This window comes from Pristiophorus japonicus, chromosome 4, assembly GCF_044704955.1.
Source record: "Pristiophorus japonicus isolate sPriJap1 chromosome 4, sPriJap1.hap1, whole genome shotgun sequence".
Classification (NCBI taxonomy): Eukaryota; Metazoa; Chordata; class Chondrichthyes; family Pristiophoridae; genus Pristiophorus; species Pristiophorus japonicus.
In genome coordinates, this window is record NC_091980.1 from 161,904,586 (window position 1) to 162,048,764 (window position 144,179).

A 144,179-nucleotide genomic window follows, 5' to 3' on the forward strand; every position below is an offset into this window, starting at 1 on the left:
AACTTGCCATATTTGTGCTGGTTGAGTCCCTCTCTTAATATGGCCAACGGTTTGTCGTTGTAGGGGAAAATGCTTCACGTTTTGACAAATTTCACAGGTGTTTATGATCTGTTTAACACCGTCCATAGTCAAATGTAACCCCCTATTTTGTGCCCATTGTATCGTATTCTGAATGTCCAAATGTCCAGATTTGTGGTGGGCCCATTTGCCTATGCCATATTCTTCCTCTTCCGCCTCTTTGATAGCCAATACCCAGGCTATATTATCAACGGTGTTATTATATTCAGAGGTCTTTGAAGTGTTTTTCATGTTAGTGTCCACATGATGTACAGTTATTTTCATCTTCTGGGCTTTGGACCATATTTGTTCCCATAGGTGCTTTCCCCACAAGTCTTTCCCAGTTATTTGTCAGTTATGTTCATGCCAATTTCGCATCCAGCTCGCCATGACATTGGCTACTGCCCATGAGTCAGTATATATGTCTACCTGTTGCTGTTCCTCTTCTAACGCAAGGACTACAGCTGCTAGTTCTGCTAGCTGACTGGAGCCTCCCACGCTCTCATCATGCACAATTGTCTGGCTTTTTGGATTGAAGGCAGTGGCTCGCCATCACTGAAGGCCATTTCGTCAGACCGCTGAGCCATCTGTGAACCAGGCATGGCTCTGTTCTTCAGGTGTTAACTGTTCAAAAAGGCATGCCCAGGAGATCAGTGACTCTTTGGTTAAACTGACAGATGACTGTGGAAGTTCACTCTCAGATGTTTGTTAGTATTCAGCCACATGCTCATGTTGTCGGGTGATTCCTTCTTTTCCTTTACATACTCTGTCTGCAATATACCGTTTCTAGCGCACTATGGAGCTTTGTTGCGCTCGCCCGACCTTGTGTGTCTCATTTTCTGAGAGAACCCAGGATAATATGGGTAGGTCTGGTCTTAAACTGACTTTGTCGTCCCCTGTCTGTCCTTCTGTTTCTGTTAGGGCCCAATAACAAGCTAATAATTGTTTCTCAAATGGAGTGTAATGAGTAGCAGTCAATTTTCTAGACCAGAACCCTAACGGTATACGAGTAATGGATACCTGTAGCTCAAAAGGCTGCCCAGGCACTCGCGGGGCTAGGGGTAAAGCTTGAGCTATGGCTTCTTTGGCTGCATCAAAAGCCACCTGCTGTTCCTTTCCCCACTCGAAGTGGGCCTTTTTTCGTGTTACGGCATACAGTGGTTTTAATAAAATCGTGAGGTGAGGTATGTGTCTCCTCCAGTAACCCAGTAGTCCCACAAACCGTTGTGTCTCAGTTTTAGTCATGGGCGTGGCCATTTCTTGAATGTTATTCTTCACAGGCTCGGATATGATGCGCTTACCCCAAGACCATTGGATCCCCAGAAATGGGACAGTTTGGCTAGGGCCTGCACCTTCTTCGGATTTATCTCCCAGCCCCTGTCTCGCATGTGTTGGACGAAAGTAGCGAGGGCTTCTGACACCACTGCCTCGGTGGGATCCCTTATTAGTACATCATTGATGTGGTGTGCCAGTGAGATATTAGGAGCCAACGTGCACATGTCCAGGTCCCGGGCTACCAATCCGTGGCATAGGGTAGGGCTATGTAGGTAACCTTGAGGTAGGCGTTTAAGCGTGTATCACCTCCCTTCCCAAGTGAATGCAAACTGGTCCTGGGATTCTTCCACTATTGGAATGGAGAAAAAGGCATTGGCCAGGTCGATTACCACATATCACTCCGCACCTTCTTCAGACAGCCGCTCTGTTATAGTTGCTACATCTGGGACAGCGGTTGCCAAGGGAGGGGCAAATTTGTTCAGTTGTCGGTAGTCCACAGTCATCCTCCAACTTTTGTCGGGTTTCTGCACAGGCTAAACAGGGCTATTGTAGGGGGACACTGCATGTCCAATGATACCCACCTCCAAGAGCCCTTGTGTGGTTTCCCCTATTTCTCTGTGTCCCCCAGATATTCGGTACTGTTTCATAGTCATTATACACGATAGCCATGGTATTACCACTGGTTCCCACTTTGCTTCCCCTGCAATTACAGTGATCGCCCGTATCCCGAATGAGAATCGCCCGAATGAGGTGTTGTGTGTGGTTCCCTTTAAAAGGCCCATCCCAATAATATGTTCCTTTACTGCCGATATTAAGACCATTACCCAGCGCTGAGGCCCATTTCCCAACACCATTCTGATAGTTGTTCGGACAGCGGGCGTTTCTACCCCTCCGAATCCATTAATCATCATACAGGTCCCCTGTGTGTTTCCTAGGATTTCTGTGGTTAATATTAACTTCTGCCCCTGTGTCTAGTAAAACAACATCTCTTTGCATGTCCCCCACCCCCCTCAGCCGCGCCATGTATCGTAATTGGAATGTGTGGCCTCAGATCCCCGGGAGCTTGGGTTGATGTGGTTCTAACGGGGAATACTCCCAGATCCCGGCCACACCCCTAGTCGAGGTGATTACTAGCCTTCCACAGCTCTTCTATGTTGGGGTATAGGCTAGCAGGAGGTGGTTTCTCCGCATCCACAGACTTATCGCTATCCGACTTAGTCTCCCTTACCTCCCTCCTTTCAACCTTCCGTGTTCCCGGGATGCAGTGTTGCTTCCACATAGAATACATCGCTCCTGTTGGGATTCCATCAATTTTTTCCTTGGGGACCCCTGCCTTCAGTAAAGCCGTGAACATGTCCCTCTGCATAATTCTTTTATTTGTCTTTCCTTACCCTGTATCTTTCCCAGAGGTCGACCCTTGTCGCTGGTCCCGATCCCCCTCTACATTAGCCATTGTCGACTCTCTCACACTACCTTCTACATCCTCCAACTGTCCTAACAATAGGCAAGTGTGCCGCACCCGCTGCCCTTGGGCTGGTCCCAATAATGCGAGTTGCACACCCCTCATCAAAGGAGGGCATCTCTTCATCAGCCTGCTCCGCATTCCTGCCATAAAGAGCTCCTGATCTGGCCCCCCATATGGTTGGTGATATAATCCTTCCTGTGTTGCCATGTTGAGCAACTGTATTGCACCATCTGCCTTCTTATTCCAAGGTTTTACCTCCCCTTCCCAATCAACGGCAGAGGGATATTTTTGACGGACCCCTATAGTAACCATGTCCCATAGCGAACCTGTGCCCTGGACATTCCGTAGCGCTGCTGTTATATGGTGGTCCATAGTCATAGTCCCCATTTTTGTTAACTCTTCGGGGTTAAGTATTACACTTGATGCTCCTTGGTCCCAAATCCGGCTTAGCCATTCTGACAATGATTCCTCGGGATTTTGGCAAAATCGAGACCCTATTTCTTGTAACTCACTCGTGGTGAATTCACGCACCCCTGTAGTGGTTACCGGCTGTTCCCTATCTTGCTGTTTCGTATTATTTGTCATAAGAGGTCCAGCTTCCATGCTCGGAGCATATGGGGGAGGGTCTTTAGTTTCCTCCCGTTCTCCCCCCTCTCCATCTGTCCACTCAGATTCTGAGTCAGAGGAGTACCAGATGTCTCCGTCCCTCAAGCCAGATCCCAAGTGGGTCCAGCTACCAATGCACATACCTTTGACCGATCTATCTGTAATTTCCGTCGTCTGGCTTTCATTCTATTTTGTACTGTTGCCAGACGGCATATTAAAGTTTTTGATTGTTCATTGACTTTATCCGTCCGTTTTTGTGAAGTGCGGACCGTTTCAGTCAGAGTCGAGTTTTGACTTTCCAAAACCTTAACTATAGGTTTTCTGCCTCACTTTCGTTAAGTTGTTTGCACATCGCCCTTAATGCTGTCAACAAAATCCATCCCATTTGTGGGGGACTACTTTTCTCCTGTGGGAAGCCCACTTCCTCCAGGAGAGACAGTACCACATGGGGTACGGTTCTATTTTTGCTCTGTTCCAATAACTGCGTATCCCAATGTTGCGGGAGTCCAAACCGGGCTAGCACATTGGCAAGAGTGCCAAAACCCTCATCCCTCGTGCTCCCCCTGGTAGTCTATACTTCTCTCCCACAGGAGTCGACTGCTTCTTGTCTTTTCTCTTAAACATTTGACCAGATCCTGTCGACTGCGCCAAAATGTTTTGGATCGATAACAATAGATCCAGGTTTGGGATCTGGATGAATGTTAAATAAGAGACAAGACAAATGAAGTAAAGATACAACACCGTTTACTGAGAGAAAAGAAATATAATACAGTTTACGAAGAAAAGAGAAGTATGATAAGATGCAACAAAGCTCACAGCCTTGAGCCCATCGGGAATTCCTCAATGACGGCTGGTCAGGAGCCTTGGGGGTCCCGGCACCGCTCGCGAATCACGGTCCAAGATGAAGTTCAAAGAGCTACTGGACAGTTCCGTTCCTTTATACTATTGAACAAACATGGTTGCATGTGGCTTATGGCCAACTCCTAATCTGTAAGGCCCCAACTGTTCTTCCACAACGCATGAAACCTCGAGGCACCGATCGTCCCATAAACAAGATGGTGTGCGCATCAAGGTCTCTCTCGCTCTCTCTCTCTCTGCATCAACAGCATTCCACGAGGCATGAAGCAGAAACACACTGTAAATGTCGGAATATCATAATTAACCCTATGTGATTAACCCTATACAATACATCATATTTATTAATAAATAAACAAATTGCAATTTAGATCAATTCATTTTCGTAACAAAAATGTATAATTTCCAGCTAAATGTTTAAGATTTTTATGGGGAAAATTGTGAAAAGTACAAATTTAAATATTGCTTTTCTCTATGAATTTGAAGGGCCATCGGCAAATAACGAGATTCTTTTACCATAATTCTAACTATAATCCCGTTAATTAAGCGTTATGTGCATTATGTTGCGAATCTTGATCGAGACATTATGAGGGCTTTCTCAAAAAGACAATAAACATACCGAAATCTGTGCAAGGGTTAAGATGGTAGAGGAGTGCAATCAAATACAAAAATATTGATATATGTTAGTGGAATGAGTACACAATGGCAAATCGTTTAATTTAATGTATTGTAGTATCGTGCATTTTGGTAGGGCAACACAGAATACACATCACTTGCAAGGAACAATGCTGAAAATGTTGTGAGAGAAAAATAACTAGGTTTTATTGTATACAGATTACTGAAGGTTCCTGACCAATGTAGAGAAACGGTAACTACAACTAACAGCATATTTGGTTGAATTAATAGAATTATTCAGTATCAACCAGATAACAAAATGTTGGCATTACTTTGCTCAGTTTTGGTGATATAGTGGCCTTGGAAAAGGTCCAGAGGCGAGTTACAAGAATGATTCCTGTCTTAAAGAACTTTAGCTACTCAGATATATTCAAGGAAATTGATCTATTTAGAGCAGCATGTCCTGATCGAGATCTATAAAATAATAAACGGGCTGGAGAGCATGCCTGTTGAGAGATTATTCCAGTTTAATAGATTAAGGAGGACCAGGGACACGAGTTTTAACTATGTAAGAGTAGAAATATACTGGATATTAGGTGGTTATTTTCCCAGAGAGTAGTAAAGCTTTGGGCTGGTGATGTGGGTGCTGAGTTCCTGCATGTCTTTAAGAGGGAGCTAGGCTCATTCTTAACAAGGGCAGAGATTGCATCATATAGAAGATGTCTTTCTAGGTAATAATTGGTCTATGTAATCTCCTGGATTGGTTTGGATCGCCTGAGGGGGTCAGGGATGAATTTTACCAAGTATTTTCTGTTATTGGCCATAGTTTTTTCTATGCCTTTGCCTTCACATGAGATGACATTATTGTTTAGGGGGGGGCGGGGTGAACGGGGTGGTGGGAGGTGTTCATGATGCTCCAGAAAGTGGGGCAGACTTGATGGAGCAGCTGAGATATAACTACCTATCAATATTGTTTGTAAACAATGTATATTATTTTATAGACTAGAATTCTAAAAGACTTTCTTTTTCAATCAGACAGGCTCCCGGAAGTGGAACACCAATGAATCCAGGCCAGACTCATGCACCTGGTGCGGATCTCCCCAGGGATCAGAAAGGAACCATAAGCAAGCATGCGAGTTTCAGGGCAATATTGGGGAAGATGACGCAAGTCCAGCATCCGGAGAATTCTGGGAACCATGTCCCCATTGTTGAATGGCTACTTCCGAGCCCGAACATATGCGAGAAAAAGTTTGAATTCTGTGGACACTTATTAAACATCTCTCGATACTTCGGTGGCAATTTGGGATTCGCTGCTTCTATCTGGGAATCTGTAAGTCAGTTAGCTCGATGCCAGCCAATTGGTTGGACAGGAGAAAGTGATTCTCTCATGTTTCAGATGTTAATCAGAACCTTTTTTGCAAAAGAAATATTTCTGGGTGTATATAGCTTCTATTATTGTAAGGAATTTGTAAGCTTGTGGTAGAGAGTTGGGGCCTGGGTCAACCTAGACAATGTATACGGGGGACAAAGTCGTGCTTATAGCTTGCCGTGTGTGCTTGTTATATACAAATATATCCAGGGGATTGAACAGCAATGCATTGCAACTGCGTCACTTCCTTCCTGCTTGATCTCGTTCTAGGAACATTGGAACAGGCGTAGGTTATTCAGCCACTCGAGCATCTTCCGCCATTAGATCTGGGCTGATCAACACCTTAACTCCATTTACTGCTGTTTTCTACATATCCCTTGATACCCTCACCTAACCAAAATCTATGACCTCAGTCGTGAAAATTGCAATTGACGCAGCATCTATGCCGTTTTAGGGGAGAGATTTACGGATTTCCACTATTCTTACTGTGAAAAAATGCTTCCAGATTTCAATTTTAACAGGCATAGCTCTAATTTTAAAATTATGCCTACTTATGTGTTTATATTCCTGTATCAGTCACTGGTTTAACAATGGGAGGCTGGGATGCGTCTATTTTAATTAGCCACGGCATGCTCAGGAGAAATATACAACTTTTAGGCTGAGATAATGCAATTTGGTACTGACGAATAATAGAATCTGTGATCTTCAAGGCCTGCATGACAGGTTAAATGGATCTCCTCTTCAAGCATTGCCCCTCTATCTATCAAAATCACCAGAGTTACTCATCCTAAAATATATCCCACTCTCAACCCTTCTGTCCTTGCTAACTACTGCCCGATAATTCAACCGCGAGTTCCCCTCCAACGTCTTTCAACATGTTGTGAGCTTTCAGTTGCAACCTTTCCAACCTGGTTAATACATCCCATAGCACTAAACAGGCCTTAACCAAAGTCGGAAATCAAATTGTCTGTGACTGTCAGCGTGTTCATGATGCATTATGCTTCCTTGTCCTTCAAGACCCGTTGCAGCCATTCACAAGATCAACTACACAATCCCCCTACAACCCAGCTGCTCCATCATCCTTTCACAGGATTGCCCTTACTCGGTTCCACGCTTACCTACTCAATTGTAGCCTGATCATTTCCAACAATTGTTTATCTATGCACCCTCATACCATTACTTCTGTAGTGCCCCAAGTATTTATTCTTGCCCCCTGCTCTTCCTCATCTACAAGCAGTCGATTGGCAAAATCATCCTCAGATGCAAATTAATATGTCCTTGCCTCTACACCGTTACACTAGATCATTTGAATGCAGTGAATAGTGGGGAATTGGGTGGATCTGATCACGCACATGTAAATTAAATTAATAGATGGAAATCAGGGACGTTCCTTACCTTTACTCTGCATTGCCTGAATGTGCAATATTTACTCCGTAGATGTGATCCAGTGTGTTTCGGCAAAGACTTTGATAATATGCCCTATGAACTCAGCTTCCATATGCACACTGATGACACCCAGCTCTATCTCTCCACCAACTCTGACAAATGCATCTGTGATGTCCAGTCCTAGCTTGCTCTAACTAAACATTGGTAAGACCAAAGTCATAGTATTTGTTCTACCATAAGTTATATTCCCGCCCCACTAACTTCAACCTACTTATGCTAAATATTCACTTTGCTGGTTATGTAAAGAGAAGGAAAGTGTAGTGCGAGTGTTTCCACAAAGGGACAGTCATCCTTACTCAAGTAAAATCATTTTTTTCCATTTTGTGGGGAGATATTTGAAATTTAGTTTAAATTTACTCTGGCATGAAAATCTGCATTTTGGTATCTTCACACTCAGCATCCCTGTCCATTGTCTCAGGCTGAACCAGCCACTTCACAACCTTGCATTCCCAAGCTGAGTTTTCGACATCATCCTCTCCATGACAAATACTGATTATTTGCACCTCAGAAACATCACACCCCTCCTCCCCCTCACCCTACATGCATTTGTCCCTTCCATACTCGACTGCTTCAATCCTTTCCTTGCAGGCCTCCCACCCTCCAGCAATACCAGATCATCAAAAACTCTGCTGCTCATATCACATCTTATTCGCCATCCACTCTCTTCACTCATCTACATTGGCTGCAGACAACGACATTCCCCCACCCCCACCTCTTAAAATGCAACCTCTGGTCCTTGGGTTTAAATCCCATAATCACAGCACCCCTCCCTATCCCCTACAGCCCGAGAAACCATCTCACCAACTTGCCTGAACTTCTGAAGCTGCCCTCATATGCATCACTCCCTCCTTTCCTTCACTCCACCTCTGCCGATGATGCCTTCCATCGACTTGACTTTGCGTTGTTCCAAATCCATTGGGAAATGCATGAGTTTGATAGGGTAAGAACAGCTACTGACCCAAGCTTCCTTTTCTCTGCAGGAAGATGTCTATACCACACCCCCGCACCCCATCCCCCAGCTTGGCCTCACCAACTGTTACTGCAATGCTTTGCACTACTTTTCACAATTAATTCATTCTAACGTGAGTGTCTGACCCCTTTTTCAGGCTCTTGTTCTTTGCCAGTATTTTGAACAAGAGAAGATCGATTTTTCTGGGAGGAAGGTGATTGAACTAGGGTCTGGCACTGGAATTGTGGGGATTCTAGCTGTTCTGCTGGGTGAGTTAAATTGTCAATGTGAAAAATAACATAGGCAATAATGAAGAAGGTATACACACACACACACACACACATAGACTGTACTGATGATTAGTGTGACTGAAATCCCCAGGCTTGCATGGTCTGGAAGTTATTCAGTCTACTTATGCTAAATATTCACTTTGTCCGCTGGTTATGTGAAGAGAAGTAAAGTGTAGTGCGAGTGTTTCCACAAGGAGACAGTCATCCTTACTCAAGTAAAATCATTTTTCCATTTCGTGGGGAGATAGTTGAAATTTAGTGTAAATTTACTTTGGCATGAAAATCTGCTTTTTGGTATCTTCACACTCAGCGTCGCACTCAACATCATACTCAGCGTCACACCAGAGCCGCGAGGGTGTACCAACTCCATAGGGAATGGAACACAAGTAAATCCCATCTCAACTAAGAATGTGTGAACATCGGCAGTTAGTAAGATATTTTCAGCCCAATATTTCCAGCGTGGAGCCCGGATGATTATTCACTCGCGGAGTTCCCCCCCGCCCCCCGCCTTATACATGTATCACATATGCACACGCACACATACACACGCACATACATACACACGCACATATACACACGTATTTCGCACATATATACGTACACACGCACATAAAAATGCGCACACACTGGGTGCAGCGCTTCCCTCCACAGCAACAATGATTCAATGTCTAAAGTAAATCACTGTCTGCCGGCGGGACCATAGACGCTCCTTTTATTTGTGAAAGCCAGCTTTGCGCAGACCTCCTACAGGAAACCCGTAGCTTTGAAAAGTTTTTGTTTCTGGATCTTCCTTGAATCCAGCTTTATAGCGACGTTCTAGCAGGAGATATTAATAACACCTGCAGTAATGCTATACTGCAACCTATTTAAAAAAATAGTATGACAAGGACAGCTGGGGATAGAATATCAGTACTTATGTAAATTGTTATCCATATTCTTCGAATCCAACACCAATCCCATGGAATTTGATCACAAGAGTCTTAATGAACGGGCATCAGGTTCCTAAATCTAACCATACTGTGAATATTTGAATTGTTGTCACCATCTGCAGTATAACATAACTACACAATGCTGAATTCTAGAGAATCCATTTGAGCGCCCGTTTACCATAAAGACAAGCACAGGAACAGATTTATTCTGGATCATTTTACCCTGTGTTTATGAGCAGAGTAATTAGATACACCAAGGCTGAAACATCCTGAACATTTAAGGGCTTTTGTGGTGTTATCACTTGCAGAAAGTATACATTGCAATGACCCGTAGGTCAACCCGCACTGTGGCAGTAACTGGACGTTGCCATCAGAAGATAATTTCTGTAAGATTTATTTTGAAGGCCTTTAGTAGCAGAAAGCCAGCGAAACAGTGTAATAGCAGTGACTTGATCCTTACATCATAAACTTTTCTGGACTAGCGAGAATTATAGAATAGAATCATACTTGTGCGGGCTCTTCGAATGGCTATCCAATGCGTCCAACTCGCCTGTTCTTTCCCCATAACTCTGCATTGTTTCCTTTTCAAGTATATGTTCGATATCGTGTGGAGTATTGTGTCATCGCAAAATACCGACAAGGACACGATGGGCCAAATGGTCTCCTTCTGTGCCTTAAATTTATACGATTCTAAAATGTCCCAAAGTGAAGCGGATGTTTACTGGGTGTTCAACTTTGACCAAAAGAATAATGCGCAGCTAAGTTTTATACACTGATTGACTATCGCTACACCAAAGTAGATTTGCTTTGGATCAATCATATTCCACTTGGTTCAGCTGCAAAGTTGGGGCATGGCCAGCCTCCATGGCGAAGAGTGATTGGCTGATGTCAGCACATTTGAGCCACAGTGACAGGCGGGAGTGAGTGCCTGGCACAGGCTCTCTGGATCAGGATCCAGTATGTAACCAAACCACGTGTGCTGGTCTACCGTGACCACGGTAGCATCAGGTTGAGTATCGACTTGTAACTTAAATGGGGATGGATAATATATTTTTCATTCCTTTTGTCAGGCGGAGATGTTACTATGACAGACCAAGAGAACGCGTTGAGTCAAATAGAACACAATGTCTCCACCAACATCCCCTCTGCCTCTAGACACCGTTCAAAGGTCTGTGCCCTTTCCTGGGGCAAGGACCACATGAAGTTTCCGACCGACTATGACGTCATCCTGGGTTCGGATATCGTGTATGCCTCGCTCGCCTACCCCTTGCTATTAAAGACTCTGCTTCACCTGTCCAACGAGCCAACCATCATTTACCTCTGTTCAAAATTGCGAGAAGGGAACCAGTCCAGCAGATTCCACGAGAAGCTTTTACCTCAGCATTTTAACTGCCAACTTGTTCACAGAGTCGAGGACAAAGATATTAACGTGTACAAGATTAGCAAGCTGAGTGCAACGACCAGAGATGATCCGCTGATGTAGAATCATGGAACGGTACAGCACAGAAGGAGGCACTTTGGCCCATCGTGCCCGTGGTGGTTCTTTGAAATAAAACTATGAATTTAGTCCCACTCCACCGCTCTGTAGGGAGATGGACCGTTGTTTACTGTGGACTTTTTGCATATGACAGCATTTGAAGATGTATTGGAAAAATAGTCACCATACTGCTGCTTTTTTCTTGCTTTTCTTAAATGTTCTCCCTTACCCCCACCGAAGCCGGTATCTCAACCATAGCTGTAAATTAAGGGCAATGTTGTCCCTCCGGCAGCCCATCTGTTATCTGCACAAAATAGTTGCATGAAACCAGTGTATCATTGAAGTATTTCTATAGTGAAATAGCATCAACCAAACAACAACAACCCAGCCACCAACCAGCAAGACACCCAGTGAACCTACCAATCCAGCAGCTAACTAACCTTCTATCTACCAGCTAACCAATCACCAACCAAGCAGTCACTTAACCACCAACCAACGAACCACTAAGCAACCAACCAAGCACGAACAAATGAGAGACTAGACAATTTGTTGTCACTAATGAACTCAAGAAGATTCAGAGTGCCGAATAATTGCTTTCGATACCATATCGTCCTTGTAAAAAAAAGCCAAGCACCGGAGGGACTGGAGTGTATCATCACAACAGGAAACAAAATTGTAATGTGATTTATTAAGGTTCCTCTAAACATTCTTTTTGGGGTTATGTACAGGTTCCAGAGTTTGTGCCCCTTTAACAAGGGGGCACATAGTTGAATTGGCAAATTGCCGGTATTTAAAAGAGTTGTAAAGAAGCCAGGTTAAGATTTAATGATGAGGCAGAGATTATGATCGTGCTCTCCAGATTATAAAAGCTATCTTTGCCAAATAGTTATTATAATCCTGTCAATTGAATTCAATGTGATCCTGTCTTACTTTCAACTCTTTTGGGGACAAACATAAACATTAAATCACGTCCCCCCCCCCCGATCTGGGGGACATTCCAAACATTTCCCAAGGTCCTTTTTTGTTTTTTTGTTGTATTTTTTTGTAGATTTTTTGTGGGGGTTTTTTTGGGCTCTAAAACCATAATTTACAAGTGCCCCCCGCCGCCCCGTCTTACTTTCAACCCAGCCAAGGCTGTGTCAGCTGTGGTTCAGTGGCAGCACTCTCGCCTCTGTCAGAAAGCCATGGTTTCAAGCCACACTCCAAAGACTTGAGCACAAACTCTAGGCTGACACACCCAGCGCAGTACTTAGCAACCGCTGCACTGTCGGTGGTGCTGTCATTGGATGAGACGATAAACCGATAGAGTCCCGTCTGCCCTCTCAGGTAGATATAGAAGATGCAATGGCACTATTTGAAAAAATAGAAGGGGAGTTCTCCCTAGAGTGCTGGCCAATGTTTATCCTTCAACCAACATCATTAAAACAAATTATCTGGTCATAACCTCATTGTTGTTTGTAGGACCTTGCCGTGCACAAATTGGCTGCAACGTTTTCTATATCACAAATATGACTACACTACAAAAGTACTTAATTGTTGTGAAAGGCGCCATATAAATGCAAGTCTTTCTTTACTTTTACTAGGATTCTGAAACTACTTCTTCACTAGGTTGCTCCTAGCATTGCTTTGGCATTGTAGTGCTGAACTGAGTTTGGGCTAAAATACATTGAATCCAGCTAATATGATGTCGTTGTGATTTTGGTGTGAAATTTTATTTTTTCTCTGATGGTTACATTAAAATATGTATCGTACTGAGTGCCTAGCAGGAGTAAAATAAAACAACTGTTAATAGTTAGCTGTCTTCTTTTTCGTTGTTAATATTCTGAATTGAGTAAAATAGTATTCTAACTCGTCCAAATCTTTTCTGAGTCTCGGGGCAGGATTCCTCTGGTAGCTATGCATATTCTCTTTGAAGATGTTTATCATTTTACAAGAAAGAAAGAATGACTGTAGGAAGTCCTTGAGAATGCAATTGCACATAGTTACACAGAGCGATCAGAGCAATTCTTCATTGATCGTTTGACGACAGTTGGGTCGCATTACTTCCGGTTCGTTTGGCAGCAGTCGCGTCCAATTAGATATCACAGTGCTGCCCAAGGCACAAACCAGAACCCCCATCAATGCCTGCTAACAAATCAATTACAGAGAGCATCTCAGCATAAATGCAAAAGATTCTCTTACCCTCCACGTGTCCATTTCTTGAAATTACTAACCTGAAATCATAGAAGGACAGAGCACAGAAGGAGGCCATTCGCCCCCTTCTTTGAAATAGCTATCCATTTCGTCTCCCTCCCCTGCTCTTTCACCGTAACCCAGCAATTTTTTCCTTTTCATTTATCCAACCCCCTTTTGAAAGTTGTTCATCATCATCATCATCATCATAGGCGGTCCCTCGAAACGAGGATGACTTGCTTCCAAGTCAAAAAAAGGGATGAGTTCACAGGTGTTTCGAAAGAAGAACCCGAACTACATCCTCAAGGATGGAAGATGCCTGTGCATGGATTTCTTTTAATGTGTGGTGGTCGTTGCACACCAGCCACCACATGGGCTTGACAGACCCAGTGGCAAGGATTACCCAAGATGACTGGAGACCTGCTCTGCTGCACGGACCCAGTGCGCACACATATCGCAGTGTTGGCCGGGAAAGTTATTATTGAATCTGCTTCCAACACCCTTTCATGCAATTAATTCCAGATCACAACAACTCGCTGCAATACATTTTTCACCTCATGTTCTCTGGTTTTTCGTCAATCACCTTAAATCTGTGTTCTCTGATTTCCGACCCTTTTGGAACTGGAAACTGCCACTGTAAACAGTTTCTCCTTATTTACTGTATTAAAACCCTTCATGATTTTGAATACTTCTATCAAATATCCCCTTATCCTTTTCTGCTCTAAGGACAACAACCAGAGTTTCTCCAGTCTGATGAAAGTTCAACAACCTGAAACGTTAACTGTTTCTCTCTCCACAGATGCTGCCTGACCTATTGAATATTTCCAGCATTTTCAATTTTTATCCCAGTTTCTCTAGTCTCTCCACATAACTGAAGTCTTTCATCTCTGGTAACATTCTACTAAATCTCCTCTCCAAGGCCTTAACATCCTTCCTAAAGTGTGATGGCCAGAATTTGCCACAATACTCCAGCTGGGGCCTAACCAGTGTTTAATAAAGGCTTAACATAATTTCTTTGCTTTTGTACTCTGTGCCTTTATTTATAAAGCCAAGGATGCCATATGCCTTTTTTAACAGCCTTCTCAGCTTGTCTTGCTATCTTCTAAGACTTGTGTACATACACCCCCAGGTCTCTCTATTTCTGCATTCCCTTTAAAATTGTACCATTGTTTAAATTGCCTTCCCATTCATCCTACCAAATTAAATCACTTCACACTTCTCTGTGTTAAATTTCATCTGCCATGTGTCTGTCCATTTCACCAGTATGTCTATTTTCTCCTGAAGTCTGTTACTATCCTCCTCATTGTTTACTACATTTGTGAATTTCGTGTGATCTGCAAACTTTGAAATTATGCGAGGTACACCCAAGTCTGAGTCATTAATGCATACCAAAAAGAGCAGTTGTCCCAAAACCTACCCCTGGGGGACACCACTGCCTACCTCCCTCCAGTCTGGAAAACAACCATTCTCTGCTTTAAGTCCTTCAGCCAATTTCTGACAGTTGAATCAGAAATAAAAACAGAAAATGCTGGAAACACTCAGCAGGTCAGGCAGCATCTGTGGTGAGAGAAGCAGAAGTGGTGTTCAAGTCGATTACCTTTCACCAGAACTGGAAGAAGTTAGAGATTTGAAGAACTTTACATCATAATCGCTGCTCCTATTTTCTTGGACAGCAGGTGTTAGTAATGGATCTGCCATAACCATTTACACCTCCTCTAGACCTATCTTTTGTTTCTTTACTTGTCCCATTACCATCCCCTTTTGCCTTGCACCATCATCTTGTCATTTAATCACACCTGCCCTCCACCCTATTAAAGACCAGAGTGACTATTTGCACTAGGGTTTTTGTGTCCTTCTGCACATGCGAGCATTAGACTCCACCCTCTTTTTGAGCCTGGGCCCTCGGTTCGGTCGCAAATGTGTAGACGACGAAGCCGGAAGTCGGAAGTGGGGTGCGAGACAGAGAGACAGCCGTGTGGAGCTGCTTCTAGCTTTTGGATTATTTAGAACATTTTCGCGGCATTCTGTGGGGTAGAAAACATTGGAGGTAGTGCGAGAGAGAGAGAGACTGCGCGGGGAAGAAAAAGAAACTGTGGTGAAAGAGAGAGACTGGGGGGAGAGAGAGAGATTGGGGGGTGAGAGAATGAGGGGTGAGAGAGACTGAGGATGGGAGGGTGAGACTGGGAGAGGAGAGAGAGAGACTGGTGGGGGGGGAGAGAGACTGGTGGGGGGGAGAGAGACTGGGGGGAGGGAGAGACTAGTGGGACAGAGAGACTGAGGGGAGAGAGAGACTGAGGGGGGAGAGAGACTGAGGGGGGAGAGAGACTGAGGGGGGAGAGAGACTGAGGGGGGAGAGAGACTGAGGATGGGAGGGCGAGACTGGGGGAAGAGAGAGACTGGTGGGGGAGAGAGAGACTGGGGGAGAGAGAGACTGAGGGGGCAGAGAGACTGAAGGGGAGAGAGAAAGAGAGACTGAGGGTGGAGGGCGAGACTGGGGGAGGAGAGAGAGTGACTGGTGGGGGAGAGAGAGACTGGGGGAGGAGACTGGGGGGAGAGAGAGATTGAGGGGGAGAGAGACTGACGGGGGAGAGAGACTGAGGGGAGGAAGAGGGACTGGGAGGGAGAAAGAGGGGGGAGATGGGAGGGAAGAGAGAGACTGAGGGGGGAGAGAGAGAGAGACTGAGAGGGAGAGGGTGAGACTGGGGGGGAAAGAGAGAGACAGAGAGGGTGAGACTGGGGGGGGAGCGACTGAGGGGGGGAGAAAGCGAGAGAGAGACTGAGGGGGAGAGAGAGAGACTGGGGAAACAGAGAGAGACTGAGGGGGAGAGACTAGGGGAAGAGAGAGAGGAGGAGAGGGTGAGACACGGGGGGCGGGGTGGTGAGAGAGACTGGGAGGTAGAGGGTGAGACTAGGGGGAGAGAGACTGGGGAGGGATAGACTGAGGGGAGAGAGAGAGAAAGACTGGGGGGAAGAGAGAGACTGAGGGGGAGAAACTGGGAGGAGAGAAAGAAAGAGAGGCTCGGGGGGCGGAGAGAGAAAGGCTGAGGGCGAGAGACTGGGGAGGAGAGACTCGGGGGAGCAGCACCACCCGGAAGATATGTGCCGGTGAGCAATGGCCTTGGTTGCGACACCGGCGCGAGTTTGAGCTCCTGCCCGACCCGTCCGGCCGGACGCACGCCCCACAATGACTGCCTGGGAAATCAGGGGGGTCCAACCATCCTGTCGGCAAAGAGGTGAGTAATAGACTCCTGAGGTTAGTGTGATTGTTTTTTCTTTTAATATTTGTTAGCGGTTTATGTTGTGGTGGCGTGGGCAGTGTCTTGGGATGTTTTTGTGTTTTTGTTTAGGTTTTCCCCTCCTCCCCTCCTCCCCTCAGACTTCTCTCGGAGCGCTCCTGTCCTTTAGCTCGGGAATTTCCCATCCTTGTACCGGTGTGCAATGCCTCCATTAGCACGGTGCCTCCAGACACAGGGCCCAGCTGCCCAAACTTAAATACTAAACGCAAACTATTTTCGGCCGCTAACTTTATCGCCCCAAAAATCCAGCCCCTTAGTGACTGACTTGTGTGCTCGTTTATCTATTCCAGTGCTCCTATGATGTGGATCCCCAATGGCTTCAGCTTGGAAGATGCAAGGCTTCTGAACATCGCTGAGGGCACTTGAGATGGCCGAGGTGAGCAGCCACGAGGCACTCTGGATTTTGAAAGCCCAACTGCAGACTGCTGGGACTTGGCTTCAGCTGGGGCGGTCTGGCCTAACAGGCTGTCTGGCACCACGTGAACACTGGTTAAGCAGCTGGCAGGGGAGCAGTCATCCTGTTGTTCTGAGGTAGGACTCTCTCATGGAGCATTCCCCGTGGAGCCAATGTCAGTCTCAAGAGGTTGAGCCTCAGCATTCCCACTGCTCAATATGAGAACACAGTTCTGGGAGGCTGTTGAAGTCCCACTCCAGTTTCCTTCAGGATTTGTAAGCTAGAGGAGAAGCTGGAGCCCTGAGCCAAGATAGCAGCTCTCTGTGGTTCATCAAAGCAGTCAGAGCTGTCACCACAGGCTCCATCATGGTGGGTCACCCGACAGTGCTTCGAGAGTTTACTACTTGTGCCATGATGCATTGCATCAACTCGCTGCCATGCACAAAGGCAGCATACAGTTGGAAGCGGACTCCTCCATGCTCTCCGACATTGTGCACAAGCTCTCTGGCCAGCAGAACAAAACTTGTCATCCATAAGGTACTTTAGGCCATCAGCAGCAGCAGAACTGTATTCCACCACAATCTGTAACCTCATGACCTGGCATATTCCTCACTCAACCATTACCATCAAACTAGGGGACCAACTCTGGCTCAATGAGGAGTGCAGAAGAGTATGCCAGGAGCAGCACCAGATGTACCTAAAAAAGAATTGCCAACATGGTGAAGCTACAACACAGGGCTACATACATGTTAAACAGAAGAAGCTTTTGGCAGAGGCAAGCGATCCCACAAATAATGGATCAGACCAAAGCTCTGTAGTCCTGCCACATCCAGTCATGAATGGTGGCGGAAAATTAAACAACTTACGTATTGTGTTCCTAACACAGATGAGGCTGCACAAAGGGAGGTTAAAGTAACAGCGACCTCAGTCTTTAATAAGACTCTGAAGAGTGAGGAACGAGCCTTAGGGGCCGGCTTATATACAGTGCTCCCAAGGGATGCTGGGATCCCTTGGGACTTCAGGGGATTAGCTCCCTGGTGGCGGAACATGGGAGTGCGTGCTTTACAGATACACAACATTACTTCCCCCTCAAAGTCAAAGTGAAAACTATTTACAAGGTGAGGCGGTCGTGAGCCTTTCTTTCCCTGGTGGGACCGCCTCGGTACAAATGTCTGTTCTGGTGTGTTGGCTGTGCCCTCGCTGGGCTCCGAGATGAACCTGGCCTTGCAGGGCTGTTGGGCGTGATGGGTTTGATTTCCTGGTCCGGCATGGTGTCGTTGATCCTTTGGGTGTGTGTTGTGGGCTCGAAAACGGTGGTGTCTGCTGTGGGTTGTTCAGGGCAGTCTGTGAATCACAGCATCATTTGGTCCAGGTGCTTTCTGCAAATTTGTCCATTGTCTAGCTTGACTACAAACACCCTATTCCCTTTTTTAGCTATCACTGTGCCCGCGATCCACTTGGGACTATGTCCATAGTTTAGCACATACACAGGGTCATTCAGATCAATTTCCCGTGACACAGTGGCGCGACCATCGTTTACATTTTATTGCCGCCGCCAGCTCTCTACCTGATCATGCAGTTTGGGGTGAACCAGCGAGAGTCTGGTTTTAAGTGTCCTTTTCATGAGTAGCTCAGCCGGGGGCACCCCCGTGAGCGAGTGGGGTCTTGTGCATTAGCTGAGCAGTACTGCGCGTTTGGAGTGAGTCTTCTGTGACTCGTTTAAGGCTCTGTTTGATGGTTTGTGCTGCCCGCTCTGCCTGCCTATTGGAGGCTGGTTTAAACGGGGCCGAGGTGACATGTTTGATCCCATTGCGAGTCATGAATTTTTTTAATTCGGCACTGGTGAAACATGGTCTGTTGTCACTGACCAGTATGTCAGGCAGGCCGTGGGTGGCAAACATGGCCCTCAGGCTTTCAATGGTGGTGGTGGCCGTGCTTCCTGACATTATTTCACATTCAATCCATTTTGAAAAAGCATCCACCACCACCAGGAATATTTTACCGAGAAACGGGCCCGCAAAGTCAACATGGATCTTCGACCATGGTCTGGAGGGCCAGGACCACAAACTTAGTGGTGCCTCTCTGGGCACGTTTCTCAACTGAGCACATACGCTGCATTGCCGTACACAGGACTCTAAGTCAGAGTCGATACAGAGCCACCACACGTTGGATCTGGCTATCGCTTTTATCATTACTATACCCGGGTGTGTGCTGTGGAGATCTGAGATGAACGTCTCCCTGCCCTGTGTTGGTAGCACTACGTGGTTACCCCACAATAGGCAGTCTGCCTGAATGGACAGCTCGTCCTTTCGCCACTGGAATGGCTATATTGGCTCTTGCATTTCAACGGGGATGCTGGCCCAGCTCCCATACAGTACACAGTTTTTTACTAAGGACAGTAGAGGATCTTGGCTTGTCCAAGTCCTAATCTGGCTGGCCGTGACAGGAGATTTATCATTTTGAAATACTTCCATGACCATCAACAAGTCTGCGGGCTGCGCCACCTTCAACAAGTTTGCAGCCTGCACCATTTCCACCCCCGTGGTGGGCAATGGTAGCCGACTGAGAGCATCCGCACAGTTCTCGGTGCCTGGCCTGTGGCGGATGGTATAGTTATACGCTGATAGTGCGAGTGCCCACCTTTGTATGCAGGCTGAGGCATTAGTATTTATCCCCTTGTTTTCAGCAAACAGGAATGTGAGGGGCTTGTGATCGGTTTCCAGCTCAAATTTGAGGCTAAACAGGTATTGATGCGTTTTCTTTACCCCGTACACACACGCTAATGCCTCTTTTTCAATCATGCTGTAGGCCCTCTCGGCCTTCGACAAGCTCCTGGAAGCATAGGTGACAGGTTGCAACTTACCCGCAACGTTAGCTTGTTGTAATACACACCCGACTCCGTACGACGATGCGTCACATGCTAGCACAAGTCTTTTACATGGGTTATACAATGCAAGCAGCTTGTTGGAGCATAAAATGTTTCTGGCTTTCCCAAAAGCAATTACTTGTTTTTTTCCCCATACCCAGTTCTCACTTTTGCGCAAGAACACATGTAGGGGCTCTAAGAGGGTGCTTAACCCCAGTAGGAAGTTACCAAAATAGTTGAGGAATCCCAGGAACAACCGCAACTCAGTGACGGTCTGTGGCCTCGGCGCATTCCTGATAGCCTCCGTCTTGGCGCCTGTGGGCCGAATGCCATCCACCGCGATCTTTCTCCCCAAAACTCCACGAAGACGCATTTCAACCTCTTCAACCATAGCCCTGCATGATCCAGTCGCTGGAGGACTTCCTCCAGGTTTTGTAGGTGCTCGGCGGTGTCCCGACCCATGACCAATATGTTGTCCTGAAAGACCACTGTGTGTGGTACCAACTTGAGTAAGCTCTCCATGTTTCACTGGAAGATCGCTGCAGCCGACCGAATTCCAAACGGGCATCTGTTGTAGATGAACATTCCCTTATGCGTATTGATGCACGCGAGGCCCTTCGAAGAATCCTCCAGCTCCTGCGTCATGTAGGCCGAAGTCAGGTCGAGCTTGGTGAATGTCTTGCCTTCTGCCATCGTCGCAAATAGGTCATCTGCCTTAGGTACCGGGTATTGGTCCTGTAGCGAGAAACGATTAGTAGTTACTTGATAATCACCGCAAATCCTGACCGTGCCATCACTTTTGAGTACTGGTCCACTCGCTGAATTCCACTGGGGAGATGATGCCCTTGCCTTGCAGCCTGTCCAGCTCGATTTCCACTCTCTCCTCATCATGTGAGGTATCGCTCGCGCCTTGTGGTGAATGGGTCGTGCCTCTGAGACCAAGTGGAACCGCATCATCACCCCAGAAAAATTTCCAATGCCTGGCTCAAAGAGGGGAGGAAATTTTTTAAGAACCTGGGTACATTAGGCCTCATCGACATGTGATAGCATTTGGATGTCATCCCAGTTCCAGCGGATTTTGCCCAGCCAGCTCTTTCCAAGCAGTGTGGGGCCATCGCCCAGGACAATCCAGAGTGGCAGTTCATGCACCATGCCCTCGTAGGTGACCTTGACCATGGCGCTGCCCAGGACAGTGATGAGCTGTTTGGTGTACATTCTCAGTTTCGTGTGGATGGGGCTCAGTGCTGGTCTGAATGCCTTGTTGCACCACAGTCTCTCAAACATCTTTTTACTCATGATGGATTGGCTAGTGCCAGTGTCCAGTTCCATGGCTATGGGTAAGCCATTCAATTTTACGTTTAGCATTATAGGTAGACATTTCATTGAAAATGTGTGCACCCCGTGTACTTCAGCATCTGCCTCCTCTCTCTGAGGCTTGAAATTGCTTTGGTCCACCATGGACCAATCTTCCTCTGCCACCTGGTGGTTAGCAGGTTTTTCAGAGCTTGCAGCTCATTTGCAAGCTCGTTGGAGGTGCCTCATTGTTCCACAGCTCTTGCAAACATACCTTTGAAGCTGCATGAATAGGCTGAATGGAAGCCAACAAGGTGTGAATTGCCTTGCATTCATCCTTCTGTTGGGAACTGTGTGTCACCTGGGTCACCTGAGGCCTGCTGGAAGTTGCAGACTCATGGGTTCTGCCCTGTGCATTTCTGCTCGCAAACACAGTTCCAGTTAATTTATGAACATTGCTGGCACTTGTGTGCTGAGAGATTTGTTTGATGTTATCACTGGTGGATATAAACGCCAGTGCTATCGCAATGGTCTTACTGAGAGTTGGTGTCTCTACAATCAAATGTTTTCGTAGAATGGTCTCGTGGCCAATGCCCAGTATAAAAAAGTCTCTGAGCATTTGCTCCAGGTAGCCATCAAACTCACAGTGTCCTGTAAGTCGCTTTAGCTCGGCGACATAGCTCGCCACTTCCTGACCTTCAGATCGCTGGCACATGTAGAACCGATACCTCGCCATCAGCACGCTCTCCCTCGGGTTAAGATGCTCCCGAATCAGTGTACACAGCTCCTCATACGACTTATCTGTGGGTTTCACCGGAGCCAGAAGATTCTTCATGAGGCTGTAGGTCAGTGCCCCGTAGACTGTGAGGAGGACCGCTCTCCTTTTTGCAGCACTTCCTTCTCCATCCAGCTCGTTGGCTACAAAGTACTGGTCTAGCCATTCGACATGGGCTTCCCATTCCTCACCCTCCTAGAACTTCTCCAGGATGCCCACAGTTTGCTGCATCTTTGCATTGGATTCGTATTCTCGTCGCCAGTTATTGTGTTCCGAACTAAGATCAGGCTGCACACAGGGAGGTTAAAGTAACAGTGACCTCAGTCTTTATCAAGACACTCCAGAGTGAGGAACAGGCCATAGGGGCCGACTTATATACAGTGCTCCCAAGGGATGCTGGGATCCTTTGGGACTTCAGGGGATGAGCTCCCTGGTGGCGGAACATGGGAATGCATGCTTTACAGATACACAACATTACGGGAGAGGAAAGCTCCAATGAATATCCCTGTCCTCAATGATCGCAGAGCCCAGCACTTTAGTGCAAAAGACATGGCTGATAGGTTCGCAGCCGTCTCCAGCCAGAAGTTAGGGTTAGGGTTAGGCTGAGTGAATGATCCATATTGGCCTCCTCCTGAGGTCCTAACCCTCACAGAAGCCAGTCTTCAGCCAATTCAAATCACTCCATGTGTTCCTAAGAAACAGTTGAACGCAGTGGATACAGAAAAAGCTATGGGCCCTGACAACATCCCAACTGTTGTGCTGAAGGGCGAGAATTTCAAAAAAATCTGCTAGCTGCATATTGCTGCCCAAAATACCGCAAAGATTTTAAATTACCGTGAGAAAAAAATCCCACAAAAAAAAGGAAAACATTCTGCCCGGCGAAAAAAAAATGAACCTTACACCTCTATTCTCGGCGGAAAACGCGACCCGGGGCCGATTGAGCGGTTCTTAACCAAAATGGGCGGTAATTACTAAAATTTAGACTGAGGCTGCGGGTTAAGCTTGGGGGGTGGTAGAGGGTGGGGGGCCTTGGGGAGGGGGCGGCTGAGGAGGGGGGGGGGATGTGAGAAACACGTAAAATATTTTTTCAAAAACATAAAATAAAAAATCAGAAAACATTCTCAGGACCCTTTTCAGCTTAATCACTGTAAAATAATTTTAAAATAATTATAAAAAACCCATTAACTTACCTTTTTTTGCAAGGCTACTTACCTACCGCCCAGCTCTTGCTGTTTCTTGTGGGCATTTTTTTTCTTTTTACCTATGGGTCACCGCTGAGTCAAAACTCGGGCGATAGCAGTATTTGGACAGTCCGCTCCGGTCCAGTGGTATTTCGAAAATGGCAGCAGAACACTTCATGGAAATTTTTGCTGAATCAGTTTTCACCCAAACCGACCAATACCGCCGAGAAACTGGACGAAGATGCAATGCAAATTATAGCGCAAAGACTTGTGCTCAAGAATTAGCCGTGCCTCTAGCCAAGCTGTTCCAGTACAGCTACAACCACTGGCATCGACCCAACAATGTGTATAATTGCCAGGTTTGTCCTGTCCACAAAAAGCAGCACAAATGCAATCCAGCCAATTACTGCCCATCAGTCTACTCTCAATAGTCAACAAAGTGATGTAATGTGTCATCGACAGTGCTATCAAGCAGCATCTACTCACCAATAACCTACTCAGCAATGTTCAGTTTGAGCTCCGCCAGGACCATTCGGCTCCAAACCTCATCACAGCCTTGGACAAAAGAGCTGAATTCTCGAGGTGAGATGAGAGTGACTGCCCTTGACATCAAGGCAGCATTTAACCAAGTGTGGCATCAAGGAGCCCGAGTACAACTGAAGTCAATCGGAATCGGGGGGAAAATTCTCCATGAGCACAAAGGAAGATGGTTCTGGTTGTTGAAGGTCTATCATCACAGCCCCAGGACATTGCTGCAGGAGTTGCTGAGGGCAGTGTCTTAGGCCCACTCATCTTCAGCTACTTCATCAATGACCTTCCCTCCATCATAAGGTCGGAAGTGGGGATATTAACTAACTCAGTGTTCAATTCAATTCGCAACTCCTCAGTTAATAAAGCAGTCCATGCCTGCATGGAGCAAAAACTGGATGACATTCAGGCTTGGGCTGTTAAGTGGCAAATAACATTCACGGCAGACAAGTGCCAGGCAATGATCATCGCCAACAAGACATAGTCGAACCACCGCCCTTAATATTCAATGGCATTACCATCACCGAAACCCCCACCAACCATATCCTGCGGGGTCATCACTGACCAGAAACTTAACTGGACCAGCAAAATAAATACTGTGGGTACACTGCCAAGTGTCTCACCTCCTGACTCCCCAAAGCTTTCCACGATCTACAAGTCATAAATTAGGAGTGTGATGGAATTCGTTCCACTTGCCTCAATGAGTGCAGATCCAACAACACTCAAGAAGCTCAACACCATCCAGGTAAAAGCAGCCTGCTTGATTGCCACCCCATCCAACACCTTAAACATTCACTCCTTCCAGCACCGACGTACTGTGGCTGCAGTGTGTCCAATCTACAAGATGCACTGCAGCAACTCGCAAAGGCTTCTGTCATAGAAACAGAAATTAGGTGCAGGAGCAGGCCATTCGGCCCTTCGAGCCTGCACCACCATTCAATAAGATCATGGCTGATCATTCAACATCAGAACCCCTTTCCTGCTTTCTCTCCTTTCCCTTGATCCCTTTGGCCATAAGGGCCATATCTAACTCCCTTTTGAATATCTAACGAACTGGCTTCAACAACTTTCTGCAGTAGAGTATTCCACAGGTTAATCATTCTCTGAGTGAAAAAGTTTCTCCTCATCTTGGTCCTAAATGCTTTACCCCTTATTCTTAGACTGTGACCCCTGGTTCTGGAACTCCCCAGCAATGGGAACATTCTTCCTGCCTGTAACCTGTCCAATCCCGTCAGAATTTTACATGTTTCTATGAGATACCTCTCATTCTTCTAAACTCCAGCGGATACAAGCCCAGTTGATCCAGTCTCTCCTCATATGTCAGTCCTGCCATCCGGGGAATCTATCTGGTGAAGCTTCGCTGCACTCCCTCAATAGCAAGAACGTCCTTCCTCAGATTAGGAGACCAAAACTGAACACAATATTCCAGATCTGGCCTCACCAAGGCTCTGTACAACTGCAGTAAGAACTCCCTGCTCCTATACTCAAATCCGCTAGCTATGAAGGCCAACATGACATTTGCCGCCTTCACCGCCTGCTGTACCTGCATGCCAAACTTCAAAGACTGATGTACCATGACACCCAGGTCTCATTGCACCTCCCCTTTTCCTAATCTGTCACCATTCAGATAATATTCTGTCTTCCTGTTTTTGCCACCAAAGTGGATAACCTCACATTTATCCACATTATACTGCATCTGCCATGCATTTGCCCACTCACCGAACCTGTCCATGTCACCCTGCAGCCTCTTATCATCCTCCTCACAGCTCACACCGCCACCCAGCTTAGTGTCATCTGCAAACTTGGAGATATTACATTCAATTCCTTCATCTAAATCATTGATGTATAGTGTAAATAGCTGGGGTCCCAGCACTGAACCCTGCAGTACTCCACTGGTCACTGCCTGCCATTCTGAAAAGGACCCATTTATTCCAACTCTCTGCTTCATGTCTGCCAACCAGTTCTCTATCCACGCCAACACATTACCTCCAATACCATGTGCTTTAATTTTGCATGCTAAACTCTTGTGTGGGACCTTGTCAAAAACCTTTTGAAAGTCCAAATACATCACATTCACTGGTTCCACCTTGTCCACTCTACTAGTTACATCCTCAAAAAATTCTAGGAGATTTGTCAAGCATGATTTCCCTTTCATAAATCCATGCTGACTTGGATCGATCCTGTCACTGCTTTCCAAATGCACTGCTTTTTCATCTTTAATAATTGATTCCAACATTTTCCCCACCACCGATGCCAGGCTAACCGGTCTATAATTCCCTGTTTTCTCTCTCCCTCCTTTTTTAAAAAGTGTCACAGCATTTCCCAAACCCGCGACCTCTACCACCTCGAAGGACAAGGGCTACAACTCTTTTGGGAGGAAACTAAACATTAAATTGTGCCCCCGGTTTTGGGGACACACCAAACATTTTCAAGGCCATTTTTTTTTGTATTTTTTATTTTTTTGGGGGGCAGTAAAATCATATTTTTTTTCCAAGTGCCCCCTATAAAAGGGGAGGGGGACACTAAAACTGGCAAATAAAACAAATTAAACTTTAAAACATATAAATTCAAATTCAAATTTGGTTGCCGGGGGTAACGATGCACTCCAGTCCCTCCGGCGCCCACCTCTTGCGGAAGGATACCGCGTGCTCCATCTCCAGAGACACCCTGGCGCAGATGTACACGCGGAAGAGAGGCAGGCAGTCAGGTTGAACGACCCCCTCGACCTCCAGCTGCCTGGACCAGCTGATGGCACCCTTGGCCGTGCCCAGGAGCAGTCCTACGAGGAGGCCCTTGGACCTACCCGCTCCCCTCTGCACAGGGTGCCCAAAGATCAGGAGTGTGGGACTGAAGTGCAACCAGAATTTGAGGAGCAGCCCCTTTAAATAATAAAACAGGGGCTGCAACCTCGTGCATTCAATAAAAACGTGGAACACGGACTCTTCCAGATCGCAGAAATTGCAGGCATCCTGGGAGTCCGTGAACCTGCTTAAAAATTTGTTGCATGGGACAGGTCCGTGCACCACCCTCCAGGCCAAGTCCCCGATAAATAGTGGGAGGACTCCCGCGTAGAGTGCCCTCCATCGGGGACCCCCGCCTCCTCCGGACGGCAAGATGCTGTCCGGACGGCAGGCGATGGCAAGGTTGAGAGTGTGCAGGAGCAGCCCGTACATGAAACCCCTCCCCGTGGAACTGAAAGGCACGGAGGGGATTTCCCCGAGGTGGCTCAAGTTGTGAGGCGCCGGCCCCCGAGGGAGGTTCCGGGGTTTGCCGCCGATGAGGAATTCCGTCCGGACGGGGGTCAGTTCGGACGGGATCTCCCCACGTGCTTGAGCCTCCTTGATGCACCTAACGGATTCAGGGCCCAGAGCTGTTTTTAGCGACTCGATGGCATCGGCCGCGTGGCGGACGTCGGCCGAATTTAGGCGCCACGCCAGCGTGTCTGGCGCCATCCAGCCCACTCCTCCACCATCGAGCAGGTCCCTGACCCTGGTCACCTCACCAGCCACAGCCCTCTCGTCCGACTGCCACCTAAAACCTCGGTCGTGGAGGTACGGATTCCCGAGCAGCGGCTCCTGCAGGACAGCTGCCACTCCAGCCGGTGGAGAGCTGCGCTTGGTGGAGACTTTGTTCCAGACCCTGGTGAGTTCCTTGTAAAAGACAGGCAGCTCCTGAGGACAAGGGCTACAGGTGCATGGGAACACCACCACCTGCAAGTTCCCCTCCAAACCATACATCATCCTGATTAGAACATAAGAATATAAGAACATAAGAAATAGGAGCAGGATTAGGCCATTTGGCCCATCGAGCCTGCTCCGCCATTCAATAAGATCATGGCTGATCTGATCATGAACTCAGTTCCATTTACCTGTCCTCTCCCCAAAACCCTTTTTTCCCTTATCGCCCAAAAATATATCTATCTCCGCCTTAAATATATTCAATGACCCAGAAATATATCCAACGACTCTGGGGCAGAGAATACCATATAATTACAACCTTCTGAGAGAAGAAATTCTTCCTCATCTCAGTTTTAAATGGGCAGCCTCGTATTCTGAGACTATGTCCCCTAGTTTTAGTTTCCCTTATGAGTGGAAATATCCTTTCTGCATCCACCTTGTCCAGCCCCCTCATTATCGTATACGTTTCAATAAGATCACCTCTCATTCTTCTGAACTCCACTGTGTATAAGTCCAACCGACTCAATCTATCTTCATAAGTCAACCGCCTTATCTCCGGAATCAATCCAGTGAAATTTCTCTGAACAGCCTCCAATGCAAGTATATCCTTCCTTAAATACAAGACCAAAACTGTACGCAGTGCTCTCGGTGTGGCCTTACCAATACCTTGTTGTAGCAGGACTTCTCCGCTTTTATACTCTATCCCCCTTACAATAGAGGCTAGCATTCCACTTGCCTTCCTGATTAACTGCATACTAACTTTTTGTGTTTCATGCACAAGGACCCGCAGGTCCCTCTATACTGCAGCACTTTGCAACTTTTCTCCATTTAAATTGTAATTTGCTTTTCTATTTTTTCTGCCAAAGAGAATAACCTCACATTTTCCCACATTATACACTATCTGCCAAATTTTTGCCCACTCACTTTGCCTTTACAGATTTTTTGTGTCCCCCCTTACAATTTGCTTTCCCACTCATCTTTGTATCATCAGCAAATTTGGCTACATTACACTTGGTTCCTTCACCCAGTCATTAATATAGATTGTAAATAGTTGAGGCCTCAGCAGTGGTCCCTGCAGCACCCCACTAGTCACTGCTGATCGGAAAATGACCTTTTTATCCCGACTCTCTGTTTTCTGTTAGTTAGCCAATCCTCCATCAATGCTAATATATTACACCCAACCCCGTGAACTTTTATCTTGTGCAGTAACCTTTTATGTGGCACCTTATCAAATGCCTTCTGGAAATCCAAATATACCACATCCACTGGTTCTCCCTTATCCACGCTGCTCATTACATCGTCAAAGAACTCCAGCAAATTTGTCAAACATGATTTCTCTTTCATAAAACCATGCTGACTCTGCTTGATTGAATTATGCTTTTCCAAATGTCCCACTACTGCTTCCTTAATAACGGACTCCAGCATTTTCCCAACCACAGATGATAGGCTAACTGGTCTATAGTTTGCTGCTTTCTCTCTGCCTCATTTTTTAAATAGGGATGTTACATTTGCAGCTTTCCAATCTGCAGGGACCTCCCCAGAAACCAGGGACTTTTGGGAGATTACAATCAATACATCCACTATCTCTGCAGCCACTTCTTTTAAGACCCTAGGATGCAGGCCATCAGGTCCAGGGGACTTGTCCATCTTTAGTCCCACTATTTTACTGAGTACTACTTCATTAGTCATAGTGATTGTTCCTCCCTCCCAATAGCCCCTTGATCATCCACTATTGGGATTTTTTTAGTGTCTTGTACTGTGAAGACAGATACAAAATATTTGTTCAACATCTCTGCCATTTCCCTGTTCTCCATTATTAATTCCCCAGTCTCATCCACTGGGGGACCAACATTTACTTTAGTCACTTTTTTCCTTTTTATGTACATGTAGAAATTCTTACTATCTGTTTTTATATTGCAAAAAAGGAACGGCAAAAATCATGGGCAATTTTAACCTTCATATTGATTGGACAAAAGAAATTGGCCAGGGCAGCGTTGAGGAAGAGTTCATAGTGTTTCCGGGATAGTTTCCTTGAACAGTTCATTGTGGAACCAACCAGGGAGCAGGCTATCTTAGCTCTGGTACTTTGTCATGAGACAGGATTAATAAATGATCTCATTGCAAAGGAATATCGAGGAATGAGTGACCATAATATGGTTGAATATCCAATTCAGATGAGGGGGTGAGAAAGTTGGATCTCGTTTACTCTCATAGTCGACCTTCCCTTGTTTTATCATTTTCTTAGTCGTTCTTTGCTAGCTTTTAAAAGTTTCCCAATCCTCTGGCCTCCCATTAGTCTTCGCCACATTGTATGCCCTTGCTTTCAATTTGATCCCATCCCTTATTTCCTTTGTTAGCCATGGATGGTTATCCCTTCTTTTACAATCTTTCCTTATTGGGATATATGTTTGTTGCAAGTTCTGAAATATCTCCTTCAATGTCTGCCACTGCTCATCAACCGTCCCTTACTTTAATCTATTTTCCCAGTCCACTTTAGCCAACTCTGCCCTCATACCTTTGCAATCTCCTTTATTTAAGCTTAGGACACTGGTTTGAGATCCAACTTTCTCACCCTCCAACTGAATTTGACATTTAACCATATTATGGTCACTCATTCCCCGAGGATCCTTTACTATGAGATAATTTATTAATCCTGTCTCATGACACAATACCAGATCTAAGATAGCCTGCTCCCTGGTTGGTTCCACAATGTATTGTTCAAGGAAATTATCCCGAGAACTCTTCCTCAACGCTGCCCTGGCCAATTTGTTTTGTCCAATCAATATGAAGGTTAAAATTGCCCATGAATATTGCTGTTCCTTTTTTAAGAGCCTCCATTATTTCTTGATTTATAGTCCGTCAAACAGTAGCTAATGTTAGGGGACCTATAGACTATGCCGACCAGTGACTTTATCCCCTTATTATTCCTTATCTCCACCCAAACTGATTCAACATCCGGACCCAATATCGTTTCTCACTAATGCACTGATCACATAGCAACATAGAAACATAGAAAATAGGGGCAGCAGGAGGCCATTCAACACTTTGAGCCTGCACCACCATTCAATATGATCATGGCTGAACATTTTTGCAACTTAAGTACCCCACTTCTGCTTTCTCTCCATATCCCTTGATCCCTTTAGCCATAAGAGCTTAACTTCCTTTTCAATATATCTAACGAACTGGCCTCAACAACTTTCTGTGGTAGAGAATTCCACAGATTCTCAATTCTCAGTGAAGAAGTTTCTCCTCATCTCGGTCCTAAATGGCTTAGTCCTTATCCTTAGACTGTGAACCCTGGTTCTGGACTTCCCCATCAACGGGAACATTCTTCCCACATCTAACCTGTCCAATTCCGTCAGAATTTTATATGTTTCTATGAGATCCCCTCTCATTCTTCTAAATTCCAGTGAATTAAGCCTAGTTGAACCAGTCTTTCTTCATATGTCAGTCCTGCCATCCCGGGAATCTGGTTAACCTTCGCTGCACTCCCTCAATAGCAAGAATGTCCTTCCTCAGATTAGGAGACCAAAACTGTGCACAGTATTCAAGGTGTGGCCTCACCAAGGCCCTGTACAACTGTAAGACCTCCCTGCTCCTATACTGAAATCCTCTCACTATGAAGGCCAACATGTATTTGCGTTCCTCACTGCCTGCTGTACCTGCATGCCAACTTTCAATGTCTGATGTACCATGACACCCAGGTCTCATTGCACCTCTCCTTTTCCTAATCTGTCACCATTCAGATAATATTCCGCCTTCCTGTTTTTGCCACCAAAGTGGATAACCTCATTTATCTGCATTATACTGCATCTGCCATGCATTTGCCCATTCACCTAACCTGTTCAAGTCACTCTGCATCCTCACAGCTTACACTGCCACCCAGCTCAGTGTCATCTGCAAACTTGGAGATATTACATTCAATTCCTTCATCTAAATCATTAATGTATATTGTAAATAGCTGGTGTCCCAGCACTGAACCTTGCAGTACCCCACTAGACTCTGCCTGCCATTCTGAAAAGGAACAATTCTGAAAAGGACTCTTTGCTTCCTGTCTGCCAACCAGTTCTCTATCCACACCAACACATTACCCCCAATACCATGTGCTTTAATTCTGCACACTAATCTCTTGTGTGGGACCTTGTCAAAAGTCTTTTGAAAGTCAAAATACACCACAACCACTGGTTCTTCCTTGTCCACTCCACTAGTTACACCCTCAAAAAATTCTAGAAGATTTGTCAAGCATGATTTCCCTTTCACAAATCCATGCTGACTTGGAGAGATCCTGTCACTGCTTTCCAAAAGCGCTACTATTACATCTTTAATAATTGATTCCAACATTTTCCCCACTACCGATGTCAGGCTAACTGGTCTATAATTCCCTGTTGTCTCTCTCCCTCCTTTTTTAAAAAGTGGTTTTACATTAGCTACCCTCCAATCCGTAGGAACTGATCCAGAGTCTATAGAATGTTGGAAAATGAGCACCAATGCATCCACTATATCTAGGGCCATTTCCTTAAGTAATCTGGAATGCAGACTATCAGGTACTGGGGATTTGTCGACCTTCAGTCCCATCAATTTCCCTCACACAATTTCCTGACTCATAGGAATTTCCTTCAGTTCCTCCTTCTTGCTAGACCCTCGGTCTCCTAGTATTTCCAGAAGGTTATTTGTGTCTTCCTAAATGAAGACAGAACCAATTGGTCTGCTATTTCTTTGTTCTCCATTATAAATTCACCTGATTCTGACTGCAAGGGACCTACATTTGTCTTCACTAATCTTTTTCTCTTCACATATATAGAAAAGCTTTTGCAGTCAGTTTTTATGTTCCTGCAAGCTTATTCTCATACTCTATTTTTCCCCTCCTAATTGAACCCTTTGTCCTCCTCTGCTGAATTCTAAATTTCTCCCAGTCCTCAGGTTTGCTGCTTTTTCTGGCCAATTTATATGCCTCTTCCCTGGATTTAACACTATCCCTAATTTCCCTTGTTAGCCATGGCTGAGCCACCTTCCCCGTTTTATTTTTACGCCAGACAGGCATGTGCAATTGTTGAAGTTCATCCATGTGATCGTTAAATGTCTGCCATTGCCTATCCACCATCAACCCTTAAAGTATCATTCGCCAGTCTATCCTAGCCAATTCACGTCTCATACCATTGAAGTTACCTTTCTTTAAGTTCAGAACTCGAGTCTCTGAATTAACTGTGCCACTCTCCATCTTAATGAAGAATGCTACCATATTATGGTCACTCTTCCCCAAGGGGCCTCGCAGAACAAGATTACTAATTAATCCTCTCTCGTTACACAACACTCAGTCTAGGGTGGCCAGCTCTCTAGTTGGTTCCTCGACGTATTGGTCTAGAAAACCATCCCTTATACACTCTAGGAAATCCTCCTACACCGTAATGCTACCAGTTTGGCTAGCCCAATCTATACGCAGATTAAAGTCACCCATGATAACTGCTGTACCTTTATTGCACGCATCCCTAATTTCCTGTTTGATGCCATCCCCAACCTCACTACTAATGTTTGGTGGTCTGTACACAAATCCCACTAGTGTTTTCTGCCCTTTGGTGTTCTGCAGCTCTACCCATACAGATTCCACATCATCCAAGCTAATGTCCTTCCTTACTATTGGGTTAATCTTCTCTTTAACCAGCAATGCTACCCCACCTCCTTTTCCTTTCTGTCTATCCTTCCTGAATATTGAATACACCTGGATGTTGAGTTCCCAGCCTTGGTCACCCTGGAGCCATGTTTCTGTAATCCCAATTACATCATATCCATTAAACAGTTATCTGCACAGTTAATTCATCCACCTTATTACAAATTCTCCTCACATTGAGACACTCTTTGTCCTTTTAGAATTATGTTGTAATGTGGCCCTTTTTGATTTTTGCCTTTGATTTCTCTACCCTCCACTTTTCCTCATCTTTCTACCTTTTGCTTCTGTCCCCATTTTACTTCTATCTGTCTCCCTGCAAAGATTGCCATCCCCTTGCCATATTAGTTTAAACCCTCCCCAACAGCACTAGCAAACACTTCCCCTCAGATATTGGTTCCGGTCCTGCCCAGATGCAGACCGTCCGGTTTGTACTGGTCCTACCTCCCCCAGAACCGGTTCCAATGTCCCAGGAATTTGAATCCCTCCCTCTTGCACAATTCCTCAAGCCACGTATTCATCTTAACTATCCTGCTATTTATACTCTGACTAGCACGTGGCATTGGTAGCAATCCTAAGATTACTACCTTTGAGGTCCGACTTTTTAATTTAACTCCTAGCTCCCTAAATTCAGCTTGTAGGACCTCATCCCATTTTTACCTATATCATTGGTACCTATATGTACTACATCAACTGGTTGTTCACCCTCTCCCTCCAGAATGTCCTGCAGCTGCTCCAAGTGATCCTTGCACCTGGGAGGCAACATACCATCCTGGAGTCTCGATTGCGGCCACAGAAGCACCTATCTAATCCCCTTACAATAGAATCCCCTACCACTATAGCTCTCCCACTCTTTTTCCTGCCCTCCTGTGCAGCGAGCCACCCATGGTACCATGAACTTGGCTGCTTCTGCCTTCCCCTGATGAGTCACCTCACCCAACAGTACTCAAAATCGTATACCTGTTTTGGAGGGAGATGACCGCAGGGGACCCCTGCACTACCTTCCTTCAACTGCTCTGCCTGATGGTCGCCCATTCCCTATCTGCCTGTGTAACCTTTACCTGCGGTGTGACCAACTAACTAAAAGTGCTATTCACGACTTCCTCAGCTGGAAGCGTCCCCGACTTCACACATAGCACAGGAGGAGCATGACATGGGTCTGGGCTCTCCTGCCATGACTTAACCCTTAAATTAACTTAATTTAGCAACAATGCCAATGGTTACCTACTGATAAGAAAAGGAAAAGAAAACAAAAAAGATTACTCACCAACCCAACAGCCAATCACTTATTCACTTGGCTGTGATGTCACACATCGCTTTCTTATTATTTCTTTGTTTACTCTTGTCCCTGCACTAGCTAGCTGCTCCGACTGCCTGAACTCCTGGCCTTTAATATCAGAGCTACCCCACCTCCTTTTCCTTTCAGTCTGTCCTTCCAAATTGTCAAATACCCCTGAATATTTAGTTCCCAGTCCTGGTCACCTTGCAACCACGTCTCTGTAATGGCTATCAGATCATACCCATTTGCATCTATTGTGCTGTCGCCTCATCTATTTTGTTATGAATGCTATGTGCATTCAGATAAAGAGCTTTTGAATTCTTTTTTTTTTTGTTTTTTCCTGCTTTGACCCCACTTTCTGATATATTTTTATGTTTATACATTCTGTCCCTTCCTGGCAGGCCCTGGTTTTTATTTCCCCCAATGCTATCCTGATCTATTGCCCTCTCAGTGTTCTTTGACTTTTTAAATTTTTGCTCAGCTGAATCCTCGCCCCCACTAATTAGTTTAAAACCCTCTCTACAGCTCTGGTTATTTGATTCACCAGGATGCTAGTCCCAGTACGGTCTAAGTGGAGCCTGTCCAAATCATATTGCCGTTCCTTCATCGTCGTTGGGTCAAAGTCCTGGAACACCCTCCATAACAGCACTGTGGGAGTACCTTCACCACACGGACTGCAGCGGTTCAGGAATGCGGCTCACCACCACCTTCTCAAGGGCAATTAGTGATGGGAAATAAATGCTGGGCTTGCCAGCAACACAGACATGAACGAACTGTAAAAAAAGCCCAGTGCACTTAGAAGTTCCATATGAATGACCATCATTCATTTAATGTATGTTGGGCCCTGGATGTCTCCATCTTTGCAGAGCTAGGATGGGAATACCCACTCTGGTGAGCTGCTTCCTGGGCTTTTGATGTTGGGTCAATCTCAATGTGCAGAACCCATCGCAGAGCTGGTATCTGGAAGTGGAAGGTCAAATGGCACCTTGTCACTTCATGTTTTCTTCTTCGCCATCTCTTTCTTCTTCTTCTGTTTCCACTTGAGGGCTGGGAGAATCTGTTGGACCTGATGTATAAGAAAGGGAGAATAGGTAGCATTTCATGGCATGGGTAAGCAGAGACAGATGAGAGACTTCTGAATGGAGCTGCAATCTATGATTTATCCTGCGTAAAGGTGATATTTAAGCATGAATGGAAGATAGGGAATGTGATTGAAAACCCTGCAGGACTTGTCCTCCAGCCTTGCCGGATGCCATGCTCTTGATATGCCCCTTGAAAACATTGTCCATGATCCGCTCTTCAAGTGGGGATTGTATATGGATGAAATGTGGCACTCCTCCATGGCTGCCTACTCTCGTTTATTTTCTGTGATCTTGCCTTGCAAGGATCAGCCGCCAATGGTGGAGCAATTAAAATCAGGGATACGCAAAATGCCAAAGTTGTAGGAGTGCAGAGATCTCAGAGGGTTGGAGGGCTGGAGGAGATTTAAAAGATAGAGAGAGTCGAGGCCATGGAGGGATTTTAAACCAAGGCTGAGAAATTTAAAATTGAGGTGTTGCTTAACCTGCAGCCAATATAGGTCAGCGAGCACAGGGGTGACGGGTGAACGGATCTTAGTGGGAGTTGGGATACGTTTAGATGAGGTCATGTTTATAGAGGGTGAAAGTTGGGAGGACAGGAGAGCATCGCAATAGTCAAGTCTAGAGGTAAAAAAGGCATAGATAAGGGTATCAGCAGCAGATGAGCTGGGGCAGGGATGCAGTTGGGAAATGTTTAGAGGATGTGCATGTCAGGGTACAATAGTGTTGTTGGTATGAGCATGTTGGCAGAGGTGTGATGAGGTAAAGGAATTAATAGTGAGAATAGTAACTAATGCAGAATACTGCAATAGGCGCTTGAAGGAAGCAGAGTGAAGTGTGCCTCAGTGATTGTAGGGGACTGTTGGTAATCGAGGAGGGAAGGGTAGTGAGTGCTGTGGCAACAGGTAGTGCAAGGTTAATCATAGAGTAATGATAGATATGAATTAGAGCCTTGGCATGGCTATACACATGAGATCATTGAACTTTGTCCAGCATTGCAGTCATGTCCTGGGGGGCGTGGGGGGGAGGGGGCTGGGGCGGGGGACGATAATCCTTGAACTGAAGTGCTCTGCCTCCTCTACCCACTCACGGCGGCAAACTTGTGTAGAAACCTTCCTGCTGCCTGGTGGATAGAAGGTGCCCCTCCTCCCACTGACCCCCTTCACCAAAAACTTCAAAGCAGTGTCCAATAACAGTATTACATTACTGTGTACAGTATCATGTACAGTTTTGTTCTCCTTTACTAAGGAAGGATATACTTGTCAGTAAGGGAGTACAATGAAGATTCACCAGAATGATTCCTGGGATGGGGGGATTGTCCTATGAGGAGATATTGAGTAGGAAAGGCGTATATACTCTAGAGTTTAGAAGAATGTGAGGTGATCTTATTGAAACATACAAAATTCTTACAGGGCTTGACAGGGTAAGTACATGGAGGATGTTTCCTCTGGCTGGGGGGTCTAGAACCAGGGGTCACAGTCTCAGAATAAGGGGTTGGCCATTTAGGACTGAGATAAGGAGAGACTTCTTCACTCAGAGGCTGGTGAATCTTTGGAGTTCTCTATCCCAGAGGGCTTTGGAGGCTCAGTCTTTGAATATATTCAAGACAGACATCGATAGAGTTTTAAATATTAAGGAATCAAGAGATATGGAAATAGTGCAGGAAAGTGGAGTTGAGGTAGAAGATCAGCCATGATCTCGTTGAATGGGGAACGGACTCGAAGGGCCGAATGGCCTGCTCCTGTTCCTAATTCTTATGCTCTTATAACGGGGAGTTGCTATTGCAGCGCCTCCTGCCATTTTATTTCATTTTCTGGCCTTTTCCACAATTCTCTCTGATAGATGCCGACTGCCAAAGTGTACTTTCCCTTTAAGGAGTAAAGCCTGCCTTTAAATTCAGAGGGATCACACCCATAATAGGTTACTGACTACTGCAGCCAGAATGCTGCGATTCATGTTCCCTGTGCTTGCAGATACATCTTCAGTCACATTCATAGATCTCCACCTCCCTCTGCTGATGGCTGTGGGATGGTGGGTCAGTTACACTTACAGAACAATGAGGCCATTGTTGGTGAATGGTTGCAACTTATGGATGTTATATTTAAAGACCCAGAGTTATAGAGGCTGTTTTAATATACAGCGGAGTGATTACACCGGCCCTCCTAATGGCACCAGCGAGCGGCTCCATCCATTTTCATGCTCAGGCCTTTCTTTAGGCCTCATTTTGATTTGGTTGGTGTGCTTCCAGCGCCAGTCAGGCAGTTCACCGGTCAGAATGTGAGGAGTTGCAGCAGAGTCAGCAGCTCCTGCACAGCGTCGAGCTGGAAAGCGGGTGGGGGGGGGTGGTGTCACACACTTTTTTGGGGGAGCGTTTTGGAGTAGCCTGTAGCCGTCCCTTTAAGGATGGCTGGTTTGGCTGATAATGTTCAGTTCCATTGGGTAAAGGGTGCACTCCACTCGGTGGAACACTGAAATTGAGTTGGGGTCCTACAAATGACTTAGGATCTTTCGTTCCCTAAAGGACATGAGCTAATCAGATGGATTTTTACAACAATCTGATAGTTACATGGTCACCATTACTGACACTGGCTTTTTATTCCAGATTTCATTTAATTCACTGAATTTAAACTCCCCAGCTGCTGTGGTAGGATTATGAATTCACGTCTATGGATTACTGGTCCAGGCCTCTGCAATATTAGGTCAGTGACATAACCACTATGCTATCATACCCCATCTTAAATACAAATGAAAACGATGAGGTAAGTATAGTTCAGTTAGTCTCATGTCAGTAGGATGAAATACTGTGGGATTAATGGAGATATTTCACAATGCTCAAGAAAAATATATTCCAGTGAGGAGGAAAGGGTGTAAGAGAAAATATAGCCATCCGTGGCTAACTAAAGAAAAAAAGAACAGTATCCAATTAAAAACAAGGGCATACAAAGTGGCCGAAACTAGTGGGAGGACAGAAGTTTGGGAAGCTTTTAAAAGCCAGCAAAGAATGACTAAAAAAATGATTAAGAAAGGGAAGATAGACTATGAAAGTAAACTAGCACAAAGTATAAAAACAGATAGCAAGAGTTTCTATAGGTATATAAAAAGAAAAAAGAGTGGCTAAAGTAAATGTTGGTCCCTTAGAGGACGAGACCTGAGAATTAGTAATGGGGAACATGGAGATGGCAGAACCTCTGAAAAAGTATTTTGTATTAGTCTTTACGGTAGAGGACCATAACAATATACCAACAGTGGATAGTCAAGGGGCTATAGAGGGGGAGGAACTTAACACAATCACAATCACTAAGGAGGTGGTACTTAGTAAGACAATGGGACTAAAGGCAGATAAATCCCTGGACCTGATGGCTTGCATCCTAGGGTCTTAAGAGAAGTAGTGGCAGGGATGCACTGGTTGTAATTTACCAAAATTCCCTGGATTCTGGGGATATCCCAGCAGATTAGATAACTGCAAATGTAATGCCCCTATTTAAAAAAGGAGGCAGACAAAAAGCAGGAAACTATAGACCAGTTTGCCTAACATCAGTGTTTGGGAAAATATTGGAGTCCATTATTAAAGAAGCAGTAGCATGGCATTTGGAAAAGCATACTTCGGTCAGGCAGAGTCAGCATGGATTTATGAAGCGGAAGTCATGTTTGACAAATTTGCTGCAATTCTTTGAGGATGTAACTGGTAGAGTGGACAAGGGAGAACCAGTGGATGTTGTGTATTTGGACTTTCAAAAGACTTTTGACAAGGTCTCACACAAGAGGTTGTTGCGCAAAATGAAAGTATATTGCATTGGGGGTAATGTACTGTCGTGTATAGAGAACTGGTTGGCAGACAGGAAGCAGAGAGTCGGGATAATCGGGTCCTTTTCAGAATGGCAGGCAGTGACTAGTGGGGTACCGCAGGGCTCAGTGCTGGGACCCCAGCTATTTACAATATACATTAATGATTTGGATGAGGGAATTGAGTGTAATATCTCCATGTTTGCAGATGACACTTAGCTGGGTGGCAGTGTGAGCTGTGAGGAGGATGCTAAAAGGCTGCAGGGTGACTTGGACAGGTTAGGTGAGTGAGCAAACACGGGGCAGATGCAGTATAATGTGGATAAATGTGAGGTTATCCACTTTGGTGGAAAAAACATGAAGGCAGAATATTATCTGAATGATGGCAGATTAGGAAAAGGGGAGGAGCAGCGAGACCTGGGTGTCATGGTTCATCAGTCATTGAAAGTTGGCATGCAGCTTCAGCAGGCGGTGAAGAAGGCAAATGGTATGTTGGCCTTCATAACTAGGGGGTTTGAGTATAGGAGCAGGGAGGTCTTACTGCAGTTGTACAGGGCTTAAGTGAGGCCTCACCTGGAATATTGTGTTCAGTTTTGTTCTCCTAATCTGAGGAAGGACGTTCTTGCTATTGAGGGAGTGTAGCGAAGGTTCACCAGACTGATTCCTGGGATGGCAGGTCTGACATATGAGGAGAGACTGGATCGACTGGGCCTGTATTCACTGGAGTTTAGAAGGATGAGAGGGGATCTCATAGAAACATATAAAATTCTGACGGGACTGGACAGGTTACATGCAAGAAGAATATTCCCAATGTTGGGGAAGTCCAGAACCAGGGGACACAGTCTAAGGATAAGGGGTAAGCCATTTCAGACTGAGATGAGGAGAAACTTCTTCACTCAGAGAGTTTTTAACCTGTGGAATTCCCTACCGCAGAGAGTTGTTGATGCCAGTTCATTGGATATATTCAATGGGGAGTTCGATATGGCCCTTACGGCTAAAGGGATCAAGGGGTATGGAGAGAAAGCAGGAAAGGGGTACTGAGGTGAATGTTCAGCCATGATCTTATTGAATGGTGGTGCAGGCTCGAAGGGCCAAATGGCCTACTCCTGCACCTATTTTCTCTGTTTCTATTTTTCTATGTAACTAGTGGGGTGCCGCAGGGATCAGTGCTGGGGCCCCAACTATTTACAATCTATATTAACGACTTGGAAGAAGGGACCGAGTGTAACGTACCCAAGTTTGCTGATGAAACAAAGATGGGAGGAAAAGCAATGTGTGAGGAGGGCACAAAAAATCTGCAAAAGGACATAGACAGACTAAGTGAGTGGGCAAAATTTTGGCAGATGGAGTATAATGTTGGAAAGTGTGAGGTCATGCACTTAGGCAGAAAAAAAATCACAGAGCAAGTTATTATTTAAATGGAGAAAGATTGCAATGTGCAGTACAATGGGACCTGGGGATACTTGTGCATGAAACACAAAAGTTTAGCATGCAGGCACAGAAAGTGATCAGGAAGGCCAATGGAATCTTGGCCTTTATTGCAAAGGGGATGCTGTATAAAAGCAGGAAAGTCCAGGGTATTGGTGAGGCCACATCTGGAATACTGCGTGCAGTTTTGTTTTCCATTTTTATGAAAGGATGTACTTGCTTTGGAGGCAGTCCAGAGAAGGTTCACTAAGTTGATTCCAGAGATGAGGGGGTTGAGGAAAGGTTGAGTACGTTGGGCCTCTACTCATTGGAATTCAGAAGATTGAGAGGTCATCTTATCAAAATGTCTAAGATTATGAGGGGACTTGACAAGGTGGATGCAGAGAGGATGTTTCCACTGATGGGGGAGACTAGAACTTGGGGGTATAATCTTATAATAAGGAGCCGCCCATTTAAAACTGAGATGAGGAGGAATTTCTTCTCTCAGAGGGTTGTAAATCTGTGGAATTCACTGCCTCAGAGAGCTGTGGAAGCTGCGACATTGATTAAATTTAAGACAGAAATAGACAGTTTCTTAACCGATAAGGGGAACAAGGGGTTGTGGGGTACGGGCATGGAAGTGGACCTGAGTCCATGATCGGATCAGCCATGATCGTATTAAATGGTGGAGCAGGCTCTAGGGACCATATGGCCTGCTCCTGCTCCCATTTCTTATGTTCTTATGTTCGTTAACTGCCAGCTATGGGCAGAAGTACTGTGCCAAGCCCATCCCAGTACACTTCCGCAATCCCAGTCAATTGAAAAAGATATCGTTCAAACTTAGCCGATGTTGTATGATTCATTGAGCAAACTGCAGCTCATACAAATCTCGTATCCTGACTCGCACCATCCAGTTCACCGATTACCCCTGCGCTCACAGACCTATGTTGGCTCCCATTCACTTCATACGTCCAAATTTAAAATTCTTAATCTTGTGTTTAAATGCCTCCCTGGCCTCGCTGCTCCCTATCTCTGCAATGTTTCCCAGCCCTACAACTCCCAATCTCTCCATTGCTCTAACTCTGAGCAGTTTATCCCCCCCCGCCCCGTCGCTTCAATCTACCATTGGCAGCCGAGCTTTCAGCTGCCTAGACCTTAAGCTGTGCAATTCACTATTTAAATCTTTCCGCCCTCCTCTCCTTTGAGGAGTTTCTTAAAACTCAACTCTTTGACCAGGCTTTTGGTCACTCCTTCTGACATCTCATTCTTTGTCTCTGTTTCCATTTTTGTCTCATTACGCCCTTGTGAAACACCATGGGACCTTTCTATATGTTAAAGGTGCTAAATAAATGCAAATTGCTGATGAGTGTGTATTTGATTGACAGTTACTTTTGAATTTGAGAGGTCAGACATTCAAAATCCAGGATGACCCAGAAACTTTTTATTGAGATTTATGATATCATTCTGTTTGAATGAGAGGTGATAATAAAATCCCATGCAGAGGTCATTCTTGAAATCTCTAGAAAAAGAAGTAACTTGCGGCAGTTTGACAAGAACATTTAAACATTTCTGGTAGAGAGGATAATGACTCTCTATTGAAAAGTCTTTTTATAAAAGATTAGATTTTAGTTTTAGAGTTTTATTGTATCAGTACATTATTTGCTTTTTCATTTCAGCTCTAAGAGCCAAGGTTAATATAGAGTAGCTAGGGAGAAACTGTTTCCACTGGCAGGAGGGTCTGTAACCAGAGGGCACAGATTTAAAATAATTGGAAAAAAAGCCAGAGAGGCAATGAGGAGAATTTATTTTTTTACAAAGTGTGTTGATATGATCTGGAATGCACTGCCTGAAAGAGTGGTGGAAGCAGATTCAATAGTAACTTTCAACAGGTAATTGGATCTCTACTTAAAAAGGAAACATTTGCAGTGCTTTTGGGATAGAGCAGAGGTGTGGAACTAATTGGTAGCTCTTTCAGAGAGCCATCACAGGCACGATGGGTCGAATGGCCTCCTTCTGTGCTCAATAATTCGAATCTTTTCCAAATGTCTAATAAATTTACTTGATATTTTAAACTGAAAACAAGGTTCAATGTGTTGCTCTACCAGTTTCAAAGACTGAAGTGTAATCTTACAGAGGCATTATATAAGACTAGTAAGTAAAAGCAAATTACCAGACAGGAATTGCTGTATCAGATGTGTAAGAGCAAAATTTAGGGACTCTTTAAAAATTCACCAATTTCCTTATTCACCAGAGGGTTCCCTCCTTACGGAAAGATAATGGAGGAGCTGCTGGAGGGTAATCTGTAAGTCAGTAGTAATTGTCATGTAGTATTCATTTAATTTTTGGATCGAGGATTTTAATAAGTGGAAGTGGACTGTAAATTTTGCACCAAAGATTGATTTGAGATTGCCGTTGAAAGCAAATAGTTTCACTGCAAAATAATTTCAGCTGAATTAACAGTAATGAGTTCAGCCAGGGGTTCTTAAAGGTACAATGCAGCCCCACCATGTTATCAGCTTATATCGTATCTTGGAGACCTCCAGGACAAAACAGTGACTACACTTCAAACAAATACTTCACTGGCTGTGAAGTCCTGTGGTTATGAGAGCTGCTTTATAAATGCAAGTTCTTGTTTTTTTTTTCTTTTAACACAACACATGGTAATAATAAAGTGGATTTGTCTGACAAACAAATACAATATTAGAAGTCAGCCCAGATCTAAGGGTTATTAACATCAGAATAAACAAACCCTAATCGCGACAGCAAGCATGGTTCAGTACTGGACATAATTCACAGCAACAACTGCAGTCAAATGTGAACAGGCTGGTGTCTCATCCAGGAGGATGACTTAGCGAATCCCTTTCCACAGGCCGAACATTTAAATAGCCTCTCCACGCCGTGAGCCGCGTGTGTGTCAGAAGGTGAGATGACCCAAATGAATCCCTTCCCTTACGCAGAGCAAATGAACAGCCTCTCTCCAGTGTGAACACACTGGTGTGTCAGCAGGGAGGACAACCGAATGAACCCCTTTCCATACACTGAACATTTAAATGGCCTCACTCCAGTGCGAATGTGCTGGTGAATCATCAGTTGGATGACTGTGTAAACCTCTTCTCACATTGAGAAGAAGTATACGGTCTCTCACTGTGTGTGTGAGCTGGTGATTTATCCATTGTGTCAAACAGGTGAAACCCTTTCCACACAAAGGACATTCCAAAGGCCTCTCGCCAGCATGAGCGCACCAATGCCTTCTGTTGCCTCGACCCCAAGCTCTGGAACTCTCTGCCTAAACCTCTCTATCACTCCACCTCTCTTTCCTCCTTGAAGATGCTCCTTAAAACCTACCTCCTTTACCAAGCTTTTGTTCACCTACCTTAAATTCTCCTGATGTGGCTCAGTGTCAATTTCTTGTCTCAAAATAGTCCTGTGAAGCGCCTTGGGAAGTTTCGCTATATTAAAAGTGCTATATAAATACAAGTTGTTGTTGCTGGTGGTGGTGCATCAGTTCCTCTGACCTTGTAAGACACCTACTGCAGTCGGAGCACTTGAAAGAGCTTTTGTCAGTGTGAATATTCTTGATGTTTTCGCAGGTGGGATGGGTTCCATTCTTATCTATCTAATCGTAGCCAGAGAATCACCTGCAATGCCTTCTCTTTCTGCCACTGTATCATTACCTCCAGTGTCCCCCAACGATCTATCCATGCCCCCTCCTATTTCTCATCTACATATTGCCCCTTCATCCGGAAACACAGCATCAGTTTCCACATGTACGCTGATAACACCCATCTTTATCTCACTGCCACTTCTCTTGACCCCTCCATGATATCTAAATTGTCAGACTGCTTGTCCAACAATCCAATTCTGGATGAGCAAAAATTTTCTCTAATTGAATATTGGAAGACCGAAGCCGTTGTTATCAGTCCCCGCCACAAACTCTGTTCCCGATACACTGACTCCATGACTCTCCCCAACTCCTGTCTGAGGCTCAACCAGACTGTTTGCAACCTTGTGGTCATATTTAACCCTGAAATGAGCTTTTGAACACATATCCTTAGCATAACTAAGACCGCTTACTTCCATCTCCGTAACATCACCCGTCTCCGCCCTTGCCTCAGCTCATCTGCTGCTGAAGCCCTCATCCATGCCTTTGTTACCTGTAGACTTGAATATTCCAACATACTCCTAACTGGCCTCCCACATTCTACCCTACGTAAACTAGAGTTGATCCAAAACTCAGCAGCTCGTGTCCTAACTGGCACCAAATCGCGCTCACCCATCACCCCTTTGCTTGCTGACCTACATTGGTTTCCGGTTAAGCAATGCCTCGATTTCTCATCCTTATTTTCAAATCCCTCCATGGCCTCACCTCTCCCTATCTCTGTAATCTCCTCCAGCGTCACAACCCCGTCTCCTCCGAGATGTCTGTGCTCCTCTAATTCTGCCCTCCTGAGCATCTCTGATTGTAATCGTTCAACCATTGGTGGCTATGTCTTCTGTTGCCTAGGCCCCAAGCTCTGGAACTCCCTGCCTAAATCTCTCCGCCTCTCTACCTCTCTTTCCTCCTTCAAGATGCTCCTGAAAACCTAGCTTGTCATCTGCGATAATTTCTACGTAAGCGGCTCGGTGTCAAATCTTTATCACATAATACTTCTGCAAAGCGCCTTGGGGTGTTTCACTACTTTAAAGGCGCTATATAAATACAAGTTATTGTTGTAACATAATCCTTTCCTGCACATGGGGCAGGTGAATGGACACCCTCCAGTGTGACTGCGTGGCTGAGTTTCTAGCATCAACAGGTAACTGAATGCCTTATCGCAGTCACTACATTTGCACGGTTGCTCCCTGGTGTATTTGCAATTGTGCCGCATCAGATCATACAGTTGGCCAAAGGCATGGCCACACACACAACATGTGGACAGTTTCTCACTGCTACAGTTGTTGCTCTTTCTTTCCATAGGATATTCAGGTCCTGATGCATCGAGCATTTTTGTCAGCTCCTGACAGATTTTGGTTTGAGCTTCCCATCTGCTAATTTTCCACGTCTAATACTCTGTAAAACAGGTATACAAAAGACTTGCATTTATATAAGCTCCTTTCATGACCACCGGACATCTCAAAGCACTTTACAGCCAATTAAGTACTTTTGGACTGTAGTCACTGTTGTAATGTGGGAAATACAACAGCCAATTTGTACAAGCAAGCTCCCACAAATGTGATAATGAGCAGATAAACTGTTCTTGTTATGTTGATTGAGGGATAAATATTGGCCAGGACACCGGGGATAATTCCTCTGGTCTTCTTCAAAATAGTGCCATGGGATTTTTTACATCCACCTGAGAGAGCAGACAGGATCTCGGTTTAACGTCTCATCCGAAAGGCAGCATCTCCGACAGTGCAGCACTTCCTCATCACTGCAATGGAGTGTCAGCCTAGATTTATGTGCTCAAGTTGCTGGAGTGGGACTTGAACCCACAACCTTCTGACTCAGAGGCAAGTGTGCTGCCCACTGAGCTGCAGCTGACACTTTCATTGCACTAAATACAGGATTGAAGCTCAGAACAGACAATCAAAGAAAGAGCTCACATTTATATAGCAGCATTCGTGTCTGCGTGTAATAACTGCTTTACAGCCAAGTAATTACTTTTAAACTGTAGTTACTGCTGCTTTGTGGCAATCAATTTATGAATTTATGTGCAGCAAAGCCCCATACGAGATAAATGACCAGATCATTTGTTTTGATAGTGTTAGTTCAGGGCTGAATGTTGGCCAAGAGCTCAGGAGAAGTCCTGGGTCTTCTTCAATCATCCCAGAGCTGGCAGTTCGATTTAACGTCTCATCTGAACGACAGCACTTGAGACAATGCAGAAATCACCGCGTGCTGCACTGAAGTGTCAGCCTACATTATGCGATCAAGTCCTGGTTTCAGGCCTGAACCCAAGATCTTCTGACTCAAAGTGAACAGCACGTCACTGAGCCAAGCGGACAGCGTAGTTTGGATCCTCCACTCCCAGACCCCTCACTTGTTTGTTGGCAAGATTCATCACACCAACCTATATTTTTTCCTGCTCTCAGCTTTCTAAAAATGTGCTGACTCTGAATAGGGTACAGTTCCAGCCACTGGTTGCCTTTCTGTACCTCGAAGTGTCATCATTCTGATTTAAAACATCGAGTCCTATCACAGCTGACACCCTCGTCCAGTTCTCATGTTCTCATCTGACCACCACACACTTTCAGCCAGTGTCACAGGATAGTGAGAAACGGCAGGAACGCTAACTGATCCCCGTCCCGATATAGTCCAGGGACATTCAGGTCACTTGCAGCCTGCTGTCCCGACTGAGACCAGATTACACTGCGAACTTGCTATCGTCCTGGTCTATAACAAACGGCACTTTCAAGGAAGAGGGATAAGGTTTAGTGCAGACTATTTTCAAACAAATGTTACCATGCCTCGAAACGATGTCTTACTCACTGCAAAATGCTTAAGTGTTTGAAATGAAACAACTTAATGAAATTAATCTTTAAAATAAATTATGGCACTTTGCGAAGCCTAATAGCACTAAAATCGTTATTTTACAGGGTGCGACTACCAGGAAGGCTGTAAGCTATCAGGCCCAGGCAGGCTAAGGCAGTTGTCACTATCCCTTTGACTGGAAACACAGAGAGGGAAAGCACAGAGCTGATTCAGCGATCGTGCGCTCCCGGCCAGGAGTGAGCTATGTCAGCGATTCTCGCACGGAGTCCTGACCTTTGACATGTGGCTCACCGACACCATAAAAAGGGCAGCGGAGTTTTAACTGACCGACAGCGATCTGGGAAACAATACCCGTTCCTTTAACTGGCGAATGCCACGGAAAAAGGAAATTTAACGTCTTTTTAAGATCCTGACCTTTCTGGAATTCCCATCTGTGTTTTGTTTAAAGTGGATGAATCGACTGACAAAAGTCCATGGAAAGTATAGATTTTGTCACAAATATTAAAACGACTCCACTCTTAGCCCGTTTTTCTTCAAAATTCCCAAAAGGATCCAGGTGTGTGTGTGTTTAAAAATAATAATACAGGTTGTAAAACAGACCTGACATACTTTATAAACTGACACGCAATGTTGCGCCTGCTGGTCTCCATGTGCCTGGGACAAAGGAGCAGTGACCACCCAACCCGCTGGCCCCAACACACCTCGTCCCGCGCAGCTACTGGCTGCAGAACAACGGGCGGCTGGGACCTCCATCCACTTTCTGTTCCCCTATTGGTGCAGAGTACACATCAATCACAACTTTCCGATCAAGTTCGATTGACCGGGACACACACCAAGATGAGCGCTGTGCGTTCTCTAACCCCCAGAGTGTTAGCGCTGTGCATTCCTGAAATCCAGACGAGACACCTCAAGTCGCTGGAGATATATCACCAACGATGTCTCCGCAAGATCCTACAAATCCCCTGGGAGGACAGGCACACCAACATCAGCGTCCTCGTCCAGGCTAACATCCCCAGCATTGAAGCACTGACGACACTCGATCAGCTTCGCTGGACAGGCTACATAATTCGCATGCCAGATGAGACTCCCAAAGCAAGTGTTCTATCCTCGCGGCAAACGAGCCATAGGTTGTCAGTGAAAACGTTACAGGGACACCCTCAAATCCTCCCCATAAAGTGCAACATCCCCACTGACACCTGGGAGTCCTTCTCACACATTCTCACTCTCACACCCTCACTCTCACACACAGTCACACTCATACACCCTCACACACAAACACACACCCTCACACTCACACACCCTCACTCTCACCCTCACTCTCACACACTCTCACACTCACACACCTTCACTCTCACACACTCTCACACTCACACACCTTCACTCTCACACACACTCACATGCTCTCACTCTCACACACCCTCACTTTCACACACTTTCACTCTGACTTACCCTCACTCTCTCACACACTCTCTCTCGCACACACCCACACTCCCACACACTCTCTCACACACCCTCACTCTCTCACACACTCTCACTCACACACACACACCCTCACTCTCACACAAACTCACACCCTCACTCTCATTCACACACACTCTCACACTCACACACCCTCACTCTCACACTCACACTCACACACCCTCACTCACACACACTCACACACCCTCACTCACACACACTCACACACCCTCACTCACACACACTCTCACTCGCACACACTCTCACACACCTTCACACACCCTCACTCTAACACACTCTCACTCTCACACGCCCTCACTCAAACACACTCTCACACACTCTCACTCTCACACACTCTCACTCACACACACTCTCACACACCTTCACACACCCTCACTCTAACACACTCTCACTCTCACACGCCCTCACTCAAACACACTCTCACACACTCTCACTCACACACACTCTCACACACCCTCACACACCCTTACTCGAACACACTCTCACTCTCACACGCCCTCACTCAAACACACTCTCACACACTGTTTTCACAAACCATCACTCACACACCCTCACACCCTCACACTCACACACCCTCACTCTCACATACACTCTCATTCTTATACATTCTCACACACACCCTCACGCTCACACACCCTCACACTCACTCTCACACACTCTCACACACACCCTCACTCTCACATACCCTCACACTCACACACACTCACACGCTCTCACTCTCACACATCCTCACTCTCACACACACTCTCACACACCCGCACGCTCTCACACACTTACTCTCACACACACTCACTCTCACACACTCTCACACACCCTCAATCTCTCACACACTCTCACTCTCACATTCCCTCACTCTCACACACTCTCACTCTCCCACACACTCTCTCACACCCTCTCCCACACGATCTCACTCTCACACAAACTCACTCTCTCACACATTCTCTCTCACACCCCTCACTCTCACACACCCTTACTCTCACACACACCATCACTCTCTCACACACTCACACTCACACACACCCTCACTCTCACAGATTCTCACGCACCCTCACTGTCACACACAAACACTCACTCTCACACACCCTCACATTGATAACATAGAAAACATAGAAAATAGGTGCAGAAGTAGGCCATTCCATCCTTCGAGCCTGCACCATCATTCTGATTCAACATCTTGACCTCTGAGCCAATATCATTTCTCACTAACGCACTGATCTCATAGCAACATAGAAACATAGAAAATAGGTGCAGGAGTAGGCCATTCGGCCCTTCGAGCCAGCACCACCATTCAATATGATCATGGCTGATCATGCAACTTCAGTACCCTATTCCTGCTTTCTCTCCATACCACTTAATCCCTTTAGCCATAAGGGCCACATCTAACTCCTTTTGAATATATCTAATGAACTGGACTCAACAACTTTCTGCTGTAGGGAATTCCACAGGTTCACAATTCTCTGAGTGAAGAAGTTTCTCCTCATCTCAGTCCTAAATGGCTTACCCCTTATCCTTAGACTGTGACCCCTGGTTCTGGACTTCCCCAACATCGGGAACATTCTTCCTGCATCTAACCTGTCCAATCCCATCAGACTTTTATATGTTTCTATGAGATCCCCTCTCATTCTTCTAAATTCCAGTGCATATAAACCTAGTCGATCCAGTCTTTCTTCATATGTCGGTCCTGCCATCCCGGGAATCAGTCTGGTGAAACTTTGCTGCACTCCCTCAAAAGCAAGAATGTCCTTCCTCAGATTAGGAGACCAAAACTGTACACAATGTTCAAGGTGTGGCCTCAGCAAGGCCCTGTACAACTGCAGTATGACCTCCCTGCTCCTATACTCAAATCCTCTCACTATGAAGGCCAACATACCATTTGCCTTCTTCACTGCCTGCTGTACCTGCATGCCAACTTTCAATGACTGATGTACCATGACACCCAGGTCTCATTGCACCTCCCCATTTCCTAATCTGCCGCCATTCAGATAATATTCTGCCTTCCTGTTTTTGCCACTGAAGTGGATAATCTCACATTTATCTACATTATATTGCATCTGCCATGCTTTTGCCCACTCACCTAACCTGCTTTTTCTGCACATCCTTTGAAGGTGCCCTTTCTCTTTGCATGCATAGTCTTTGTAGCGGCAATGGTGGGCCCTGTGGTTTCCTCCACAGCGTCAGCACGGGGCCATCTGATTTGCTTCATGTGACGGTCTCAGGGTTGTGGTACTTGGGGCATGTTTCTGCCCTTAGAAGTATCCATACAGTGCACTGCTCTCATCGGTTTAGAGTCCCTTAGTGCTTCATTTAGGTGGTCGCCAAAGTCGCAATGTGCAGCCAGTCTCCTTAAGTGTTCCAATCTTTCTACAAAAGCGTCCCAATCTTACCCATTGGTAAATTGTTGAAAGATGCTGAGATTCGACATGCTAAGCATGTGGTTCATGACCTCGTATTCTCGTCGCCAGTTGTCGTGTATGTAGACATCTTTAGTAATGACTCCAAGAAGCAGGGTATGATACTTAAGCTGTGTAGACCTGTAGTCCTTTATTTGCAGCTCATCGAGTGAGGACAACAAGCTGTGAGCTCCTTTTTATACTGGGCACTAACCCTTAGGTCACCAGCAGCAGCACCCTCTGGTGTACAGGTAAGGTGTGTAGAGTGTAAGGGTACATTCAGTGTTGCATAACAGTGTTACAGACATCACACAGTAAACAGGCATGCACATACACAATCCATTTGGAGTATGCATCTACAACCACAAGGAACATTTTACCCAAGAACGGCCTGCATAGTCGACATGGACACTAAACCACGGTTAATTTTAAATATGTGATTAAAAAACAATCTATTTTAAGTGCTTGTGTGTTTTTGAGGTATTCTCATTTGTACATAGGGTGAGTTCTGTATATACGGAACTCACCATAAGTATGAATGGGGATCCTCCTAACTTTGCTTGGTTGGGCCGGCCTACATGAACCCAGTGATGTGTACGAAGCGGTTAAGTCCATGGAATACATGGGCCTCTACGCAGGCCTTTGCATAGAGGCCCAGAACCAGAAGTCTCCAAACCTCCGGGACAACCAGATAAATTCATAGAAATTTTTCAGGTCGGGGGCATCTGCCCGTGGGAAGCCTCCGACCGCTATTTCTGGGCCTTTAATTTTTATATCGATTAGGAAGAGCAGGGCTGCTCATGCCAGAAAGGTATATTAAAGATAGTTTTCTGGAGCAATATGTTCCAGAACCAAAAGAGGGCAGGCTACACTAGATTTAGTAATGAGTAACGAGCCAGACTTAGTTAATAGAAAGAAAGAAATACTTGAATTTATATAGCGCCTTTCATGACCACCATATGTCTGAAAGTGCTTTACAGCCAATGAAATACTTTTCGAATGTAGTCGCTATTGTAATTTGGGAAACACGGCAGAAGATTTGCGCATATCAAGCTCCCAGAAACATCAACATGATAATGACCAGATAATCTGTTTTGTTACATTGATTTGGGTTACCTACTGGCCAGGACACCCGGGATAAACTTCCCTGCTCTTCTTCTAAATAGTGCCATGAGATCTTTTACATCCACATGAGAGAGCTGACGGGGCCTCAGTTTAAAGTCTCGTCTGAAAGACGGCACCAGTCCCTAGGGTGGGACTATGAGCCCACAACCTTCTGACTCAGAGGCACCTGTGCTACCTGAAAAAAGTTTGCCACCGGATAGCGTCGCAAAGAGGTCCTCCGCTCTCGGTAGCGGGTACTAGTCTTAAAGTGACACGTGATTGATGGTGGCCTTGTAATCACCACATATCCTGACCGATCCATCCGTCTTGAGCACCAGCACAATCGGACTCACCCAGTCACTGAATTCGACTGGCGAGATGATGCCTTCCCTCAGCAGGCGGTCCAATTCGCCTTCTATCTTTTCCCGCATCAAGTACGGCACCGCTCTGGCCTTGTGGTGTACTGGCCTGGCGTTCGGGTTTATGTGAATCACTACCTTGGCCCCCATGAAAGTGCCAATGCCGGGTTGAAACAGTGAGTCAAATTTGTCCAGGATATGTGAGCATGATACTTGCTCCACAGAGGAAATTGCATTGACATCACCCCATTTCCAGTTCATGACAGCAAGCCAACTCCTCCCCAGTAGTGCGGGACCATCCTCCGGGACAATCCAGAGCGGCAACCTGTTCTCCGAATCTTTGTGGGTCACGACTATCGTGGCGCTGCCTAGCACCGGAATGATCTCCTTTGTGTAAGTCCGTAGCTGTGCGTCAATCGGCGATAATTTTGGCCTCCTGGCCTTGGACGCCCACAACTTTTCGAACTGTTTGATACTCATCAGGTACTGGCTGGCCCCTGTGTCTAGCTCCATTGATACTGGGATGCCATTGAGGAGCACTTTCATCATTATCGGTGGCGTCCTGGTTTATGAACTGTATACGTGCTCCACATGAAGTCGCTGAACTTCAGCTTCCAGCAATTTCCCCCAGTGTTCATTTCTGCAATTTCTGCAGGTATTTTGCTCATCTCTGCAAACTCCAGCTGAGTGTGTGCCTCCACACCTCCAACATAAGCTGTTGTTGGAAACAAAAGGTCCCTTGCTAGTCGATCGTCTCTGACTGCCTCTGTGACTGTCCTTAAGTGCGCAATTAACAGGTGTTGATCTCCCCATTACTGGCCGCATTGTCTACTGTGGGGAAACCGCCTAGTCATACCCTAGATGGGCAGAGAGGTGTTCATCAAAGAACTCCACAATGAGCACCCGGGCATTGTCATGATGAAGGCAATTGCCAGGTCACACGTTTGGTGGCCAGAGAAAGACGCAGATCTGGAACTTTGTGTTCGCAGGTGCAACACGTGTGCCCAGCTGGGCAATGCGCCCAGGGAAGCCCCCGTTAGCCCCTGGTCCTGGCCGGCCAAGCCTCGGTCACACATCCATGTGGACTACGCAGATCCTTTCATGAGAAAAATGTTTTTGGTTGTAGTAGATGCCTACTCCAAATGGATCGAGTGTGACATTTTAAATTCAAGCACATCCTCTGCCACGGTTGAAAGTCTACGGGCAATGTTCGCCGCCCACGGTCTACCAGATATCTTGGTCAGCGACAATGGCCTGTGCTTCATAAGCACTGAATTCCAGGACTTCATGGCAGGCAATGGAATTAACCATGTCAGAACGGCACCGTTCAAGCCGGCCTCAAACGGCCAGGCAGAACGAGCAGTGCAGATAATCAAACAGGGGATGCTCAGAATCCAAGGGGGTTCCCTACAAAGCCGCTTATCACGCTTGCTGTTGGCCTACAGATCCCGACCACACTCGCTCACAGGGGCTCCACCCGCAGAGCTGCTAATGAAAATGACGCTCAAAACCAGGTTATCCCTTATACACCCCACCATGAAAGAAATTGTCGAGAGCAGGCACTAGTCACAATGTGACTACCATGACAGGAATGCGAGGGCATGATGTATTGATGTAAATTATGCTGTCTCTGTCCTCAACTACACTACAGGGCCCAAATGGCTCGCAGGCACCGTGATTGCAAAAGAGGGGAATAGGATTCTGGTAGTTAAACTTACCAATGGACAAATCTGCCACAAACACGTGGATTAAACAAAAAGGAGGTTCAGCAACCCCATAGAAGAAGCAGAGGAAGAACACAATATCGAGTTCACTCCACCACAGCTTACATGACCCAGGACCTGGCGAGTGAGTCAAAGAAAGTAACCACCATCACGACACACAAGGGGCTGTTTGAGTACAACAGATGTCCATTCGGGATTCGCTCAGCCACCGCGATCTTTCAATGAAACATGGAAAGTCTCCTCAAGTCGATTCCAAGGCCGGTGGTTTTTCAAGCGACATCCTCATCACAGGTTGCAATACTGAAGTTCACCTCCATAACCTGGAGGACGTGCTACGCAGACTGGACCGGGTAGGGCTGCGACTGAAAAAGGTGAAATGCGTCTTCCTAGCTCCAGAGGTAGAATTCCTGGGGATGAGGATTGCAGCAGATGGGATCAGCCCTACTGTGTCCAAGACGGAAGCGATCCAGAGAGCACCCAGACCCCATAACATGACGGAGCTGCGTTCGTTCCTGGGGCTCATGAACTATTTTGGTAACTTTCTTCCCAAATTGAGCACGCTGCTAGAGCCGCTACACATGCTCCTATGCAAAGGTCGCGAATGGGTCTGGGGGGGACAGCCAGGAAAGTGCATTTGATAGAGCACGCAATTTGTTTTGCTCCAACAATCTGTTAACGTTATATGACCCATGTAAGAAACTAGTGCGTCGTCCTACGGTGTCGGATGTGTGTTGCAGCATGTCAATGCCAAGGGTCAGTTACAGCCGGTAGCTTATGCATCCAGAAATCTGTCCCAGGCAGAAAGGAACTACTGGATGGTAGAAAAGGAGGCACTTGCATGTGTATATGCGGTAAAGAAAATGCACCAGTACCTGTTTGGCAGGAAATTTGAGCTGGAGACAGATCACAAACCCCTAACGTCCCTTTTGGCCGACAACAAGACCATAAATGCAAATGCATTGGCCCGCATACAGAGGTGCGCACTCACGTTAGCCGCCTATGACTATACAATTCGGCACAGACCGGGCACCGAAAACTGCGGCGATGCACTCAGCAGGCTCCCACTAGTGACCACTGAGGGCGCTACCGAGCATGCTGCTGAGATGGTCATGGCTGTTAAAGCTTTCGGAAGCGAAGGCTCACCCGTGACAGCCCGTCAGATCAAAGTCTGGACAAATAGAGACCCACTGTTGTTTTTAGTCAATAAATGTGTCCTGGATGGGGACTGGGCAGCCACGTACGGGGCATGCCCTGAGGAATTTAAACCATTTCACAGGCGCAGGGATGAACTCGCGATTCAGGCGATTGCCTACTGTGGGGAAACCGCGTAGTCATGCCCCAGATGGGCAGAGAGGTGTTCATCAGAGAACTCCACAATGAGCACCCGGGCATTGTCATGATGAAGGCAATTGCCAGGTCACATTGGCACACTGAGCCACAGCTGACACTTAACAGTCGAACAGTAAGGGAACATTTATCTACCAGTGATCATAATATGACCAAATTCAATGTTAGGTTTGAAAAGGAGAAACATAACACATAGAATTTGGTAAGGCTAACTTTAATGTGATAAGGCAGAGACTGACATCAGCAGACTGGTCAAAACTGGTATCGGGTAAAACAACAGATGAACAGATGGAGATGTTCAAAAATAATTTAGCTTCAAACCAGTGTAGACCCCTATGCAGCAAGAAATCTACTTACCAAATAAAACAGCCATGGTCAACATAAGAGGTGAGAGATAGCATAAAACAAAAGGAAAGCATACAAAAGTGCAAAGAATAGTTTAGATCCAGGGGACTGGTGGAAAAATAAACAGCAAAGGAAGACAAACAAAGATAATGAGAGGAACACTGAGGTCGGAGGCTCCCTTCGTACGAACGACTCCGACCTGAAAAAAATCTACGAAGGTACCTGGTGGTCCCGGAGGAAAGCAATATCCCAGTCGGAGGTCTAGATTCGCTGCAGAATGCATGGGGAGATGTCTTTCAGGTACGTACATTCATGCTGGAGTCACATGGGCCTGGATCACCAATCACAATGCAGTATTCTCATTGATAAAAATGGGAACTCTGTTTGTACAAGCTCTTTTTGTTAATAACAGGTGCCCTTTTGGAATCCGATCAACGGCGGCGATATTCCAGAGAAACATGGAAAGTTTACTGAAGTCGGTCCCGCACTCCGTGGTCTTCCAGGACAACATCTTGGTCACAGGTCGGAACATAGTCGAGCACCTGCAGAACCTGGAGGAGGTTTTTAGTTGACTCAACCACATGGAGCTCAGGTTAAAACGCTCGAAGTGCGTTTTCCTGGCGCCTGAAGTGGAGTTCTTGGGAAGGAGGATTGCGGCGAACGGCATCAGGCCCGCGAAGATGGAGGCAATCGAGAACGCACCGAAGCCACAGAACGTGATGGAGCTGCGGTCATTTCTGGGACCCTTGAACTACGTTGGTAACTTCTTACGGGGTCCCAGCACACTGCAAGAACCACTACAAGTCTTACTCCGAAAAGGGGGTGAATGGGTTTGGGGCAAAAGCCAAGAAAATGCCTTTGTAAAAGCGAGAAAATTGTTATGCTCAAACAAATTGCTTGTGTTGTATGATCCATGTAAGCGTTTGGCACTAGCATGTGATGCGTCGTCATATGGCGTCATATGTATTGCAACAAGCTAATGATTTCGGGAAACTGCAACTGGTTGCTTATGCATCCAGCAGTCTGTTTAAGGCTGAGAGAGCCTACAGCATGCTTGAAAAAGAAGCGTTAGCGTGTGTCTATGGGGTAAAGAAAATGAATCAATACCTGTTTGGGCTAAAATTAGAATTAGAAACTGACCATAAGCCACTTATATCACTGTTTTACGAGAGTAAAGGGATAAATACCAATGCATCGGCCCGCATCCAGAGATGTGCGCTCACGTTGTCCGCATATAACTATGCCATCCGCCACAGGCCAGGCACAGAAAACTGCGCCGATGTTCTCAGTAGGCTGCCATTGCCCACCACGGGGGTGGAAATAGCGCAGCCCACATATCTAGCCATGGTTATGGAAGGATTTGAGAATGAGCATTCACCTGTCACTGCCCGGCAGATCAAAACCTGGACAAGCCATGACCCCTTATTATCTCTAGTTAAAAGCTGTATGCTTCACGCGAGCTGGTTTAGTGTCCCAATGGAAATGCAGGAAGAGATAAAGCCGTTCCAGCGGCGCAAAGATGAAATGTCTATACAGGCAGCCTGCCTTCTGTGGGGCAATCGAATGATGGTTCCCAAGAAGGGCAGAGACACCTTCATCAATGACCTCCACAGTACCCACCCAGGCATTGTAATGATGAAAGCGATAGCCAGATCCCACGTGTGGTGGCCCGGTTTCGGTGCGGACTTAGAGTGCTGCGTTCACAGATGTAATACATGCTTGCAGTTAAGCAATGTACCCAGGGAGGCGCCGCTAAGTTTATGGTCTTTGCCCTCCAAATCGTGGTTTAGGGTACATGTTGACTATGCTGGCCCGTTCTTGGGTAAAATGTTCCTTGTGGTTGTAGACGCGTACTCCAAGTGGATTGAATGTGAGATAATGTCGGCTAGCACATCCGCTGCCACTATGGAAAGCCTGCGGGCCATGTTTGCCGCACATGGCTTACCCGACATCCTAGTGAGCAACAACGGGCCATGTTTTACCATGCTGAGTTCAAAGAATTCATGACCCGTAATGCGATCAAACATGTCACATCTGCCCCGTTTAAACCAGTGTCCAATGGTCAGGCAGAGAGAGCAGTGCAAATCATCAAGCAAGACTTGAAGAGGGTAACTGAAGGCTCACTGCAGACTCGCCTATCCTGAGTCCTGCTTAGCTACCGCATGAGACCCCACTCACTTACTGGGATCCCACTTGCTGAACTGCTCATGAAAAGAGCACTTAAGACAAGGCTCTCGTTAGATCACCCTGATCTACATGAACAGGTAAAGAGCAGGCGACTTCAACAAAGTGCATACCATGATAGCGCAAATGTGTCACACGAGATTGAAATCAATGATCCTGTTTTTGTATTAAATTATGGACAAGGTCCCAAGTGGCTTCCCGGCACTGTTGTGGCCAAAGAGGGGAGCAGGGTGTTTCGGGTCAAACTTTCAAGTGGACTCATTCACCGGAAACACTTGGACCAAATCAAACTTAGATTCACGGACTATCCTGATCAACCCACCTTGGACCCTACCTTTTTTGATCCGCTAACATACACACCAGTGGCAACCGGCACCACGGTTGACCATGAAGCAAAACCCATCATCCACAGCAGCCCTGCAGGGCCCAACACACCAGGCAGCCCAGCAAGGCCAGCTGCACAGCAGCCCTGCGAGGGCCCAACAAATGATTCAACAACACCAGCTTTTACACCGAGACGATCAACCAGGGCAAGAGGGCCCCAGATCGATTCACATTGTAAATAGTTACACTATTGACTTTGTCGGGGGGGGTGTTGTTATATATGTGGACTTGTATTTACTCTGTACAGCCACCAGAGGGCTCATCCCCTGGAGTCCCAAGGGATCCCATAATCCCTTGGGAGCACAGGTATTTAAGGAGGCTTCACAGGTTGGAAAGGCACTCTAGAGACCTGTAGTAAAAGACTAAGGTCACAGTGTTCAGTCTGGCTCTTTCTCCATACACAACACGCTGGATGTGCTGTATTTGGACTTCCAGAAGGCATTTGACAAGATGCAACATAAAAGGTTACTGCACAAGATAAAAGTTCACGGGGGTGGAAGTAATATATTAGCATGGATAGAGGATTGGCTAACTAACAAAAAAAAGAGAGTTGGGATAAATGGTTCATTCTTTGATTGGCAACCAGCAACTAGTGCAGTGCCGCAGGGATCAGTGCTGGGATCCTAACTATTTACAATCTATATTAACGACTTGGAAGAAGGGACGGAGTGTAATGTAGCCAAGTTTGCTGACGATACAAAGATGGGAGGAAAAGCAATGTGTGAGGGCACACAAAATCTGATAAAGGACATAGACAGGCTAAGTGAGTGGGCACAAATTTGGCACATGGAGTATAATGTTGGAAAGATCAAAGAAAAAGTTATTATTTAAATGAAGAAAGATTACAAAGTGCCGAAATACAGCAGGATCTGGAGGTACTTGTGCATGAAACACAAAAGGATAGTATGCAGATACAGCAAGTGATCAGGAAGGCCACTGATATCTTGGCATTAATTGCAAAGGGGATGGAGTATAAAAGCAGGAAAGTCTTGCTACAGCTACACAAGGTATTGGTGAGGCCACACCTGGAATACAGTGAGCAGTTTTGGTTTCCATATTTACGAAAGGATATACTTGCTTTGAAGGCAGTTCAGAGAAGGTTCACTAGGTTGATTCTGGGGTTGAGGGGGTTGACGTATGAGGAAAGGTTGAGTAGGTTTGGCCTCTACTCATTGGAGTTTAGAAGATTGAGAGGTGATCTTATCAAAACGTATAAGATTACGAGGGGGCTTGACAAGGTGGATGCAGAGAGGATGTTTCCACTGATGGGTGAGACTAGAACGAGAGGCCATTTAAAACAGAGATGAGGAGGAATTCCTTCTCTCAGAGGGTTGTATTTTGCTGCCTCGGAGAGCTGTGGAAGCTGGGACATTGAATAAATTTAAGAGAGAAATAGACAGTTTCTTGAGTGATTAAGGGGATAATGGGTAATGGGGAGCGGGCGGGGAAGTGGAGCTGAGTCCATGAACAGATCAGCCATGATTTTATTGATGGCGGAGCAGGCTCGAGGGGCCGTCAGGCCTAATCCTTTTCCTATTTCTTATGCTCTTATCTTCTTATATTCTTACCATGTTTTGTAACACAATCCAAGAGCATCTCAGGCTCATTAATGACCCAATTTCACAGTCAGTGAGAGGAGATACCGAGAATATAATTGATGCACCTGACTGGTGTTGTAAGCGCTTGTACAAAAAGCGTGCAGTAAGGTGTAGCACTGCCCATTAGTTGGATGGCAGTGTGAAATGCTGCAATGCCTGCCTGTATGTGTGGAGTGAATGAAAGTGAATAAGGAAGTAAGAAATGAAAATCAAATAAAATAGCTGCAGGTTAAGGAGAGACCTCTAAACACACCTGCTTCCTATCCAGAGTCTCCATGGTCCTCTTCTCATGAAGTTAATGGTCAGACATTGGAGGCCCTTTCCAGTCTGCATGCACTGCCTTTTGTTGTGTGCAGCCTTCTCCTGCAAGCAAATACTGTAAAGGGATGTACATTGCAAAGTGGAACATGAGAGAAGATGTATGCCACTCAAGTGGCCAAGTTACTAGGCACCTTCTAGGAGTGTGTCAACATTCAGCATGCAGGGCCCTTGTGCTGGCTGTGCACTTGATGATTACACATGGAAGCTGACTCCATGTCTGCCCATGATATTGTCAAGAGGCAGCATGCAGGTGTGGAAGAGGAGGGGGCCAAGGATGGATCTTTCAGGGACTCTGAAGGCAATGGTGCAGGGCTGGGAAGAGAAGCCATTGCTGGAAACGCCCTGCCTATAACAGAACAGGAAGGAGGGGAAAATCAGAAATGGTGTGGAAAAGATAAACCTGGAGCATCGCTTCAAACTAAACTGTGGCAGAATGATAGAGCTTCAAATTAGAAAAACGGGAAATTTAAGACTCATGTGAGGAAGCACTCCTTCAAACAGAGCGATTAACGTAATGGAATGGATATCTGGGTAGGGTAATGTAGGGATTACCTGAGAATGATTTGGATGTGGTGCGATGAGGGGAGTGTAACTTTTCACCTTCTGGATTGATAATCTAAAATCAGGCCAAATGGACTCATTGCTATTTATCGATCTTGTGATTCTTTTGTACAGTTGGTGGCAAAACAATAGGGCAGCCAATATGAGCTGCCTTAGTGGTGTTTGCACTGATGCTCTTCTCTGCACTGCCTGCACTATGCTGGTGGTGGGGGCTTTGATATTCCTCCAAGCATCAGTTTCGCTGGAGTCTTTATTCATTTTGTCCTTTTCCCCAGGTCTCATGTACAGGATCTAAGTTAACTGAGCATCCAACTGATTCATTCCCCTAAACATTTGAACAATTTTAATCCAACCGCATTTCTTTTGCCCAATGAAAACGAATTACTTTCTGTGAATCTCTCGTCACTGACTCCTAAATTCCGGCATCATGCTGGTCATTCTGCCCTCACGCGCTCCAGTGCCTAAAACCAATTTCCTTTTTAAGGACGAGTTCCCCATAACTCCCCCGATGTACAGTCTAGTGATCTACACAGGTTAGAAAACATGTTCCAGCTTATCGTTACATTCATTCCTGTCCATGAAGGGTCCTTTCAGTCAGTGATCAGTAATGATGCCCAGGTATATTTCTCCTTTGTTCATTCACTTCCCTTCACCTTGCCTGTGCTCTGTGTTTCCTGTTCCAGTTTGTAGAACCTTGGCCGAGACAGTTGGAAAGTTGGAAAGTAGCGCCTAGCACTAATCATTCTCTCCTCCAGCGATATTCAGCTTTAGCGTTCCAAGAGGGAAGTAGAGCACTAAATCAAGCTCTAACCACTTCTCTTAGTGCGCCAAAGTCTGAGAGTTGGGTGGAAGCGGCAAAGCGCAGAACAATTTCGAGCACATTGGTAACGGCATGAGAGGCTGCTTCCCTCGCATAAAGAGCAGGACCAATGATGCTCCACAAGCTCGTTGTTGGCAGTTCTGTTTTGCAAGGTGACCTGTGCGACATGCAGGTAGAGCAGGCGGTGAAGAAGGCAAATGGCATTTTGGCCTTCATAGCTAGAGCATTTGAATATAGGAGCAGAAAGGTCTTACTGCAGTTGTACAGGGCCTTGGTGAGGCGACAACTGGAACATTGTGTTCAGTTTTGGTCTCCTAATCTGAGGAAGGACATTCTTGCTATTGCGGGAGTACAGCGAAGGTTCACCAGACTGTTTCCAGAGATGGCAGGACTGACATATGAGGAGAGAGTGGATCAACTGGGCTTGTATCCACTGGAGTTTAGAAGAATGAGAGGGGATCTTACAGAAACATATAAAATTCTGACGGGATTGGACAGGTTAGAGGCAGGAAGAATGTTCCCATTGTTAGGGAGTTCCAGAACCAGGGGTCACAGTCTAAGAGTAAAGGGTAAACCATTTAGGAACGAGATGAGGATAAACTTCTTCACTCAGAGAGTGGTTAACCTGTGGAATTCTCTACCACAGAAAGTTATTGAGTCCAGTTCGTTAGATATATTCAAAATGGAGTTAGATATGGTCCTTAAGGCTAAAGGGATCAAGGGGTTTGGAGAGAAAGCAGGAAAGGGCTACTGAGGTTGAATGATCAGCCATGATCTTATTGAATGGTGGTGCAGGCTCGAAGGGCTGAATGGCCTGCTCCTGCACCTAATTTCTATGTTTCTATGTTTGCCGAACTAACAGAAAACAGGAAGTCGCGATAAATGGTTCATTCTCTGATTGGCAACCAGTAACTATAGTGCTGGGACCCCAACTAATTACAATCTATATTAATGACTTGGAAGAAGGGATGGAGTATAACGTAGCCAAGTTTGCTGACGAGACAAAGATGGGAGGAAAAACAATGTGTGAGGAGGACACAAAAAATCTGATAGACAGGCTAAGAGAGTGGGCAAAAATTTGGCAGATGGAGTATAATGTTGGAAAGTGTGAGGTCATGCACTTTGGCAGAAAAAAATCACAGTGCAAGTTATTATTTAAATGGAGAAAGATTGCAAAGTGCCGCTGTACAGCGGGACCTGGGGGTACTTGTGCATGAAACACAAAAGGATAGTATGCAGGTACAGAAAGTGATCAGGAAGGCCAATGGTATAGGGGATGGAGTATAAAAGCAGGGAATTCTTGCTGCAGCTATACAAGGTGTTGGTGAGGCCACACCTGGAATACTGCGTGCAGTTTTGGTTTCCATATTTACGAAAGGATATACTTGCTTTGGAGGCAGTTCAGAGAAGGTTCACTCGGTTGATTCCGGGGATGAGGGGGTTGACATGAGGAAAGGTTGAGTAGGTTGGGCCTCTACTCATTGGAGTTCAGAAGAATGAGAGATGATCTTATTGAAAAGTATAAGATTATGAGGGGGCTTGATAAGGTTGATGCAGAAAGCATGTTTCTACTGATGGGGGAGACTAGAACTAGAGGGCATGATCTTAAGCTAAGGGGCCGTCCATTTAAAACAGAGATTAGAAGGAATTTCTTCTCTCAGAGGGTTGTAAATCTGTGGAATTTGCTGCCTTGGAGAGCTGTGGAAGCTGGGACATTGAAGAAATTTAAGATCTATTTTGCAAGGTGACCTGCGCGACTGCCATTACAGCCCCAAACACTCACACAGTGGAGGCCTTGGATATCTTGCACCGGTGAAACATGAAAAACTTTGCGCAGTGACCAGAATGATGAAAATAATAAAGTTTGCGCTAACTGGAAACCTTTCCCTTAAATTACCACTCCCCAATTGGCCAGCCGTGTTCACAATGCCTCCTCTTGCTGGGGTTGTCGACACGAGGCGTGACAGCAGGGGGCGAGAGTCAATTTTACATCCGGGGCGATAACGGAGCGCTGCGCACTTTATGACATCATGATCAGTGAGGCACTAGAGGCCCAGGCACTACGGGTTAGCACCAGCACTAAACCGGCACTGAAGTTCATGGGCATTGCTGCATTCGCTGCGTCCGGTCGCTAACCCCTTCGTGTCCCGTTAGCGCCCCAACCAGGCACTAACGGGTGGTGCTAACCTACCGAATTTCTAGTCCTAATAATATCAACATTAAAACTCCCCTGCCCTCCCTTAGCCCACTCATTTAGTTGTCAATCTCACTTGGATTTGCCACTTGCTCACACAGCTAGCTGTCATCAACAAATTAGATATTGGTACAAGAATAACTCTTCCCCATTCAACTTGTTAATAGTGTGAACAGCAAGTGATTCTTGTGAAACTTTACTTATTACTAACTCCCAGGAGGGCTTCAATTTGTCTTCTACCTTCATTTGATTATAAACACAATTCGTTAATAATTTGCGAGCCTTGATCTTCTTCAGAAGACTCCTAAGTCCAGTGTTAGAACATGAGGAAGTCCCATTCTGGTTATTTAGCAGGCAGAGTGGGCTGAGGGCAGCACTCACCAATCACATCGTCATCTCATGGAGTCAAATAGGAGGGACTTCTCGACACAATATCTGTCAACCAACAATCAACCAGGCAACAAAAGGCAAGATACCACAATATCTTCCCTCACACGGCTGCAAATTGAACGGGTCAGTTCAGTAGATGTCCTTTCTCTTTAATTACAAGCTACACTCAGCTCCTCCAGTTAGACTTCTCCTTCTTTGCACATTTGTCTTAATTGCCTCAGCTCTGGTCAGTGCTCCATTAGCCCCAGTCGCTACAAACCATGCATTCTTTTAAGCAAAGACATGTCACAAAAGTTCAGCACCTTCAAGTCGTCACTTGTCGCTCCATCTATTGAACCAAATGTTACATAGTTGGACCATGACCCGTCTCCTGCCGGACGTCGAGCATCATTCCCTTGTTGGCTGGACCAGCGGTCCCCAGTGGTGCATTTCCCGTACATGTTGTTCTCGTAGACGCTTGCGACAAGAGTCCAACCACCGCCATTGGTGGTCATGTCACAGAAGGCCTGATAGAGTGAGCCATCTTTGGTTCTCAACATCTGGATACCATCTGTGGTAAGGAGTATAATATAAGGTAAATCAATTGAATCAGAGAGTTGGAGAAAAGCAGTGTCTCTGTACATGAAGGGTTTGGAACCACGACCACAACTGGAAGGATATATTGGGCTCGATTTCCCTGTATTGTGTCTGGGTGTATTGGATCACCTTGAGGACAATCAGGTGGAGGGGATTGAATGCAGGTAATGGAGATCATTCGATATTCAATGAATATATAAAAAGGTCAGTCAGAAGCTACTCATAATAAAGAACTTGTATTTATATAGCGCCTTTCAAACTCGAGAGTGTCTCAACAACAACAACAACTTGTATTTATATAGTGCCTTTCAGGTAGTGAACCGTCCCAATGCGCTTCACAGGAGTATTATGTGCTAAAATTTGAAACCGAGCCGTATAAGTGGAAATTAGCGCAGGTGACCAAAAGCTTGGTCAAAGAGGTTTCTTTTAAGGAGCATCTTGAAGGAGGAAAAAGAGATAGTGAGGCAGAGAGGTTTAGGCAACAAGTTCCAGAGCTTGCGGCCGAGGCAACAGAGGGCACGGCCACCAATGGTTGAGCGATTATAAGCAGGAATGCACAGGAGGGCAGAATTACAGGAGCGCAGACATCTCGGGGGTTGTGGTGCTGAAGGAGATTACAGAGATAGGGAGGGGCAAGGCCATGGAGGGATTTGAAAATAAGAATGAGAATTTTGAAACTGAAGCGTTGCTTAACCAGAAGACAATGTAGGTCAGCGAGCACAGGGGTGATGGGTGAGCGGGCAGCCGAGTTTTGGATCACCTCTATTTACATAGGGTAGAATGTGGGAGTCGAGCTAGGAGTGCATTGATGTAGAGGTAACAAAGGCATGGATGAGGGCTTCAGCAGCAGATGAGCTGAGGCAAGGGCGGAGACGGGTGATGTTACGGAGGTTGAAATAGGCGGTATTAGTTATGCTCAGGATATGTGGTTGAAAGCTAATTTCCGAGTTAAATATGACAACAAGGTTGCTAACAGTCTGGTTCAGCCTCAGATAGGAGTTGAGCAGAGTCATGGAGTCAGTGTCTCGGGAACAGAGTTTGTGGCGGGGACCGAAAACAATGACTTCAGTCTTCTGAATATTCAATTGGAGAACATTTCTGCTCATCCAGAACTGGATGTTGGATAAGCAGTCTGACAATTTAGAGATCGTGGAGTGGTCGAGAGAAGTGGCAGTGAAGTAGAGCTGGGTGTTATCAGCGTACATGTGGAAACTGCTGCTGTGTTTCCGGATGATGTCGCCAAGAGGCAAAGTAGATGAGAAACTCCACAGCTAATGTAAGTTTAATCAATATTGTACTGTAGGGAACAATTATATATCGGTCAGCGATCACCCCTGCTTGATTTTCCTCCATGCACTGTACCCACCCGATCCAATAAATCCCAACGCAACAACAGGAAACTCTATCCCATTACTTTATTTTTCTTTGCACCTTCCTATTTTCTCCTAAATTTGCCTCTCCCAATGTTAGGCTCTGCTCCTGGGCTGTGGTTCCATAGGCAGCAACTCTGTGCTTCTTCACTGAAGTTCCCATTCTCAGGGTATTTTTCAGACTTTGTAGTACTGGCGGGGAGCTTGCTGGTGTATCTTTAAATTAAGGCTCGGAAGCATTGCACACAGCGCCCATGCTGATTTCTGACACCCGCTTCCAGCACTCGGGTCTTCCACCACCAGAGTGAAGTCCAAACATCAGCTGCTTTTAATCGTGGGACCTCAGCAGCACAGTGCAACCTCTCTCCTTTTTTGTCATGGGGCATCCTGAGAGACCCAATAAGGTCACACGATAAAGACAGGAGGAACCCAACTAATTTTATCCTTCACCAACCTGGAGACGGCCCCTGTGAGACCCTCACAGCCACTCTGGTCTACACTCATCTACAATGCTTTCACGAGTGGGCTTCATGAATAAAACATGATCGAGTTTGGGTTTTGGGGATAATCGAGAGTAAGGACATTTCTCCTTATTTCCTGACCGGATTCATTAGTAACTATCTTGTATTAACTGCCTCTTGTTTTGGATTCTCCCACAAGGGGAAACATTCACTTCACAACTACCCTGACCAACCCATTAATAATGTTAAAGACCGCGATCGGGTCACCTCTAGGGTCTTCTCTTTTCAAATAAAATCCCCAACTTGTTCAATAATTCCCGGTAGCTGTAATCTCTCAGTTCTGGTATCCTCCTATTCATCTTTTTTGAACTTTCTCCAGTGTTATTAAGTCATAATTTTAGTATGGAGACCAGAACAGAGCACAGTGCTCCAGCGGCCTGACCAGGGTCCGATACAAATTTAGCATAACTCCAGTACTTCTGAATTATACACCCTGAGAAATAAATCCCAGTGCTTTGTTAGCATTTGAATTGCTTTGCTGACATGTGATGCTGCTTTTAATGATTTGTTCACCTGTATCTCTAGATCCCTTTTGCTATTCTATCCCACTGAGTTTCTGATTTTAAAAGGTGTAGGTGATATTTCTATTTTCCTACCAGAGTGCATCACCTCACATTGATCTATATTAGAGTTTATTTGTCACTTATCTGCCTAAATTTTCTAATGCCTTCTTTTATTTTGTTGCATTCTCCCTCAGTATTAGCTATACTCACAGTTTGGTATCATCTGCAAATTGTGATGTTGGATTACTTGTTCCTAAATCCAAATTATTGTTGTAAATTATGAATGACAGTGGTCCCAGCACTGATCCTTGTGGGACACCGCTTTCTACCTTCCTCCAATCTGATTGACGATTCTCTGCTTTCAATTTTTTGCCAATTTGCTATCCATTCAGCTATTTGTCCTCAGCCTCCACATGCCGTAAGCTTTGTCATGAGCCCGAATTCCTCCCCTTTCTCTGTACGTTTGAGACAACTATTCACCATTTTCTTATCTTGCAGCCGTTTTCTAAACGTAATTCTAAGTTTAAATAGATGATTCATGAAATATTTCTGATTCAACTCCACTTCGACAATGTTGAAAACATAACCTAGACGGACACTTCGGTGCCACACTGAGCAAATGTTGTATTGTGAGATAGTTACAGGGAGGCGGGGTGGGTGTGAGTAAGGCCGAGGATGCAGAGGCCCTGACGACCTTACTGACAGGACCTCAGTTACATATTTAGCTGTGTTTCCCACCCGGCTGATGGGTAGGGGGAAGACCAGCAGCAGGAGGTCACAGCCATGGGCCCTTGGGAACGGTCCCGGGGAGTCGGCGAGGCCCACGGCCGTAACTTGGGGTGAAGCCCGGGATCGGGAGGGAGAGAGGCTCAGGATCGGGAGGGGGAGAGGCCCAGGATCGGGAGGGGGAGAGGTCCAGGATCGGGAGGGGGAGAGGCCCAGGATCGGGAGGGGGAGAGGCCCAGGATCGGGAGGGGGAGAGGCCCAGGATTGGGAGGGGGAGAGGTCCAGGATCGGGAGGGGGTGAAGCCCGGGATCGGGAGGGAGAGAGGCCCGGGATCGGGAGGGGGAGAGGCCCAGGATTTGGAGGGGGAGAGGCCCAGGATCGGGAGGGGGAGAGGCCCAGGATCGGGAGGGGGAGAGGCCCGGGATCGGGAGGGGGAGAGGCCCAGGATCGGGAGGGAGAGAGGCCCGAGATTGGGAGGGGGAGAGGCCCAGGATCGGGAGGGAGAGAGGCCCGGGATCGGGAGGGGGAGCGGCCCAGGATCGGGAGGGGGAGAGGCCCGGGATCGTGAGGGGGAGAGGCCCGAGATCGGGAGGGGGAGAGGCCCAGGATCGGGAGGGGGAGAGGCCCAGGATCGGGAGGGAGAGAGGCCCAGGATCGGGAGGGAGAGAGGCCCAGGATCGGGAGGGAGAGAGGCCCGGGATCGGGAGGGAGAGAGGCCCGGGATCGGGAGGGGGAGAGGCCCAGGATCGGGAGGGGGAGAGGCCCAGGATCGGGAGGGGGAGAGGCCCAGGATCGGGAGGTGGAGAGGCCAAGGATTGGGAGGAGGAAGAGGCCCAGGATCGGGAGGGGAAGAGGCCCAAGATCAGGAGGGGGAGAGAAAGGGAGGAGACCAAAAGCTTCCTTCAGGGGCTGTGGGAGGTGATGCAAACCTGATCCTCCTGGCCTACTTGCACTGTGGGAGCTCGATTTAAATATGTTCATTAAGTGTCTCGCTTCTCCACAGTTGCACACTCGGAGACCCTGATATCTACTGCTGTAAAAAAGGCTGTGGGCACATGGGCGGCATGTTGTGATCGCATTTTGTAATTTAATTTTTTCCTGGGATGTGGGCATCACTGGAAAAGCCAACATTTATTGTCCATCCCTAATTGCCCTTGTGAAGATGGTGATGAGCCACTTCCATGATATATTTCCAAGTCAGGGTGGCGTGTATTTGGAGGGGAATTTGCAGGTGATGGTGTTCCCATGCACCTGCTGCCCTTGTCCTTCTAGGTGGTAGAGGTCGCGGGTTTGGGAGGTGCTGCCGAAAAATCCTTGGCGAGTTGCTGCAGGGTATATTATAGATGGTACACACTGTGGACACAGTGTGCCAGTGGTGGAGGGAATAAATGTTTAAGGTGGTGGATGGGGTGCCAATCAAGTGGGCTGCTTTGTTGTGAATGGTGTTGAGCTTCTTGAGTGTTTGGAGTGGCATTCATCCAGGCAAGTGGAGAGTATTCCATCACACTCCTGACTTGTGCCTTGTAGATGGTGGAAATGCTTTGGAGAGTCAGGAGGTGAGACACTCGCCGCAGAATACCCAGTCTCAGACCTGCTCTTGTTGCCACAGTATTTCTGTGGCTGGTCCAGTTAAGTTTCTGGTCAATGGTGACCCCCAGGGTGTTGATGGTGGGGGATTGGGCAACGGTAATACTGTTGAATGTCAAGGGGAGGTGGTCAGACTCCCGTTAGTTGAATTAGTCATTGCCTGACACTTGTGTGGTGCAAATCTCACTTGCCAACTATCTGCCCAAGCCTGAATGTCGTCCAGGTCTTGCTGCATGTGCGCAGGGACTGCTTCATTTTCTGAGGAGTTGTGAATGGAACTGAACACTGTGCAATCATCAGCGAACATCTCCAGTTCCCCATGTTTAAATCTTGAAGTCCCATCCTGACCCTCTCCCATCCGTCGTTGGGTGTGCTTGTGGAGAGGGAGTTCATCTTTTGGATCAAATAGAGGCTGTATGAAAAATGAAAACATTAACCTTGGGTGATGTGATGTTTCTCTTTGAGTTCCCTGCAGCTCCTGGGTAAATTATTGAAGCTATTTACCTCGAAGTTTCCAGCTATATTGACAATTGTAATATTCTGATTCGCGAACTCAATTTCATCTGAAAACCAAAACAAAGATATATTTAGTACTATTGGATACAGCGAGAGACAGAGGGAAAGAGACAGAAGGAGACACAGAGAACGAGAGACAGGAACAAAGAGAGATACTGAGAGAGATACAGCGAGAAAGAGACAGAGGCAAACACAGAGATAGAGAGAGAGGAGCGAAGAGAGACACTGAGAGGGACAGATATTTGGATGAACACAGACTGAAAGAGAAAAAGTCAGACAATCAGGGAGCCATTAAAAGAGGTATGAGGTACAGGGAGAAGGATATAGAGGGAGAGGAAGACACACAGATGACGAGAAAGGAAAACAGAGAGAAGTCGACAGAGACAGAAAGAAAGAAACAGACATCACAGACAGAGAGTGGGGAAAGGAAATGATAGAAAGAGGCAGCGTGACAAAAACACAGACACAGTGTGACAGAAAGAAGAGAGATACAAGGAGGGGGAAGGAGACAGACAGAGCCAGAAAGATAGATTTAGAAACAGAGAAATAGAGAGAGAGACAGAGTGAGCGGGCAAGAGATGGGAGAAAGATTCAGTACTAGATTGACAGAGCCACACATGCAGACAGACAGGAAGAGAGCCACACGGACAGAAGGACAGAAAGAAGTGAGAATGAAGGCAGAGATTTATGTTACGATGCAATTCAGAGGCACCACCAGTACATTGCTGAATTGACGATTCTTCCAGTGTGGATCAGACAAGCGAATGTCGTGCAGCTCATCTCTTGGGAGCCAAACTCATTTTGTTCAACGACATTTAGATGAACATCCAACGGGAATTGCAGGAGGAGCAGGATCCCTGGGCTGTACATCTCTTCCTAGCTCTGGGGAATAGGGGACAGCCAGACTGAGAAAGGACCAAACTGTACACACCACAATCCAACCTGATCTGCACAGTTTGTCCAATATCTTAGTTACCCCAGTTTGTATTCAACAAAGTAAACAAAGTGCAAGAATATGATGGAATCGTCACTTACCACCAGAACCAAGACTGGAGGATTGCTCAATATTGAGAATGACAAGGAGGAGAAAAAGGGCGGCCTTCATGTCTTCACAACAGCTTTCCCGGGGCAAGTGTCAAATCCTGGGAAGGTGAAGTTGACAAGATAAAAGGGTCTGATGAAGAGCACATTAACTGCTGACATTTTGAAGACTGAATGAACTCATTGGGCCCAAGTTTCGAGCTGCGCCTAGAACAGCGCAGTCCCAACCCGGACGCCCGTTTTTCGCGCCACAAAGTGCGCCTAAAAGAAACTTCCAGATTCTCCAGCTCCCTGCAGCTTGTTTGCAGCTCGGCGCAGCACAGCACGAGCTGTAGGGGGCGGAGCCAGGTCCCTGCACTGAAAACAGTGCCGGGGTGCACTGCACATGCACGCTACAGTGGGCGCGCATGTGCAGTAGTTCCAGGCGCCCAAAACTGTGTGGGAGGGGCCGAAGCACACAGACCCTAGCCCTGGCCCAATGGCCTCACTGGGGCTGCGTGAATAAGGCTCCTCCCACGGCCAGCTCCTGCTTCCTCCCGACCCGACTCGACTCCCGCTTCCCACCCCCCGCCTCCGGACCGGACCCGACTCCCGCTTCCCCCCCCCCCCCACCCGCCCCTGGACCGGACACGACCCCGATCCGACTCCCACTTCCCCCCCCGCCCCGTCCCCGGACCCGACCCGACCCGACCCCCTGGACTGGACCCGACCCGACTCCCCTCCCCCCCCCCCCCCCGCCCCCCGCCTCCGGACCGGAACTGACACCGATACCGATATCGATAATAACGGAAATTTATGTCATGTTTAGGTTTAAAAGTAGACGCAGTCAGAGAATCACAGATTAATACAGCACAGAAAGAGACCATTCGGCCCATCGAGTTTGTGCCAGCTCTTTTGAAGAACAATCTAGTTAGTGTCGTTCCCCCGCTCCGCCCCCGTATCCCTGCAATTTTTTCTCCTTCATTTATCCAATTCCTTTTGAAGTTTACGATTGAATCTGTATCCACCATCCTATCAGGCAGTGTATTCCAAAACCTAACCACTCGCTGCGTGAAAGAGTTACTTTCTCATGTCGCCTCTGGTTCTTTTGCCAATCACCTTAAATCTGTGCCCTTTTATTATCGATCCACCAACCATTGGAAACAGTTTCTCTTTATTTACTTTATCTAAACCTTCATAATTTAAAACACCTCCATCAAATCTTCTCTTAGTCTTCTCTGCTCCAAGGAGAACAAACCCAGCTTCTCCAGTCTATCCACGTAACTGTAATCCACTAACCCTGGAACCATTCTAGTAAATCTCTTCTGCACCCTCTCTAAAACCTTCACGTCCTTCCTAAAGTGTGGTGCCTAGAATTGGCACAATACTTCAGCTGGGGCTGCACTAGGGTTTTATATAGGTTTAGCATCACTTCCTGGCTTTTGTACTCGATGTCTCTATTTATAAAGCCCAGGATCCCATATGCTTTATTAACTGCTTTGTAAACCTGTCCTGCTACCGTCAAAGATTTTTCCACAAAGACCCACAGGTCTCTCTGTTCTTGCACCCCCTTTAAAATTGTATCATTTAGTGTATATGGTCTCTCCTCATTCTTCCTACCAAGATGTATCACCTCACATATCATTGCATTGAATTGCATCTTCCATGTGTCCACCCATCTTATATGTCATTGTGACAGATGTTACTGCAGTTTAATCTGGGAGCCAGTCATCTGCTCCTGGCACAGGTCTGCTCCCCTGTCAATTCTCCCTTGTCTCAGACCCTCCTGTATCCCACTCTCTTTCCTCAGTCTCACACTTCCCTCTCCCACAATTCCCGTTTCCCACTCCATGCTCTGCCTTCCAAATTCACTCTCCCCTTTTTCAGGCTTATGTTTCTGTCAGTTAGGTTTCCAACTTCTTTGTCCCCGAACTAGAACATAAGAACATAAGAAATAGGAGCAATTTGGCCCCTCGAGCCTGCTCCGCCATTTAATCAGATCATGGCTGATCTGTTCTTGGACTCAACTCCACTTTCCTGCCCGTTCCCCATAACCTTTTATTCCCTTATTGCTCAAAAATCTTTCTATCTCCCCCTTAAATATATTCAATGACCCAGCCTCCACGACTCCCTGGGAGAGAGAATTCCACATATTTACAACCCTCTGAGAGATTAAATTCCTCCTTATCTCAATTTAGAATGGGCAGTCCCTTATTCTGAGACTATGCCCTCTAGTTCTAGTATCCCCTATGGGTGGAAATATCCTCTCTGCATCCACTTGCAAGCCCCCTCATTATCTTGTATGTTTCGATAAGATCACCTCTTAATCTTCTGAATTCCAATGAGTAGAGGCGGAACCTACTCAACCTTTCCTCATAAGTTAACCCCCTCATCTCCAGAATCAACCTAGTGAACCTTCTCTGAATTGCTTCCAATGCAAGTATGTCCTTCCTTAAATATGGAGACCAAAACTGTACGCAGTACTCTAGGTGTGGCCTCACCAATACCCTGTATAGTTGTAGCAGGATTTCTCTGCTTTTATACTCCATCCCCCTTGCAATAAAGGCCAACATTCCATGTGGCTTCCTAATTACTTGCTGTACCTGCATACTAACTTTTTGTGTTTCATGCACAAGGACCCCCAGGTACCTCAGTACTGCAGCACTTTGATATTTTTCTTCATATAAATAATCATTTGCTTTTCTAATTTTTATGCCAAAGTGGATAACCTCACATTTTCCCATATTGTACTCCATCTGCCAATTTTTTGCCCATTCAGGAACCTGTCTATATCGCTTTGCAGATTTTTTGTGTCCACCTCACAATTTGCTTTCCCACTCATCTTTGTATCATCAGCAAACTTGGCTACATTACACTTGGTCCCTTCATCCAAGTCATTAAATAGATTGTAAATAGTTGAGGCCCAGCACCGATCCCTGCGGCGCCCCACTAGGTACTATTCGCCACCCGGAAAATTACCCATTTATCCCGACTCTCTGCTTTCTGTTTGTTAGCCAATCCTCTATCCATGCTAATATATTACCCCCAACCCTGTGAACTTTTATCTTGTGCAGTAACCTGTCATGTGGCACCTCATCAAATGCCTTCTGGAAATCCAATTACACCACTCTACTGGTTCCCCCTTATCCATCCTGCTCGTTATATCCTCAAAGAACTCCAGCAAATGAGTCAAACATGATTTTCCCTTTTTTTAAACCATACTGACTCTACTTCACTGAATTATGCTTTTCCAAATGTCCTGCTACTGCTTCCTTAATAATGAACTCCAGCATTTTCCCAATGACAGATGTTAGACTAACTGGTCTATAGTTCCCTGCTTTCTGTCTGCCTCCTTTTTTAAATAGGGGCGTTACATTTGCAGTTTTCCAATCCGCTGGGACCTCCCCAGAATCCAAGGAGTTTTGGAAGATTACAACCAAAGCATCCACTATCTCTGCAGCCACTTCTTTTAAGACCATAAGATGCAAGCCATCGGGTCCAGGGGACTTGTCCTCCTTTAGTCTCATTATTTTACTGAGTATTACTTCTTTAGTGATAGTGATTGTTTTAAGTTCCTCCCTCCCTAAAGCCCCTCATTTCCGAATTTCATACTTCTTGGTTTCCTATTCACTCCTCCATTTCCGATTTGCAGAGTCCTTGTTCCCATTCCCATCTCTCAGGCTCCAAATCTCCTGCGCCACTTAAATTCCCAGCCTCCTGCTGAGCTCCTTCACATTCCCAGTCTCCCGCCGAGCTGCCTCACATTCCCAGTCTCCCGCCGAGTTCCCTCGCATTCCGAGTCTCACGCTCTCCTCTCTTACATTCCCAGCCTCCCACTGACCTCCCTCACATTCCCAGTCTCCCACTGACCTCCCTCACATTCCCAGACTCCCGCCGAGCTCCCTCACATTCCCAGTCTCCCGCTCTCCTCGCTCACATTCCCAACCTCCCACTGACCTCTCTTACATTCCCAGCCTCCCGCTCTCCTCTCTCACATTCCCAGCCTCCTGCTCTCCTCTCTCACATTCCCAGCCTCCCACTGACCTCTCTCACATTCCCAGCCTCCCGCTCTCCTCTCTCACATTCCCAGCCTCCTGCTCTCCTTTCTCACATTCCCAGCCTCCCACTGACCTCCCTCACATTCCCAGCCTCCCGCTCTCCTCTCCCACATTCCCAGACTCCCGCTCTCCTCTCTCACGTTCCCAGACTCCCGCTGACCTCTCTCACATTCCCAGCCTCCCACTCTCCTCTCTCAGATTCCCAGACTCCCACTTACCTCTCTCACATTCCCAGCCTCACACTCTCCTCTCTCACATTCCCAGCCTCCCGCTCTCCTCCACATTCCCAGCCTCCCGCTGACCTCTCATCAGATTCTCAGTCCCATAGGAACAGGAGAAGGCCGTTCAATCCCTTGGGCCTACGCCGACATTCACTTGGATCATGGCTGAGTTGCACCTCAACTTTATTTTCCCGCCTGTGCTCCATATCCCTTTATAACCCAAGCTAACAAAAATCTATCTAACTCAGCCTTGAAAGGGCCAATTCTCCGAGTACCACAGCCTTTTGGGGGGAAGATTTCCAGAATTCTACGAGCTTTTGTGTGAATATTTCATCCTAATTTGACTCCTGATTGGCCTATCACTAATTGTAAAGTTACCCTCCCTTGTTCTGGACTCCCCCACCAGAGCAATTAGTTTCTCTCTATCTACACTCTCAAATTCTTTAATCATCTTTAACACCGCGATCACATCACCCCATCATTTCCTATATTTAAAGGAATACTGCCCAAATTTATAGAACGTGTCCTCACAGTTTAACCCTTTTAGCCCCGGTATCATTCTGGTGAAACTGCGATGCCCCCAAGGGCAATATATCCTTCCTGGGGAGCGGTGCCCAGAACTGAACACACAACTCCAGATGGGGTCTGACGAAAGCTTTATGCAGCTGAAGTATAATTTCCTCCCCTTTGATGAAAGCTAACATACCATTCGCCTCTTTCATTGCTTCTCGTAACTATACATTAGCTTTTAGTGATTTGTGTACATGGACACCTAAGTCGCTTGGCTCCTCCAGAGATTCTAGTCTTTCACACTTCAAAACAAAGGGTTTGACAAAAGATAAAGAAAACGAGTTACTTCCAATCTACAGAATGACTCCCCAGCAACAGAAATATCTTAGCTTGAAGTTTCCACCATGGGTGCAACCCATTAGTTTGATCCGAAAATGTGCCCACTCCAGTGCCCATTCTGCCGATGTCAAATTACACTCAAAATTATTGTGAGTCTGATTAGAATACATGCAAATGTAAAATGGGCATAAATCAGTGAACACAACCAGGGCCCAACTCACATCATATAGTTCTTCTATCAGTATGAAAAGGAAAGTTTTAAGTTATTTAACCATCATTCATGCACATCAGGCACAGCATGCTTAATAGTCTGCAATCGGGGAAGCTTTCGAATGTTTAAGGTGAATTCATAAAATCATAGAAAGTTACAGCATGGAAGAAGGCCATTTTGGGCCCTTTCGTGTCCATCGCTGGCCGACAAAGAGCTTTCCCGACTAATCCCACCTTCCAGCTCTTGGTCTGTAACCCTGTAGATTATGGCACTTCCAAGTACATATCCAAGTACTTTTTAAAAGTGGTGAGGGTTTCTGCCTCTACCACCCTTTCTGGCAGTGAGTTCCATGACTTACGCCATAAAAATGCTTAAAAGAAACAGAAAATGCAGAACATGTCACGGAGAGGTTAACTTTTTTTAAATGCACAAAAAATTGCAATAAAACAGAAAAATTACCCGCCTTACCTTCAAACCTGGTTGTAATTTCAAGACAACCCCTGGGCAAACGTAACTGCAGGAAGCTTGTAATGGGGCTCTGTAACCATTGACCAAACGTAACTGCAGTAAGTTTGTAATGGAACTCTGTAACCATTAACCAAACGTAACTGCAGGAAGCTTGTAATGGGGCTCTGTAACTGATGTGTCCTTACTATACAGGACAAATGCACATGAGGCCCATGCTTGAGAGAAGGTCACTCTGTGACCAGCAACTTTTATTCCAGCACTGAAGTGATGAAGGTGGGTGGAGCTTCCCCTTTTATGTCTGAAAGACCAGGTTAGGAGTGTCTCCTACAAGTTCACCACCGAGTGGTCAATGTTCTCACAGTGTACAACAAATCAATTTTTACATGAGTTACAATGACAGTGAAATACATGACATCACCTCCCCCCCGCAAAGTCTTATTGGGATCACAGGTTAAGTCTCTCTGGTGGTTTACGCTCCCTTGTAGAGCGTCTGTGTTGGGGCTCCAGTTCTTCGGCATTGGCCTGAGTGTCTGCTGTTTGCGGTGCCTCAGGCCTGTCCGGACTGCCGACAGTGACTGTGCTCTCCTCCACTTGATTCCGGCGTTCGGCCATCTGTGGAGGAGTGAACGCTATCATGTTCTTCCTCTGCTTCTTCTATGGGGTTGCTGAAACTCCTTTTTGTTTGATCCACGTGTTTGCAGCAGATTTGTCCACTGGTAAGTTGAACTACCAGAATCCTATTCCCCTCTTTGGCAATCACAGTGCCTGCGAGCCATTTAGGCCCTGCAGCGTAATTGAGAACAAAGACAGGGTCATTGACATCAATACATTGTGCCCTCGCATTCCCATCATGGTAGTCACATTATGACTGGCGCCTGCTCTCAACAATTTCTTTCATGGTTGGGTATATAGGGATAACCTGGTTTTGAGCATCCTTTTCATTAGCAGCTCTGCGGGTGGGATCTCTGTGAGCGAATGTGGTCGGGATCAATTGGCCAACAGGAGGCATGATAAGCGGCTTTCTAGGGAACCCCCTTGGATTCTGAGCATCCCCTGTTTGATAATCTGCACTGCTCGTTCTGCCTGGCCATTTGAGGCAGGCTTGAACGGTGCCGTTCTGACATGGTTGATACCATTTCCTGCCATGAAGTCCTGGAATTCAATGCTTGTAAAGCACGGGCCATTGTCACTGATCAAGACGTCAGGTATAACATGGGCGGCGAACATTCCCCGTAGACTTTCGACCGTGTCCGAGGATCTGCTTGAATTGAGAATGTCACACTCGATCCATTTGGAGTAGGCGTCTACTACAACCAAAAACATTTTTCCCATGAAAGGACCTGCGTAGTCCACATGGATGCGTGACCATGGTTTGGCGAGCCAGGACCAGGGGCTAAGGGGGGCTTCCCTGGGCGCATTGCTCAGCTGGGCACACGTGTTGCACCTGCGAACACAAAGTTCCAGGTCTGCATCTATCCCTGGCCACCAAAAGTGTGACCTGGCAATTGCCTTCATCATGATAATGCCCGGGTGCTCATTGTGGATTTCTCTGATGAACATCTCTCTGCTCATCTGGGGCATGACTACTCGGTTTCCCCATCGGCCTGAATCGAGAGTTCCTCCTTGCGCCTGTGAAATGGTTTGAATTCCTCAGGGCATGCCCCGTACGTGGCTGCCCAGTCCCCATTAAGGACACATTTCTTGACTAAAGAGAGTAGCGGGTGTCTATTTGTCCAGACATTGATCTGACGGGCTGTCACGGGTTAGTCTTCGCTTTCGAAAGCTTCCACAGCCATGACCATCTCAGCAGCATGCTCGGTTGTCCCCTCGGTGGTGGCTAGTGGGAGCCAGCTGAGTACATCGGCGCAGTTTTCAGTGCCTGGTCTGTGCCGAATTGTGTAGTCATAGGCGGCTAACGTGAGTGCCCACCTCTGTATGCGGGCCAATGCATTTGCATTTATGGCCTTGTTGTCGTCCAAAAGGGACGTTAGGGGTTTGTGATCTGTCTCCAGCTCAAATTTCCTGCCAAACAGGTACTGGTGCATTTTTTTTTACTGCATATACACATGCAAGCGCTTCTTTTTCTACCATCCCGTAGCCCCTTTCTGCCTGGGACAGACTTCTGGAGGCATAAGCTACCGGCTGTAACTGACCCTTGGCATTAACATGCTGCAACACACACCTGGCCCCGTAGGACGACGCGTCGCATGTTAAAACAAGTTTCTTACATGGGTCATATAGCGTTAACAGATTGTTGGAGCATAACAAATTTCGTGCTCTATCAAAAGCCCTTTCCTGGCTGTCCCCCCAGACCCATTCACGACCTTTGCGCAGGAGCATGTGTAACGGCTCTAACAGCGTGCTCAATTTTGGAAGAAAGTTACCAAAATAGTTCAGGAACCCAAGGAACGAAGGCAGCTCCGTCGTGTTACGGGGACTGGGTGCTCTCTGGATCGCTTCTGTTTTGGACGCAGTAGGTCTGATCCCGTCTGCTGCTACCCTCATCCCCAGGAATTCTACCTCTGGAGCTAGGCAGACGCATTTCGCCTTTTTCAGTCGCAGACCTACTCGGTCCATTCTGCGCAGCACCTCCTCCAGGTTGCGGAGGTGTTCTTCAGTATCACAACCCGTGATGAGGATGTTGTTTTGAAAAACCACTGTCCTTGGAATCGACTTGAGGAGGCCTTCCATATTGCGTTGAAAGATCGCAGCGGCAGAGCGAATCCCAAACGGACATCTGTTGTACTCAAACAACCCCTTGTATGTCGTGATGATGGTCAGCTTCTTTGACTCACTCGCCAGCTCCTGGGTCATGTAAGCTGAGGTTAGGTCTAATTGTGAAAATAGTTTGCCACCAGATAGCGTCGCGAAGAGGTCCTCCGCTCTCAGTAGCGGGTACTAGTCTTGGAGTGACACCCGATTGATGGTGGCCTTGTAATCACCACATATCCTGACCGACCCATCCGCCTTGAGCACCGGCACAATCGGGCTCGCCCAGTCACTGAATTCGACTGGCGAGATGATGCCTTCCCTCAGCAGGTGCTCTAATTCGCCTTCTACCTTTTCCCGCATCACGTACGGCACCGCTCTGGCCTTGTGGTGTACTGGCCTGGCGTCCGGGTTTATGTGAGTCCCCATAAAAGTGCCAATGCCGGGCTGAAATAGTGAGTCAAATTTGTCCAGGACCTGTGAGCATGATATTTGCTCCACAGAAGAAATTGCATTGACATAACCCCATTTCCAGTTCATGACAGCCAGCCAACTCCTCCCCAGTAGTGCGGGACCGTCCCCCGGAACAATCCAGAGTTCTCTGTTCTCTGAATCTTTGTGGGTCACGAATACTGTGGCGCTGCCTCGCACCGGAATGATCTCTTTTGTATATATCCCTGGCTGTGCATCAATCGGCAATAATTTTGGCCTCTTGGCCTTGAATGCCCACAACTTTTCGAACTGTTTGATACTTATCAGGGACTGGCTGGTCCCTGTGTCTAGCTCCATTGATCTGGATGCCATTGAGGAGCACTTTCATCATTATCGGTGGCGTCCTGGTATATGAACTGTATATGTGTTCCACATAAACTCGCTGAACTTCAGCTTCCAGCGATTTCCCCCAGTGTCCATTTGGCCCCATAGGGCTTACATCATCCCTGTCCTCCTCGTACATCGACCTTCCTGCACATATGCGCCAAGTGACCGCTGATGTTGCAATTTCTGCAGGTGTATTGCTGATACCTGCAAGCTCTGTTTGTGTGTTTGCCTCCACACCTCCAACATGAGCCGTTGTTGGAAACAAAAGGCCCATTACCAGTTGATCGTTTCTGACTGTCTGTGTAACTGTTTTTAAGCACACCATTAACAGGTGTTGATGGCCACATTGTCCCTTGCGATGGTGTGAATCGCCGTTCAGCTCGCCATTGTCTCTGTTGAATTCCCCCTTTGGATTCGACTACATGTTCGGGCATGGCTGATTGCCACTGTCTGCCTGGGGAACTGTGTGCCGCATTAACAATGTTGACTCACTGTCCATTTGCTGCATTTAAACCAAGATTTTTGTCAAACATCATTCTGGTCTCTTCCTCCCCTGAGATAAATGTCTGGGCCATCAAAGCCGCTGTTTCCAGGGTCAAGTCTTTGGTCTCGATCAGTTTCCTGAAAACCCCAGCATGCCCGATGCCTTTAATAACAAAGTCTCGCAGCATCTCCGCTCTGCATGCATCTGGGAACTTACATAGGCTCGCCAGTCGCCGGAGGTCTGCCATGAAGTCTGGAACGCTTTGCTCTTCTTGCCGCCGGTGCGTATAAAACTGGTGTCTCGCCATGTGCATGCTGCTCGCCTGTTTAAAGTGTTTCCCGATCAACTTACTGAGCTCTTCAAAAGTCTTGTCCACCGGCTTCTCTGGCGCTAGAAGGTCCTTCATCAGGGAGTACGTCCTGGACTCACAAACTGTCAGGAGATGAGCCCTGAGTTTGTCGGCCAAATGCTGTCCCAGCGATTCCTTAGTGATGAAGCTTTGCTGTAGTTTCTCAATAAAGACGTCCCAATCATCACCAACACAGTACCTCTCGTCTGTGCTGCTAGTGGCTATGCTCGCGTGGTTTAAATCCCAGTTTCTCGTCGCCAATGATATGTCCTTACTATACAGTACAAATGCACACGAGGCCCGTGCTTGAGAGAAGGTCACTCTGTGACCAGCAACTTTTATTCCAGCACTGAAATGATGAAGGTGGGTGGAGCTTCCCCTTTTGTGCCTGAAAGACCAGGTTAGGAGTGTCTCCCACAAGTTCACCACCTCGTAGTCAATGTTCTCACAGTGTACCTCTAATCAGTTTATACATAGGTTACAATGACAGTTAAATATATGACAGTAACCATTGACCAAACGTAACTGCAGGAAGCTTGTCATCGGGCTCTGTAAACTCTGACCAAACGTAACAGTAGGAAGCTTGTAATGGAGCTCTGATACCATAGACCAAACGTAACTGCAGGAAGCTTGAAATGGTGCTCTGTAACCTGCGGCAGTGCCAGGTTTATGGGGTGAAATGCTTTTGGACAGAGGGTTTGACAGGCGGCGATAAAAGATTGAGGTGATTTGGGCATATTGCACTTACGTTCGCACAAAATTCTGCGGCAGTTTAGTAATTGATTTGCACCCCTGTCACACATATCTCTGTGCGCAAGTACAAAGGAAATTCAAGGCTCTTCTTGTAACTGGAGTCAGGCTGACCTTAACAATCACACGTGGTATGTTATCGAGGGTTTGAACATTGAACTTGAAAACTGTCCCAGGGATTGATAAGACTGTAAGAGAACAATCCCAGTCTCAGTAACTGTCCCAGGGATTGATAAGATAACCTACAGAGTTCACAGAAATTACATTGGACTGGAACATAAACCTTTTTGATAGTCTGGACAGTTTGGATCATGCACGCAGTAGGCCAATAGCCAATTTTCTAAGTATAATCCAGTGCAAAGTCTCTCATCAGCGGCTGCATTCGAAGAGAGGGCAACTTAGCCAGTTGCCAACCAAAGAGCCATGGACTGATTACTAGGCTAGACTTTCCACTAGGTGGCTAAGGCCTAAAAAATTGGCCTTGTTCCAGTGATGTGGGACATATTGCCTGTGCTGACCAGCGACACAAGGCCCATTTTCTTTTGCGATTTTCCACTCGGCCTTCCCCCGGTGATGTCAAATGCGCGATCTGATTTTTCAGTGATCTCACGATCGCCCAAAGAAAACAGAAGTCAAAGAAGAAAAAAAAGCTTCCCTAGCAAAGTTATTCTGTACATGTGTAGCATTTTTTTTAGGTTGATTTTCTTTGCTGCATTTTGAGAGGTCAGGGGTCATCAGACATGCTCAGAAGCACTGGGATGGTCAAAGAGAGAGAAAGAGAGAGAGAGGAGAGAGGCTTTTTGGGTTGGATGGTTGAATTTTTGGAATTTAAACTTAAATCTGCAAAAATTAGACATGGTTCGATTTTTGTTCGAATTTTAAAAACTTTAAATAGTGAAAAGTACAGTGACAATCTTTTTGGAAAGTTAAAAGAATTCCAGTTAAAAATTCCTCAGCAGCATTTAATTGTAGAAATAATGGAGGGATCAAGTGAAAGGCAAAGGGCCAAGCCCTTCAGCGAGGAGGCCAATGAGGCCCCCGTGAATATAGTTAGCACGAGGTGGGAGGATCTGACACGGGTGGGCATGTGAAAGTGCCACCCCGTTCATATAGGAGGATATGGGCAGAGATTGCCAACGTGGTCACATCGACATCGAATGAAGCACACACACCGGACCGGTGGGGTGTGAACACGGGGTGGGACACGACCTGGAGGGAAACGTGGCCGCAGGTCGGGAGGGGGGAGTGTTTTTCAAAAGTTCAATAAATGTTCTTACTTAAATGTTCAATTGTTTTTTCATCTTATAACGTTTTGGGGATTTGAGGGAAGGTTGGGTTGGTGCGGGGGGGTGGGCGGGGGGTTGGAGGGAGGGTGTTGTTCATTAGTTTATAAAAAATTTTGAATCTTTGTTAATTAAAAAAATCTTGAATTCAACAACTTTTGTGCCTTCCCTCTTAGTTACATTAATTTTCAAATGTACACTTTTTCATCCATATTTGTTTGTTTATTCTATTATTATACCAGTACTTTTATTATGCCAGTACTTTAAACTTTACTTAAACTAATTCCAATGATAGGCCAGTGCAGGCAATACAACAAGGAAATCCCACGCAAATGTAACTTTTGATTAACCCTAACTGTAATTGAACATTTGAATATCCACAATTAATAGTTCATGCAAAGCGTTCATTAATGAGTTGCTGACACAAAAGCTTAGCGGCTGTGTAACTGCCACTGGCTACTGGTCTTCGGGAGAGGTGTGATGGTACTGGTGTTAGATCGCCAGGCTGATTAAGCTCCCCTATGTCCTCGCCCACGTCCTCTCCCGCCTGTTCCTCCTCTTCATTCTCGCCGGCTGCCTCTTCTGTCTCCTCTCGTTCTGGAGGTGGACCGGCAGCATGATCTGGCATTATTTGTCTGCTCTTTATAGCTAGGTTATGCAGCATGCAACACACTACAATAAACTCTTGGTCTGTGCCTCCCTGGTCATTGGGAAGCTTATGAAATCCATCCTGCGAGCATAAAGGGATTCAGTCACTTGTTGAATGCAGCAGTGTGTAGCGTGCTGAGAGATATGGCAGATGTTGCCAGCTGAAGCCTGAAAAGATCCCGTTGCGTAGAAGGCTAGGGCAGCAGTAACCTTCACCTCAACGGACAGTGCGGTTCTGATGGTGCTGGAAAGCTGCAGATCATCCTTGACGAGTTGACATATCGCATCGATGACCTCCTTCCGGAATCGCAGCCTCCTAAGACAAGCATTTTCAGACAAGTTCAGGTAGGATTGCTTCTCCAAGTACCTCCGTTGGCTGTACGGTCTCCTCCTCTGTCTTCGTCTCCGTCTACGCATTACTCTGCCATCTCTTCGCTTGATCCTTTCAGTAACCAGTGTGTGAACAGTTGCAATTAAAAGCAGGGAAAGCATAGGCCCCATCACTATCGATAATTACTTTCACTAATTTTAATAATCTCTCTACTCTGTACTCTCTAATCACTGTACTCTGCATTCTCTGTACTCTACGTTGTATACCAGTCAGTTTGATAGGCACAAACAATATCAGTCAATATTTTCACTATGTAAAAGCTATTTACAAAATAATTTCAATATATAAAACCTATTTACCAAAAATAACTTGATAATACCTCTTTATATTCCCTATTCCAATATTCTGCGTACAATTAATTTTAAATTCACTCTCTAAATAACTCACAGTTAATCCTCCACCCTTCCTCCGAAGTTCAAAATGGCGTCCGTAGTGCCCATTTCCTTCTCTTAGGCCCAGAAAAAGCAATTATTTCTCAGCACTCTTTTGGTCCTTGCATCGACCCAGTGAAGTGCATGCTAGGTGCTGAAACTTGGGATGGGCCTTGTGTGGGTGATCATCTCGATGATCAAAGTGGAAACTTAGGCACCTGTTTTTCCGGCGATGTTTTGGGCCAAGTTTCCACTTTTTGCTCAAAATGGGCAATAGACATCCATTTTGGGCCATAGATGGGCCATAGATGGGCGATGTGAAATGGAAAGTCTAGCCCTAGGTGTTTGACCACCGGTAGTATTTCTTAAGTGTGAGTTTTGCTTAAAATTGCTTAATGATAAAGTAAATGAACTGTAAGTAAAGTAAGTCCTACAGGGTAGGTCTCTACAGTAACTGTTGTGTATTCATGCTATTGGATATTACTTGTACACTTTTGTTGAATTTTAAGTAAAGGTTACCCTGTTGTAGAGAGTAGAAATATATATATAGACTTAGGCATTAGGCACCTGCTGGATATTTAAAACTCACATAAGCTTAAATGGACACACACATAAAATGGCTGCCCAGGCATTATGGGAAATCAGGTAGTCAAACTGTGAACTGTTGAACGTTCACTGACCGAGCAATAACCCTGTGAGGCCCACTGTAGGAATGCCTGGGAAGACAGAGATAAGAAGGAAACCATCTCCTGTGAACAAGGCCATAAACCAATTAATTCCCCAGGAAGAAAGATAAGAGGGAAACCATTTGCTGTAAACAAGGCTATATACCAATTATTTCTCCCAGATGAAAGAACTAGGGAGAGAACCTATAAAGCCATCGATCAGCCCAAGCTGACAATAACCGAACATATGGTTCCCTGGATACTAGGAGAATTCTATTGGGTTAAAAGAACCTATATGTAATCTATAATCGTTGTGATTGGCTTGTGTCCAGCCGTGATGGGCTGTGTAACTGTAGTAAACTGTTTTGTAACTGTTGTGAAACATATAAAGGTACATGTAACTCTTTGTTCTGTGGAGAGAAACCTGGATACGGTCCTGTGTGTTTCCTCCCCGCTGAGCGTTATTAAATGCCGCCAGGCATTGGAACCGACTCTGAGTGTTGAGTGATTCTTCTAAGAAAACACTAACGCTAACATACCCCATGAGGGGAATCGAGATATCCTGTGTCTATATTGTTCTGTCTCACAAGTCCGAACTCTGTAAAGTGCAGAGTCAAGGCACAATCTTACAAGATAAAAACCTCTTTTATAAAGATAAGTCGTGAATCTGTTTAATGAGAAAAACAAGACCATTTTTTTCAGGATAAATACCTGTTTTTATAAAGGATAAGTCTAAAATGTTCCAGTCATTGCAACATCCTCGTAAATGTCCTCGGCACCCTCTCTAATGCAATCACATCTTTCCTGTAATGTGGTGACCAGAAATGAGCGCACTACTCAAGTTGTGGCTTAACTGGTGTTGCAGACAGTTCCAGCATAACTTCCCTGCTCTTATATTCTAGGCTTCGGCTAATAAAGGAAAGCATTCTGTATGCCTTTTTAACTATCTTATCAAACTGTCCTGCTACCTTTACCGATCTATGGACATACACTCCAAGGTCCCTCTGTTCCTCTACTCCTCTCAGTATCCTCCCATTTATTGATACTGAGCCCAATTGTAACAGCTCAATGTCATCTACTTCTTTTCTGCTCCATGTATTTCAATCTGGTCATCATCACATTGCTGTTTGTGGGAATGTACAGCCATACCAACACACGCCCTGCACCAGTTTTCCCCAAGATCCGATTCTGGTCGTCAGCCGGGGCCATTAGAGGAAGCAGCGTGCGGCAGCTCGGCCCAGAAATCGGTGCGGTCCCAGCCTGCAAGACCATCAACAGGCCGGGGCCATTAGAGGGAGCAGCGTGCGGTGGCATACCACTGCAGGGAGCAGCGCGTGCTGCTGCAGGAGGGCGATGGCTGACTGCAGTGTGGGCAGGTACAGCATGAATGGTGAGGTCGGGGCGAAGGAGCAGCAAGAGTTCATAGAGGGATGTGATCGGGGCCCAGGAGAGGCGAGAGTTTGGGGCCAAGAAGAGGCGAGGGCCCAGGGGTAGCACGGGCCAGCACACACTGCGATATGTGTGCACACTAGCTCTGTGCAACAGAGCTGGTCTCCAGTCATCTTGGTTAATCCTTGCCACTGGACCAAGACCCAGCTCTGTCAAGCCCGTGTGGTGGCTGGGGTGCAACGGCCAACACACGTTAAAAAAAATCTACGCACAGGCATCTTCCACCGTTCAGAATGTAGTTCTGGATCCGGAATATCATTGAAACATCTGTGAATTCATCCGTTTTCAGCGTGGAAGCAAGTCATCCTCGTTTTGAGGGACTGCCTATGATGATGATGTTTGTGGGAGCTTGCTTGTGCGCTATTTAGCTGCCACATTTACTCCATGACAACAGTGAATACACCAATAAAGTATTTCATTGGCTGTAAAACGCTTTGGATGTCCTGAGGTTGTGAAAGGTGCTATACAAATGCAAGATTCTCTTTCTCATTCTTTTACCACATTGTGTGAGATCAGCTGACTGAGCACAGGCTGAGGAGGAACATGCCATGGGCTAGACTTTCGGCACATCATTGTCCATTTAGTGCCCATTTAGTGCCCATTTAGCACCCATTTATGCCCATTTATCGCACATTTAGCACATATTTAGCGCCCATTTAAGCACTGAGATGCAGGCTATCACGCATTTTTGCTAAAAAAGTGAAAACTAGCGCCCGATTATCGCCCATTTATCGCTGGCCCAACTTTCGGTACACATGAATGAGCTGCATCTCCCGGCCTAAGTTTTTTTTAAAAATGGCGTCATCTGCCCACACTTCGCCGAAATGATCGCTGACCGAAAAAGTCGTTGAAAAAAAGCTGCACTCACCTGACCTTAAGTCGGCACTACTCGGCAGTACTCGGCACTACGGACTCCATTTTGAAAGTCGGAGGTTCCGTACTGAAAGGCTGCTTCAAGTGCTTATGAGGAGAATCAATTTGTTTAAGGGCCTTTTTGACTCTTGCCAATCATCGAATCACATTTGTATCTATTGAGGACAAATTAAGCGCATTTATAGCGATTTATATTGATGGGGCTTGTAATTTCTCAACCAGTATTGGTCACTATTCACATGTTACAGACTAGAGATGGGAGAAGGTATATTGAAGAGCATTATGTGCCCAATGAAAGAGATGGCAGACTGCGGAGGAGGAGATGTTACATCCAACGCACTTACAGGGGAAAGCGATCATACCTGAACTTGTCCAATAACACGTGCGTTAGGAGGCTGCGCTTCTGAAAGTAGATCATCAGTGAGATATGACAGCTAATTAATGGAGATTTGCAGCCTACCAACACCATCAGGACCGCACTGTCCGTTGAGGTTAAGGTTACTGCGGCACTTTCCTTCTATGCATCTCCATTCGACAGGTGACTGAAGCCCTTTACGCACACAGGATGGACTTTATAAACTTCTCAATGACCAGGGAGGCACAGACAGAGAGGGCTTTGGGTTTCTCGTAAATCGCAAACTTCCCCAAGGTGCAGGGAGCAATAGACTGTATGCACATCGCCCTGCGAGCACCTTTACAAGATGCAGAGGTGTTTCGGAACCGAAAGGGATTCCGCTCCCTGAATGTGCAGCTTGTTGTCGACCACAAGTAAATAATCATGGCAGTGAATGCTAATTTTCTGGGCAGAATCCATGATGCGCTCATCTTGCATGAGAGCACTGTCTCTGACCTGTTTAACAGTCAGCCACAAGGTCACGGTTGGATGCTGGGGGATAAAAGATCATCATCATCATAGGCAGTCCTTCGAATTGAGGATGACTTGCTTCCATGCCAAAAAAGGATGAGTTCACAGGTGTTTCAATGAAGCACCTAATATTCCAGTCCTCAACTACTTATTGAAAGGTGGAAGATTCCTGTGCGTGGATTTTTTTTAACGTGTGGTGGCCGTTGTACTCCAGCCACCACATGGGCTTGACAGAGCTAGGTCTTGGTCCAGTGGCAAGGATTAACCAAGGTGACTGGAGACCAGCTTTGCTGCACGGACCTAGTGCACACACATATCGCAGTGCTGCCCCTGGGCCCTCGCCTCTTCTGGCCCTGAACTCATGCCTCTCCTGGGCCCCGATCCCATCCATCTACAATCTCTCGTCATTCCTTCGCCCCGACCTCGCCGCTCCTGCTGTACCTGCCCATGTTCCAATCAGCGACCTGGACCTTGATGATGTCCCTCTTCACTGCCGTCGCCCTCCTGCACCAGCTCGCACTGTACCTTGGGTATGCCGCTACGCTGCCCATGGCCGTCGCTCGTTGCTCCTTTTATGGCCCTGACCTGCCGCTGATGGTCTCGCGCAGGTCGGGGCCACTGGGGGAAAAAGGATATGGCCTTGACAGCTGGCTCATGACCCCGCTGCGTAAGCCCTAGACGGAAGCCGCGAAGCGTTACAATGAAAGCCATATAGCCACATGCAGTATCGTCAAAAAGCCAATTGGAGTGCTTAAACAGCACTTCAGATGCCTGGACCACTCAGGAGGCAACCTACAATACCACCCCGAGCAGGTCACTGAGTTTATTGCGGCGTGCTACATGTTGCATTCCCTAGCTATGAGGAGAGGACAACAATTGCCAGATGGGACCGCCGGTCCATCTCAGGAGAGGAGAGAGGGGAGGCGGAAGAGGAGGATGAGGAGGAGGATGACGAGGACCTCGGGTAGGACAATCAGCCTGGCAATGAACCCATGCCCCCACCTCACCCCCTCCACAAGACTGGAAAAGCCCCGTGGTAGTTACGCAGCTGCAAAACTCTTGCGTCAGCAGCTCATAAATGAACGTTTTGAGTGAACTTACATTGGTGACAGTTACACTTCCGTTACGTTTCATCCTTGCCTGGCCTGGCCATGGCCATTGTTTCCAAACATTGTATTGATGGTTTACCTTAGATTATTAGAAGACACTTCAGGACAATTGCAAAGTTAAATAAAAATATTTAATAGTTAACACAAATCTGAAAATGTTTACAACAAACATATATAACCCCCCACCGCCTTTGCGCCCCCCTCCGCAGAGTGAGCACCCACTCGGCTCAGCAAGCAGAATTGAGAGCCGTTATTCTCACCGCCCACTATACAGCATCTGAAGCAACAAACATTTGGTCAGACAGCAGCGATGTATGCAATGCAGTTGTGGCCTTGCCCCTATACCACGAAACTGCGTACTATTCGTCAGATGGTAAAATTCTATTACATTCTCGTCTCCTCTGTAAATTTTGGGATGTGCTCCAGAAACGACTCGCCCCTTGTCACATCGGTAAAGTGTGTGCCCACCAGAGAGATTCCTCACCCCATACCTAGGGCAATAATGCAGCCGATCAGTTGGCTAAAGAATCCACAATAACCGGATTAGACGTACCAGGCTGGGTTTTTGAAACTCCTCAGATACCTGCAGTAGCGGCTGCCACTAAAACACAAGCCCGCGACTTGCATCAACTCCAGTCCGAGTACGACCCCTATGCACAAGTCATGGAATGGCATAACCAAGGCTGTCCGCGACCACAACCCACCTCATGGGCAGACTCCACTGAGCTCCAAAGTTACCATCAGATGGCTGATTCCCTGCTTACGTTTAAAAATAAACTGCATTACCTTGTGGGATGTGTTCCTCCGCAACTTAAAGATGATATGTTAAGTTTGTTTCATTCCCACCCTACTGCAGGACATTATTCCGCCCTGACCACAATACAAAAATTAAATCAAGTCTGTTAGTGGCCTGGGTGGGAAAATGATGTCACAGAATATGTTAATAGATACTTACCATGTTTACAGACAAACCCTTCTGCCTGCTCTAATCGAGCTCTACTCAGATCCCAACCCCCTCCTGAAGGTCCATGGACACACCTACAAATTGATTTTATTGGACCTTTTAACAAATCCCAGGGTAATTATGAACACGCTCTGGTAGTAATTGATCAGTTCACAAAATGGATCGAAGCCTTTCCGACGAAGGATAATAAGGCGCATATGGCCGCGCGAATCCTTTTGAGTGAGGTGTTCTGTTGGTGGGGAATAGCAATACAGGTAGATATCGATCAGGGTCCACATTTTACTGGAGCAGGTTTTACTATTCTGCAGGACATGCTCCAAATAAGGCACAGTTGCATATTGCACATCATCCACAATCATCAGGAATTGTAGAAAGGGGTAATCGGACATTGAAAACAATGTTAGGTAAATGATGTATAGAACACCCTGCTCAATGGGCTAACATGATACCTTTATGTTTAATGACAATACGCTCTACCCGTCATGTGACGATAAAGGTAAGTCCATATGAGGTTAGGACTGGGAGACAAATGCCGATACCAGGACATATAACCCTGGGGGATAACACACCACTCAAATTACAGCCTTGTAGCCAGTAATGGTTGCAGACACTGATAGACCACGTGGACACAGTAAACAGACTGGTTGCCCAGAACATTGGAAAGTCACGAAACCAAATGAAACACAACTTTAACAAAAGGGTAAGACCATTCGAATATGATGTCGGGGACAAAGTGATGGTACAGAATTTTGCCCCAAAGAAACATACTTTTGATATAAACTGGATGGGTTCACATCAAGTAATTGATAAATGAAACCCTGCTGTGTACCTATTGAATGTTCCGTATGGCCCAAAGGGAGAACCAAAACTGAAATTGTTCCAAATCAATCAGATGTAAATTGTTAAGAATTAAAAGATATTATGTTTGATTTTCTTGCAGGTGAATGATGTGGATCTATACACTTCTATTGATACTCAGAAATGTGGGAAAGACAATGAATGAAGAGCAGGACTGCAGAGCAGTCTCAGACGATAAATGCACTCAACTTTTATTTGGAGCAGAACCATTGGTTCTTGGTAGACATAAAAAACAAAGATTTATAATGAACCCTATGGATGGGATGAAGAAGGATAATAATGTAGCAACAGAATATACGGCAGGTTGTGGTGCTATGATGGAAGGTGTCGATCAGTGGGAAATAAAAGGAATCGGAGAATGTTTCACATGTCCGTTAAGAGATAGGGAAGGCCCAAAGTTATGGAGATTTCTGAAAAAGAGTGGGGGTTTGTGGGGAGACAAAAAAAAAACAAAGCAAGGCCCGATAGCATCAGAAAGTAAAGTATACATCCAATTGTGTTGGCCTAGATGGTGGAAAAAACATGAAGGGCAGTATTCATGCATTGGGACACATATTAAACCTACCCACCAGGAAAATGAAGCTCTCATGCATACCTTTAAGGCTTGGGGAGAATAAACCTACCCCAAAGCTGAGGGAAGTGGGATAGGTGAAAAAAATGATGAAATTTGAGGATGCCATAGAGGATGTTATAATGATAAAGGGGAATTCCATAGCATTAGGTTTGTATCGTATAAAACATTTCATGACTCAGATCAGGATCAGGGATGCGCAACTGTGTAAAATTAGAAGTATGATTAAAGCATATCCAGTCAAGCACGAATGCCACAAGGTAGGGAACCAAAAATCATTCGGATTAATAGAACAAATTCCAAACTTGACCCAACCCCCTGTTTAGAATAGAGAACACAGGGGTGGAAAAAACAAACTGTTAGCCGATTCCTAACGGCCCCACAATGGTTAATTCAGTTCGAAGAATTAACATGGATTGCACCATACTTTGAAGGATGTAGTATAAATGAGCACACCCTCATTTGTCCTTATGATTTATATGAACACTCAAAAAAGACATGTGGTTTTGATTGGAATCAGGAAGGTCTAAATTATCATCATCATCATAGGCAGTCTCTCGGAATCGAGGAAGACCTGCTTCCACTCTTAGAATGAGTCCTGAGGTGGCTGCACAGTCCAATACAACAGCCACAGTCCTTGCCACAAGTGGGACAGACTGTCGTTAAGGGTAATCGAGGGTGGGACAGGTTTACTGCATGTTCTTTCCGCTGCCTGAGCTTGTTTCTGCATGCACTCGGCGTTGAGACTCGAGGTGCTCAGCGCCCTCCCGGATGCACTTCCTCCATTTAGGGTGGACTTTGGCCAGGGACCCCAAGGTGTCGGTGGGGATGTTGCACTTTATTATAGAGGCTTTGAGGGTGGCCTTGTAAAGTTTCCTCTATCCACCTTTGGCTCGTTTGTCATGAAGGAGTTCCGAGTAGAGCGCTTGCTTTGGGAATCTCGTGTCTGGCATGCGGACAATGTGGCCTGCCCAGTGGAGCTGATCAAATGTGGTCAGTGCTTCAATGCTGGGGATGTTAGCCTGGTCGAGGACGCTAATTTTACTATGGAAGTGACAGGACCATCAGATGTGAGAACTAGGACTGCTTATGTATGGGAGGGAAAATATTGTTTCACCAATCTAGAAGATCATTATCATTATGGATTCTCTAAATGCTCGATTAGTCCTGGTACCTAATGTCTGATGCCTACAAAAACTACCATTTTTGGGGGAAGAACTCTTCTTGTAGTGGCCGCATCTGAACAACAAGTATTGCAGGTGGAGGATAGGTTATACATTAACTGTCATGTAATTAACTGTCATTGTAACCCATGCATAAACTGACCTAAGTTGTATACTGTGAGAACATTGACCACTAGGTGGTGAACTTGTGGGAGACACTCCTAACCTGGACTTTCAGGTATAAAAGGGGAAGCTCCACCCACCTTCATCACTTCAGTGCTGGCTAATAAAGATTACTGGTCACAGAGTGACCTTCTCTTAAGTATGGGCCTCGTGTGCATTTATACTGTATAGTAAGGACATATCATTGGCGACGAGAAACTGGGATTTAAACCACGCGAGTATGGCCACTAGCAGCACAGATGAGAGGTACTGTGTTGGTGATGATTGGGATGATTTTATTGAGAGACTACAGCAAAGTTTCGTCACTAAGGAATGGCTGGGACAGGATTCAGCCGACAAATGCAGGGCTCATCTCCTGACGGTTTGTGGATCCAGGACGTACTCCCTGATGAAGGACCTTCTAGCGCCAGAGAAGCCGGCGGACAAGACTTTTGAAGAGCTCAGTAAGTTGCTCGGGGAACACTTTAAACAGGCGAGCAGCATGCACATGGCGAGACACCGGTTTTATACGCACCGGCGGCGAGAAGGGCAAAGCGTTCCAGACTTCTTGGCAGACCTCCGGCGACTGGCGAGCCTATGTAAGTTCCCAGATGCATGCAGAGAGGAGATGCTGCGAGACTTTGTTATTGAGGGCATCGGGCACGCTGGGGTTTTCAGGAAACTGATTGAGACCAAAGACTTGACCCTGGAAAAGGCAGCTTTGATGGCCCAGACATTTATCTCAGGGAAGGAAGAGACCAGTATGATGTTTGACAAAAATCTTGGTTTAAATGCAGCAAATGGACAGGGAGTCATCATTGTTAACATGGCACACAGTTCTCCAGGCAGACAGGGGCAATCGGACATGCCCGAGCATGAAGTCAAACCCAAAGGGGGAATTCAATAGAGACAATGGCTTGCTGAACGGCGATTCATGCCATCGCAAGGGACAATGCGGCCAGTAATGGGGCCATCAACACCTGTTAATGGTATGCTTAAGAACAGTTATGGAGACAGTCTGTGACGATTGACTGGTAATGGATCTTTTGTTTCCAACAATGGTTCATGTTGAAAAGCCCAGCGGGAGATCGAGAGCCAGCGGCAGTTGGTGAGAGGGGAGCGGCCTATCAAAAGCCCAGCGGGAGATCGAGAGCCAGCGGCAGTTGGTGAGAGGGGAGCGACCTATCAAAAGCCCAGCGGGAGATCGAGAGCCAGCGGCAGTCGGTGAGAGGGGAGCGGCCTATCAAAAGCCCAGTGGGAGATCGAGAGCCAGCGGCAGTTGGTGAGAGGGGAGCGACCTGTCAAAGGCCCAGCGGGAGATCAAGAGCCAGCGGCAGTTGGTGAGAGGGGAACGACCTATCAAAAGCCCAGCGGGAGATCGAGAGCCAGCGTACCGGTGCAGCTACAGCGGGAGAGAAAGCAAAATAGAAGTAGAAAGGAATCAAAAAGTGATGTCACAGCCAATGGGGTAAGTGATTGGCTGGTGATTGGTGAGTAGCTTTTCTTTTTATTTTTTATATCAGTAAGTGAACTTTAACATTGTTATTACCAATTTAAGCGTATCTAAGGGTTAAGACATGGCAGGAGAGCTCAGTCACGTGATATGCTCCTCCTGTACCATGTGGGAACTCGGGACACTTCCGGTGTCCCTGGGCGCTACGTGTGTGGGAAGTGTATCCGCCTCGAGCTCTTGATGGTCCGCGTTGCGGAATTGGAGCTGAGGGTGGATTCACTCTGGAGCATCCACGATGCTGAGAATGACGTGAGTATCACGTGTAGTGAGTTGGTCTTACCGCAGGAGAAGGGTCCACAGCCAGATAGGGAATGGAAGACCAGCAGGAAGAGCAGTGCAAGAAAGATAGTGCAGGGGTACCCTGTGGTCATCCCCCTGCAAAACAGATACACTGCTTTGAGTACTGTTGGGGGGGATGACTCATCAGGGGAGGGCAGCAGCAGCCAAGTTCATGGCACTGTGGCTGGCTCTGCTGCACAAGAGGGCAGGAAAAAGATTGGGAGCGCGATAGTGATAGGGGATTCGATGGTGAGGGGAATAGATAGGCGTTTCTGCGGCCGCAACCGAGACTCCAGGATGGTATGTTGCCTCCCTGGTGCAAGGGTCAAGGATGTCTCGGAGCGGGTGCAGGACATTCTGAAATGGGAGGGAGAACAGCCAGTTGTCGTGGTGTACATTGGTACCAACGATATAGGTAAAAAAAGGGATGAGGTCCTACGAAAAGAATTTAAGGAGCTAGGAGCTAAATTAAAAAGTAGGACCTCAAAAGTAGTAATCTTGGGATTGCTACCAGTGCCACGTGCTAGTCAGAGTAGGAATTGCAGGATAGCGCAGATGAATACGTGGCTTGAGCAATGGTGCAGCAGGGAGGGATTCAAATTCCTGGGGCATTGGAACCGGTTCTGGGGGAGGTGGGACCAGTACAAACCGGACAGTCTGCACCTGGGCAGGACCGGAACCAATGTCCTAGGGGGAGTGTTTGCTAGTGCTGTTGGGGAGGAGTTAAACTAACATTGCAGGGGGATGGGAACCTATGCAGGGAGACAGAGGGAGACAAAAATGAGGCAAAAGCAAAAGACAGAAAGGAGATGAGGAAAAGTGGAGGGCAGAGAAACCCAAGGCAAAGAACAAAAAGGGCCACTGTACAGCAAAATTCTAAAAGGACAAAAGGTGTTAAAAAAGCAAGCCTGAAGGCTTTGTGTCTTAATGCAAGGAGTATCCGCAATAAGGTGGATGAATTAACTGTGCAAATAGATGTTAACAAATATGATGTGATTGGGATTACGGAGACGTGGCTCCAGGATGATCAGGGCTGGGAACTCAACATTCAGGAAGGATAGAATAAAAGGAAAAGGAGGTGGGGTAGCATTGCTGGTTAAAGAGGAGATTAATGCAGCAGTTAGGAAAGACATTAGCTTGGATGATGTGGAATCTATATGGGTGGAGCTGCAGAACACTAAAGGGCAAAAAACGTCAGTGGGAGTTGTGTACAGACCTCCAAACAGTAGTAGTGATGTTGGGGAGGGCATAAAACAGGAAATTAGGAGTGCATGCAATAAAGGTGCAGCAGTTATAATGGGTGACTTTAATATGCATATAGATTGGGCTAGCCAAACTGGAAGCAATACGGTGGAGGAGGATTTCCTGGAGTGCATAAGGGATGGTTTTCTAGACCAATATGTCGAGGAACCAACTAGGGGGGAAGCCATCTTAGACTGGGTGTTGTGTAATGAGAGAGGATTAATAAACAATCTCATTGTGCGAGGCCCCTTGGGGAAGAGTGACCATAATATGGTGGAATTCTGCATTAGGATGGAGAATGAAACAGTTAATTCAGAGACCATGGTCCAGAACTTAAAGAAGGGTAACTTTGAAGGTATGAGGCGTGAATTGGCTAAAATAGATTGGCGAATGATACTTAAGGGGTTGACTGTGGATGGGCAATGGCAGACATTTAGAGACCGCATGGATGAATTACAACAATTGTACATTCCTGTCTGGCGTAAAAATAAAAAAGGGAAGGTGGCTCAACCGTGGCTATCTAGGGAAATCAGGGATAGTATTAAAGCCAAGGAAGTGGCATACAAATTGGCCAGAAATAGCAGTGAACCTGGGGACTGGGAGAAATTTAGAACTCAGCAGAGGAGGACAAAGGGTTTGATTAGGGCAGGCAAAATCGAGTACGAGAAGAAGCTTGCAGGCAACATTAAGGCAGATTGCAAAAGTTTCTATAGGTATGTAAAGAGAAAAAGGTTAGTAAAGACAAACGTAGGTCCCCTGCAGTCAGAATCAGGGGAAGTCATAACGGGGAACAAAGAAATGGCAAACCAATTGAACAAGTACTTTGGTTCAGTATTCACTAAGGAGTACACAAACAACTTTCCGGATATAAAAGGGGTCAGAGGATCGAGTAAGGAGGAGGAACTGAGGGAAATCTTTATTAGTCGGGAAATTGTGTTGGGGAAATTGATGGGATTGAAGGCCGATAAATCCCCAGGGCCTGATGGACTGCATCCCAGAGTACTTAAGGAGGTGGCCTTGGAAATAGCGGATGCATTGACAATCATTTTCCAACATTCCATTGACTCTGGATCAGTTCCTATCGAGTGGAGGGTAGCCAATGTAATCCCACTTTTTAAAAAAGGTGGGAGAGAGAAAGCAGGGAATTATAGACTGGTCAGCCTGACCTCAGTAGTGGGTAAAATGATGGAATCAATTATTAAGGATGTCATAGCAGTGCATCTGGAAAATGGTGACATGATAGGTCCAAGTCAGCATGGATTTGTGAAAGGGAAATCATGCTTGACAAACCTTCTGGAATTTTTTGAGGATGTTTCCAGTAAAGTGGACAAAGGAGAACCAGTTGATGTGGTATATTTGGACTTTCAGAAGGCTTTCGACAAGGTTCCACACAAGAGATTAATGTGCAAAGTTAAAGCACATGGGATTGGGGGTAGTGTGCTGACGTGGATTGAGAACTGGTTGTCAGACAGGAAGCAAAGAGTAGGAGTAAACGGGTACTTTTCAGAATGGCAGGCAGTGACTAGTGGGGTGCCGCAAGGTTCTGTGCTGGGGCCCCAGCTGTTTACATTGTACATTAATGATTTAGACGAGGGGATTAAATGCAGTATCTCCAAATTTGCGGATGACACTAAGTTGGGTGGCAGTGTGAGCTGCGAGGAGGATGCTATTGGCTGCAGAGTGACTTGGATAGGTTAGGTGAGTGGGCAAATGCATGGCAGATGAAGTATAATGTGGATACATGTGAGGTTATCCACTTTGGTGGTAAAAACAGAGAGACAGACTATTATCTGAATGGTGACAGATTAGGAAAAGGGAAGGTGCAACGAGACCTGGGTGTCATGGTACATCAGTCATTGAAGGTTAGCATGCAGGTACAGCAGGTGGTTAAGAAAGCAAATGGCATGTTGGCCTTCATAGCGAGGGGATTTGAATACAGGGGCAGGGAGGTGTTGCTACAGTTGTACAGGGTCTTGGTAAGGCCACACCTGGAGTATTGTGTACAGTTTTGGTCTCCTAACTTGAGGAAGGACATTCTTGCTATTGAGGGAGTGCAGCGAAGATTCACCAGACTGATTCCCGGGATGGCGGGACTGACCTATCAAGAAAGACTGGATCAACTGGGCTTGTATTCACTGGAGTTCAGAAGAATGAGAGGGGACCTCGCAGAAACGTTTAAAATTCTGACGGGTTTAGATAGGTTAGATGCAGGAAGAATGTTCCCAATGTTGGGGAAGTCCAGAACCAGGGGTCATAGTCTGAGGATAAGGGGTAAGCCATTTAGGACCGAGATGAGGAGAAACTTCTTCACCCAGAGAGTGGTGAACCTGTGGAATTCTCTACCACAGAAAGTAGTTGAGGCCAATTCACTAAATATATTCAAAAGGGAGTTAGATGAAGTCCTTACTACTCGGGGGATCAAGGGTTATGGCGAGAAAGCAGGAAGGGGGTACTGAAGTTTCATGTTCAGCCATGAACTCATGGAATGGCGGTGCAGGCTAGAAGGGCTGAATGGCCTGCTCCTGCACCTATTTTCTATGTTTCTATGTTTCTATGTTTCTTTAAGGAAGCTTAAAGCCAGGGCAGCTCTCCCCCAGTCCAGGCTGGGTCACTGTGTGAGTGACAGCAGCTGGAGAGACTGACACAGTCTGGGTAAAGGTGACCGGACCCCACATTGCTCAGTCATGCCCCATCCATCAACGTAACCCAAAAGGAAACGGTGCCCAAATTAGACTTAAAAGGTGCAGGTTCTGACTTCAGTACAAATCTTAACAGGGAAACTACGCAAGATGACCCAGCTTCATTACAATCCAGCATATTTACATATTCAGTGGATCATGACAATTTAAAATCTATTTAATATTTACTCTTGCGGAAGCAACAAGGCTGTTCCGCCTCTTGCGGCACTATTCAGATTCACGCCTATCATGGAACACTGACGACACTACAGCAGCGATCTCGCCCCATATTTTCTGATACATCCAGGGTGGAGGTGTCCCACGCCCACCCCGGGTTAATTGGCCCCACCGCATCTCGATGTCATTGATCAATGTGTCATTTACTTCGTCAGAGAAGGGTTTTGCCCTCCTTCTCCCTGCAACCTCCTGCAAACTCTCTCCCGAGTCCTCGTGCGACATCTCCATAATTTTTATCTTTCTAATGATTTACAACAATCTTTCCACTTTATAACTAACTCCTTCACAGCTATAGCACTCGAAAAATCAGCAATCCTTCAAAAATCAGCAATCCTTCCATCCTTCACAAAACCCCTTCTCCTTCTCCACAACAAACACTCTTTCTCCCTCCCTTTGTCTTCTGAGCATGCGCAGATGACCCCTGTCCTCCCGAATCGCGGAAAAAGTTCTTTCTTAAAAAAAAGACGCTTGCGCAGAACAACCGTTGCTATGGATGCCAGCCTTATACATCGCTAAGGCCCATTTCACATCGCTGAGGCTATCGCCCAAAAGAAAAAGCCGAAACTAGCGGTTTTTAAAATTGGCGATCCTGAAAATTAAAAAATCACTAAGGCTGGAAATATCACCCATTTTTTGGGCGATAGCGATCTTACTGGAAATTCTAGCTCATGGACTCCTCCTGCCCTGAGTGGGGCTCAGTACCACTGGACTAAAATATATTTTGAATGATGTTTGCACACTGTAGCCTGTGTAATTCAGTGCTATTACATACCTCTGCGGGCAGATGCTGACAGGTAAATACACACCACAAGCACGGAGAGAACCAAGATTGTTATCCTGTGTCCAGCCTGAAAAAAATAATCATCAGAGAAATTTAATTTTACTGATATAAATCAATTTAAAATCAGAACTACTGCCCAGTTTCAGGTGAATTACCAACACACAATCAGCCACCCTGGTACTCACTGCGATACTTCACCAAACGAGTCTCGCCCTGAGCTGATGCAATAACCTGGGCACAACCTGCTACAATTTATACTCTGCTGAGCTCAGTGACAGCCCACTGCATTGAAGTAAATAAGGAGGCGGTGCTGACACTGCTGTCCATCCAAACACTCAGAGAGCTTTCCTTGCCAGTACTTTCTGACATCACCGATTTGTACAATGATCACAAGATAATTAGGAGGAGGGAGTCCACTCAGCCCATCTTAATCCATCCGTCCAGAAAGATGAACGGGCTGGATTTTCCGGCCTTCTCCGCTCCATTTGTTGGCACAGAGCGGCGGCAATGGTGACGGTGAGATGTTTTGGTCGGGCGGTCAGCCTCCAGCGCCCCGCAGCGATCCTCGGGTCCGGTTTTGCGGCGGCGCGGAGCAACACCGCCCGGAAGATCTGCACCGGTGAGCAACGGCCCTGGTTGTGACACCGGCACGAGTTTGAGCTCCTGCCCGACCCGTCCGCCCAGAAGCACGCCCCACAATGACCGCCTGGGAAATCAGGGCGCTCCAACCATCCCGTCGGCGAAGAGGTGAGTAATGGACTCCTGAGGTTAGTGTGAGTGTTTTTTCTTTTAATGTTTGTTAGCGATTTGTGTTGTGGTGGAGTGGGCAATGTTTTGGGATGTTTCTGTGTTTTTGTTTAGGTTTCCCCCCCCCCGCCACCCCTCAGACATCTCTTGGAGCGCTCCTGTCCCGGCCCTTTAGCTCGGGAGTTTCCCATCCTTGTGCCAAGAGAGGTGTACAATGCCTCCATTAGCACGGTGCCTCCAGACACAGGGCCCAGCTTCCCAAACTTAAATACTGAGGCCCAAACTATTCCCGGCCACTAACTTTCCCGCCCCGCCGACATTATCGCCTCAAAAACAGTAAAGCCTAAAATCCAGCCGGATAATTCCACCCTCCCCCACCCGACTGTTCCTTCAATGATCACAAGTAATTCCCTCCCCAACTCTGGGAGAGCGTCCGGTGAGTCGATCGCTCACTCCTGATCTCAGTCCAAATTTTCCCTTTCCTAGTTTGATTATGATTTTTGCACCAACATAATCTCAAAAATTCAGAACTCCAGGTGACTGTTGTGGCGAAGAGCACTACCTCAGATATGAAGGGCCGGATTGTATTTTTAAACTCGACGTTTCATTGACTTTCAGCCTGTGAAGCGTCACTTGATATTCATGGGGAGAACGGCAATAATTTCAACATAAAATGAAGGCTCGAAACAAACAACTTGGGCAATGCGGGCTTAGATCAGTAAACATCGGTTTAATGTTGGCAGAGAGGGAGAAGTTGAAGATTCTGGTTTAGTCTGTTGGCCCTTCTTGAAAATGAGATACTGAATGTGCATCTGTTGACAACAGATTTCATGCAATTCTGGCGTTCAGTGGGAGGGTGTTTGGCCACTTCCCAAAAAAACGAGCTGCCTGGAATTACAACAAGAAATCAGGCCATTTGGCCCAAACAGTCTGGACTGGTGTTTCTCCTCCACATGAGTAGCTGTCCTAATCTCATGTACCCTACACCTTTGAGTCTTGTTCAATTTCCTTTATTATTCTGTCCCCCTTCCCGTCTGTCTGAGAGTGAGTGTGCACTGTGTGCAATAACTGAGTGTCCAGCTTCCTACACAATGAAAGACAAACCCATGTCACGTGGTCTCTGATCTGGTAAGCAACGGTGGTGTTTGTTGGGGGTGGAATGTTGGCTGAACTTGCTTTTCTTAGAATAGTGGAAACTTTTAGAATTAGCTGAATAGGCAAACAAGGCTGTTAGAGATGACGGGTTGACAAAGGGCAGTGAAGGAAAATAATGTTTGTGTGAATTTAAACCATTAATTGAAAACAAACGATCAATACTGAAATGCAGTTTAGTGACTGAATAACCCTTGGGGATGGCGAGTTAGAAGCACAGTGAATGAGTTTTAGGCAACTGCTGACAGAGATCAGTGAACCCAACACCGAGCGAAGATTAAACCCAGAGAAACCTAAACAAGGGAGAACAGCGAAGTGAACATTCTCGGTACAGTTCACACTCTAGTAAAGGACTGTCTCCAGTACGGGGCGCTCCCCCAGCATGGGTGCTCCCCCAGCATGGGACACTCTCCCCAGCACGGAACGCTACCCCAGCACAGGACACTCTCCCAGCACAGGGCGCTTCCCAGCACGGGGCGCTCTCCCCAGCACGGGATGCAATCCCCAGAATGAGAAGCGCTCTCCCCAGCATGGGACGCTCTCCCCAGCACGGAACGCTCTCCCAGCACGGGGCGCTCTCCCCAGCACAGCACGCTCTCCCTAATATGGGACGCATTCCCCAGCACGGGACTCATTCCCCAGCACGGGACGCACTCTCCCAGCAAGGGGCGCTCTCCCAGAATGGGATGCTCTCCCAGCACGTGACGCTCTCTCAGCACGGGGTGCTCCCCCAGTACGGGACATAAGAACTAAATAAATAGGACCAGGAGCAAGCCATTTGGCCCCTCGAGCCTGCTCCGCCATTCATTAAGGTCATAGCTGATCTGATCATGTACTCAGTTCCACTTCCCAGTCCGCTCCCCATAAGCCTTTACTCCCTTATTGCTCAAAAATCTGTCTATCTCTACCTTAAATATATTCAATAAGCCTCCACAGCTCTCTGGGGCACAGAATTCAATAGATTTACCACCCTCAGAGAGAAGAAATTTCTCCTGATCTCAGATTTAAATTAGACTTATTCTAAGTCTATGTTCCCGAGTTTTAGTTTCCCCTATGATTGGAAATATCCTCTCTGCCTCCACCTTGTCGAGCCCCCTCATTATCTGAGAAGTTTCTATAAGATCACCTTTCATTCTTCTGCACTCCAGTACTGGACATACTCCAGGAGAGTGTCCTGTACTGCAGAATGTCCCGCACTGTAAAATGTCCTGTATTGCAGAATGTCCTGTACTGCAGAATGTCCTGTACTGCAGAATGTCCCGTACAGTAGAATGTCCTGTACTGCAGAATGTACCGTACTACAGAATGTCCTGTACTGCAGAATGACCTGTGCCGGAGAATGTCCTGTGCCGGAGAATGTCGTGTACTGTAAAAGTGCCCTGTACTCGATACTGTCCTGGAGTGTGTTCCATACTAGAGAATGTTCACTTCGCTGCTCACCCTTCTTTAGGTTTCTCTGGGTTTAATCTTCGCTCAATGTTGCGTTCGCTGATCTCTGTCAACAGTTGCCTTAAACTCATCACTGTGCTTCTAACCTGTCATCCCCCAGGGTTATTCAATCGCTAAACTGCGCTTCAGTTGGTTGCCGGACTAGGATTCATTCTTTGTATAATCGCTTCAGTATTGATCGTTTGTTTTCAATTAATGGCCTAAATTCACACAAACATTATTTTCCCTCACTGTTCTTTGTCAACCTGCCATCTTTCACAGCCTCATTTGCCTATTTAGCTAATTCTAAAGGTTTTCACTGTTCTAAAAAAAACAAGTTCTCCCAGTCTCCCAGCCAACATTCCTCCTCCAACAAACACCGCCGTTGCTTACCAGATCAGAGACTACGTGACATGGGTTCATCCCTCACTGTGAAGAAAGCTGGACACTCAGTTATTGCACACCGTGCACACTCACTCTCAGGCAGAATGGAGGAGGGGCAGAATAATAAAGGATATTGAACAAAACTCAAAGGTGTAGGGTGCATGGGATTAGGACACCTACTCATGTGGAGGAGAAACACCAGGACCGTCTGGTTGGGCCCAATGGCCTGTTTCCTTGTTGTAATTTCAGGTCGTGTGTGAACATCAGGTGAGGACTGGGTCAGACACAACTGTGATAATAAACACTATCTATCACAGTAACTATCGAATAAACAGAGATAGTGGCTGCTTGGTAAAGGTACTGTAGGGGGGGCTGCATCAAAGGAATTGTACCCCAGCAACGACTCAATGGTTTCAAGAGAGGAAGGAAGGGGAGAAAATTGGTAAGAATGAGCTACTAGTGATTTGTTAAACTTACAGTCAAAAGGAACGGCTAATACATTCACATAGTATTAGGAATTTAACAAGAAGTGCATAATGGATATCTTTCAGCTTCGGAAATGACTGGTCACGTCTTGATGGCAAGAGTGACATCAGGAACTTACTGCAAGCAAATTGTAGAGAAACTGGTCATTCTAAAACACACTACAGACATTCTGTAAAACAAAGGGCTGACATTAGAATTCGATAAAGCTGGAACCAGGGCAAAGGACTTGAACATGATTTTATTATTCTGAACTTCTAATAATAGCACATACTATTTCAGATGAGGTCTTTGTCGATGTTGTAAATGTCCAGCTTGTACAATAGTGGAATAATTAACGTGCTCTGGATCTTGCAAGACTACCAAGAAAGGAAGTCTTGAAAGACAATTGATATCAGAGCCGCGCTGTCCAGGCTGTGACCCAGACACTTGCAAAATAGAGAAGTGTGGCACCTAATTGGAGACCTGTCGATCAGCAAACTAATTTACACTGGCAGTTCTAGTTATCGACACATGCATGTTCAGTTGTATGACAACTTAGAAAGGATCCATGTAACAGAATTGTTCATCTTGGATTTGCCACAAATATTTAAAATCCTGAAGTGGGATTGAATTAATAAAAATTTAAAAAGTATTTCAGCGTATGCTCTGTCTACTCGTCAAAGAAAGAAAGACTTGCATTTAGATAGTGCCTGTCATGGCCTCAGGATATCCCAAAGAACTTTACAGCCAATTAAGTACTTTTCAAGTGTAAACATTGTTGTAATGCAGGAAAACTTGCAGCCAATTTGCACACAGCAAGCTCCCACAAGCAGTAACATGATAACGACCAGATAATCTTTTTTTTTAAGGGATAAATATTGGCTACGACACCGGGGCTAACTCCCCAGCTCTTCTTCGAAATATTGTCATGGATCCTTTACGTCGACCTGAGAGAGCAGATAGGACCTCGGTTTATCAACTCATCCAAAAGACGACACCTCCAACAGTACTGCACTGGAGTGTCAGCCTAGATTTTTGTGCTCAAGTCTCTGGAGTGTGACTTGAACGCACAACCGACTGACTGAGAGGCGAGAGTGTTACCCACTGAGCCACGGCTGACAAATATAGAAATGTATTTAATGGTTTCTAGAAGTTATAAAATAAACTTAAAACAATTCTACAAGGAGCAGAAAAAGTGTAAAGAGAAAAGCTTGGGAGGTTAGGAAAGAAAAAATACTTAATCAAACAGAAGTCAAACTAGTGAAGTTTCTCACTGCTGTTTTAATAGCTTAACATAGAAAGATAGAAACATAGAAAATAGGTGCAGGAGTAGGCCATTCGGCCCTTCGAGCCTGCACCACCATTCAATGAGATCATGGCTGATTATGCAACTTCAGTACCCCATTCCTGCTTTCACTCCCTACCCCTCGATCCCTTTAGCCGTAAGGGCCACATCTATCTCCCTTTTGAATATATCCAACGAACTGGCCTCAAAAACTTTCTGTGGTAGAGATTCCACAGGTTCACAACTCTCTGAGTGAAGAAGTTTCTCCTCATCTCGGTCCTAAATGGCCTACCCCTTATCCTTAGACTGTGACTCCTGATTCTGGACTTCCCCAACATTGGGAACATTTTTCCTGCATCGAACCTGTCCAATCCCGTCAGAATTTTATATGTTTCTATGAGATCCCCTCTCATTCTTCTAAGTTCCAATGAATATAAGCCTAGTCGATCCAGTCTTTCTTCATACGTGAGTCCTGCCATCCCGGGAATCAGTCTGGTGAACCTTTTCTGCACTCCCTCAACAGCAAGAATGTCCTTCCGCAGAATAGAAGACCAAAACTGTACACAATATTCAAGGTGTGGCCTCACCAAGGCCCTGTACAACTGCAGCAAGAGCTCCCTGCTCCTATACTCAAATCCTCTCGCTATGAAGGCGAACATGCCATTTGCCTTCTTCACCGCGTGTTGTACCTGCATGTCAACTTTCAATGACTGATGTACCATGATACCCAGGTCTCGTTGCACCTCCCCTTTTCCTAATCTGTCACCATTCAGATAATATTCTGCCTTCCTATTTTTGCCATCAAAGTGGATAACCTCACATTTATCCACATAATACTGCATCTGCCATTCATTTGCCCACTCACCTACCCTGTCCAAGTCACCCTGCGGCCTCTTAGCATCCTCCTCACAGCTCACACTGCCACCCAGCTTAGTGTTATCTACAAACTTGGAGATATTACATTCAATTCCTTCGTCCAAATCATTAATATATATTGGATAAGGGGGAGAAATTGGGCTACTTTGCACCTCCCGTTTGCGCTCATGGGATGCAAATGAGATTGCGACCGGGCACGGCGCTGCTAACGACACCCGCTAAATTCGGTGGGAGTTTAGTGGTAGCGGCGGCGCTACGGCATTGCGCCCTGATCTGCTACATCCAGAGATCATGACCTCATCATCATGTGTATTGCCCCGTTACTGGGTCGAAAATTGATTCCTTCCGCCCCGCTGGCAACCCACAGAGCAAGTGGAACATGTTATTTTGCGCTTCACTTGCTCTCGGGGACAGTGACCCGAATTTAGTTCGCGGAGTGGGAATTCCGCGCTTGGTGCAGGACATCCCGCCACGCGGCCATTACCGCCCCAAACGGGGTGCTGTGCAATTACTCCCAGCAGCCGCTCCCCCCCACCTCCCCGCCTGAAATCGTGCACCACTAAACGTCAAGAAGAGATATTTGGGATATCCCCAGCCCGAAATGAATACTTAAATTAATCTCCCTCCTGCTGGAAAAGGGCACTTTGTACACTGCTGATCTGCACCACACCCCAAGTACTAATACTGCAGCACAATGGGACGGAGCTCTAACAGGATGGAACTATTACCCCTTTTCTGCTAGCTACCGCCCAGTTTACACCACTGCACCAGATGGCCAGCAGCAGAAAATCTAGGCTAATTTCACTGAACAATGTGGTGTCTGATGGTTCTCGCATCCAGTTACCCTAACAACATACACAAGATGATTGTCGTCAAGGAGAAGTTAAACCTATCAAGAGTCCTATGATAAATTCAGAGGGAACCAACTCATTCACAACATGTTTTAAATGTAATTTAAAATGCAAACAGATAAAAACACAATGTCAGCATCCAAGATTCAATATAGGAGCTACCTTTCCAGGCGGGGCATGATCTGCAGAGCAGGTTAATCTAGAATCCCAAGCCAAAGGACTGCACCAAAATTGGGCAGCGAGAAAGATGTGAAGAATGTGCAGCTGAAAATTGCTGTGAAAGATTTGAGGTAAGGGAGCAGTGGAGGCTGGGACAGCTGTTTACACAGCACAGTCAGCGGGCAGCAGGAGCCCACGGTGGGAGACTGACAGTGGTAGGAGTGAAAACAAAGAACAAGAGACAGAGCTGACAAACATCGGGGCTGGGACGGGTGTCACTGGAGGATTGGTATGCAGCCAGAGACCAAGATCAGGGATTGGGAAGAGCAGGACTCGGGTCTGGCGGGCTTTTAACTTTTTGTCTGAGGTATCGCGAGTGAGTGAAAGTGTAGCTTGGGCAATGAGTTCAGGAAAGTAGTAAATTTGCACTTACACTTAGTGATAACGTAACATTTTACTGCATTACAGAGATAGGAGCCAGAGGGCATCTGGGACAGGAAACGGAGGGAGTAAAATACAAGATGACAAAGGATGGCTACAGATGGAGCACAGAGCAGAGGTGCTGCCAGTCTTTCCCCTCTGCACTACTGTGTCCACTTCACAGCCAAATCCTCCTCATACCCTAACGATTACCTTGGAGGGCAAGGACAAGAGTTGGAGGATCGAAGAGTGCGGGAGGGGACATAGGGCTGAAGGAGATTGCAGATTGAAGGAAAAAGCTTCTTTTCTCAAACCCCTTAACACAGCCCTTCTATCCCCACCTCCAATACCAAATGCGAAGAGCTGCTGGATTTCTTTCTCTTTGCTGCTTCCTGTTCCTCTTCTCCCAGCCTGAGCTCAAACTTCCCCACCTGATCCTCCACCCACCCTACCTCTGATCACCTGTCATTCTGCAGTTTTTCTCCTATCTCCCCCCCTACCCTCTCCAAGCTCATCTCTTAAAGAAATCCACCCATATTCCTTTAATTCCCTGCCACTCAACTCCTATCTACTCAACTATGCCTCTTGGCCCCATGCTCCCTTTGTTCAGGCACCATTTCTCTCCCGTACAAAACTACCATCATTACCCCGCCTCAAAAGAATGCTCCCAACTGATCTGTGTTTTCCAACCATTTTCACATCCTATTCCTCTTTAAAGTTCGCAAATGTATCATCACCTCCCAGTTCCCTGCCAAGCTCTCGCAAAACCCCGTGTTTGAATCCATGCTCTCAGACACTGGCTCTCTGTCCACCAAAGTAAATTTAATATCCTTGATCTTGTCTCCAAATGCCTCCATGGCCTTACCCCATCCTACCTCTGCAATCTTCTTCAGTCCTGCGTCCCCTCCCACACCCTTTGGTCCTCCAACTCTTGTGAATTCCCTCCTCCCTTTTCCCCCCCACCCACATAAGGCCTTCTGCTGCCTTAACCATTCTCCACATCAGCTTACAAGAATTGAACTTCCTTTTTTCCCTTTCAAAAGCAGGCTCTCAGCTTTCCCAGTAGCGGAATGCCTGAAAGGACAGCATAATAATATACAGAGGTATGGGGACCAGGAATGTCTCAAGTTCCAGAACGCCTTATCCCTAGATGCGGGGACAGGAGAACTAGCAAGGGTTTCACCTCCTGATTGATAGCCAGTGACCATGTTGAAAGTATATATGTGTGGACTTTAGCTTAGACAGGTTCAGTGTTGGCCGAAGGCAGGATCTGGCTTGACTTTGGTGCCCCCTACATTGAATGACCCATTAACACCCAAACTCCATGCTCATCACTGAAGAATAACCTTTGACCTGTGGTATTGGGGGAGATGATACACCCTGTGAAACCTATGTACTCCAGCATAGTAGAGGAGGAGTAAAGGGAGGAACTCAGAGGGAAATATTGGCTGAATGAAGGGTTGTGGGAGGACACATGAGAAACATTCAGCGAAACCTTCAACTGCATCAGGGGCATAAAATGGACGTTAGTGGACTCGGTCCTTGTTACACACGCCACACAATTTTTATTTCTATTGCCTTCAATGGAAAGAAAACTTGGATGGTGTATATCAGGCGGCGATTGACTCCCATCAGTTTTATGCCCCACCACATTTGAAAGATTTGCCCATTATTTGAAAGTAAAATGTATTTGTTAAAAGCTATAAGGTTATGATTAACATAATCGTCTGCAGTATATCATTCTAAAAGAGAAAAAGCCAGAGCAAGAAAGAATACAAAATCCACATTACTATTTTTTCAAGGGGAATTAAAAGCTTACGATTCATACATGTAATAGACCTTATACAACATTCATGGCGAATAAAATAACTCGGGCAATAGAGAGGGCTTTAAATTAATTAGTGTGGGGGAGGATTCAGGTGAGTGAAAATTTAAAAAGTCAAATATTAAGGAGAAGGCAGTAGAGCAGGGTGGCACTGGGGGAAGTGAAAACCAGAGCATGACAGGAAGGGACAGAATGTACAAACATAAAGGTGAATCAGAAAGTGGGGACAAAGCAGGAAAAAATTTAAAAGCTCTTCATCTGAATGCATGCAGCATTTGTAACAAAATAGATGAGTTGTCGGCAGAAATAGAGACAAATGTGTATGATCTGATAGTCATCACAGAGACGTGGTTGCAAGGTCAGCAAGGCTGGGAACTAAATGTTCCTTATCTCCACCCAAACTGATTCAACATCTTGATCTTCTCAGCCAATATTGTTTCTCACTAACGTACTGATCTCATACTTTATTAACAGAGCTACCCCACCTCCTTTCCCTTTCTGTCTGTCCTTCCGAATGAGTCACCATAGCAGGGTTACATTTCAAATTTAGTTGAAGGCTGAGAAAGTTGGATCTCAAACCAGTGTTCTAAGCTCAAACAAAGGAGACTACAAAGGTATGAAGGCAGAGTTGGCTAAAGTGGACTGGGAATACAGATTTAAATTAAAGTGGCCGGTTGATGAGCAGTAGCAGACATTTAAGGAGATATTTCACAGCTCTCAACAAAAATATATTCCAATAAGAAGGAAAGACTACAAGAGAAGGGATAACCATCCGTGGCTAATTGAGGAAATAAGGGATGGTTTCAAATTGAAAACAAGGGCATACAAAGTGGCCAAGACTAGTGGGAGGCCAGAGGATTGGGAAACTTTTCAAAGCCAGCAAAGAATGACTAAAAAAAATAATAAAAAGAGGGAAAGCAAACTAGGATAAAATGAAAAATAAGATAGTAAGTGTTCTGACCAGATACTGTAAGCTCATAGTAATGTATGACTGTATTGCAGGCCTCCAGAGTGCCTCTCCAGCCTGTGAGGCCTCCTGATGTACAGGTGCTTCCAAGGGATTGGGGGATCCCTTGGGACTCCAGGGGATGAGCTCTCTGGTGGTTAAACAAGGTACAGGTTTACCTATATAACAACATTCCCCCGCAAAGTCAACAGTGTAACTATTTACAATGTGAGTCGACCTGGGGCCTTCCTTTCCCTGGTTGATCATCTCGGTGCAAATGCTGGTTTTGATGAGTCGTTTGTTGGGCCCTCGCTGGGCTGCTGTGCAGCTGGCCTTGCAGGGCTGCTGGTTGTGGTGAGTCCTGCTGGGCTGCTGCAGCTAATGGGTTCTGCTTCGTGGTCAACCACTTGTGTGTGTGTTGGGGGGGTCGAAAAAGTTAGAGTCTATTGTTGATTGTTCTGGATGGTCCGTGAATCTGAGTTTGGTTTGGTCCACGTGTTTTCTGCAGGTGAGTCCATTTGAAAGTTTGACCAGAAACACGCTGCTCCCCTCTTTGGCCATGAGAGTGCCGGGAAGCCATGTGGGACCTTGTCCATAGTTCAACACAAATACAGGATCATTAATATCGATTTCGCGTGACATATGTATTCTGTTGAAGCCGCCTGCTCTCTACCTTTTCGTGTTGAGCAAGGTGGACTAGCGAGAGCCTTGTCTTAAGTGCCCTTTTCATGAGCAGTTCAGCGAGGGGAACCCCAGTGAGCGAGTGGGGTCTTGTGCGGTAACTAAGCAGGACTCGGGAAAGGCGAGTCTCCAGTGAACCTTCAGTTACCCTCTTCAAGCTCTGCTAGATTGTTTGCACTGCTCGCTCTGCCTGACCATTGGACAAGGTCGAGATTTCGACAGTTACTTCTTGGAGGTTCCACCGAGATGCATACTCTCTGTCCTATGAGTAAAACGGATACAGGCATAGTGCCTCTCCAGTGAAAGGCTTCAGTGGCCAAAACAAGGTGAGCCTTTTGCTCACAAGAGGTTTCTTCAATGTTGAATTGCATATGTAATCTGTTGTCTACAGGGGAGGTACTGCAATCTATATGACTTGACATTTAAAAGCTAAAGTTTTTTTTTTTAACCATTTCTTTCTCAGCTTGCAAGCAGAAGAGAACGGGTTCTGAAAAAATCTCGAAACAGCCCGGGGAAGGTTTCAGTAGGTAAGGTAGAAACAGCACTCGTCGATCGAAAAAGGTTCCTGAAGGTTCTTATGTGATAAGATTAGAAAAAAAAAGCGCTGATCGATCGAAGGTTATTATGTGATAAGAGTTAATTGTTTTTAATTAGGAAAAGGTTCTTATGTGATAAGAGTAGGAAAAAAAAAGAAGCGCAATCGATCGAAGGTTCTTATGTGATAAGAGTTAGGGTAATGGAACCATAAGTTTTATCAGTTTTATAAGTTTTATTAGGATAAGTTAAGGACTCGGTCTGTAGTGGCGTACAATGCAGACTGAGAATTGATTATTTGTTTAGATAGATTTTAAGGTTATGATTTGTGTACTCGCGTGAATATTGTTTATCCTCGTTGTCCTTGTTGTACTGTTGTGTGCAATACCTTTGTGCGACATTGCCATTAGAGAAACGGGAAGAGTCACTAGGGAAAATTGTGATTCGGGAAAAAAAAACATAAGGATTGATTGAGAAAAGAAACAGTAACTGATTGATCAACTACGGTTGGTTCATGCCAACATATTTCACACACCCAGACTGAGCCCGAATTAAGAGCCTTTTCAGGCCACGTAACGGCCAGGAGAAGTGGGCGTAGAGAACTCGGTTGGCCGAAAGGATTGTGGGATCAGAAACTGTGGAAAGTCTTAATCATCCAGAATGGGGGCTGGAACAAGTAAACCACCACCAAAAGGGACCCCAGCCCATTTTATGCTCCAGAATTGTGGTCAGTCAATTGACCACCTAAGAGAATGGGTAAAATGGACTAAGGGTGAAAACAGGCCATTTCCACCCAATGGTTCATTTAATTTAGAGAGAATATCATGTCTAGAAGAATGCCTTATAGACAGAGACCCAGGTAGAAGAGGTAAAAAGAGAGTGAATTGGTCGGCGTTTGGAGATTGGAAAAGGGAAGCTGAGGAACGACACGAGAAGAGCCTAAGAGTTAGCAAGCAGTGTACTAGAGGGAGAAAGCAGGTGGATGAATGGATAGAGCAGGTGAATCGCCCTCGACATAGCAAACATCCATTTGTTATGGTTGCTAAAGAGACAAAGGCACACTCACCAAGTGCCCCTAAGGGTTGGGAAAAAGATGAGGATGAGGACTGGGACGAGGATTGGACTCCCTACAGCCATCGACCACCGCCGTATGTTCCACCCCCGGCGGGTGCTCCAGGCCAACAAGGAGGAGACGATCCTCGGGCCGGAGCACAAGGAAATGGGGTAACACCCGCTCCCAACGATGCAGGTACGGCTGCAGGAAAAATAGATCAGTCACAAGGGAATCAATACCATGATGGCCCTGCAGGTGGCACACGAAGTCTTACCCATGGACAAGTGCCTCGTTCCCTGGAGCCATCATCATCTGCATACCCAGTAAGACTTTTCCCCAGTCCACTCTCTGGGGGGGCTCCGGTCCCTATTTATCGACCATGGTCACCAAGTGAGTTAAGAATAATTGTGGAAGGATTGGCAGACCCTAAAACCAATATTGAAAAGGCCATAGACCAGTTAAAAGTGATCATCTTGTGCCACGAACCCAGTATATTAGATGGTCAAATCTTACTGAAAGCATGGTTGAAGGACACGAAATTTGCCGAACTTGAGATAAAATTCAAAAATTTAAAAACCCATCGCGAGGCTCCAGGTGCAGATCCCAGCACGAAGCCAGGAGAGGGGTTCTGGGAAAGATGTTGGGAAGCCTTACATTCGGTGTTCCCAAGGAAAACGAATTGGTCCAAAATTATGGAAACTACACAAAGAAAGGAGGAGGATGTTGAGGATTATGTAGAAAGAGTGCGAGAGATCATGAACCAATGTTCAGGCATGAAAATAGAGGAGGTAGAAGCTCCTATGATCAGCGCCGTGGTAAATGGGCTACGACCCGGACTCAGAGATCCCTTTAAACTAGTTTGTCTCGGATGGCGACAGGAATCGCTATCCAAGGTTGTATCTATGTTAAAGGACATACAAGAGCGAAATAGAGAATCTAAAAGCAAGGTCACCGTGTTTGTGGAACAAGCAGCTCCAACAACACCCACCCCAGTGACACCGTCCTACGCCCCCCCCCAGGGTAGAGGAAGAGGGCGAGGCAGAGGAGGAAATTTCAGAGGAAGAGGGAGAGGAGGTGCAGGGCGGGAACAATATGATACCTGTTACAATTGTGGTCAGATTGGACACTGGGCTAGAAATTGCCAGGCAAAACAGCAACAACCAAATTATGATTGGACTCAACAGGCAGGTAATAGAGCACCCCCTCCCCCTCCAGGACCCAACCCGTATGCGACCCAAGTCCAGGTACATGCTAGACCTCAGACTAATTTCTCTGTTCAAGATCCATTTGGATCACAGAATCAAAAGCAACTCGGCCAACAACCAAATTGCCCGTATAATGATCAATGACGCCCAATCCCAGACCCGAGTGCTGCGAACAAACAGCTACCCGTCGTTTCGTTAAATGCCATAGGAGAACCTGAAGTAAAAATACGAAACAAGGAAAGGATATTCCATTCCTAGTGGATACTGGCGCCACCTATTCGGTCCTTTCAAGGGAGGACACGAGGGGAATTCCCACTTCCACTAATCAAACCTCAGTGATTGGACTATCTGGACACGCGCAGCAAATGTTTTTCTCCAACCCTATCAATGTACAATTAGAAGATTACGAAGATAGTCATTCATTCCTACTGTCTAAGGAGGTTCCAGTGAACCTGTGTGGACGTGACCTATTATGTAAAATGAGTGCTGCGATCCTCTGTTCCCCAGCTGGTCTGGAGGTTCGGGTCCCCATAGATAAATGTGGCGCATATCCACTACTTCAACCCACAACACCCATATTGTATGCCTGGAAAAATTTGGACCCCACACTAAGCAAAACCCTATCCTATTTGGTTGGTTCATATTGGTGCATAACAAGGTTAATCACAGACTACCTCAAATCTCAAACATTGAGAAATTGGAACGAAACATTACACTGCACAACATATTGTGACAACACAGGATCAGACACTACAGCACAAATCTTTTATCAACCATTCCTGCACCAGAAACATCAATTGATGATTGAACAAATCTTTATCGGACCCGAAGGGATAGCGGCAGGGGTTGAATTATCCTCCTACAGTCAGAGCTTGTTTAGGGTTAAAGGGAGGGTTCCACACTGCACCCTTGCGGTTGCAGGCACACATAAACCCCAGGATTTAGGACGAATGGTTAAAAGAATGCAAGGATCCCCAGTACAAGAGGAATGGCACACACTTAATGGAACTTTGGGGCAACATGAAAGGGGGGGGAGGCTATTCTGTCAAGTTGAATGGGAAAATATACTTCGATGCTGTCTTCGAAGAAAGGATGCTTTCAGCCACTAGCTTCCCATTACAACAAAGCACAGCAGAACTTCTTGCTAAGGTTCCAGAACAACCATGGTCTACACACGCTAATGAAGTAGGAAAGATGCTCACCGCACAACCATATAAGGTAGCGATCAATTCAACCACTCCACTCCCCAAGAAGCCCCAATACCCCTTGTCTCCAGCCGCAGAACAAGATATCGAGCCAGTCATTAAGTCTCTGCTGGCCCAGGGAATAATCGTTCCAACTAGAAGTCCGTGTAACACACCGATCTTTCCGGTGCAGAAGCCCAATAGTGACAAATGAAGATTTGTCCAAGACCTATGAGCTGTGAATCATTCTGTATTCCCAACTTATTCGGTGGTACCCAACCCGGCAATTATACTTGCCAGTATTCCGGCATCCTCAACGTATTACACAGTGATTGATCTGTGTTCAGCATTTTTCTCAATACCCATTCACCCAGAGTCTCAATTCCTGTTTGCCTTCAAGTATAAAGGATGCCAATATACGTGGACAAGACTCCCGCAGAGATTTACCGAGAGCCCTACTATATTCTCACAATGCCTAAAGAGAGATCTGGAAGATGTAATTTTACCAGCAGGTTCTACACTTGTGCAGTATGTTGATGACTTATTGCTCGCCTCACCCTCTAAATTGGCCTGCGAAATGGACTCCCTTGTGTTATTAAAAGCCCTGGCCTCGAAAGGACACAAGGTGTCAAAGGCAAAATTACAATTTGTCTCAGAAAAGGTTCGGTATCTAGGACACGAATTGGTCAGAGATACGAGACAATTGACACAAGACCGAGTAAAAGCAATCTGCTCTGCCCCACTACCAGTAACCAAGAGAGAAATGAAACACCTCCTCGGCATGACAGGATACTGCCGGCAATGGGTTATGAGTTATTCCGAGATCGTTAGACCACTGTTAGACATGTCCATGCCCGCACTACCAGAGAAGTTGATTTGGAATGAGGTATCCCGGAATGCTTTCCAAAACCTTAAACAGTCCCTCACTTCAGCACCAGTCTTGGGATTGCCAGATTACACTAAGCTATTCAACTTATTTGTGCATCACAAGTCGGGTTTTGCACAACCTGTTTTGACTTAGTTACATGGGGACAGGCAGCGGCCGGTAGCGTATTTCAGTACCCAACTAGACCCAGTGGCACGCGGACTACCAGGATGTCTTCCTTCACTGGCAGCAGCTTATTACGCTGTACAACAGGCTCAGACAATAACTCTAAATCATCAGACCATTCTATACATCCCACACTCTGTCGAGATTTTACTTACTAAATGTGCCACCCAACACCTAACCTCTGCAAGAACCACTAAATATGAAGTTGAACTGTTATCAAATCCGAACCTTATCATCAAAAGATGCACTACCTTAAATCCAGCCACTCTACTCCCCACGGAAGAAGACGGCGAACCCCATTCATGTGAAATGGTAACCGAATTAGTGACTAAACTACGTATCAATCTAACAGATGTACCAATGTGTAACCCTGATCTAGTGTACTATGTTGACGGATCAGCCTTACGAAATGATAGGGGCCAACCGAGAGCGGCTTATGCAATTGTAACCCAGTTTAATGTTGTCAAAACAGCCTCTCTTCCAGACTCTTTTTCAGCCCAACAAGCCGAATTGTTTGCGTTAACTCGAGCCTGTATTCTGGCTGAAGGACAAACAGTTAACATCTACACTGACTCCAGGTATGCTTTTGGGGTATCACATGATTATGGACAAATTTGGAAGATTCGCGGGTACCTGACTTCTTCAGGAACCCCTATCAAAAATGCAGAACAAGTGGAAAATCTTCTGCGAGTCATTCAATGCCCCTTGAAACTTGCCATTATCAAATGCCAAGCACATACAGGCCAGTCGAATGAGGTGGCACTTGGGAATGCCAGAGCTGATAATGCAGCTAAGTCAGCAGCTCTGTCAAAAGGGAGGATGCAGGTGTCATTGTTCCCACTAAGGAAAAATAATTGCTCAGACCCGCCACCCACTATTAATGATGTGCTGGCCTTTCAGACACAGGCCAGTATGGAGGAGGTGGTGACCTGGATGAAGGATCAATGTTATAAAAATACAGAAGGAATATGGGTTCACCACGACGGCCGCATGGTGGTTCCCAAATCCTTACTTCCATGGATTGCCCGATGTGTTCATGCATTCACATGTGCAGGCAAAGGGGGAATAGCAGATTATATTTTGGCAACTTGGTATGCATCAGGTATTTCGGCAATTGCAAAAAAAATCTGTGAAAATTGTGTTACCTGTCAGACAATGAATCCGGGTAAGACGGAAAAAGTAGAATCTGCCTCCCACCCAAATCCAGTAGGGCCTTTTGTACATTTACAAATGGATTTTATTGAATTACCTATGTGTATAGGATTCAAGTATGTATTAGTTATTGTAGATGTGTTCTCTCGATGGATTGAAGCCTTTCCATGTAAAAAGGCCGATGTCACTACTGTTGCTAAATGTTTGTTAAAATAAATCGTACCGCGCTTCGGAATCCCTGCTAAGCTTTCTAGTGATAACAGGTCACATTTCACGGGAACTGTTATAAGAGAAATGTGTAAAGCTTTACAGATTAATCAACGTTTTCATTGCAGTTATCATCCACAATCAGCTGGACTTGTTGAAAGATGTAATGGAATGCTTAAAAATAAGCTGGCAAAATTATGCAATGACACTGGACTGAAATGGACAGAACTGCTGCCCTTAGCTTTGATGGTAATGCGATCTGCAACCAACAGAACAACAGGCCTGTCACCGCATGAGATAGTTATGGGACGTCCCCAATGACTACCTTTTACAGCACCATTTACTGCAAAACAAATGGACATCCACAAAATGGAGGAAAATATGTTGAATTATTGTATTGCACTAACCAAATGTATTTCCAGCTTTCATTCACAGGTAAAGGAAGCCCAAGTCAAGCCAGCGGAAGGGAAGTGTCATAACCTGGAGCCAGGGGAATTCGTTTACATCAAGATTTTTAAAAGAAAAAGCAGCCTACAGCCAAGATTCGAAGGACCAAAGCAGGTCTTGCTGGTGACCAATACTGCAATCAAGGTAAAGGAAAGACCAACATGGATCCATGCATCCCATTGCAAACGGGCACCCGACCAGGAGGAAGGGAAGAAGGAACCAGAGGAACAGAAAAAGGAAGATTGAATAAGGAACTGTATGGACTATGGGGATTGATGGTGCTGGGCTTGACAGGGTTTTACTTTGCATTATTGATTACACTAGGGGTACAGACCCGCCACCGAAGGGAACTGCAAGTAAATGTATTTATGGCACTGAGTCATAAGTATGCTTAAGAAAGAAACTTGTCGAGTTGTTGGATATGTTCCCATGTACCTGTCCACTCCGAAGGGGGAATTCCTCTGAGATCTGTCCCCTTTAACGAATCAGAAATGGTAGAATGGTTGATTGTGCAAAATAGGACAAACCTAACCAAGGTGTCAGAAACGAAGGAGCAAACAGAATGGAGGTGAGCAGGGTATAAACTTACAGCCTTCCAGGGATGGTACCAGCCCAATTATGATAATAACCATCAGCCTCCCTTCCTAAGCATTACTCCCGGAATAGGAAATCCTGAAGGTATAATATGCCTAGTGAGTAATGAGACTAAAGGACCAGAAATGGGACGCAGCAAGTGTTCCCAAATAACCAAATGGCAAGCCACAACTAATCCCACTGATGGGAGAAAGATAGCAACCATTGGCTGGACAATGGTCCATAACAAAGCTCTAGGTGAAGGGTGGGAAGGTGAGACCACTCGAGTATGGATGGTGCGAAAAGACCAGGAGCTGACGTCCTACAATTGCACCTACTTTATTTGTGGCCATAAAGCCTACCCATGGTTACCAGCCAACTGGACAGGGTCCTGTTACTTAGGATATGTGGTACCCTTTATCAGATCAATAAAGACTCTAAGGGATGCCTATGGAAGTCATAGATTTAAACGGGATTTGACATGGCTAAACGGAATATTCAAGGTAATGGTGCCACCCTATGGAATAGCATCAACCTAATGGCAGTTACGGGAACTGGCTAACTTAGTCGAATCAGTAGCCAACGCAACTTCCCAAGCCTTTGAAGGGGTAAATGATGAAATGGTAGCTATTCGAACAGTGGCTCTCCAAAATCGTATGGTCTTAGATTATCTCCGAGCCAAGGAAGGAGGGACATGCGCATTAATAGGTGGAGAATGCTGTATGTATATCCTGGATAAATCAGAAGATATCAGCAGTTTAGCTGAATACATCAGGAAAAAGGTAATAGAGTATAAACAGACAGTTGGCCAGGACGGTATCACCTTGTGGGGTTGGGCATCGGGATGGTTGGGAGCCCTGGGGAAATCTGTGGTACAGGGCTTGATCATATTCCTGCTGATAGTCTTCACCCTGTATCTATTATTTGTTGTCGTTAAGTGTTGCTGTGCCAGGGTGGGAAAAATTATATTCCTACCGAGACCACGGCTAGAGTTATGGTAGCAACAACTGCTGAAGGCTCTTGTGTGGAAATGGAAATGGAGAGACTGTACAAGATCAGAATGGATTAAGTTGTCCTTGTGAAGGACAAAATGGGGGAATGTGGAAATGTATTTTTATCTAAGCTGATACCACACGGTATTTGTGTGCCCTTTGCAATATATATATAACAAAATGGAGTCCTGGTCCTTCCAGAACTTTCTGCATAAAAGCAGTCAGCTTGCATAAACAGCTAAACCTGGTTTGAGATGGCTGATGGCCATCAGACAGCTAGGAGACAAGTCATGCTGAGACAAGTACCCCCCCCCCCCTTCATGGTGCTCTCCTATTGTCTAGACAACACCAGTTGCAATCCACCCCAACCTTTTCAAAGTACTCAAACCACCAGCCATTATCTCTTGTAGAGACCTCATCCATTTGATGCAAAAAGATAACTGACTAGGAAACTGGACAATCCTGACACAATGCAAGGCAGGTAATAGCTCATTACCACACTCTCATCAAGTAATGGCCGGCTGGCCAACTAATAACCCTGACAAAAGGAAATATCTGGAAACCATGTCAGGACAAGGATGTAGTAATTAACTCTTTATCTGTATTCACTGACTGCGAGACAGAGCTAATACACAGGGAGAGGCCATAACTTGGGTTTTACTGTATAAATATCTCGTGAAACTGTACCATTTTGGAGGTGTTCACTTAGCCCTTGGCTGAGTGTAACCTGCCCCTTGCTAGCAAGTAAATTAAAGAAACTTCTGCCGGAGCTGAAAGTGTCGGAGTCATTTATCGGAGGTCAAGATTTCGACAGAAGCCACGTGGGACCTTGTCCATAGTTCAACACAAATACAGGATCATTAATATCGATTTCGCGTGACATATTTGCGCGATCATATGTATTCTGTTGAAGCCGCCTGCTCTCTACCTTTTCGTGTTGATCAGGGTGGACTAGCGAGAGCCTTGTCTTAAGTGCCCTTTTCATGAGCGGTTCAGCGAGGGGAACCCCAGTGAGCGAGTGGGGTCTTGTGCGGTAACTAAGCAGGACTCTGGAAAGGCAAGTCTCCAGTGAACCTTCAGTTACCCTCTTCAAGCTCTGCTTGATTGTTTGCACTGCTCACTCTGCCTGACCATTGGACACTGGTTTAAACGGGCAGATGTGACATGTTTGATCCCATTGCGGGTCATGAACTCTTTGAACTCGGCACTGGTGAAGCACGGCCCATTGTCACTCAAAAGGACGTCAGGCAGGCCATGAATGGCAAACATGGCCTGTCGGCTTACAATGGTGGCAGCGGACATGCTTGCTGACATTATCTCACATTCAATCCATTTGGAGTATGCATCTACAACCACAAGGAACATTTTTTCCAAGAATGGGCCTGTATAGTCGACATGGACCCTTGACCAGGGGTTGGAGGGCCAGACCATAAACTTAGTGGTGCCTTCTTGGGTGCATTGCTTAACTGTGAACATGTGTTACATTGTGCACGCAGGACTCTAATTCTGCATCGATACCGGGCCACCGGTATCTGGGATCTGGGATCTGGCTATCACTTTCATCATTGCAATGCCTGGCTGGGACTGTGGAAGTCACTAATATCCAATTACCCCATCGGAGGCAGTCTGCCTGGAAAGACAATTCATCTCTGCGCCACTGGTATGGTTTTATTTCTTCCTGCATCTCTAACGGGACACTAGACCAACTCCTGTGGAGCACACAGTTTTTTACTAAGGACAGTAAGGGGTACTGGCTCGTCCAGGTTCTAATCTGTCGGGCGGTAACAGGTAATTGCTCACTCTTGAATGTTTCCATTACCATAACTAAATTTTCGGGCTGTGCCATCTCCACCCCTGTGTGGACAATGGCAACCTACTGAGAGCATCGGCACTTTTCTGTGCCTGGCCTGTGGCGGATGGAGTAGTTGTCTGCAGACAACATGAGCGCTCATCTCTGGATGTGGGCCGATGCATTCGTATTTATCCCCTTACTTTCAGAAAAGAGGAATATAAGTGGCTTATGGTTGGTTTCCAATTCAAATTTGAGCCGAAACAGATATTGATGGATTTTCTTCACCCCATAAACACATGCTAACGCTTTTTGTTCGATCATGCTGTTGGCCCTCTCAGCCTGAGACAGACCTCTGGATGCATAAGCAACCAGTTGCAATATCCCAGATTCATTAGCTTGTTGTGATACACATCCGACACCGTATGATGACGCATCACATGCTAATAGTAAACGCTTACATGGATCATACAACACAAGCAATTTGTTTGAGCATAACAGTTTCCAAGCTTTCCCAAAGGCATTTTATTGGCTTTTACCCCACACCCATTCATCTCCTTTACGCAGTAAAGGGTGCAGGAGTTCTAACAGTGTGCTAAGACCCGGTAAGAAGTTAGAAACATAGAAACATAGAAAATAGGTGCAGGAGTAGGCCATTCGGCCCTTCGAGCCTGCACCGCCATTCAATGAGTTCATGACTGAACATGCAACTTCAGTACCCCATTCCTGCCTTCTCGCCATACCACTTGATCCCCCCAGTAGTAAGGACCACATCTAACTCCTTTTTGAATATATTTAGTGAATTGGCCTCAACAACTTTCTGTGGTAGAGAATTCCACAGGTTCACCACTCTCTGGGTGAAGAAGTTTCTCCTCATCTCGGTCCTAAATGACTTACCCCTTATCCTTAGACTGTGACCCCTGGTTCTGGACTTCCCCAACATTGGGAACATTCTTCCTGCATCCAACCTGTCTAAACCCATCAGAATTTGAAACGTTTCTATGAGGTCCCCTCTCATTCTTCTGAACTCCAGTGAATACAAGCCCAGTTGAACTAATCTTTCTTAATATGTCAGTCCCGCCATCCCGGGAATCAGTCTGGTGAACCTTCTCTGCACTCCCTCAATAGCAAGAATGTCCTTCGTCAAGTTAGGAGACCAAAACTGTACACAATACTCCAGGTGTGGCCTCACCAAGGCCCTGCCCAACTGTAGTAACGCCTTCCTGCCCCTGTACTCAAATCCCCTCGCTATGAAGGCCAACATGCCATTTGCTTTCTTAACCGCCTACTGTACCTGCATGCCAACCTTCAATGACTGATGTACCATGACACCCAGGTCTCGTTGCACCTCCCCTTTTGCTAATCTGTCACCATTCAGATAATAGTCTGTCTCTCTGTTTTTACCACCAAAGTGGATAACCTCACATTTATCCACATTATACTTCATCTGCCATGCATTTGCCCACTCACCTAACCTATCCAAGTCATAGCATCCTCCTCGCAGCTCACACTGCCACCCAACTTAGTGTCATCCGCAAATTTGGAGATACTACATTTAATCCCCTCGTCTTAATCATTAATGTACAATGTAAAAAGCTGGGGCCCCAGCACAGAACCTTGCGGTACCCCACGAGTCACTGCCTGCCATTCTGAACAGTACCCAGTTAGTCCTACTCTTTGCTTCCTGTCTGCCAACCAGTTCTCAATCCACGTCAGCACACTACCCCCAATCCCATGTGCTTTAACTTTGCACATTAATCTCTTGTGTGGGACCTTGTCGAAAGCCTTCTGAAAGTCCAAATACTCAACATCAACTGGTTCTCCCTTGTCCACTCTACTGGAAACATCCTCAAAAAATTCCAGAAAATTTGTCAAGCATGATTTCCCTTTCACAAATCCATGCTGACTTGGACCTATCATGTCATCTCTTTCCAAATGCACTGCTCTGACATCCTTAATAATTGATTCCATCATTTTACCCACTACCGGTGTCAGGCTGACCGGTCTATAATTTCCTGTTTTCTCTCTCCCTCCTTTTTTAAAAAGTGGGCTGACATTGGCTGCCCTCCACTTGATAGGAACTGATCCAGAGTCTATGGAATGTTGGAAAATGACTGTCAATGCATCCGCTATTTACAAGGCCACCTCCTTAAGTACTCTGGGATGCTGTCCATCAGGCCCTGGGGATTTATCGGCCTTCAATCCCATCAATTTCCCCAACACAATTTCCCGACTAATAAGGATTTCCCTCAGTTCCTCCTTCTTACTCGATCCTCTAACCCCCAAAGTAATTCAGGAGTCCTCGAAAAGGCCGCAGCTCTGTCACGTTCTGTGGCCTCGGTGTATACTTGATTGCTTCTGTCTTCGAATCAGTAGGCCTGATGCCATCCTCCATGATTCTTTTCCCCAGGAACTCCACTTCAGGCGCCAGGAAAATGCACTTCAAGCATTTTAACCTGAGCCCCATACGATTAAGCCGACTAAGAACCTCCTCCAGGTTCTGCAGGTGCTCGACAGTGTTCCGACCTGTGACCAAGATGTTGTCCTAGAAGACCACGGTGCGCGGGACTGACTTCAGCAAGCTTTCCCTGTTCTCTGGAATATCACCATGGCTGATCGAATCCCAAACGTGCATCTGTTGGAAATGAAGAGACCTGTGTGCGTGTTGATGCAGGTGAGGCCCTTCGATGATTCCGCCAGCTCCTACGTCATGTAGGCTGAGGTCAAGTCCAGCTTCGTGAACGTTTTTTCTCCTGCCAGCATCGCAAATAGGTCATCTGCCTTTGGTAGCGGGTATTGATCCTGCAGGGAGAAATGATTGATAGTTACTTTGTAATCACAACAGATTCTGACTGTGCCATCTTCCTTGAGGACTGTGTCGAAATCTCGACTCACAATATACGACTCTGACACCTTGAGCTCTGGCAGATGTTCTTTTAATTTTTACTTGCAGCAAGGGAAGAGTCTCACTCAGTCAAAGGCTAAGTGAAGACCTCCAATATAGTACAGTTTCACGAGCTATTTATGCAGTAAAAAACAAGTTATGGTCCCATCCTGTGTATTGGTTCTGCCTTTGCAGTCAGCGAATACAGATAAAGAGTTAATGATTACCACATTCTTATCTTGACATTGTTTCCAAATGCCTCCTTTGTCAGAGTTATTGGTGGGCCAGTCAGCCATTACTTGATTAGGGTGTGATAATATGCTATTGCCGGCCTTGCATTGTGTCAGGATTGTCCAGTTTCCTGGTCAGTTATTTGGGCCCATGATTTCCATAGTGGTTGATTGGGTACTTGGCTTCTTGCATATTATAACAAGAGATAATGGCTGGTAATTTGATTATCTCTTAGCGGGGTGAATTGGTGCTGCATGGGTAATACAGGGGAGCATAATGGGTGGCACTTGTCTCAGCAGGACAGTTTAATGTTGTCTGGTGGCTATTAATCAGCTATCAGCAGTTTCAATCCAGGTTAGCATATTTATGCAAACAGACTGTCTATTGCGGAAGTTTCTGGAAGGACCAGGACTCCATTTTGTTTTGTATCAAAAAGGGTACAAAAAGCAGTGTAATGCAGCTTTAAAAAATACATTTCCACATTACTGGAATAATCGGACTAGCCCATTCGTTGAATTCGATCGGCGAAATGATGCCCTCTCGTTGCAGCCGGTCCAGTTCAATCGCCACCCTCTCTCTCATCATTTACGGTACCGCTCTCACCTTGCGATGGATGGGTCGTGCAGCCGGAATCAAGTGGATCTGCACTTTTGCTCCTTGGAACTTTCTGATGCCCGGTTCAAACAGCGAGGGGAACTTGCTTAGGACCTGGACACATGAAGTGTCGTCGACGGACGAGAGCGCTCGGACATCGTCCCAGTTCCAGCGCATCTTTCCAAGCCAGCTCCTGCCAAACAGCATGGGGCCATCGCCCGGCACCACCCAAAGTGGTAAATTGTGCACCGCTCCATCGGCAGAGACTTTTACGGTAGCACTGCCGATTATGGGAATTAGTTCCTTTGTGTATGTTCTCGCTTTAGTGTGAACGGGAGTCAGGACTGGACTTGAGGCCTTGCTGCACCATCATTTATTGAAAGTCTTTTTGCTTATTATGGACTGGCTCACGCCCATGTCCAACTTCATTGACACTGGGAGTCCATTTAATTAAACCTTCAGCATTATCGGGGGACACTTTGTGGTAAATGTGTGCACCCCATATACCTCTACCTCTTCAATCTGAGGCTCTGGTTCATCGTAATCCACTATGGATCTGTCCTCCTCTGCAAAATGGTGGTTTGCTGGATTAGCAGGGTTTGCACCTCGTCTGCACATGCGTTGGAGGTGTCCCATTGTTCCACAGCCCTTGCAAACGTATCGTTTGAAGCGGCATGAATGGAAACAATGATCATCTCCGCAGCGCCAACAAGGTGTTAATGGCCTTGCATTCACCACCCTTGCTGGTGGACTCTGAGACATCTGCAGACGTGCAGCTGCAGGAATGTGAATCCTGCCCTGTACTTTACGATTCGAAAACAACGTTACTTTGTTCACAGTACTTGCAACAGCACCCGTGTGTTGAGAAATTTGTTTGGTATTGTCACTGGTGGCGATAAATGCCTGGGCTATCGCTATGGCTTTACTCAAGGTTGGGCTCTCTACAGTCAAAAGTTTGCAAAGTATGTCTTCATGGCCAATGTCAAGCACGTGCTCCAAGTGTCCTTCAAATTCGCAATGTCCTGCAAGGCGCCTTAGCTCAGCGATGTGGCTCACCAATTCCTGGCCTTCTTGTACGTGTAGAACCGGTACCTCGTCATCAGAACGCTTTCCTTCGGGTTTAGATGCTCCCGGACCAGTGTGCACAAATCATCGTACAACTTCTCTGTGAGTTTCGCGAGAGTGAGCAGATTTTTCATGAGGCTACACATTGGTGCCCTGCAAATGGTAAGAAGGTTTGCCCTTCATTTGGCAGCATTCGCTTCTCCTTTCAGCTCGTTGGCCACGAAATATTGGTCGAGTCGCTCCATGAAGGTTTCCCAATCATCTCCCTCGGAAGATTTCTCCAGGATGCCCACGGGTCTCTGCATTGTTGCAGTGGGGTTTGTCATCTGTATCTTGTCACCAGTTGTTATGAATTGAATAAAGAATCTGACCAGATACTGTAAGCTCAAAGTAATGTGTGACTGTAGTCCTTTATTGCAGGTCTCCAGAGTGCCTCTCCAGCCTGTGAGACCTCCTTATGTACAGGTGCTCCCAAGGGATTGTGGGGTCGCTTGGGACTCCAGGGGATGAGCCCTCTGGTGGTTAAGCAAGGTATTTACATGTTTACATATATAACAGTAAGAGTTTCCACAGGTACATAAAAAGGAAAAGAGTGGCTAAAGTTAATGTTGGTCCCTAGCAGGATGAGACTGGGGAATTAATAAGGAGAACAGGGAAATAGCAGAAACTTTGAACAAATATTTTGTATCGTACTTCAAGAGAAGACACTAAAAATATCCCAATAGTGGATAATCAAGGGGCTATAGGGAGGAAGGAATTTAATACAATCACTAAAGAAGTAGTACCCAGTAAAATAATGGGACTAAAGGCAGACAAGTCACCTGATGGCTTACATCCTAGGGTCTTAAAAGAAGTGCCTGCAGAGATAGTGGATACATTGGTTGTAATCTAGCAAAATTCCCTGGATTCTGGGAAGGTCCCAGCGGATTGGAAAACTGCAAAAGTAACATCCCTATTTTAAAAATGAGGCAGACAGAAAACAGGATATGATAGACCAGTTAGCATAACATTTGTCATTGGGAAAATGCTGGAGTCTATTATTAAGGAAGCAGTAGCAGGACATTTGGAAAAGCATAATTCAGTCAAGAAGAATAAAAATGATTTTATGAAAGGGAAATCATGTTTCACTAATTTGCTGGAGTTCTTTGAGGATGTAACGAGCAGGGTGGATAAGGGGGAACCAGTGGATGTGGTGTACTTCGATTTCCAGAAGGCATTTGATAAGGTGCCACATAAAAGGTTATTGCACAAGGTAAAAGTTCACGGGGTTGGGGGTAATATATTAGCATGGATAGAGGATTGGATAACTAACAGAAAACAGAGTGTCGGGATAAATGAGTCATTTTCCGGTTGGCAAACAGTAACTAGTGGGGTGCTGCAGGGATCAGTGCTGGGGCCTCAACTATTTACAATCTATATTAATAACTGGGTGAAGGGACCGAGTGTAATGTAACCAAGTTTGCTGATAATACAAAGATGGTGGGAAAGCAAGTTGTGAGGAGGACACAAAAATTCTGGTAAAGGGATATGGACAGATTAAGTGATTGGGCAAAAATTTGGCAGATGGAATATAATGTGGGAAAATGTGAGGTTATTCACATCGGCAGAAAAAAATAGAAAAGCAAATTATATTTTAAATGGAGAAAAAATGCAAAGTGCTGCAGTACAGAAGGATCTGGGGGTCCTTGTGCATGAAACACAGAAAGTTAGTATGCAGGTACAGCAAGTAATCAGGAGGCAAATGGAATGTTGGCCTTTATTGCAAGGGGGATGGAGTATAAAAGCAGAGAAGTCCTGCTACAACTGTACAGGGTATAGGTGAGGCCACACTGAGAGTACTGCGTACAGTTTTGGTCTCCGTATTTAAGGAAGAATATTCTTGCATTGGAGGCTGTTCAGAGAAGGTTCACCAGATTGATTCAGGAGATGAGGGAGTTGCCTTATGAAGATAGGTTGAGTAGGTTGGGCCCATACACATTGGAGTTCAGCAGAATGGTAGGCGATCTTATCAAAACATATAAGATAATGAGGGGGCTTGAAATGGTGGATGCAGAGAAAATATTTCCACTCATAAGGGAAACTGAAACTAGGGGCATAGTCTCAGAATAAGGCGCCGCCCATTTAAAACTGAGATGAGGAGTCATTTCTTCTCTCAAAGGGTTGTAAATCTGTGGAATTCTCCACCCCAGAGAGCTGTGGATGCTGGGTCATTGAATATATTTAAGGCAGAGATAGACAGATTTTTGAGTGATAAGGGAATAAAGGGAGCAGGCAGGGAAGTGGAGTTGAGTCCATGATCAGATCAGCCATGATCTTATTAAATGACGGAGCAATCTCGAGGGGCCAAATGGCCGACTCCTCCTCCTATTTCGTATGTTCTTATGTTCATAGATTTACCAAAGTCTCAGTTTATAAAAATTGTTTCGGACTCCAGGCTCCTTCACTAACAAAGAAACATCATAACTTGCTCCTCACTGAAACTTTCTGTCAGCGGCTTAGTCATATATATGCAATGTACACAAATCCAGACATGTGTTTCGAAATGTGTGTGCCAGTGATTGCATGTGGGTTATCTTCACATTGTTCACCGCCACTATTGAAAGTATAGCAGCACTAAACACAACCTAATGGAAAACATTACAAGCTCACGAACATATTACAATCACAAAAATACAGACACAAGAATAGATGGCTGGTTGCCTGGTTTTGCTTACTAGGGTTATGAACATACTTATATTGCAGGCAGCTTGCTTAAATAACTGACTAGAAGCCATTTATGTTAATACATTCTGCCTTACCTCAATGAGAATACACCACGGTGCACAAAATAATATCCAGGAGCAGGAGAGGTGCTATATAGTTGGCACAGCTGAAAATAAAAACACATTTGTTATTCAGCATTGTGAGCCACAAATCCAAATGGAAATAGCAAAACTTAAAATTTGCAGTTTTTATAAGACGTTTCAGGACAAGATGTAAAGGAACAATTCTTACTCTATGCCTGACTGACATGAAAATTCATGAGAGGTAAAGTCGCTAAAACGTTGTAACCATCATCATAAATAGGATTATAAATCAAATCCCACAGCTTCTTTCAGTGGTAGAATGTGCTGGAACCTGTCCCTCCCACCATTCTCAATGATGCCACTATCTCCATGAAATATAAAAGTATTCAGTGGAGCGGTGATGATTACATGTGATAGAATATCGGAAACAGACATTGAAATTTGCAATACAGGCAATCAGAGGTGTCCTAAAATCAAGAATTTCGGGTCTTTCACCTTATGTAGAATGCACAATCACACCATTTCATCATAATACAGTTAATTATAAGCTAGGTCAATCCTATAGGTCAATAAAACAGTTAAAGTTTTAAGTCATGAGATACTTTTGATAATCTACTCATTCCACTTAGAACTGAAAGATGACTTACAGTTTGACAGTGGTTCTACTCTAACCAAAGCCCACTAATCACAGAATCATTTAGCACAGAAGGAGGCCAATTGGCCCATCGTGCTGTTTTGACACTCTGAAAGAGCTGGCAATTAGTCCAACTCCCCCGTACTTTCCCCATAGTCCTGCACATTTTTCCCTGGATGAATAATTAATGTTACTGCATTTTGGATATCTGGAACAGATTCCTAGCAAGAATAGTTGAGACTGTGCTCTCCTCTACATTGGAGAGACCAAACGCAGATTGGGTGAGCACTTTGTGGAACATTTCCATTCACTCCGTATGTGTGACCCCGAGATTCCGGTCGCCTGTCACTTCAATTCCCCGCTCCACTCCAGCATCTCCGTCCTCGACCTCCAACGCTATTCCAATGAAGCTCAACGCAATCTCGAGGAACAGTAACTCATCTTTCGTTTCGGCACTTTACAGTTTCTGGACTCAACATCAAGTTCAACAATTTCAGACCAAAATCTCTGCCCATATTTGGCTCCCTTCCCCCCACCCCCATGATCTTATCTGGTAATTATTCTGCCATTCACAACCTGTTTAGACGAACCTTGTTCTAACTTCTGCCAATACCATTTCAAGTCGGCCCTTAATCCCTTTTGTTTTTTTAAACTCTCCTGTCCTTCACCCTATCACAGACCTTCAATTTTGTCCATTCGTCCCCTCCCCCTCTCAGTGCTCCTTAAGAATCTGTTCATTTCAAAGATTTGCCAGTTCTGATGAAGGGTCATTGACCTGAAACGTTAACTATATTTATCTCTCCACAGATGCTGCCTGACTTGCTGAATATTCCAGCATTTTCTGTTTACTCACTAGTACAGGACACTCTCCAGTACACAACACTCTCCAGCACAGGGCGTTCCCCAGCTCGGGACACTCTCCCAGCACAGGACAATCTCCCAGCACAGGACACTCTCCCAGCACGCGACGCTCCCCCAGCATGGGGGACACTCCTCCAGCATGGGACGCTTTCACAGTACGAAACACACTCCCAGCACGGGACACACTCTCAGCACGGGGCGCTCCCCCAGCACAGGGCATTCCCCCAGCACGGGACATAAGAACATGAGAAATAGGAGCAGGTGTAGGCCATTTGGCCCCTCGAGTCTGCTCCGCCATTCAATAAGATCACGGCTGATCTCATCATGGACTCAGCTTCACTACCCTGCCCGCTCCCCATAACCCTTTACTCCCTTATCGCTCAAAAATCTGTCGATCTCCACCTTCAATATTTTCAATGAGCCTCCACAGCTCTCTGGGGCACAGAATTCCATAGATTTACCACCCTCAGAGAGAAGAAATTTCTCCTCATTACAGATTTAATTGGGCGGCCCCTTATTCTAAGTCTATGTCCCGTAGTTTTAGTTTCCCCTATGAGTGGAAATATCCTCTCTGCATCCACCTTGTCGAGCCCCCTCATTATCTTATAAGTTACAATAAGATCACCTCTCATTCTTCTGAACTCCAGTACAGGACATGCTCCAGCAGAGTGTCCCATACTGCAGAATGTCCCATACTGCAGAATGTCCTGTGCCGGAGAATGTCCTGTGCTGGAGAATGTCCTGTGCCAGAGAATGTCCTATACTGTAAAAGTGCCCTGTACTCGATACTGTCCTGGAGTGTGTTCCATACTAGAAAATGTTCATTTCGCTGCTCACCCTTCTTCAGCTTTCTCTGGGTTTAATCTTCGCTCAATGTTGGGTTCGCTGATCTCTGTCAACAGTTGCCTTAAACTCATCACTGTGCTTCTCACCTGCCATCCCCCAGGGTTATTCAATCACTAAACTGCGCTTCAGTTGGTTGCCGGACTAGGATTCATTCTTTGCATAATCGCTTCAGTATTGATCGTTTGTTTTCAATTAATGGTCTAACTTCACACAAACATAATTTTCCCTCACTGCCCTTTGTCAACCTGCCATCTTTCACAGCCTCATTTGCCTATTTAGCTAATTCTAAACGTTTTCACTATTCTAAAAAAAAACAAGTTCTCCCAGTCTCCCAGCCAACATTCCTCCCCCAACAAACACCGCCGTTGTTTACCAGATCAGAGACTACGTGACATGGGTTAATCTCTCACTGTGAAGAAAGCTGGACACTCAGTTATTGCACACCGTGCACACTCACTCTCAGGCAGAATGCAGGAGGGGCAGAATAATAAAGGATATTGAACAAGACTCAAAGATGGATGGTACATGGGATTAGGACAGCTACTCATGTGGAGGAGAAACACCAGGACTGTCTGGTTGGGCTTGTGGGGTATGTCGGCACCTTTAGTAATGATTCCACGAGATAGGGTATGATACTTAAACTGCGCAGACCTGTCGTCCTTTATTTGCAGCTCCTGAGTGACGACAACAAGCTGTGAGTTCCCTTTTATACTGGGGTACCTGCCGTGTGCAGGCAACCCCATGGTCTCCAGCAGCAGCATCCTCTGATGTACCGGTACGGTGTGTACAGTATAAGGGTACATTCAATGTGGCATAACAGTTTTACAGACATCACACAGTAAACAGGCATGCATACACAACAATACTCCCCCCTGAGCATTTTTCATATCTTTATTGTCATGACCAGGGGAGGTGATCAGTGGTGGGCTATGGGAGGTTGTGGTGAGGGTTGTGTGGTTGCCAGGTGTGACCCCTGTGCTTGAGGCTGGCCTCGTACGTTTCCCCTCCCTCACACACAAACCAAGTGGGTGTCACTGTTGTGGGATCCCTCGGGGAGATAGTCACTGCAGCAGTGGGTGGTGTGTATACATTGTGATGTGAGTAGTTGTGGGGTTGTGGGCAGGGCCACGAGACTGGGTGGGCTCCTTGTCCACCAATTGGGATGAGGGTCAGGTCATCCCAGGGTTTGCCAGGGAAGCTGGAGGGTATTGGCCTCATGGTCCTGGTGTTGGCCCTGGTGGCCAGGGGCTGTAGGGCTGGTCTGGTGCAGGTTGCCATTGCTGGTGGCTGGGCTGCCCATTGACCACTGTCCCTGTAGTGGGTCTGCTCCCACTGCCTGGGTGTGTGTCCTGCAAGGTGCATCACATTTGTTCCAAAGGTCCAGGCTACATGGTCAGGTAGCCTGCTGGACCTGGGGGGTCTCCCACAGAGGGATTCCATTGGCATCAGCATGGGCCCTGTAGGACCAATGTCCTTTGGCAGTATCATACCGATATACATGACACATTGGCTCTGATCACACATAGTCGAGCCTGCATTATACATTCTAGCATTTGCATCACTTTTGGGTGCCCTGGTTTCAACAGACATGGTTACATTACGCATTTCACATTCCTTATCATTATTGTTAAGCATAATAAACTTGTTCTTAACCTTACTGACACCTGCATTCATCTCATTAGTCACATTAGTTAAACCAGCATCACAATTCATGGTTACATTGCATACATTTTCATACTTGCACCCTTTAATTGCATCTTTAGCTTTAAAGTCCGTGTACTCAAATAGTTGAAATTTCCTCTTTACATTTTTTTGGTTACCGGTCTCCTTTAAGGGAGCCTTCAAATCCGATTGGCTGCTCGATATCACATGATGCTCCTCCATGTTCACTCATGGCATGGTGGAGGCCATTTTGATTACAGGTTCTGCTGCTTGTGGTGCTGAATCCACTGCCTGGTCTTACTGCAGGTAGGCTGTGGTGGTCTTTTCTTTCACAGGGCCACTTTGCCTGATGTGGACCCGGTTCATCCAATTCCTGCCCAGCAGCGTGGGACTGTCGCCGGCTACAAACCACAGTGGGAGTTTGTTCAACACGCCGTCCTGAGAGACCTGGACGTCTACACTGCCAACGATTTGGATTTTTCCTTTGGTATAGGTGAGCAGCTTTGTCTGGACAGGAGACAGTTTTGATCGAGTGGCAGGATTCATCCAAATTTTTTCAACGGTCATTTGGCTCATCACAGATTGGCTCGCCCCTGTGTTGATCTCCATGGAAACTAGGACCCCATCGATGTCCACTTCCATCATCCACGGAGAACTTCCGGTGGAGCAGGTAAAGATTCCATACTTTTCTTCCAGGGTTTGAGCAGCTTCATCTTCATCTGTGTCGGAGCCCCGGTGATCAGCCAACTCATCAGAGACACAGTGAGTACAGCCTTTTCTGCACATTCTCTGAAGGTGCCCTTTCTCTTTGCAGCCTTTGCATGCATAGTCTTTGTAGCGGCACTGGTGGGCCCTATGGTTTCCTCCACAGTGCCAGCACGGGGCCATCCGGTTTGCCCCATGTGGCGGACTCAGGATTGCGGGACTTGGGGCATCGTTTCTGCCTTTAGAAGTATCCATGCAGTGCACTGCACTCGCTGGTTTAGAGTCCTGGGTCAGTATTCGCCTGGAGTCACTGGCTGGAACCATGTAGGCCTGGCTCACTTGAATTGCTTTCTGCAGGGTGACCATGATGTCAGCCGAGAGCAATTTGTCTCGGAGGCCTGCGTGGCCAATTCCGATGACAAACATGTCCCTTAATGCTTCATTAAGGTGGTCACTAAAATCACACAGTGCAGCTAGTCTTCTTAAGTGTGCAGCATACTTGGCAATTTTTTGGCCCTCAGGTCGCCGGTAAGTGTAGAACCGGTGCCTGGCTGTGAGGGTGCTTTCTTTCGGTTTTAGTTGTTCCTGTATGATTGTTACAAGTTGGCCATAGCTCTTGGTGGTTGTCTTCTCCGGGGCTAGTAAGTCCCTGACGAGACCGTAGATGGTGGGCTCACAACTTCTAAGCAGGATAGCCCTGCGTTTGTTCGGTAGTGTAGCCAGTGTGTCCTGTCCAGGTCGTTGGCTATAAACAAGTGTTCCAATCTTTCCACAAAAGCATCCCAATCTTCCCCCTCTGTAAATTCCTGAAAGTTGCTGAGGTTAGACATGTTGAGCATGTAGTTCGTGACCTCGTATTCCCGTTGCCAGTTGTGGGGTATATAGGCACCTTTACTAATGACTCCATGAGGCAGGGTATGATATTTAAACTGTGCAGACCTGTAGTCCTTTATTTGCAGCTCCTGAGTGACGACAACAAGCTGTGAGTTCCCTTTTATACTGGGTTACCTGCCGTGTGTAGGCAACCCCTAGGCCTCCAGCAGCAGCACCCTCTGGTGTACCGGTAGGGTGTGTACAGTACAAGGGTACATTCAATGTGGCATTACAGTGTTACAGACATCACACAGTAAACAGGCATGCATACACAACAGGGCCCAATGGCCTGTTTCCTTGTTGTAATTCCAGGTCACGTGTAAACATCAGCTGAGGACTCGGTCAGACACAACTGTGATAATAAACACTATCAATCACAGTAACTATCGAATAAACACATAGACAGTGGCTGCTTGGTAAAGGTACTGTAGGGGGGCTGCATCAAAGGAATTGTACCCCAGCAACAAGTCAATGGTTTCAAGAGAGGAACGAAGGGGAAAAAATTGGCAAGAATGAGCTACTAATGATTTGTTAACCTTACAGCCAAAAGGAGTGGCTAATACATTCACAAAGTATTAGGAATTTAACAATTAGTGTATAATGGATATCTTTCAGCTTCGGAAATGACTGGTCACTTCTTGATGGCAAGGGTGACATCAGGAACTTACTGCAAGCGAATTGTAGAGAAACTGGTCATTCTAAAACACACTACAGACATTCTGTAAAACAAAGGGCTGACATTAGAATTCGATAAAGCTGGAACTAGGGCAAAGGACTTGTACATGATTTTATTATTTTGAGCTTCTAATAATAGCACATACTATTTCAGATGAGGTCTTTGTCTATGTTGTAAATGTCCAGCTTGTAGAATAGTGGAATAATTAACGTGCTCTGGATCTTGCAAGACTAACAAGAAAGGAAGTCTTGAAAGACAATTGATATCAGAGCCGCGCTGTCCAGGCTGTGACCCAGACACTTGCAAAATAGAAAAGTGTGGCACCTAATTGGAGACCTGTCGATCAGCAAACTAATTTACACTGGCAGTTATAGTTATCGACACATGCATGTTCAGTTGTATGACAACTTAGAAAGCATCCATGTAACAGAATTGTTCATCTTGGATTGGCCAGAAACAGTTGAAATCCTTAAGTGAGATTGAATTAGTAAAAATAAACAAAGTGCTCTGCCTACTCGTCAAAGAAAGAAAGACTTGCATTTAGATAGCACCTGTATTGACCTCAGGATATCCCAAAGAACTTTACAGCCAATTAAGTACTTTTGAAGAGAAAACACAATTGTAATGCAGGAAAAATTGCAGCCAATTAGCACACAGCAAGCTCCCACAAACAACAATATAATAACGACCAGATAATCTTTTTTTTAAGGGAGTAATATTGGCCATGACACCGGGGATAACTCCCCAGCTCTTCTTTGAAATAATGTCATCGGATATTTTACATCGACCTGAGAGAGCAGACAGGGCCTCGGTTTAACATCGCATCCAAAAGATGACACCTCCAACAGTGCAGCTCTCCCTCAGTACTGCACTGGAGTGTCAGCCTAGATTTTTGTGCTCAAGTCTCTGGAGTATGACTTGAACGCACAACCGACTGACTCAGAGTCGAGAGTGTTACCCACTGAGCCACGGCTGACAAATATAGAAGTGTATGTAATGATTTCTAGAAACTATAAAACAAACTTAAAACAGTTCTGCAAAGAGTAGAAAAAGTGTAAAGAGTAAAGCTTGGGAGGTTAGGAAAGAAAAAATACTTAATCAAACAGAAGTCAAACTAGTGAAGTTTCTCACTTCTGTTTTAATAGCTTAACATAGAAAGATAGAAACATAGAAAATAGGTGCAGGAGTAGGCCATTCGGCCCTTCGAGCCTGCACCACCATTCCTGCTTTCTCTCTGTTGTGTTCCTAACACAGATGAGACTGCACACAGGGAGGTTAAAGTAACAGTGACCTCAGTCTTTATTAAGACACTCAAGAGTGAGGAACAGGCCTTAAATACAGTGCTCCCAAGGGATGCTGGGATCCCTTGGGACTTCAGGGGATGCACTCCCTGGTGGCAGAACATGGGAGTGCATGCTTTACAGATACACAACATCACTCGCCCCCGCAAAGTCAAAGTGAAAACTATTTACAAGTTGAGGCCGTCGGGAACCTTTCTTTCCCTGGTGGACCATCTCAGTACAAATGTCTGTTCTGGTGTGTAGGCTGTGCCCTCGCTGGGCAGGCATGTTGTTAGCCGAGCAGAGCTGCTAGGTGAGCTTGGTCTTGCTGGGCTGTTGGGTGTGATGGGTTCGATTTCCTGGTCTGGGGTGGTGTCGTTGATCCTTTGGGTATGTGTTGCGGGCTTGAAAAAGGTGGTGTCTGCTGTGGGTTGTTCAGGGCAGTCTATGAACCGCAGCCTCGTTTGGTGTAGGTGCTTTCTGCAAATTTGTCCATTGTCAAGTTTGACGACAAACACCCTATTCCCTTCTTTAGCTATCACCATGCCCGCGATCCACTTGGAACCATGTCCATAGTTGAGCACATACACAGGGTCATTCAGATCAATTTCCCGTGACACAGTGGTGCGACCATCGTTTACATTTTGTTGCTGCCGCCTGCTCTCTACCTGATCATGCAGGTTGGGCTGAACCAGCGAGAGTCTGGTTTTAAGTGTCCTTTTCATGAGTAGCTCAGCCAGGGGCACCCCTGTGAGTGAGTGAGGTCTCATGCGGTAGCTGAGCAGTACTCAGGACAGGCGGCTTTGGAGTGAGCCTTCTGTGAGTCGTTTAAGGCTGTTTGATGGTTTGTATTGCCCGCTCTGCCTGCCCATTGGAGGCTGGTTTAAATGGGACCGAGGTGACATGTTAGATCCCATTGTGGGTCATGAATTCTTTAAATTCGGCACTGGTGAAACATGGCCTGTTGTCACTGACCAGTATGTCAGGCAGGCCGTGGATGGCAAACATGGCCCTCAGGCTTTCAATGGTAGTGGTGGAGGTGCTTCCCGACATTATTTCACATTCAATCCATTTTGAAAAAACATCCACCACCACCACCAGGAACATTTTACCGAGAAACGGGCCCGCATAGTCGACATGAATCTTTGACCATGGTCTGGAGGGCCAGGACCACTAACTTAGTGGTGCCTCTCTGGGCACGTTGCTCAACTGAGCACACACGCTGCATTGCCGTACACAAGACCCTAAGTCAGAGTCGATACCGGGCTACCACACGAAGGATTGGCTATCGTTTTCATCCTTACTCTACCCGGGTGTGTGCTGTGGAGATCCGAGATGAACGTCTCCCTGCCCTTTTTTGATAGCACTACGCGGTTATCCCACAGCAGGCAGTCTGCCTCAATGGACAGCTCGTCCTTTCTCCGCTAAAACGGCTTGATTGGCTCTTGAATTTCAACGGGGCTGCTGGCCCAGCTCCCATGCAGTACATAGTTTTTTCCTAGAGACAGCAGAAGATCTTGGCTGGTCCAAGTCCTAATCTGTCGGGCCGTGACAGGTGATTTATCTTTTTCAAAGGCTTCCATGACCATCAACAAGTCTGCGGGCTGCGCCACCATCAACAAGTTTGCAGGCTGCGCCATTTCCACCCCCGTGGTGGGCAATAGTAGCCGACTGAGAGCATCCGCACAGTTCTCGGTGCCTGGCCTGTGGTGGATGGTATAGTTCTACGCTGATAGCGCGAGTGCCCACCTTTGTATGCGGGCTGAGGCATTAGTATTTATCCCCTTGTTTTCAGCGAACAGGGATATGAGGGGCTTGTGATCGGTTTCCAGCTCAATTTTGATGCCAAATAGGAACTGATGCATTTTCTTTACCCCGAACACACACGCTAATGCCCCTTTCTCAATCATGCTGTAGCCCCTCTCGGCCTTAGACAAGCTCCTGGAGGCATAGGCGACAGGTTGCAACTTCCCCGCAATGTAAGTTGTTGTAATACACACCCGACTCCGTACGACGACGCATCACATGCTAGCACAAGTCTTTTACACGGGTTATACAATACAAGAAGCTTGTTGAAGCATAAAATGTTTCTGGCTTTCTCAAAAGCAATTACTTGGTTTTTTCCCCATACCCAGTTCTCACCTTTACGCAATAGCACATGTCGGGGCTCTAAGAGGGTGCTTAACCCGGTAGGAATTTACCAAAATAGCGAGGAGTCCCAGGAACGACCGCAGTTCCGTGACATTCTGTGGCCTGGGCACGTTCCTGATAGCCTCTGTCTTGGTGTCTGTGGGCCGAATGCCGTCCGCCGCGATATGTCTCCCCAAAAACTCCACTTCTGTTGTCATGAAGATGCATTTCGACCTCTTCAGCCGCAGCCCTACGCGATCCAGTCGCTGGAGGAACTCCTCCAGGTTTTGTAGGTGCTTGACGGTGTCCCGACCCGTGACCAATATGTCGTCTTGAAAAACCACCATGCGTGGTACCGACTTGAATAGGCTCTCCATGTTTCTCTGGAAGATCGCTACAGCCGACCGAATTCCAAACGGGCATCTGTTGTAGATGAACAGTCCCTTGTGCGTGTTGATGCAGGTGATGCCCTTCGAAGACTCCCGCAGCTCCTGCGTCATGTAGGCTGACGTGAGTTCGAGCTTGGTGAATGTCTTGCCTCCTGCCAGCGTCGCAAATAGGTCGTCTGCCTTAGGTAGTGGGTATTGGTCCTGTGCCGAGAAACGACCAATAGTTACTTTATAATCGCCGCAAACCCTGACCGTGCCATCACTTTTGAGTACCGGTACAATCAGGCAGGCCCATTCGCTGAATTCCACTGGGGAGATGATGCCCTCGCATTGCAGCCTGTCCAGCTCGATTTCCACTCTCTCCCTCATCATATGAGGTACCGCTCGTGCCTTGTGGTGAATGGGTCATGCCTCAGGGACCAAGTGGATCCTCAACTTCGCCCCAGGAAAGGTTCCAATGCCTGGCTCAAAAATGGAAGGAAATTTGTTCAGAACCTGGGTACATGAGGCCTCATCGACATGTGATAGCTCTTGGATATCATCCCACTTCCAGCGGATTTTGCCCAGCCAGCTCCTTACAAGCAGTGTGGGGCCATCGCCCGGGACAATCCAGCGTGGCCATTCGTGCACCGTGCCCTCGTAGGTGACATTGACCATGGCGCTGCCCAGGACAGTGATAAGCTCTTTGGTGTACGTTCTCACTTGTGTGTGGATGGGGCTCAGGGCTGGTCTGAGTGCCTTGTTGCACCACAGTCTCTCAAACATCTTTTTACTCATGATGGATTAGCTAGCGCCAGTGTCCAGTTCCATGGTTACGGGTAAGCCATTCAATTTTACATTTAGCATTATAGGTGGACATTTCGTCGAAAATGTGTGCACCCCGTGTACTTCAGCATCAGCCTCTTCTCTCTGAGGCTCGAAATTGCTTTGATCCACCATGGACCGATCTTCCTGGTTAGCAGGTTTTGCAGAGCTGCAGCTCGTCTGCACACTCGTTGGAGGTGCCCCATTGTTCCACAGCTCTTGCAAATATACCATTTGAAGCGGCATGAACAGGCTGAATGGAAATCTCCACTGCGCCAACAAGGTGTGAATTGCCTTGCATTCACCTGGGTCAACTGAGGCTTGCTGGCAGTTGCAGACTTGTGGTTTCTGCCCTGTACATTTCTGCTCGCAAACACAGTTCCAGTTAATTGATGAACATTGCTAGCACTTGTATGCTGAAGATTTGTTTGGTGTTATCACTGGAGGACATAAACGCCTGTGCTATCACAATGGCCTTACTGAGGGTCGGTGTCTCTACAGTCAAAAGTTTTTGTAGGATGGTCTCGTGGCCAATGCCCAGTACAAAAAAGTCACTGACCATTTGAGGCTCCAGGTAGCCATCAAACTCACATTGTCCTGCAAGTCGCCTTAGCTCGGCGACATAGCTCATCACTTCCTGACCTTCAGATCGCTGGCATGTGTAGAACCGATACCTCGTCATCAGCACGCTCTCCCTCAGGTTAAGATGCTCCCGAGCCAGCTCCTCATACAACTTATCTGTTGGTTTCACCGTAGCCAGAAGATTCTTCACGAGGCTGTAGGTCAGTGCCCCGCAGACCATGAGGAAGACCGCTCTCCTTTTTGCAGCACTTCCTTCTCCGTCCTGCTCGTTGGCTACAAAGTACTGGTCTAGTCGTTCAACATCGGCTTCTCAGTCCTTACCCTCCGAGAACTTATCCAGGATGCCCACAATTTGCTGCATCTTTGCGTTGGATTTGTATACTCGTCACCAGTTATTGTGTTCCTAACACAGATGAGACTGCACACAAGGAGGTTAAAGTAACAGTGACCTCAGTCTTTATTAAGACACTCCAGAGTGAGGAACAGGGCTTAAGGGCCGGCTTATATATAGTGCTCCCAAGGGATACTGGGATCCGTTGGGACTTCAGGGGATGCACTCCATGGTGGCGGAACATGGGAGTGCATGTTTTACAGATACACAACACTCTCCATACCCCTTGATCCCTTTAGCCATAAGGGCCACATCTAACTCTCTTTTGAATATATCCAACAAACTGCCCTCCTCAACATTCTGTGGTAGGGAATTCGACAGGTTCACAACTCTCTGAGTGAAGAAGTTTCTCCTCATCTCGGTCCTAAATGGCTTACCCCTTATCCTTAGACTGTGACTCCTGGTTCTGGAATTCCCCAACATCGGGAACATTCTTCCTGCATCTAACCTGTCCAATCCCGTCAGAATTTTCTATGTTTCTATGAGATCCCCTCTCATTCTTCTCTGTTCCAGTGAAAGTAAGCCTACTCGATCCAGTCTTTCTTCATATGTGAGTCCTGCCATCCCAGGAATCAGTCTGGTGAACCTTCGCTGCACTCCCTCAATGGCAAGAATGTCTTTCCGCAGATTAGGAGACCAAAACTGTACATAATATCTAAGGTGTGGCTTCACCAAAGTCCTGTAAAACTGCAGTAAGACCTCCATGCTCCTACACTCAAAACCCCTAGCTATGAAGGCCAACATGCCATTTGCCTTCTTCACCGCCTGCTGTACCTGCATGCCAACTTTCAATGACTGATGCACCATGACACCCAGGTCTCGTTGCACCTCCCCTTTTCCTAATCTGTCATCATTCAGATAATATTCTGCCTCCCTGTTTTTGCCACCAAAGTGGATAACCTCACATTTATCCACATTATACTGCATTTACCATGCATTTGCCCACTCACCTAAACTGTCCAAGTCACTCTGCAGTCTCTTACCATCCTCCTCACAGCTCACACTGCCACTCAGCTTCGTGTCATCTGCAAACTTGGAGAAATTACATTCAATTCCTTCGTCCAAATCATTAATGTATATTGTATTAGGGGGAGAAATTGGGCTACTTTGCACCTCGCATTTGCGCTCATGAAATGCAAATGAGTTTGCGATCGGGCACAGCGCTGCTAACGACACCCGCTAAATTCGGCGGGAGTTTAGTGGTAGCGGCGGTGATATGGCATTGCGCCCTGATCTGCTACATCCAGAGATCATGATCTCATCGTCATGTGTATTGCCCCGTTAGTGCTCAGGCCCCTAAATTGGGTTTTGCCTCCTACAGCTGCGCCGGGCGATGACAGGGACAGATTCAGGGGACATGTACCGTGCAGCCGGCCATTACTGGGCCGAAAATTGATTCCTTCCGCCTCGCTGGCACCCCACAGAGCAAGTGGAACATGTTATTTTGTGCTCCACTTGCTCTCGGGGACAGTGACCCGAATTCAGTTCGTGGAGCGGGAATTCCACGCTTGGTGCAGGACATCCCGCCGCGCGGCCGTTACCGCCCCAAACGGGGTGCTGTGCAATTACCCCCAGCACCCCCCCCCCCGAAATTCTGCACCACTAATCGGCAACAAGCGAGATTTGGGATATCCCCAGCCCTAAATGAATATTTAAATTAAGCTCCCACCTGCTGGAAAAGGGCACTTTGTACACTGCTGATCTGCACCACACCCCAAGTACTAATACTGCAGCACAATGGGACGGAGCTCTAACAGGATGGAACTATTACCCATTTTCTGCTAGCTACCGCCCAGTTTACACCACTGCACCAGATGGCCAGCAGCAGAAAATCTAGGCTACTTTCACTGAACAATGTGGTGTCTGATGGTTCTCGCTTCCAGTTACCTTAACAACATATACAAGATGAATGTTGTCAAGGAGAAGTTACACTTATCAAGAGACCTATGAAAAATCACAGGGAGCCAACTCATTTACAACATGTTTTAAATGTAAATTAAAATGCAAACAGATAAAAACACAATGTCAGCATCCAAGATTCAATACGGGAGCTACCTTTCCAGGCGGGGTATGATCTGCAGAGCAGGTTAATCGAGAATCCCAAGCCAAAGGACTGCCCTGAAATTGGGCAGCGAGAAAGATGTGAAGAATGTGCAGCTGAAAATTGCTGTGAAAGATTTGAGGTAAGGGAGCAGCGGAGGCTGGGACAGCTGTTTACACAGCACAGTCAGCGGGCAGCAGGAGCCCACGGTGGGAGACTGACAGTGGTAGGAGTGAAAACAAAGAACAAGAGACAGAGCTGACAAACATCGGGGCTGGGACGGGTGTCACTGGAGGGTTGGTATGCAGCCAGAGACCAAGATCAGGGATTGGGAAGAGCAGGACTCGGGTCTGGCGGGCTTTTAACTTTATGTCTGAGGTATCGCGAGTGAGTGAATGTGTAGCTTGGGCAATGAGTTCAGGAAAGTAGTAAATTTGCACTTACACTTAGTGACAACGTAACATTTTACTGCATTACAGAGATAGGAGCCAGAGGGCATCTGGGAGAGGAAACGGAGGGAGTAAAATACAAGATGACAAAGGATGGCTACAGATGGAGCACAGAGCAGAGGTGCTGCCAGTCTTTCCCCTCTGCACTACTGTGTCCACTTCACAGCCAAATCCTCCTAATACCCTAACGATTACCCTGGAGGGCAAAGACAAGAGTTGGAGGATCGAAGGGTGCGGGAGGAGACATAAGGCTGAAGGAGATTGCAGATTGAAGGAAAAAGCTTCTTTTCTCAAACCCCTTAACACAGCCCTTCTACCCCCACCTCCAATACCAAATGTGAAGAGCTGCTGGATTTCTTTCTCTTTGCTGCTTCCTGTTCCTCTTCTCCCAGCCTGAGCTCAAACTTCCCCACCTGATCCTCCACCCACCCTACCTCTGATCACCTGTCATTCTGCAGTTTTTCTCCTATCTCCCCCCCGACCCTCTCCAAGCTCATCTCTTAAAGAAATCCACCCATATTCCTTTAATTCCCTGCCACTCAACTCCTATCTACTCAACTATGCCTCTTGGCCCCATGCTCCCTTTGTTCAGGCACCATTTCTCTCCCGTACAAAACTACCATCATTAGCCCACCTCAAAAGAATGCTCTCA

At 46.3% G+C, this 144,179-nt stretch overlaps 2 protein-coding genes across 4 annotated transcripts; one reads left to right on the top strand and one right to left on the bottom strand.

Annotated features, from left to right (window-relative positions):
• Positions 1-4,303: 4,303 nt before the first annotated feature.
• On the bottom strand, positions 4,304-100,905 carry LOC139263145 (intelectin-1a-like). Of its 3 annotated transcripts, none has more exons than XM_070878762.1 (6): positions 100,423-100,905; positions 100,229-100,304; positions 71,233-71,339; positions 70,119-70,244; positions 64,700-64,947; positions 4,304-4,538 (listed from the first exon to the last, which is right to left on the bottom strand). In XM_070878762.1, exons 3-6 carry the CDS (start codon positions 71,300-71,302, stop codon positions 4,503-4,505), a joined length of 480 nt encoding a protein of 159 aa, XP_070734863.1. In that variant the 5' UTR covers positions 71,303-71,339; positions 100,229-100,304; positions 100,423-100,905; the 3' UTR covers positions 4,304-4,502. The 3 variants fall into 3 exon arrangements, with proteins under 3 accessions (XP_070734863.1, XP_070734861.1, XP_070734862.1); XM_070878760.1 differs by lacking the exon at positions 4,304-4,538 and adding an exon at positions 35,298-35,522; XM_070878761.1 differs by lacking the exons at positions 4,304-4,538; positions 100,229-100,304; positions 100,423-100,905 and adding exons at positions 35,298-35,522; positions 90,281-90,361.
• On the top strand, positions 5,944-11,339 carry LOC139262246 (EEF1A lysine methyltransferase 3-like). Its single transcript, XM_070877390.1, has 3 exons — positions 5,944-6,203; positions 8,795-8,906; positions 10,927-11,339. Exons 1-3 carry the CDS (start codon positions 6,033-6,035, stop codon positions 11,337-11,339), a joined length of 696 nt encoding a protein of 231 aa, XP_070733491.1. The 5' UTR covers positions 5,944-6,032.
• Positions 100,906-144,179: the final 43,274 nt, after the last annotated feature.

What these genes read in the sequence shown, in the direction of transcription:
- LOC139262246 (XM_070877390.1), top strand. Translation starts at nt 6,033, where the DNA reads ATGACGCAAGTCCAGCATCCGGAGAATTCTGGGAACCATGTCCCCATT. An exon ending in CTGCTTCTATCTGGGAATCT is followed by an intron (nt 6,204 to 8,794) that starts GTAAGTCAGTTA and finishes CCCCTTTTTCAG; the next exon opens with GCTCTTGTTCTTTGCCAGTA. An exon ending in GATTCTAGCTGTTCTGCTGG is followed by an intron (nt 8,907 to 10,926) that starts GTGAGTTAAATT and finishes TCCTTTTGTCAG; the next exon opens with GCGGAGATGTTACTATGACA.
- LOC139263145 (XM_070878760.1), bottom strand. Translation starts at nt 71,302, where the DNA reads ATGAAGGCCGCCCTTTTTCTCCTCCTTGTCATTCTCAATATTGAGCAA. An exon ending in CTCCAGTCTTGGTTCTGGTG is followed by an intron (nt 70,245 to 71,232) that starts GTAAGTGACGAT and finishes TTTGGTTTTCAG; the next exon opens with ATGAAATTGAGTTCGCGAAT. An exon ending in GAAACATCACATCACCCAAG is followed by an intron (nt 64,948 to 70,118) that starts GTTAATGTTTTC and finishes TCCTTACCACAG; the next exon opens with ATGGTATCCAGATGTTGAGA.